Source organism: Erpetoichthys calabaricus, chromosome 5, assembly GCF_900747795.2.
Source record: "Erpetoichthys calabaricus chromosome 5, fErpCal1.3, whole genome shotgun sequence".
In the NCBI taxonomy this organism is placed as follows: Eukaryota; Metazoa; Chordata; class Cladistia; order Polypteriformes; family Polypteridae; genus Erpetoichthys; species Erpetoichthys calabaricus.
In genome coordinates this window covers 15,390,943-15,533,890 of record NC_041398.2, presented here as the reverse complement: position 1 = coordinate 15,533,890, position 142,948 = coordinate 15,390,943, and the positions used below count along the sequence as shown (strand labels likewise).

The following is a 142,948-nucleotide window of genomic DNA, read 5'->3' as shown; positions in this document are numbered from 1 at the left end:
AGTTAGGAGACCCGGGTTCGCTTCCCGGGTGCACCCTGTGTGGAGTTTGCATGTTCTCCCCGTGTCTGCGTGGGTTTCCTCCGGGCGCTCCGGTTTCCTCCCACAATCCAAAGACATGCAGGTTAGGTGGATTGGTGATTCTAAATTGGCCCTAGTGTGTGCTTGGTGTGTGGGTGTGTTTGTGTGTGTCCTACGGTGGGTTGGCACCCTGCCCGGGATTGGTTCCCTGCCTTGTGCCCTGTGTTGGCTGGGATTGGCTCCGGCAGACCCCCGTGACCCTGTGTTCGGATTCAGCGGGTTGGATAATGGATGGATGGATGGATCCTTCTGTCACATTGGCATCCCAGCCGGGTATTGGTCTTCAGCCCATCTCCACTGGAATGCCAGCATTTCCACTTCTGTCTTGACATTTACTGCCATCCTCCTGGGTATAATAGGAAACATCCTGAAACTGTCTCTGCTCATTTGCCACCTGGGCCTTCCTGCCAGGAAAGGGAAGGGAGTCCATCCTGAAAAAAGTTTGGGACCCCAATCTTAATTCTTTGGATTTTTGTTTCTCATTGGCTGAACTTCCTTTTAATATCTGACATGCCTTATGGACACAGTAGTATTTCAGCAGTGACATTAAGTTTATTGGATTAAAAGAAAATATATAATATGCATCATAACAAAATTAGACAGGTGCATAAATGTGGGCACCCCAACAGAGATATGACATCAATACTTAGTTGAGCCTCCTTTTGCTAATCTAACACCTCTAGACGCTGTCCTCCTATAGCCTTTGATGAGTGTCTGGATTCTGGATGGAGGTATTGTTGACCATTCTTCATACAAAATCTCTCCAGTTCAGTTCAAGGTGATGGACAGCCTGCTTCAAATCATCCCATAGATTTTCGATGATCTTCAAGTCAGGGGACTGTGACGGCCATTCCAGAACATTGTACTTCTCCCTCTGCATGAATGCCTTTGTAGATTTCCAACTGTGTTTTGGGTCATTGTCTTGTTGGAATATCCAACCCCTGTGTAACTTCAATTTTGTGACTGATATTGGAAAATTATCCAGAAGAATTTGTTGATATTGGGTTGAATTCATCTGACCCTTGACTTTAACAAGGGCCCCAGTCCCTGAACTAGCCACACAGCCCCACAGCATGATGGAACCTCCACCACATTTGACAGTAGGTAGCAGGTGTTTTTCTTGGAATGCAGTGTTCTTCTTCCACAATACAAAGCGCTTTTTGTTCTGACCAGATAACTCCATTTTTGTCTCATCAGTCCCAAAGCACTTTGTTCCAAAATGAATCTGGCTTGTCTAAATGAGCATTTGCATACAACAAGCGACTCTGTTTGTGGCGTGAGTGCAGAAAGGGCTTCTGTCTCATCACCCTGCCATACAGATGTTCTTTGTGTAAATTGCACTGAATTGTAGAACGATGTACAGATACACCATCTGCAGCCAGATGTTCTTGCAGGTCTTTGGAGGTGATCTGTGGGTTGTCTGTCACCATTCTCACAATCCTGCTCATATGCCACTCCTGGATTTTTCTTGGCCTGCCAGACCTGCTGAGTTTAACAGCAACTGTGCCTGTGGCCTTCCATTTCCTGATTCCATTCCTTACAGTTGAAACTGACAGTTTAAACCTCTGAGATGGCTTTTTGTAGCCTTCCCCTAAACCAGGAGACTCAACAATCTTTGTTTTCAGATCTTTGGAGAGTTGATTTGAGGATCCCATGCTGTCACTCTTCAGAGGAGAGTCAAAGGGAAGGAAGCACAACTTGCTATTGACCTCCTTAAATACCTTTATATCTCATGATTGGACGCACCGGTCTATGAAGTTCAAGGCTTAATGAGCTCATCCAACCAATTTGATGTTGTAAGTAATCAGCATTGAGCAGTGACAGGCATTCAAATCAGCACAATGACAAGGGGACCCACATTTGTGCACAGTCAGTTTTTTACATTTGATTTAATTTCATACAACTAAATACTGTGTGGGCGACACGGTGGTGCAGTGGGTAGCGCTGCTGCCTCGCAATTGGGATACCTGGGGACCTGGGTTCGCTTCCCGGGTCCTCCCTGCGTGGAGTTTGCATGTTCTCCCCATGTCTGTGTGGGTTTGCTCCAGTTTCCTCCCACAGTCCAAAGACATCCAGTTTAGGTGGACTGGCGATTCTAAATTGGCCCTAGTGTGTGCTTGGTGTGTGGGTGTGTTTGTGTGTGTCCTGCGGTGGGTTGGCACCCTGCCCGGGATTGGTTCCTGCCTTGTGCCCTGTGTTGGCTGGGATTGGCTCCAGCAGACCCCCGTGACCCTGTGTTTGGATTCAGCGGGTTGGAAAATGGATGGATGGATAAATTCTGTGTCACTAAAAATCTTTGTTCGAAAAACACCGCAGTACCCAGATGTGCCTAGGAAATGAAAGACAGACCACTGTCATCTTTTTTGTTGAAAGGAGAGGAAATTATTATGCAGGCTGAGAGGGGTTCCCAATCTTTTTCATATGACTGTATATATATACGAGTATATATATATATATATATATTCATGGCATTCGTAGTCTGATCACAATCTGACTGTATGGGTGGTTACCTAACCTTCTATGATCTGCTTCTCACAACTGAAAGAAGGCACCGTGGCGGATGTTTGCCGACTTGCAGACCAACCACAAGCATTACTTGGTAGGTAATCACCCATACAATCAGATTGTGATTCAGACTACAAATGCCATGAATGTAATTACCCCAATCTACATACTGTCAAATAAACGAACCACACTCCATGGTGCAATGTAAGAGGCTTTACCGCTGACATCCGAGGTTCGATTCCCGAGGTAGATTGCTGGCCAACCACAAGCGTTACCTGGTAGGTAACCATCCATACAATCAGATTGTGACACAGACTTCGAATGCCGTGAATGTAATTACCCCGATCTACATGCTGTCAAATAAACGAACCACACGCCATGGCGCAACGTTAGGGGCATCGCTGCTTACGTCCGAGGTTCGATTCCTGAGAGGGAGTGCAGTGGAGTGTGTACACCTGATGAGCCCCGAATGAGGGCGAAACATGTGTCGTGTACTCTTTGCATTTATTTGACAGTAAACTATTTCAACCATATATATATATATATATATATATATATATATATATATATATATATATATATATATATATATATATATATATACATATATATTGTCACACACGTGCGCATGGGAAACAGCTGAAGGGCCTGAACACTTGTAATTCTACGCCAGGCCAGGGGGCAGCAGAGTGTACTGACTGTCTCTCTCAGTCCCTTGCAGACCTTTCCCGGGAAATCCCGCATCTTGCTGGCCCCAAGGATGACGTCACTTACGGACACAGGGACGCAACGATGACGTCATTTCCTTCCCAGGCCTTTAAAACTGCCATCTTGCCTTAACACAGGCAGTTCTGTTTTAGACTCCGAACTATACACATCGTGTATTTAAAAGAGCATTTTGCAGCCGAGCATAATATATGGGTGGCTGCCCCAAACCTTTCGGATGTCTCCAAGTCATTCTTCTGACAATATATATATATATATATATATATATATATATATATATATATATATATATATATAGTCACACACACACAAGTGGAGGAGTTCAAGTATCTAAAGGTCTTGTTCATGAGTGAGGGAAGAATGGAGCGTGAGATCGACAGGCGGATCGGTGCGGTGTCCGCAATGATGCAGGTTCTGCTTCGGTCTGTCGTGGTGAGAAAGGATCTGAGCCTAAAGGTAAAGCTCTCAGTTTACCAGTCGATCTACACTCCTACCGTCACCTGTGTTCATGAGCTGTGGGTAGTGGCCGAAAGAATGAGATCACAAATACAAGCAGCTGCAATGAGCTTTCCCTTAAAGATAGGGTGAGAAGCTCAGAGTAGAGCGGCTGCTCCTTTGCACCGAGAGGAGTCAGATGAGGTGGCTCGGGCATCTGATCAGGATGCCTCCTGGACGCCTCCCTGGTGAGGTGTTCCGGGCACGTCTAACCGGGAGGAGGACCCGGGGAAGACCCAGGACACAGGACATGCTGGAGGGACTATGTTGACGGGAGGTGAACAGGCAAAGTCCAAACACACAGTGGACAGGGCAGAAATGGAACCAATCTTAAAAAAAACCAAGTCAATTAAAAAGTTAATTACGAGGGCAATCCCAAAAGTAAGGTCTCCTATTTTTTAAGAAATACAAACAACCGTTTATTTTCTATAATGTTTACATCATTTTAAAGGTTAAAGACTTATTTATTTTTCTACATAATCTCCATTTCAGTCGATGCATTTTTGTAGACGCTGCGGTAGTTTTAGAATGCCCATGTCATACCAGCTCGCCGCCATATCCTTCAGGAAGCGTTGAACCTCATCTTTCACCTCTTCGTCGGAGCAGAATCGCCTTCCGGACAAATGGTCTTTCAACTTAGGGAACAGGTGGTAGTCACTGGGTGCCAAGTCCGGACTATAGGGTGGGTGGGTGATGAAGTTGCAACCGCCGATCTTTACGCATGTTTTCCTCAACCTCCGCGACTGTCTCGTCGGAAATTGATGGTCTCCTGCACGAACTTCACACTTGGCGGTAGCGTTCAACAGGAGCTCCATTTTCAAGGGCTGCCAAGCCAAGACTGAGCATCCCAGCACACATGCTTGTTTGGGAGTGGAGGAAGCACCAATCACAACAGTGTGGCCAACAGCCGTACGAACACTTTCTCTACGTCCCCACTGCTTTGGAGAACTTACTTTTGGGATTGCCCTCGTATCAGCAAAAACAGGGCAATAATTAAGAAAAGGGTTAGAATGAAAACCTGCAGCCACTGGAGTGGCCCTCCAGGAACAGAGTTGGTCTAAACCATTGGTTCTCAAACTTCATGCTGTGGCTCATCAATTGTATCCTCCTGTAGTTACTGCAGTCCTGCACATCCCCCTTATTCTTAAAAATCGGCATCGTGACCTGATCTTGGATAAGCGGAAGAGAATGGATGGATGGATGGATGGATAAATGTTTCACTATGCAATACAGAAAATGTCCAGTAGATGGCACTGTAGCTGCACCATTTCAGTGTAAGGTATTTGCAATTACAACCTCATAGCAGGGTGGCACAGTGGGTAGCGCTGCTGCCTCACAGTAAGGAGACCTGTGGTTCGCTTCCCGGGTCCTCCCTGCATGGAGTTTGCATGTTCTCCCCATGTCTGTGTGGGTTTCCTCCCACAGTCCAAAGACATGCAGGTTAGGTGGATTGGTGATTCTAAATTGTCCCTAGTGTGTGCTTGGTGTGTGTGTGACCTGTGGTGGGCTGGCGCCCTGCCCGGGATTTGTTCCTGCCTTGCGGCCTGTGCTGGCTGGGATTGGCTCGAGCAGACAACCCGTGACCATATAGTAGGTTGGATAATGACTGACTGACTGACCTCATTGCAGGTTTATATCCTATAAACGTTACGGGTCACTGTTGCGCCGTTAATCCAAACAGACAGATGCTTGGTAAAAGTACCAAGAAGTATTTTACTTTCCTTCCTAGTGACAGTGCCTTAAGCACCACAGCCACAACAGCACAGGTAAATAATCAAACAATACAGAATTCTCTTTCTAGGTCTCCTCCACCCCTCCCAGCAAACAACAAAATTAAACATTTAGTACATATTTACAGGTGCATCTCAATAAATTAGAATATCATCATAAAGTCAATAACATCAGTGATTCAATTCAAAATGTGAACCTCATATATTCCATGGATTCATTACACACAGAGTGATATATTTCATGTGTTTATTTCTTTTCATTTTGCTGATTATGGCCTACAGGTAATGAAAACCCCAAATTCAGTATCTCAGAAAATTAGAATATTGTGACAAAGTTCCATATTGTAGAGTCCTGGGGCCTCATGTATAACGCCGTGCGTAGAACTCACACTATAACATGGCGTAAGCACAAAAGCGGGATTGTGTGTACGCACAGAAAAATCCAGATACAGGAATCTGTGCGCATGCATACTTTCACGTTCTTCCACTACATAAATCCCGATCAGCGTGAAAAGTAACGCACGTGCACGCGCCTTCTGTCCCGCCCCAACTCCTCCCAGAATTACGCCTCTTTGAATATGCAAATCAATATAAATAGCCTTCTGTGAAAAGACAATGGGAAAAGCACGGGAGAAAATATAAGAATTTCAGTGAATACCAAGTGGAGGCAAAGGAAAAACGTACTATTTGTTGGTTTAAACAGTGGTATAATCAACAAAAGAAAGTTGATCGAGTGACAGAGTGTCGGAGAAACTCGAAAGATCAAATTCACAAAGTCGCACAGTGCCCGAAATAAAAAAGAAATCACATATCAAAGTCGCCGTTAAAAGGCGAGTCGTAGCCCACCGTCTGAGTGTCATATGAAAGCTTATTAGGGTACAAATAAAAAACATAGGCACACAGTGGGAAAAAAGCAGGAAATGTCAACTTTAATCTCGAAATTTCCACTTTAATCACGTAGTTTATTTTACCATTAAAGTAGAACATCATAAACTTCATCTTAAAATCGTTTATTTTACTAGTTTCTCAAGTAGCACGTTAAATGCTTTGTTCTGTATTTGATCTTCTATGTGCTCTGTGTGTGTGAATCACTACGTGCTTCCGTTCTTTCTCTTTCTCTGACAGGACACATAATCCATTACATTCGTGATATTACAGCTCTCTGAATAATTAAAATACTGAGATGTATACGTGATATCATTTTCATGATGATAGGAATGAAAGCATGTTATTAAACATGGGAACACGGTGGCGCAGTGATTGTTCATATCTCATGCAAGAGGCTTGCTGCGCCATGTGTGACCTTCGATGAAATAATTTATTACAGAAGTACTGTCTCTTTCAAACCTCCAATTCCTGTCCATACTTTTCTTTCTCCAATCGCCACACAATCAGCTCTGTAATAGACGTTAAGCCATTTGTAAGCTTAGAACGCCGATTCTTCAAAACTTTTAAGGAACATTGAAATATCTTCGTAGTACATGTTTAATTATTCTATTTGTCTATCCTTCCAGTGTTGCGTCAGCACCAGCAGGAATACAGCAAGGCAAGGCAGGAGCTATCCTTGAACCAGCTATACGCTGCGGCACCGTGTCCTCACATGTTTAATTATTAGCAATACAGATTATTTAAATGAAGTTAAAGTTTTATCTGTATACTATAAGCAACATATTTTGCTGCATTTCATCTTGAAAATGATATTGTCATCATACGCGCTTTATAAAGTAGCGCAGGTTGTGCAATATTATAACTGTAGTGCAAGTTTACAGTGAGGTGATTGAGTGCGTTTAGAGTTCTTGAGATGAAACTGTTTCTGAAACGCGAGGTCCGTACAGGAAAGGCTTTGACGCTTTTTGCCGTGGTTGATGTAGTGTACTTGAAACTGTATACCGATAATTCTCTTTCCGATCATCTGCTGCTGTGATTCACACTCAGATACAGTGATATAAATACTCCGAGTGGTGCAGTGAGAGTAATATGGAAAAAGATGATCCGCAGTGGCAACCCTTAACGGGAACAGCAAAAAGAAGAACAAGATGCAGTGAGCGTAACAACGCTAAAGCAGTTATGGTATTTGGAATACTATGGCTATTCCCTGGACCATTATATTGCTACAGGTTAATTACAATCAGATGCATTACACTAATAAACAATATGCAGTTAATTTCAGTGTATTTATAAAGTCGCGTCAGGAATGTGGAGCTAAGAAAGAAAGGATGAGCACACAGGAACAGTAGTTTGACCATTCTGTGGACCATTATATTGTTACAGGTTAATTACAATCAGATGCATTAAATTTATGAACGATATGCGGTTAATTTCAGTGTATTTGATAAAGCCGCCGCCATGGATGTGGATCTAAGAAAGAGTAACCACACAGGAACAGTAGCACTGCTTTGACGCTGGGTGCCGCCAGTCTGCAAAACCGGGCGGATAAATTGCGTACGCCAAGGAATGAGTTACCATGGAAATGTGCGTGGCTTTACGTCAAGTTTAGGTTTTATACATCGCGATTTGAGCGTGGAAAGGTTCGTACGCAACATTTCTGTGCGTACGCACCGTTTATACATGAGGCCCCTGGTGTGACACTCCACTCAGCTAATGAACCCAAAACACCTGCACAGGGGTCCTGAGCCTTGAAATGGTCTCTCCGTCTGGTTCAGTAGGCCACACCATCAGACTGCTGACCTGACAGTTGTCCAGAAGACAGTCATTGAGACCCTCCCTCCACAAGGGGGCGAAGCCACAAACGATCACAGCTAAATAAGCTGGCTGCTTACAGAGTGCTGTATCCATATGCTGGCCTGTCGCTCTGATGTCACATGTGATCCTCACAGATGGCGCAGTGGTAGCGCTGCTGCTTTGCAGTAAGGAGACTGTGGAAGATTGTGGGTTCTCTTCCCTGTGTGGATAGTGCTTTGAGTACTGAGAAAAGTGCTATATAAATGTAATGAATTATTTATTATTATTATGAAGACCATGGAGTGGCTGCTGCTTCACCACCTAAAGTCACAGGTCCGCCACGCCCTCGATCCTCTGCAGTTCACATACCAGAAGAAGGTGGGAGTGGAGGATGCCATCATCTACATGCTACACCGATCCCTCTCCCACTTGGACAGAGGCAGTGGTGCTGTAAGAATTATGTTTCTGGACTTCTCTAGCGCCTTCAACACCATCCAACCTCTGCTCCTTAGGGACAAGCTGACAGAGATGGGAGTAGATTCATACCTGGTGGCATGGATCGTGGACTATCTTACAGACAGACCTCAGTATGTGCGTCTCGGGAACTGCAGGTCTGACATTGTGGTCAGCAACACAGGAGAGCCACAAGGGACTGTACTTTCTCCAGTCCTGTTCAGCCTATATACATCAGACTTCCAGTACAACTCGGAGTCCTGCCACGTGCAAAAGTTCACTGACGACACTGCTATCCTGGGCTGCACCGGGAGTGGGCAGGAGGAGGAGTATAGGGACCTAATCAATGACTTTGTTAAATGGTGCGACTCAAACCACCTACACCTGAACACCAGCAAAACCAAGGAGCTGGTGGTGGATTTTAGGAGGACCAGACCCCTCATGGACCCCGTGATCATCAAAGGTGACGTGTGCAGATGGTGCAGGCCTATAAATACCTGGGAGTGCAGCTGGATGATAAACTGGACTGGACTGCCAATACTGATGCTCTGTGCAAGAGAGGACAGAGCCGACTATACTTCCTCAGAAGGCTGGCGTCCTTCAACATCTGCAATAAGATGCTGCAGATGTTCTATCAGACGGTTGTGGAGAGCGCCCTCTTCTACACGGTGGTGTGCTGGGGAGGCAGCATAAAGAAGAAGGACGCCTCACACCTGGACAAACTGGTGGGGAAGGCAGGCTCTGTTGTTGGCATGGAGCTGGACAGTTTGACATCCATGGCAGAGCGATGGGCGCTGAGCAGACTCCTGTCAATCATGGAGAATCCACTGCATCCACTGAACAGGATCATCTCCAGACAGAAGAGCAGCTTCAGCGACAGACTGCTGTCACCGTCCTGCTCCACTGACAGACTGAGGAGATCGTTCCTCCACACACTATGCGTCTCTTCAATTCCAACCAGGGTGGTAAACGTTTACATTATACAAAATTATTGTCTGTCTGTATACCTGCATTGTTATCACTCTTTAATTTAATATTGTTTATCATCAGTATGCTGCTGCTGGAGTATGGGAATTTCCCCTTGGGATTAATAAAGTATCTATCTATCTATCTAAGAATATTAATGGAAAGTTGAGTGGAAGGAAAAAATGTGCACAAGCAACAGATATAACCACAGCCTTGAGGGGATTGTGAAGAATTTGGGGGACTGCGGCTGGAGTCAGTGCTTCAGGATCCACCACACACAGATGTGTGTATCCGGAATGGGGGCTACAACTGTCACAGCTTTCCTGGTGTCAAGCCACTCCTGAACCAGAGACCACGCCAGAAGTGTCTTACCTGGGCTTACTGGACTGTTAACATCTCAGTGGGCCAAAGTCCTCTTTTCAGATGAAAGTCAGTTTTGACATCAAGTTCCCAGAGTCTGGAGGAAGAGTGGAGAGGCACAGAATCCAAGTTGTTTGAGGGTCCAGTGTGACGTTTCCACAGTCAGTTATGATTTGGGGAGCCATGTCATCTGCTGGTGTTGGTCCACTGTGTTTTATTTAAGAAGTCCAAAGTCAGCGCAGCCAGACATCTTCTGACCTTCTACTGACAAGCTTTATGGAGATGCAGGACTTGGCACTTGCCCACACTGCCAAAAGTACTTATAGCTGGTTTAATGGCCATGGTGTGTATCACTGGGCTTGACTGGCCCGCAAATTCGCCTGACCTAAACCCCATAGAGAGTCTATCAAGAGGAAGAGGAAGATGAGGGACACCAGAGCCAACAATGTATACGAGCTGAAGCATCCTGGGTTTCCATAACACCTCAGCAGTGCTACAGGCTGATCGTCTCCATGCCACACCGCACTGATGCTGTCATTCATGCCAAAGGAGCCCTGACTGGGTATTGCATGCCTACATGGACAGACTGTTCAGTAGGCCAACATTTCTGTATTCAAAATCTTTTTTTTATTGGTCTTATGTAATATTCTAATTTTCTGAGATACTGAATTTTGCGCTTTCATTACCTGTAGGCCATAATCAGCAAAATGAAAAGAAATAAACACTTGATATATATCACTCTGTGTGTAATAAATCCATAGAATATACGAGTTTCACTTTTTGAATCGAATTACTGCAGTGGCGTAGCTCGAGTTCATGCTGCTTGGGCAGGCGGTGTTTCAATTTGCCACCCTCCAACATACAGTATCTCAATATGTTAATCCATCCATCCATCCATTTTCCAACCTGCTGAATCCAAACACAGGGTCACAGGGTTCTGCTGGAGCCAATCCCAGCCAACACAGGGCACAAGGCAGGGAACCAATCCCGGGCAGGGTGCCAACCCACCACAGGCCACTCACACACACACACACACACACCAAGCACACACTCGGGACAATTTAGAATCGCCAATGGACCTCACCTGCATGTCGTTGGACTGTGGGAGGAAACCCACGCAGACACCAGGAGAACATGAAGCGAACCCGGGTCTGCAAGGCAGCAGCGCTACCAATGCGCCACCGTGCGGCCCATGTTAACCTATTTAAATAGTAAATTAAAATGACGTTTAGAGAAAAATTAAGATACATTTTGCACAGATTTATCCATATATAGAGAAACAGCAATAATTTTTCACAAATAATTATTGATAAGCATCAACTACACAAGAACAGATGCACTGATAAGCCATGTTCTAATTATTAGTTTAATATAATTACGTTGTGAAAACCAGAACCAGTGTCGTGTATAAGTGATAGGTGGGGATGTTTTCTGAGCAGAGCAAGAACGCATTCGGATAGATAACGAAACAAAATTCTAATTTGTAAATTAGTTGTTTATCTTCCTAGAAATTATTATCTGTATAATATGTTTATTTTTGTTATTGCCTCATAAATTTCAACTGCTCTGTCTGATGCTGTCACAGAAGGACAGCCTGGAAATTAGAGAATCAATTAGAGAATTAGGAAATCAGTTACTTTTTCATTCATGAGTGATATTTTTCCAAACCCTGCTGCTTAACAAAGCTGCCCGGGACACTACTGCATTACTGAAATAAATTAACTTTTCGATGATATATGAAATCCATCCATCCATCCATTTTCCAACCCGCTAAATCCAAACACAGGATCACATGGTCAATCCCAGCCAACACAGGAACCAATCCCGGGCAGGGCGCCTACCCACCGCAGGACACACACACACACACACACACACCCCAAGCACAATTTAGAATCGCCAATCCACCTAACCTGCATGTCATGCACACACGGGGAGAACATGCAAACTCCACGAAGGGAAGATACGGGAAGCGAACCCAAGTCTCCTAACTGCGAGGCAGCCGCGCTACCACTGCGCCACCCCGATATATGAGATGCACCTGTAAACAAAACCTCCTATGATGAAAAACAATTTTGGACGGCGTTTTTCCTTGCCCGGACGCGGGTCACCGGGGCCCCACTCTGGAGCCAGGCCTGGAGGTGGGGCTCGATGGCGAGCACCTGGTGACCGGGCCTGCACCCATGGGGCTCGGCCGGGCACAGCCCGAAGAGGCAATGTGGGTCCCCCTTCCCATGGGCTCACCACCCGGTCGGGTGCAGTGTGAGTTGGGTGGTGGACGAAGGCGGGGACCTTGGCGGTCCGATCCTCGGCTACAGAAGCTGGCTCTTGGGACGTGGAATGTCACCTCTCTGAAGGGGAAGGAGCCTGAGCTAGTGCGTGAGGTTGAGAGGTTCCGGCTAGATATAGTCGGACTCACCTCGACACACAGCTTGGACTCTGGAACCAATCTCCTTGAGAGGGGCTGGACTCTCTACCACTCTGGAGTTGCCCCCGGTGAGAGGCGCCAAGCGGGTATGGGTATACTTATTGCCCCCCGACTTGGAGCCTGTACATTGGGGTTTACCCGGTGGATGAGAGGGTAGCCTCCCTCCGCCATTGGGTGGGGGGACGGGTCCTAACTGTTGTTTGTGCGTAGGCACCGAACAGCAGTCTGGAGTACCCACCCTTTTTGGAGTCCCTGGAGGTGCTAGAGGGCATACCTTCTGGGGACTCCCTCGTTCTGCTGGGAGACTTCAATGCTCACGTGGGCAATGACAGTGAGACCTGGAAGGGCGTGATTGGGAGGAATGGCCCCCCTAATCTGAACCCGAGTGGTGTTTTGTTATTGGACTTCTGTGCTCGTCACGGATTGTCCATAACGAACACCATGTTCAAGCATAGGGGTGTTCATATGTGCACTTGGCACCAGGACACCCTAGGCCTCAGTTCGGTGATTGACTTTGTGGTCGTGTCGTCGGACTTGCGGCCACATGTCTTGGACACTCAGGTGAAGAGAGGGGCGGAGCTGTCAACTGATCACCACCTGGTGGTGAGTTGGCTTCGATGGTGGGGGAGGATGCCGGTCAGGCGTGGTAGGCCCAAACGTGTTGTGAGGGTCTGCTGGGAACGTCTGGCAGAGCCCCCTGTCAGAAGTAGCTTCAACTCCCACCTCCGGCAGAACTTCAACCACATCCCGAGGGAGGTGGGGGACATTGAGTCCGAATGGGCCATGTTCCGTGCCTCTGTTGTTGAGGCAGCTGACCGGAGCTGTGGCCGTAAGGTGGTCGGTGCCTGTCGTGGCGGCAATCCCCGAACCCATTGGTGGACCCCGGCGGTGAAGGATGCCGTCAAGCTGAAGAAGGAGTCCTACAGGACCCTTTTGTCCTGTGGGACCCTGGAGGCAGCTGATAGGTACCGGCAGGCCAAGCGGAATGCGGCTTTGGTGGTTGCTGAGGCAAAAACTCGGGCGTGGGAGGAGTTTGGGGAGGCCATGGAGAACGACTTTCGGATGGCTTTGAGGCGATTCTGGTCCACCATCCGGCGTCTCAGGAAGGGGAAGCAGTGCAGTGTCAACACTGTATATGGTGGGGATGGTGCGCTGCTGACCTCGACTCGGGACGTTGTGGGTCGATGGGGGGAGTACTTCGAAGACCTCCTCAATCCCATTAACATGCCTTCCAATGAGGAAGCAGAGCCTGGGGACTCGGAGGTGGGCTCCCCCATCTCTGGGACTGAGGTCACCGAGGTGGTCAAAAAACTCCTTGGTGGCAGGGCCCCGGGGGTGGATGAGATATGCCCGGAGTTCCTCAAGGCTCTGGATGTTGTAGGACTGTCTTGGTTGACACGCCTCTGCAACATCGCATGGACATCAGGGACAGTGCCTCTGGATTGGCAGACCGGGGTGTTGGTCCCCCTCTTTAAGAAGAGGGACTGGAGGGTGTGTTCCAACTACAGAGGGATCACACTCCTCATCCTCCCTGGAAAAGTCTATTCAGGGGTCCTGGAGAGGAGGGTCCGTCGGATAGTCGAGCCTCGGATTCAGGAGGAACAGTGTGGTTTTTGTCCTGGTCGCGGAACAGTGGACCAGCTCTATACCCTTAGCAGGGTCCTGGAGGGTGCATGGGAGTTTGCCCAACCAGTCTACATGTGTTTTGTGGACTTGGAAAAGGCATTCGACTGTTTCCCTCGGGGAATCCTGTGGGGGGTACTCCAAGAGTATGGGGTACTGGACCCCCTGATAAGGGCTGTTCTGTCCCTGTACGATCGGTGCCAGAGCTTGGTGTGCATTGCCGGCAGTAAGTCGAACCCGTTTCCAGTGAGAGTTGGACTCTGCCAGGGCTGCCCTTTGTCACCGATTCTGTTCATAACTTTTATGGACAGAATTTCTAGGCACAGCCAGGGCGTTGAGGGGGTCCGGTTTGGTGGGCTCAGGATTGGGTCACTGCTTTTTGCAGATGATGTTGTCCTGTTTGCTTCATCAGGCCGTGATCTTCATAATAATAATAATAATACATTTTATTTGAAGCGCCTTTCAAAAAACTCAAGGTCACTGTACAATCAGTTTAAAAAAATAAACATTCAATAACTAGAAAATTTAAAATCCAAATAAAACATCAGATAAAACAGCTCTCTCTGGATCAGTTCGCAGCGGAGTGTGAAGCGGCTGGGATGAGAATCAGCACCTCCAAATCCGAGACCATGGTCCTCAGCCGGAGAAGGGTGGAGTGCACTCTCAGGGTTGGTAGCGAGATCCTGCCCCAAGTGGAGGAGTTCAAGTATCTCGGGGTCTTGTTCACGAGTGAGGGAAGAATGGAGCGTGAGATCGACAGGCGGATCGGTGCGGCATCCGCAGTGATGAGGGCTCTGCATCGGTGTGTCGTGGTGAAAAAGGAGCTGAGCCATAAGGCGAAGCTCTCAATTTACCAGTCGATCTATGTTCCTACCCTCACCTATGGTCATGAGCTATGGGCAGTGACCGAAAGAATGAGATCGCGAATACAAGCGGCTGAAATGAGTTTCCTCCGCAGGGTGTCTGGGCTTTCCCTTAAAGATAGGGTGAGAAGCTCAGTCATCCGGGAGGGGCTCAGAGTAGAGCCGCTGCTCCTCCGCATCGAGAGGAGTCAGATGAGGTGGCTCGGGCATCTGATCAGGATGCCTCCTGGACGCCTCCCTGGTGAGGTGTTCCGGGTACGTCTAACAGGGAGGAGGCCCCGGGGAAGACCCAGGACACGCTGGAGGGACTATGTCTCTCGACTGGCCTGGGAACGCCTTGGGATTCTCCCGGAAGAGCTAGAAGAAGTGGCCGGGAGAGGGAAGTCTGGGCATCTCTGCTCAAGCTGCTGCCCCCGTTACCCAACCTCGGGAGACAATGGATGGATGGATGGATGGATGGATGGATGGATGGATGGATGGACCTGTAAATGTTTCACTATGCAATAAATATTTAGTGCCAATAGATGGCACTAAAGCTACACACTATCAACGTAAGGTTTTTGCAAATTTAACCTCAATGCGGCAGCGTAACAGGTTTATATTCATATTAATACACAACATTTCTTAATAAATCTATCTATCTATCTAAACGTAGTTGTTAACCTACAGACAAGTACTTCATAACTGTTTTTTTAAAAAGTCGTTTTTTGACCAAACGCGAGCCCCAAACTCCCGTCAGCACACCTTACAGACACAGCAGGGCCAACTGCTTTTTTACGCTTCGAGCCACAGAAGTTTATTAGGTGAGTGGCTGACCAAGTCGACTGTCAATGACGTCATGACGGTAGCCTGCCTCAAAAATCACATGACGGGCGCATTTGCAACAAGCCTCGAAGCGGCGCTTCGACAGCTCGACACGTCATTATCGAGCTGGTCATCTCTAATTTTGATTGGTTCGCCAACGAAGTTTGCGTTTGTGTTCTGACTTCAGAAGCCAAAAGCGAAAAGAAGAATCGAAGAAACAAAGGAAGACGAGGAGAACGAGTGTCCATAAGCAACGGGAGTATCGGGCGTTAAAAGTACTTTAAAAAAATAAGGCAACAAATTACAAGCAATATTTTTGAGTAGATATAATAGATTGTAATAGATTTTAAAAATATAGTAGATTGTAATATACTGCACTATTGAGTAAACTTAATTTATTAATTTACTCAAATTTACCAAAAATAAATGAGTTTGATTAAATATAAGTACAGTAGTGGCAAAAATATTTTTATTTAACTCCGATTTTCATTTGAATTACTCAAAAAAAAGTATAATAATGCAACGCTGGACAGTAATGACTGTATAACAAATACATGTTAAAATTCCATATATCTGTATTTATTTGAACAAACCCAGATAATCACAGCAACAGAGTTATATTTTCAAAGGTAAACATTTGAAAATTAAATCAAATGTCTGAGGATATTTTTTTACTGAATTACTGACATTCAAATGTCAATGCAAATGTTCTTTTTTTTTAACTTACACAAAAAGTATATTCTCAATCAAGTAATGTCCCAGGAATGAGAGGTAAACGGGAAGGAAACAGAGAGAGTGAAAGAGTGAAACCCTGCGGCAGATGGCGCTCTTCAAACACGTCCTGTATTGACGCCATATTAAATGAATTGCCGCCTTTTCCACTGCTTTTCAGTATGCGACAGCGAAAATCCTGAAATAAAATAGGACTTAGGAAATCACAAGTTGTTATTTATTTATTTTTTTGCATCACTAAATATTATCACAGTGATAAAAATTAACCAGAATATAGGCTACATTACATATGCAGAATAAGAGTTGAATAAGCGGTCAAATAATAGTTAGAAATTAATATCGAAATTTGCGTTTGTTTTATTTTGCACGCACAGACGCACTGGAGTTATCTTATCGTGTTTGCCAGACATGAAGGTGCATCGCGTCCCTCTTTTATATGTAGCCCCAGTGTCCATCACCACAGGGCACTTTTTCCCCTCAATATCAATATTTGTTACTGCAGGCTCTGCATCTGCGCATCCTCTTAGCACTGGACACTGACCTTCTCAAGTAGGATTCTCTGGGCGCGGGTTAGCGGAGCCGGCGTTTTCTTTTTGTTTCTCAGTGTCAGCTTCCTTGAATACAACCAACCCCCCCCCCCCCCCCCCCCCCCCCCCCCCCACCCCACCGGGGTTGTTTGCAGATGCCTTTCTGCAGTGTATTCTCTCTTTCTGATACTGAATGCAAACAATCGGCACACACCGTTCACCTCCAAAGGCATACGGTTTCTGTTTAATCCGCTTTACTCAAACTTCTCAATTGCTATTTGTCTTTTAAATATTTATATAATTTTTACAATTTATACTCATCTTATTTGGATTAGCTTTGGTTTTTATATCTCTAACTGCTATACCTCCCAACAGCAACAATGTCTTGATTGAAAATCTCTCGATGTGTTTCATAAAAAGGTGCTCGGCTACAAAAATCCCACTCACCATGTTATGTGCTGAATGACTTTATTTCGACTCTCGTTTCCCACTACTTGGGTCCCAGAGCTCATTCACACTCACATTCATCTCCGTCAGATCTGCAGTTCAGGAGCGCACAGTGGAGAGTTACGTCAGATTGTAATCCCTGGTTACTCCAGACCGGGATTTGCGGCAGGTGTTTCAGCCAATTCATCTGCCTACTCGATCGTCTTGCAGATTGTCATTTTGAGAAAACAGGTCTAACAGACCAAATCGTGGACATAGTGTCGGCGGATGCAGAGGTGATGTTAAAATGATGCAGAGAGGAGCGGTGTAAATACCGTGGATGAGCAATGCCAAGCTCCATGCATAAACCGTAAATCGCCGTATCTAGTGTGGAGTGCATACAGTAAGCGCATAATTGTGTTGTAGAGTAGACAATCTTCAGAAAAATCATTAAAACCGAGATCTGACTCTTTGCGGTCATATAAGATCCCTGAGCACCCATCGTAAAGAGTACGGGGTATCCCGATGTCCTGGGTAAATTGCCCACCATGGCCTTGTCATTCTGGCCCCCTAATCATCCCCTGTCTCTAGTTGGCTATCTCTATCACTACTTCAGCACTTAACAGCTCATGTGCGCTATACGTATTGGCACAAAAATGGCTGCTGTCTCGTCATCCATGTGGGTGATACACATTAGTGGGGGCTGAAGTGGCGCCGCATTGACTATGTCAAGCACTTTGAGTAGTTAGAAGAGCATTATATAAATGTAAATAATAATAATAATAATAATAATATTTTCTGTGTTCTTAAAAAAATAGTGCTTAAAGAAATCTGCTCAGTTTACTTTTAAAATACCACAATCATAAATACAAATCTGAGAAAAACGCTTTTTTGGAACAGATAAAGCAGTAAACAATTAAACGTATTTAATCATTTATTTACTTTATTGTATTTATTATCATTGCTTCCTGTTTTTACCATAGCTTTAATTATTTTTTTAAGTAATGGCATAATATAGCGTATTTTGTCTAGATATTTCGGTAGCCAGGCGGCACGGTGGCGCAGTGCGTAGCTCTGCTGCCTCGCAGTTGGTAGACGTGGGGACCTGGGTTCGCTTCCCGGGTCCTCACTGCGTGGAGTTTGCATGTTTCCTCCGGGAGTCCAAAGACACGCTGGTTAGGTGGACTGGCGATTCTAAATTGGCCCTAGGGTGTGCTTGGTGTGTTTGTGTGTGTCCTGCGGTTGGTTGGCACCCTGCCCGGGATTTGTTCCTGCCTTGAGCCCTGTGTTGGCAGGGATTGGCTCCAGCAGTGACCCTGTGTTCGGATTCAGCGGGTTGGAAAATGGATGGATGGAAATCGTAAGCCCCTTAATAGGAAGTCCGGTGCGAATCTTCATGTCGACGTCTACTTGGCATCGCAGATATTTCCACGGCACGACGTGTTTTTCTATTGACTACTTTTATTTTGACAGTAAGTTTGCTTGCTTCTGACGTCATTTGCTTGCGACGCGGAGAGGCGCATTTTGTTTGGTTCGTCGTCAACAAAGCAGAGCCGTGGAAGTTTGCGTTTGTTTTCTGACTCTCCGAGACTCGAGTGTGAATTTTTGAAGCAAAAGCGAAAAGAAGAAGAGAAGAAACAAAGATCGACGAGAGAGACGAAGAGAAAGAGTGTCCGTAAGCAACGGGAGCATTGGGCAAGGGGCGGGAATACCGAGTGGGAGAGCGGAATGTGGACAGAAATGTCGGTGGGATAGAAAAGCAAGGGCGGCGAGTGGCCGATGCACGTAGATAGAGAGAAATAAAAACAGAAGAAGAGAGAGAGAGAGAGGGGGAGGGAGGTAGAATCGCGGCAGATTTGGTGCTGAATGTGGTCCCGTCCACCTTACGTAGACGCCGATCGAGTCTCCAGACTGCAGTGTGCGCCGCCCGCTCGTTCGCCGTTCAACACGAGATTTAGTGCGCGGAGGAATCCACACAAACCCGAGACGCCTTGTTTCACAAAGGACCTTGTCTCAAATAGCGATCGCAATGCGAACAAAGCACCGGAAGAAATGCCAGTGGGGGGCGTGTGAACAGGGCCGGCGTTGTATCCAATTCATTTCGCTGTGGCAGAAATGTCTGGCAAACCTTGAAATCTGCAACATTTCCCGATCGTGGCGTACACTGAAATCAACTGTAGTGGTCAGTGCAAGGTCCAAAAAAAATAAAAATAAAATATTCACGACCAACTAGTAGAAAGGAAGCGCGCATTTTTGTGTCTCACTTACAGGGGAAAACTGCCAGTTTATGATGCTTACTTCTATGAAGGTGCAGAGATCAGAACGAAGTATCACGCGGTGGTGCCTTTATGTATAAAATATATAAGCGATTATTCTATCTATCTATCGTGTTTCCAGGCCCGGTCTTAGGTATTATGGGGTCCAGGAGCCCCCCTGGAAGCTCTGTGAAATGCGTGAAAATTAGACCAAGGAGTCGATCCGGGGCCCTAGGCGGTCGCCTACTTCGCCTATGCCTAAGGCCGGGCCTGATTGGGACAAATAATGCTGTAGTATATTTAAGTATATATATGACAATTGCTCACTCAGACAGTTTGTTTTGGGGGCTCCCAAGAAGGCGGGGGCCCTAAGCTATAGCTTGTGTAGCTTATACGTAAATCCTGCACTGCGTGTTTCCCTGAAAATAAGACCGGGTCTTATATTAATTTTTACTCCAAAAGATGCACTAGGGCTTATTTTCAGGGGATGTCATATTTATTAATGTACAACAATATACATTTATCCAAATACAGTCATGTGATCTTCTTCTGGAATATCGTCATAACTCTCCCCATTCAAACCTTGAATTCCAGCCTGAATTTCTTGCTGCTCCAGCCGCTTTTAGGATCTTACGGGATCGATGTGCGTGATTCGAGGTTAGATGAATGGTTCGATGTGGTGAAGCAAAATGCCGACATACAAATGCATTCGTGGTGCTTTTTTTTTATTCAAGCATCGCATATTCCCGATCGTAATGACACGGTACATTTTAAAAGTCTCACATATCGTCTTCTGTGCCGTCTTTTTTTACCTTCACAGTAGCATCAGAATGTACGGTGGCATTTGAGCCACAGAGAAAAAAAATGAAGGACATGGTGAAATTGTCTGTTTTGTGGTTAAAGTGGAAATTTCGGCTTTAACCTCGAAATGTCCACTTTAGCCTCATAGTTCCTGAGCTGACAGCAGCAATCGCCACACAGAACCCATTAAATGTTTGATATTCCAACTCTCTGCACATTTAGAATCCTTAGATTTATACTTGATGTCACTTTCATTATGAAATGCATTAAAGTTATATATGTTTCATTTTACAGTTAAATCGTTAACTTTGTTTAAATAATGAATACTGTCAATAGTTACACCTGTGGGGGTGACACAGTGGCACAGCAGTAGCGCTGCTCTCTTGCAGGGAGTCGCATCCTTATGGATTTTGCATGTTTCCCTGGTGTGTTTCCACAGTGTGCTCCGTTTTCCATCCAAAGACATGAAGGTTTGGGGATTTGGTGACGCTAAAATGACACCAGTGTATACTGTATGTGTGTCCTTGTTCACCTTGCAATGAGGTGATGCGCCATCCAGGGATTTTGTTTCTGTCTTGCGCCCGATGCTTGCTGGAATGGGCGCATCCCTGGATTGCTGGATGTAATCATTAAACACCCTTTTCAGAGATATTGTGGTAAGGAGACATTGGAATTTAATGGATGTTTCGGGCACACGTGTCACATCGTGTAAAATATAAACCTGGCCTTAGGCACCTTACTTTTCAGCTGACGATCTTGATTAGGGCTTATATTACAGGGCAGCCTGAAAATCGTGCTAGGGCTTATTTTCGGAGTAGGTCTTATTTTTGGGGAAACATGGTATCTATCTATTATATAGTGTGTTTATCTATCTATCTATCTATCTATCTATCTATCTATCTATCTATCTATCTATCTATCTATCTATCTATCTAACTACAGTGCATCCAGAAAGTATTCCCAGCACATCACTTTTTCCACATTTTGTTATGTTACAGCCTTATTCCAAAATGGATTAAATTCATTTTTCCTCAGAATTCTACACACAACACCCCATAATGACAACATGAAAAAAGTTTACTTGAGGTTTTTGCAAATTTATTAAAAATAAAAAAACTGAGAAATCCCATGTCCATAAGTATTCACAGCCTTTGCTCAATACTTTGTCGTTGCACCTTTGGCAGCAATTCCAGCCTCAAGTCTTGTTGAATATGATGCCACAAGCTTGGCACACCTATCCTTGGCCAGTTTGGCCCATTCCTCTTTGCAGCACCTCTCAAGCTCCATCAGGTTGGATGGGAAGCGTCGGTGCACAGCCATTTTAAGATCTCTCCAGAGATGTTCAATCGGATTCAAGTCTGGGCTCTGGCTGGGCCACTCAAGGACATTCACAGAGTTGTCCTGAAGCCACTCCTTTGATATCTTGGCTGTGTGCTTAGGGTCGTTGTCCTGCTGAAAGATGAACCGTCGCCCCAGTCTGAGGTCAAGAGCGCTCTGGAGCAGGTTTTCATCCAGGATGTCTCTGTACATTGCTGCAGTCATCTTTCCCTTTATCCTGACTAGTCTCCCATTCCCACAGCATGATGCTGCCACCACCATGCTTCACTGTAGGAATGGTATTGGCCTGGTGATGAGCGATGCCTGGTTTCCTCCAAACTTGACGCCTGGCATTCACACCAATGAGTTCAATCTTTGTCTCATCGGACCAGAGAATTTTCTTTGTCATGATCTGAGAGTCCTTCAGGTGCCTTTTTGCAAACTCCAGGTGGGCTGCCATGTGCCTTTTACTAAGGAGTGGCTTCCGTCTGGCCACTCTACCATACGGGCCTGATTGGTGGATTACTGCAGAGATGGTTGTCCTTCTGGAAGGTTCTCTTCTCTCCACAGAGGACCTCTGGAGCTCTGACAGAATGACCATGACCATTCTTGGTCACCTCCCTGACTAAGGCCCTTCTCCCCCGATCACTCAGTTTAGATGGCCGGCCAGCTCTATGAAGAGTCCTGGTGGTTTCGAACTTCTTCCACTTACGGATGATGGAGGCCACTGTGCTCATTGGGACCTTAAAAGCAGCAGAAATTTTTCTGTAACCTTCCCCAGATTTGTGCCTGGAGACAATCCTGTCTCGGAGGTCTACAGACAATTCCTTTGACTTCATGCTTGGTTTGTGCTCTGACATGAACTGTCAACTGTGGGACCTTCTATAGACAGGTGTGTGCCTTTCCAAACCATGTCCAGTCAACTGAATTTACCACAGGTGGACTCCAATGAAGCTGCAGAAACATCTCAAGGTTGATCAGGGGAAACAGGATGCACCTGAGCTCAATTTGGAGCTTCATGGCAAAGGCTGTGAATACTTATGGACATGTGCTTTCTCAATTTGTTTATTTTTAATAAATTTGCAAAAACCTCAAGTAAACTTTTTTCACGTTGTCATTATGGGGTGTTGTGTGTAGAATTCTGAGAAAAAATGAATTTAATCCATTTTGGAATAAGGCTGTAACATAACAAAATGTGGAAAAAGTGATGGGCTGTGAATACTTTCCGGATGCACTGTATGTGAAAATAAAGCAAGGTGAAGGTCTCGGTAAGGATGATCTCTCAGGTTCTTTGAAAAAACGGAAAAATCGACAGTCTGCTGTGGCAGAATGAGAGCAGCAACAAGCCATAGAACTAAATAACGGCTTTAATGAACAGCGAGAATCAGCTTCTCATTAAGAGTGAAATTGGTTGGAGTTTGAAACCCCAGTTTAGCTGGTCATCTGTCGGCTCATTTCACGTCTCATTTCTGTTTGGCTGCCCTTTAATGAAGAAACAAGTCCATTCAGAGGACTGAATCCTTAAAAGCAGGGCTATGGAAATAGAATGTAAAAGGAGTTAGGCAGCAGTGAAAACTGGTCACTGATTAGGAAAAGGGCGAGAATGAAAACCTGCAGCCACTGCGGCCCTCCAGGACTGGAGTTCGCCACCCCTTTTGTAGGATGACAGAATGTTTTGAACCCATACCCAAAGACAAACGTTTTTCCATGTTTGATTACTAATGATTTGAGATGAAGTGTATAATGTGTGAAGACGGAAGTCCAAATATCAAATAGCACTTTCACAAAAGGTACAAATAGAACAGAACAAGTGCGCTTTTATTCTAGAATATAACCCAGTGGTTACAAACTTTTTTTTTTTTTTGGCCATTCCCTACCTAGGCCTCTCTCAAATCATGAAGTCCCCCACTGTAACATATACCTTATTTTTATTATTACCTATTCAAAAAGTGAACTCCTACTTGCGTCATGTCATTAATTTGGTCTAAACAAGCTTCCAAAGAACATGGAAACAAAAGAGGAAAAGGAGAGTTAAAGTACTGACAAAGAAATCATAAGAAATTGTTAAAAAATAATATTATGAAGTAATATGCAAATACAGCTTTGTCAAAGTGAACTTTATTGTCATCTCAACCACATACAACCATACAGATAGATGAAATTGCGAAGCTCAGGGTCCACAGTGTAACAACATGACGTGCAAATGATAAATTAAAAATAGAATTAAATTTAAAATTAAAACACAAACAAGACAAGACATTGTGCAAAGACAAGACCAAGAAGTAGCAGCAATATTGACGTGTAGTAAGCAATATGAAAATTGATGCAATGTATGGTACAGTGGAACCTCCGGTCACGACCGTACTTCGTTCCAAAACTCTGGTCGCAACCCGATTCGGTCGTTACCCGAAGTAACTTCCCCCATAGGATTGTATGTAAATACAATTAATCCATTCTGGACCGCTGTATGTAAATATATATATTTTTTTAAGATTTTTAAGCAGAAAAATAGTTAATTATACCATAGAATGCACAGTGTAATAGTAAACTAAATGTTTACTTACTTCTTCTGGTCACTGCAGCTCCTTGATCGTTCAGCTGGAGCGACTGCTTCTTTCTGCCCCACCGGGTGTCGGCCACAGTGGCTGCAGGTTTTCATTCTCACCCTTTTCCTAATCAGTGCCCAGTTTTCACTGCTAATTAACTCCTTTTACATTCCATTTTAATAGCCCTGTGTCACCCCTGACCCCTCTCTCGCTCTCTCATTGCACAGAGAGAGACTGAACACGTGCGGAAATCATCGGCGCGTACGAACCGGAAGGGAAACTGGTTTGTTCATCACCCAAGCGTGTGGTCGTGAACAGATGCAAAAGTTTGGTGAACTTTTTGGTCATAACCCGATTTGTATGTGTTCCGAGACGTTCGTGAACCAAGGTTCCACTGTTTTTGCAATCTAGATACATAAATATAGTCAATTTGAAATAAGAGATGTGATATTCATAAATATAAAATGACTTTTAATGACCGCTTTTTCTGTAATATTTTGATCACTTTATATTTTTGTTATATTGCAACATCTTATAGTCATTGTTACAATTCATATTAATTTAATGGTAAAAATGATTTCTAAGTAGGAGAACCCAAGCCAGTTGTAAAGTCATAAGTTAAAGGATTCTTCCCCGTCCCTTCTATGTTTATATAAATATATAAATGTCTCTTTAAAAAATAAAAATTATTTCTTTCTATCATTTTTAACAGTGAATTTGTTTTTTTCATTTTATACATTAACTAGATTAACATGGAGGTTATACATTAACCTAGATTCTCGAATTGCCTCCCAGTGGGGCAAACAGGACTTGTCGAGCTCTGTAATCCATGCCGCTTCTTTGAAGGACAGGTGTGGGGCAGACTGACTGGCAGGATCCAACCATCTTTTACGCCCTCGTCCTCATCCGAGTTCACCTCTGCTATAGCGCTAACAGTGTCAGATCGGGGCGAGTGGGAAAATAAAACTGCAAAACTCTAACCTTTACAAGTACCCTACATTTACAGCATATGTTACAGACTCCAATCAAATGTACCTTCTCCATCACTATGTGCCTGTCCGCCACTAAGGTCCTCTGATTCTGGCAATCTTGTTGTGCCCCACACTAATCTACAAGTACCCTTTTTTGAAATGTTTAGCTACTCTGAAATTTGGTCAGCTTATTTTTGACAGCTGAATAAATTAATTCTGTAACTTTTATTTTGACAGATAAAAAAAGAGCCTCCATCCAAAGTTCCCATGGTCATCCAGTGAGGTGTCTAATGGCCTCCACACCAGGGCTTTACATGTGAGAAAGGAATCTTGGAAGAGAAGAGCAGACATTCTTGGGCAGAGAAGAGTTTCCCACAGATCATGGACACTACCGTCAATAGCATGAATGAAAGACTGGCACACATGAAAGAAGAGGATTGTCAGTGGGATGCATTGGAGGAATTGTGTATAAAGCTGGAGGATGGTGAAGGAAGAGTTTCCATTTCCAAAGAGGAGGAGTCTGAGGGGGAAATTATTAGGATTACAAGTCAGGATTTAGAAAATATGTCCGTGAGTTTGGATCTGCAAAAACATGAAGCTGGAGTTCTTTTCAAGGAAGAATTTTCTGAAGAGTCTCAATCCAGTTGGCAGCCCAGGCTCACTGAAACGGGTCAAGTGTTTACTCCACAGAACTCAACGGAACTGAAATCTGAGTTATTGGAGTCTAAAGAGAACGTGAATGAAGAAAACGGGAGTGAAGCAGATCAGCAGCCATCGCCAAGGAATGTTGGAATAAGTAAGTATTGTGGTTAAACACAAAAGTGAAACTGAGCACCCATGCAAGTTGTGATGGTGGTTGTGTTGACGTTTTCAATAAGTGAGAATGAAATTAGGATACACATTTAATTGAATACTATTTAATTAAAATTGAGTAGAGAGCATGTGCATCGGTGCACGAAGATTAACAATAGCTGACCTAAATTGAAAAGAAAGAAAGAAAAAAATAAATCAGTAATTAGGGATAAAAAAGCATCCAGCACATGACTTTCACTGCATAAAATTGTAAATTCAGCTTTGAAATTTTGCAGTTCAATATTGTATTATTTCCTAATGGAAAAAAATAATCCTATTTTGGTAAAGTGCGTGGCAGTTAAGGCTCAATTCTGCACAGAAGAATTACAAACCCATGGGAGTGTTTAATTTAAGCCCAGCAGACTGTTGTCATTTTTCAGTTCTGTATGCATAGCAGAATCTAACAGAAAGATTTATTCAAAATTAATGGGCATCTGGATTTTTCTAGTGTTATTAACATTGCCTCCTTTCTCTCTTTCCAGTAATTTTTCATTTGGGTGATTGTGTCCACAGATTCATATTCTGACACGTACACCATGATAGACATTCAGTCTGATAGGGTGAATCCATATGAAAATGCTACCGAGGTCACAGTCCTTTCCATAAGTCGACTATAATGTAATAAACACCTAACAAATGTGTGGGGAATCTTCAGTAATCCAGTATGCATGTAATCCAGTCCTTGGCCATGCTCGAGAATGCCAGAGCCTATCGAGACAAAGCTGGACAAAAGGCTGCCCTCAATGGGTGCCAGTCCATCTCAGTCCTGCACTGAGTGAAAGGTGCTATGCAAAATAAATAAGTTGTAATTGTAAAGTGCAATCTGTCTCTTTTACACTCATGTATCTATTTAAAAGCATGTCATTAATCTGGTTGGGTTATTGCAGATTCACAGGAGAATGGCATCCTCTCCCTGTCTACATTTACTCAGACCTCTCCTCAGTGCAGACTACAACACAAAGAGGACAAGGAAAAGCTGAAGAAATCAACAAGAGAACCAGAGAATTTAGCAGCAGAATCTTTACAATGTTCTCCTCCTCCTGATGTCAAACTAAGATGGGTGGAAGCCATCAAAACTCGGCAAGTGAATAAACATATAAGAATTCAAAATACAGAGAAACCTCCATGTTGTTTAGAATGTGGCAAACAGTTTTCTCGAATAAGTCATCTAGAGAGGCACTTACGAATTCATACTGGAGAGAAGCCATTTGGCTGTTCTGAATGTGGCAAACAATTTTCACTAAAGCACAATCTCCAAAGTCACATAAGAATCCACACCGGAGGAAAACCTTATTGCAGTTCTGAATGTGGGAAACAATTCTCGGAGAGTGCAAGTCTTAATATTCACATAATGAATCACACTGGAGAAAAACCCTTTTCCTGTCTTGAATGTGGCAAATGCTTCTCACAAACAAGACATCTTCAGAGACACAAAAGAGTCCACACTGGAGAGAAACCTTATTGCTGTTCTGAATGTGGCAAACGATTCTCTAACAGTAGCACTCTTCGACAGCATATACGAATTCATACTGGAGAGAAGCCATTTGGCTGTTCTGAATGTGGTAAACTGTTTTCACAAGTAAGCGCTCTTCATAGGCATAAAAAAATTCACACTGGAGAGAAACCCCATTGCTGTCCAGAATGTGGAAAGCAGTTCTCAGTACTAAGCCATCTTCAGAGGCACACAAGAACCCACACTGGAGAGAAACCTTATTGCTGTTCTGAATGTGGCAAACAATTTTCTGACAGCAGCACTCTTCGCCAGCACATGAAAATTCATACTGGAGAGAAGCCATATTGCTGCCCTGAATGTGGTAAACAGTTTTCATATATAAGCTATTTTCACATCCACAAAAGAATCCACACTGGGGAAAAACCTTATTGCTGTTCTGAATGTGGCAAGCAATTTCTCAAAAATAACAGTCTCCAAAAGCACATAATAACTCACACTGGAGAGAAACCCCATTGCTGTCTTGAATGTGGTAAACGATTCTCACAAATAAGCCATCTTCAGAGCCACAAAAGAATCCACACTGGTGAGAAACCTTATTGCTGTTCTGAATGTGGGAAACGATTCTCTGACAGCAGCACTCTTCGACAACACACACGAATTCACACTGGAGAGAAGCCATTTGGCTGTTCTGAATGTGGTAAACAGTTCTCACAAGTGAGCCATCTTCACATCCACTCAAGAATCCACACCGGAGAGAAACCCCATTGTTGTACAGAATGTGGCAAGCAATTTTCACTACTAAGGCATCTTCAGAGGCATACAAGAATCCACACTGGAGAGAGGCCTTATTGCTGTTCTGAATGTGGCAAACGATTCACTGACAGTAGTGCTCTTCGGCAGCACAAACGAATCCATACTGGAGAGAAGCCATATTGTTGTTCTGAATGTGGTAAACGATTCTCACAAGCAAGCAATTTTCAAATCCACAAAAGGATCCACACAGGAGAGAAGCATTTTTGCTGTTCTGAATGTGGCAAACGATTTGTCAAAAATATTAGCCTCCAAAGACACATTTTAATTCACACTGGAGAGAAAGTGTGACAGTACCTAATGTGTTTGGATGAACAGGAGTATTGAACTTTCAGGTCCATGTTGAAGCCCTGCCAAGTTATTATTTTATAGACAAATTGCTTAAGTATTATTAGCAACAATGCTTGTGCTACACTAAGACCTTGCTGCAAATTTAAGAGAGTAAGACACAAAGCAGTAAAACTGAACTCTCCTCACTAAAGAGTGGGCTCACTCCTCTTTGATAGTAAGCTCCCCTAGAAAACTTGGAGAAATTAACCTCATTAGGCTGTATCAAATGTGTTAAATGATGTGCAAAAAAGGCAGAAACCTTAATGATGAACTGGTTTGGGACATTACACAATACTTAATGGAATATCTTTCTGGACCATATCATTTATCTGTATGCTGATTGGTGTGTTTGAAAAATGCTTCATAGTAACTATGTTAATTAACCTAGCTTATTAAAGGAAGTGCTCTGTTACATTTCTTCAGTTTGCCATATTGCATTAACAAGAGTATGTGGGACTCCACCTATAGGTGTAAATAAAGAACATCCATGTTTGGAGTTCATATGTAACCATTGTTCAAAACTCCTGTTGCTAAGCTTTTGTGCAACAGTTTTGGTACCCAGGACGTTTTCACGTTTTGCTAAAGGCTTTGGGCTGAATGTGTGGATATTACTGGAAATGTCTGTGTTATTTTAAAATTTGTGCTTTTGTAAATTTCACTGCTGTATTCTTATCTGATTATATAGGGTTTAGCAATGTCAGATTTATGAATGATAACTCTACATGAGCCATTCTGTCTGCCTAAAAGAGAGCTTACATTGTCCCAGAGGGCTGCTGGCATAACCCACAAATTGCTGCCAAGTATGAATCCATTTCAGATAGGTCTTGGTCTACATGGTGTCTCAATTGATGAAATTGTTTTTCAGTGTGTTTGGAGGAGGTACTCCTCCGTGTCTGTGCTTTTCTTAGTGCGGGCTTCTCTATAAGAGATGAAAACTATGTGTGGACACCACTTTCAGATTCAATGTTGGGAATGTGATTGTTGGCGAGACTGCCAAGGGGTTTGATGATGAGCTCAGGTGACTTGCATAGAAGTGAGCATTCCAGGTCTCTCTTTGGTTTTATGATAAAGGGTCTTAGCATCAAGAGATAAAATGCTGTACATGATCATACATTACCATGCTTAGTTTGAAGAGTAATAAAAATTGGGATAGATTTAGGATGCACTGGATGGAGGTAACCAATGCTGAATCCTTATTTAAGGAAAGGTTTCAAATATCAAGGCAATTGATGGACCCTTCAGTATGAAAGAAAAAAAAAAAAGTGCACTGGTTTTCTCTAAAATCCTGTTTCTCTTTCACTGTGATCTTGAAGTGCCTTTCTTTTGAGATGCTGTATCTCTCTGCATCTTTGGACTGCTGGGATCCACTTTTACTTGTATCCTCCCCCTACCCCCCCCCCCCCCCCCCCCCTTCTGTTTTATTCCCATCTGTGTGTTCTGTTGGGATATAGCTAATGATTATTTCACTTGTCTGAAATCATTGTACTAGTGAATGCTGCTATCTAGTTAGTCAGAACTGGAAGGCAACTTAATAATTTGTGCAGATCAGGAAAATGTAGAAGTGTAAAGTTTAACTCAAGGAGTGCCTTTGATGCCAATAGGGATGGATGCTGATTAGAAACAAAGGACTTTCTTTAACAAGAAGTCAAAGACAAAAACCCTTCTTAAGATTAATGGTATACTTGGTGAAATATCCAAGATGACAGCAAAATATGACTGATGGTAAAGCAGAACATGTAGCGAACTTGAAGATAAAATCAAAACACCGTAATGGAGGTGATTGACCGACCCCTTAGACACCTAAAATAAACAAAGATCGTAATGTGCAGTGAAGTCACATATGCATGAAAGAGTGCAGTGAGACAATGTGGCAGAGTGAAAAAACCTTTGATAAGAATGAAAGGAATAATTGGTGCTTTAAATGGTGGAATGTTTGAGGAAAAACATCGCTAGTGAATAAATGGGTTAAAAGAAGAGCAGAGTGTGTCTGAAAATGTTGTATTGTGGCTAGGAAACCATATGTAAAAGGGATTTCTTTGTCTGCAATTAGTTAAATTTTAAAATGGAACCATTGAAATTGTTAAAGCAATTGCTGAAAATTATGCACCATAAATTAGAAATATGTGGTATGAATTAGCAGAGTTCTGGAAAACTTAAAAAGGTAAGGAAATTTGGAAATTATGCAGTAGCTCTAATGGATAGCGGAATGTTGTATTGTGGCTAGGAAACTATATGTAAAAGGGATTTCTTTGTTTTTAATGATACTATTGAAATTGTTAAAGAAATTGCTGAAAATTATACACCAGAAATTAGAAATATGTGGTATAATTTAGCAGGGTTCTGGGTAACTTAAAAAGGTAAGGCAATTTGGAAATTATGCCGTAGCTCTAATGGATTGTGCAATGTTGTATTTTGGCTAGGAAACCGTATGTAAAAGGGATTTCTTTGTCTGCAATTAGTTGAATTTTAAAATGGAACCATTGAAATTGTTAAGGCAATTGCTGAAAATTATGCACAAAAAATGAGAAATACCGGGTATAAATGAGCAGGGCTCTGAATAAATTATAAGGTAAAGACAATTTGAAAGTTAATGCGATAGCTCTAATTGATAGCATCTGATGCAATATAAAATGTTTGCCATGGCTTATGGGTAGTTCAGACACACACACACTGCAGTTCCCTGCTGTTGGTGAAATTGAAGGTGAGCTCAAATGAGCATGGATGAGGCACTGCAGGATTGCACCATTGTTTAACAACACGCCATAGAGAGATTTCTTTGGGTGTTGGAAAAGAAACCTGCTGCATTTTCACATTGCTTTTACTTTTTGATTTACCTTCTTTCTTTGGGATAAAATACTTTCAGTTTTGAATAAGTATAATATTTGGTGTGACGAAAACATCTCCACGTGTACTTATAAAATTTTTGTAAATGTGCAAATCATCTTTCCTTCAGACCCTAATGAAGTTTTGAGGAAAAGTGTTCTTTTACTAATTGTGAAATACAAAGAAGACAAAATAAAAATAAAAATGCTATTAGTTGTGGTGTGTGTGTGTGTGTATCAGAATGGGTGCTATTTGAAAATATATATGTTCGTGTTTTATTTATGTGCAGTTTATATATATAAAGCATGTATAAGCTCACTGTTTAAATGACTCATTTTTAGATAAAATATTTAAAAATAAGACAATGAAATCATAGAGTAGAGATACATGGGTAAATTAGGAAATGTTTAACATGTCTAACATGTTTAGAAAGGAAAGGTGGTATGGTGGTGCAGTGAACAGCACTGGTGCCTTGCAATGAGAAAATGATTTAAGTCTAGAATTTTTAGAACATTGGCGTCCAAGTCCAATCCTGGAGGGCCGCAATGGCTGCAGGTTTTTATCCCAATGCTTTGTTCTAATCAGTGACCTGTCTTCAGTGCTAATTAACTCCTTTTCCCTTCAGTTGAAGGATTCACTTCTCTGAATTGATTCTTTCCTTCATTAAGTGACAGCAAAATAGAAATGAGATGGGAAGCTAGCCACCAGATGACCAGCTTCCAAGTCCAACCTATTTTCACTCCATCCAATTACTTAATGAGAAGCCAATGTTTGCTGTTAATTAAACCCGTTATTTACCTCCTTGGCTTGTTGCTGCTCTCATTCTGCTACAGCAAACATGTCAAACTTAGTTCTTTTTCTGAATTATATTGAAATGAGTTGAGCCCTTCACCTTGGGGGGGGGGGGGGGGGGTGTTGTGTGGGCGGCATAGGTCAGTTGATCATCTGCTGTATCTCATTATTGTGTGACTGCCAATTAAGGAAAGAAAGAAACAACTGAGGGGTCTGGGGTCAAATCAATTAAACTGAAGGCAAAAAGTAGTTCATTCACAGCAAAACAATGGGCCACCAATTAAGAAAATGGTTAGAATGAAAACCTGCAGCCACTGAGGCCCTCCTGGACACCCCAAGCTGAGACTTTTTATGGTTTGCATGTGCCTGTGTGGGCTCTCCAGGTACTTGATTTGTTCCAGTCTGTGTGTGCTCAGCCAGTGATGAACTGGTGTCCTGTCCAGGTGTTATTCCATACTGCGATATGGTCTAGCAGCAACAAAAATGGTGTTTTAATGCAAAAAAAAAAAAAAAAAAAACAGCCAAAAGGGTAGACTGCCTTTTCTACAGCGCAGGCCCTTAAACTATGGGTCACGACCCATTTTGGGTCATGTGTTGTCTGCATTTAGGTCACACACAACAGTACCTGTTGAGGTTTCAGAGTGTCTTGTGATTGCTCACCATTTGCAGTTTTAGCAAATGCCTTTGATCAACTATGGTCTGCATTGGTGATACTCTAAAGGGGATACCCCCAAAACACCACCACCACCATCACTACTACTTCAAGGTGATGATCAGCAGCCTTTTTCCAAGGGGTTTGCATAACATGTGATGATGGTCTGCAGTGATTCTGGATCTTAAAGACACAGAAGTGGCAAAATTGGGTTGTGATATCAACAACACAGCATGCATGAACTGGCCTTTCCTGGAAGGCAAAGGTAAAGAAATCCATGTTTTAAAATATCGATACTTTTTATATTTGTTCATTAGACGACACTTGGGTGGCATGGTGGCACAGTGTTAGCGCTGCTGCCTCGCAGTAAGGAGACCGGGGCTCACTCCTGGGTCCTCCCTGCTTGGAGTTTGCATGTTCTCCCCATGTCTGCTAGGGTTTCCTCCTACAGTCCAAAGAAATGCAGGTGGTGGTTCTGAGGCTAGGGATCTGCACTGGCAATTGGAAGGTTGCCGGTTCGAATCCTGTAAATTCCAATAGGGACTCTGCTCTGTTGGGCCCTTGAGCAAGGAAGGCCCTTAACCTGCAATTGCTGAGCACTATGAGTAGTGAGAAAAGCGCTATATAAATGCAAAGAATTATTATTATTTGGTGCATTGGCAAGCCTAGATTGTCCCTATTGTGTACTTGGTGTGTGGGTGTGTGTGCCCTGCGGAGGGTTGGCGCCCTGCTTGGGAATTTGTTACTTCTTTGTGCCCTGTGTTGCATGGGATTGGCTCCACCTGACCCCCGTGACCCTGTGTTAGGATATAGCGGGTTGGATAATGGATGGATGGATGGATGGATGGATAATGGATGGGTGGATGGACTACAGTCTTAACATATACAATAGATTTATATATATATATATATATATATATATATATATATATATATATATATATATATAAAACTGTGTGACTATGTATGTTCCATCATCATTTCCGAATGGTTGGAGTGATTTTCATGAAACTTGGTCCACATGTTTCTCATTGGTTGACTAAAAATACTGAAGGGTGAAATCAACCCTAACCTGGGGGGTATTTTTCGTACGTGGATTAGTCGTTTAGCCGGATGTAATTGTTGACGATTTGGCCTGATCCTGATCTGTCGGTTTTTCGAAACTCTTGCTGGAAGTGTTGTCATAGCAACACATCCTAATCCTCAGACCTGCTCGGAGCAGGTTTGTTCTACGTAAACAAGGATTAGTTTACACACGTGATCAATGACGGTGCGTGGAGTTCATCCAGTCATGGCTTCACCGTTCATGAATGAGCGAACAATTGATACTGGTGCGCAAATTATATGAAGAGAATTTCATATAGAGAGGGGTTTGCACGACCGGCAAGATCCTTTATTGCTCCCGGAGGAAATTCTGTACGAAACATACCGCTTTAGCCGAGGGGGAATATTGTACCTCAAAGATTTATTAGGACCTTATATTCGAAGTAAAACTTGGCGAAGTCGGGCTCTCACAACCACACAGACAGTAGGCATTGCTTTGAGGTTTCTTGCAAGCGGCACTTTTTTAAATACTGTAGGCGATGCGGAAAATCAACTAAAAGTGCAGTTTGCCAGGCAATTCGTAAAGTCTGTTCGGCTCTGAAACATTTCCTTCGGGTTTTCATTGTGTTTCCTGGACACCTGCGTGTGCAGACAATAAAAGAGGCGTTTCATGCCATTGCAGGTAGGCAACACACAGGCAAAAACACCCACAGTACCATGAAGAGTCTCACAATCAGCCTGACATTCTCATTACCAGGATTTCCAAATGTGATTGAGGCACATGGGACTGATCAGAGTGGAGTTTGATCAAACATTATTTGGAAAATGTACCTCTCCTCCTGATGAATAATCAGACACAGTGTCTTCATCAAATATTTGACCTTCGTCAATATCTCGTTGGTCAGACACAGGTTCAAGGGATATGACATTCCCTGCAACTGACCCAACAAAAGAAGAGGGCTATATGGAACATACCTATGGCACACATGGAGGACAAATATATGCAATGACCATCCTTTACCTGAAATGAAGTGACCACTGCATCCTGCCACTGGTTCTGAGGAGGAGCTTCCCCCTGGAATGCCATCAGAAACAGGGCGATGGGCATTTTACTGGAGAGCCAACTCTTCTGCAGGGGTTAGGTCTGGACTGCGTGGACCTCCACCTGTTTTTTGCTTGTCTGCCTTCTTATTAGCTTTAAAATTAATGTTCTTTACATTATATATGATTATTTATGTCAACAATTCTTTAAATAGTTATATACCAATATTTACCAGTTTGAAGTATATTCTTGTACTTCACTTTAACCTGTTCCTGTGTTCTCCTTGTGCTCACGTTTGATCTGGAATTATGACATATTAAATAATAATTAATCTCACACATAGGAAATGAAACGCTGCTTTCAGTAAGTACAATGCACACTACTTAGCGTTTAATTTGTCGGCCACTTTTTGCCAGCCGTCTTTTCTGGTCTGGGCTGCTTTTGCAGTGTTAGCCCTTGTGCATATTAAATCTTGAAATTCTTCATGTCCTTCGAATGAAAGGTCTTGCGCCGCGTGTGTGAAAAAAAATGCTCCCGTTCTTTTGTCATTTTGTTACAGCTTATCAAAGACTTGCTGATCATGTTTTCTACACTCAATATATATGGGCTTTTCACTCAGCACGGGCGCGCGCATTCATCTCGTATGATTAGATCCAACTTGACTAATCTAATACACCTCTGCATTTGAAAAACCAACTTATCTGGATGAGTGTCACCGGCATTAACTCATCCAAGATGAGGCACCTGATCTCGGATGGTTTAAGAGACGTACGGAAAATACACCCCTGATCAGTTTTGTATGCATGTTATCATCCAGTTGACACTCGGAACGACCACCAGAGGGTGAACTGGAGGTGACTGCCAGCATTCTGTATGTTTGAGCGCCACCACACACCCGCCTGTTGCTTTTGAAATTAAATCGAGTTGGCCAGTTCCGAAAATCAACTGGATGATAACTTACATACAAGACAGCAAGACAAGCACATTACTGAGTCTTTACTGTTTATTTTTTCTTCTTTTTAAAGTTTTTTTTTTTTAATTATATTTTTCTCAAACAATTAAAAAAAAAAAACTTATTTTCCTCCCGAGCGACGCTGGATATTTCAGCTAGTTAGATATAAAAGTAGCATTTACTTGACAGTTAGAGACAGAGCCTCCATTCTCAATATGCACTAACTACCTTGAATGCATTTTAAATACAAATAGATTTGGAATTATAAGGCATCTGTTGCATGCTATACAGTCGCGGCCAGACGTTCTGAGAATGACCCAAGTGTTGGTGTTCACCACGTTGGCTGCTTCAGTGTTTTCAGATCTTTGTGTCGGATGTTTCTCTGGTACACTGAAGTAGAATTACAAGCATTTCAGGGGGTTATTTTCCGTACGTCTCTTAAACCATCCGAGATCAGGTGCCTCATCTTAGATGACTTAATGCCGGTGAAACTCATCCAGATAAGTCAGTTTTCCAAATGCAGCCGTGTATTAGATTAGTCGAGCTGGATCTAATCATACGAGATGAATGTGCTCGCCCGCGCTGAGTGAAAAGCCCATATATATTGAGTCTAGAAAACATGATCAGCAAGTCTTTGATAGGCTGTAACAAAATGACGTAAGAACAGGCGCATTGTGTTTTCACACACACTTTTATTCGAAGGACATGAAAAATTTCAAGATTTAATAAGCACAAGGGGTAACACTGCAAAAGCAGCCAAGACCAGAAAAGATGGCTCGCAAAAAGTGGCAGACAAATGAAATGCGTGTGCATTGTACTTACTGAAAGCAGTGTTTCATTTCCTATGTGTCAGATTAATTATTATTTAATATGTCATAATTCCAGATCAAACGTGAGCACAAGGAGAACACGGGAACAGGTGAAAGTGAAGTACAAGAATATACTTCAAACTGGTAAATATTGGTATATAACTATTTAAAGAACTGTTGACATAAAAATCATATATAATATTAAAAACATTAATTTTAAAGCTAATAAGGAGGCAGACAAGCAAAAAACAGGTGGAGGTCCACGCGGTCCAGACCTAACCCCTGCAGAAGAGTTGGCTCTCCAGTAAAATTTCCATCGCCCTGTTTGTAAGGGCATTCCAGTGGGAAGCTCCTCCTCAGAACCAGTGGCAGGATGCAGTGGTCACTTCATTTCAGGTAAAGGATGGTCATTGCATATATTTGTCCTCCATGTGTGCTGTAGGTATGTTCCATATATCCCTCTTTTTTTGTTGGGTCAGTTGCAGGGAATGTCATATCCCTTGAACCTGTGTCTGACCAACGAGATATTGACGAAGGTCAAATATTTGATGAAGACACTGTGTCTGATTATTCATCAGGAGGAGAGGTACATTTTCCAAATAATGTTTGATCAAACTCCACTCTGATCAGTTCCATGTGCCCCAATCACATTTGGAAATCCTGGTAATGAGAATGTTAGGCTGATTGTGAGATTCTTCGTGGTACTGTGGGTGTTTTAGCCTGTGTATTACCTACCTGCAATGGCATGAAACGCCTCTTTTATTGTCTGCACACGCAGGTGTCCAGGAAACACAATGAAAACCTGAAGGAAATGTTTCAGAGCCAAACAGACTTTACGAATTGCCTGGCAAACTGCACTTTTAGTTGATTTTCCGCATCGCCTACAGTATATAAAAAAAGTGCCGCTTGTAGAAAACCTCAAAGCAATGCCTACTGTCTGTGTGGTTGTGAGAGCCCGACTTCGCCGAGTTTGACTTCGAATATAAGGTGCTAATAAATCTTTGAGGTACAATATTCCCCCTCGGCTAAAGCGGTATCTTTCGAAAAGAATTTCCTCCGGGAGCAATAAAGGATCTTGCCGATCGCGCAAAACCCTCTCTATATGAAATTCTCGTCTTATAATTTGCGCACCGATATCAATTGGTCGCTCATTCATGAACAGTGAAGCCATGACTGAATGAATTCCACGCACCGTCACTGATCACGTGTGTAAACTAATCCTCGTTTACGTAGAACAAACTGCTCCGAGCAGGTCTGAGAATTAGGATGTGCTGCTATAACAACACTTCCAGCAAGAGTTTAGAAAAACCGACAGATCCAGGATCAGGCCAAATCGACAACAATTACATCCGGCTAAATGAGTAATCCACGTACGAAAAATATCCCCCAGAAGTTTCAAAGGCTTTTATTGACACCTAGCTGAAATACCCGGCATTCCCCGGGAGGAAAATACTGTTTGTTTTTTTAATTGTTTGAGAAAATTATAATAAAAAAAAACCTTTAAAAATAAATTAACAAGCAATAAAGACTCACTATTGTGCTTGTATGTAACAAGGCACTTCAGTAAACTATACAATGTTTTTAGTTTTTCCATCTTTACCCAATATATAAAGTTTCTCAGGACTTCGTACCCTTGGACAAGCCACATGAAGTTGTCCACGTGAGAAATGGGCCGTGTTCAAATTGATTCCAGCAATTTTCAATAATTGTGCCAACGTTCCGAGCGTCAAGTGGATGATAACAGACATACAAGACCGAATCTCAAATCAGTCTTTTTCAATTGAAATTCTATTACAATCAATTAAACATTAAATATTTCACCTATATAAATAAATATTATAGCTATATTTGGTCTATACTTTATCTTCGATTCTGATAATGTAATTAAATTCGTTTTTTGATTATGAGCGTATTAAAAACACAATTCCTATTTCTTTTTTACGAAAAAATTGTAACACCAACACGTTAGCTACAATGTTGCGAAACAAATGGCATTTAGTTCATTAATGAATAAACAAAAATCGTAAATAGAGCCGCTGAATCTACAAAATAAATATAGGATGTTTATGGTAGATAAAAATAAAATTGCTTACTTATCTTATAAATAAAATAATATATTTCTATTTTAATCAAAATATAATCGCGGAACACGTTCAAAGTAGTGTAAAAACGTTGGTAAAAGTGAAGCCTTTTTGAAGGTGTTTTGACAGATTTATTTTTGTTTTGTGGTGTAGTAATAAGTTTTTACCTGCAGAGACTCTGACGACTTAAAAAAGTCAATTAAATTAATATTATTATGAGGTTGATTTAATTCTATTACCACTACAACATTGCTACAATAAGAATAATCCATCCATTTTCCAACCCACTATATCCTAACTACAGGGTCACAGGAGTCTGCTGGAGCCAATCCCAGCCAACACAGGGAGCAAGGCAGGAAACAAACCCTGGGCAGGGTGCCAGCCCACCACAGGGCACACACACACACCCACCCACACACACATTAGGGTCAATTTAGGATCGCCAATCCACCTAACCTGCATGTCTTTGGACTGTGGGAGGAAACCAATGCAGACACGGGGAGAACATGCAAACTCCACACAGGGAGGACCCGGGAAGTGAACCCGGGTCTCCTAACTGCGAGGCAGCTGCGCTACCCACTGCGCCACCCACAATAAGAATAATGCAAGATGAAATATAATTAACAAAAACAAACTGTCAGTCATTTCCTATCCCGCTATATCCTAAAACAGGGTCACAGGGGTCTGCTGGAGCCAATCCCAGCCAGCACAGTGCACAAGGCAGGAACAAACCCTGGGCAGGGTGCCAGCCTATCACAGGGCACACACACACCCACCCACACAAACATTAGGGTCAATTTAGGATCGCCAATCCACCTAACCTGCATGTCTTTGGACTGTGGGAGGAAACCCACGCAGACATGGGGAGAACATGTAAACTCCACGCCGGGAGGACTCCTTACTGTGAGGCAGCAGCGCTACCCACTGCGCCACCATGCCGCCCCATGCACTAACGTCAAATTGTAAAAATGGAAGTATGTGAGTGAGGCAAGTACACAAATTTTTGTTCTTTTTGTAAAAGGTCACAGAAGGAGAATACTTGACACAAAGGACTTGCAGAAGGGGAAGTGCGTATTTCTGACTTGTGAGCAGGAGGTCCAAGTTCCTCACCTGTTGTTAATAGACTACCTGATTGCACTCCTGTCTTCCTCTGCGTCTTCCTTCCACATCACCATTACATCTCACTGTCTGTCACATGTGCTCTCATCTGTGGAGAGAATGTGGCGCCATTGCCCATTGTGGTCTTCACTACTGAATGCCAATCGAGCTGCATGGTGAGCACAGGTCCCACTAGAGGGTGCCGGGACCTCCTGCCACCCTCATGGAGTCCGTTTGTGACAGTTTGGTCAAACACGTGCACACCGGTAGCCAGCCGGAGGTCACAATGCAGGGCTCTGGTGGTGCTCCTCCTGTTCCTCCTCTTTGTCACATGGGAGCAGATGCCAGCCCTGCTGCTGGGTCGATGCCCTTCTGTCTTCTCATCTTCCTGTCAGGTTCTCTCTCTGCGTGGTTTAAGCTGTTTATATTTATGACCACAAAAATCCATTTTGAATGAGCCTCACAGGTCAGACTGGCACATTTCAAACCACTGGCTACACCACCTACTGTACCGTTGGCACTCCCACACTATAATGGAGGGATTCTTTATGAAGTGACGAGAGAATCTGATATGGAGCTCAAAAGGTTCACATCATCTGTGGGAGCACCACAGTAATAAAAGGTAATAAAAAAGACCCAAACTGCCCCTCTTTGTGGATTCACTCCAAACATTTTGATGTTGCTGGTATCCATGACAACACACCCCCATCTAGAGAGTGCTGTGAGAAACTATTTGCCCCCTTACACTTTTAACATTGTTTTTTTTTTTTCCACTGAATGTGTTCACATCCTCAAACAGACCCTAAAAATCATGAAGAGCAACAAAGCGTAAATAAACGTTGAAATAATTTATTAAGGAAAACGAAGCCATGTTTAGTGTTATCAAAAAGAAACTGCTCCCTGCACTCAATACCTGTTCCCCCAGCTTACATTCCACATCACTCCATGTCTCACCATGCGGTGGCCCACCTGTCCTCACCAAACTGTTTGACATTTGGGTGTTTTCAAGCAGGAATTGCCCACTTTGGGATTTGTCCCGATATCTCAGTGGAGGGTAGGTGGGCCACTCCAAAGTTTTCATTCTCTTTTCTTCTCCTCCATTTGTAGATAGGCATGGGCTGTGGATTATCATCTTGACCTAGGGGGTCCCCAGCTCCGCTCCTGGAGGGCTTTGTTCCCTTGATCGTTCCTCTGAATTGCTTCATTTCTTTTCCTTAAATGGCACCCAAACAGCAGTGAAACGTGAAGTGAGTGGGCCGACAGAAGACCACCTAAGTCAAGGGTCTCAAACTCCAACCAGTGGCTTAAGAGTTAATGTCTAGTCAGCAACCAGTCAAAGACCAGTGTGGGTGGTCCGTGAAAAACCTCATTCTGTTCTGTATGGGTACTCAAAACTCAAAGAGCTGGGGGTCCGCAACTTCATTCCAGTGGCTGGAGATTTTCATTCTAACCCTTTTTCTTAATGAGTGACCTGTTTTTGCTGCTAATTAACTCCTTTTGAATAAATTTTATTTGACAAATTGTTGAAGACTCAGATCCCTTAATTGTTTTGTTTCCCTTAATTAGCAACCAAAAAAGAATGAAATACAAAATATGACCAGCAAACTGCGTCCATCATACAATATCTGAAAATGAAAAGGGTGAAGGTCCTTACCTATCTGTTATACAGTGCGCCACTATCTATCTATCTATCTATCTATCTATCTATCTATCTATCTATCTATCTATTGTGCCTTTCATCAACAGTATCTATCTATTATATAGTGCCTTTCATCAACAGTATCTATCTATCCATTATATAGTGCCTTTCATCAACAGTATGTATCTATTTATTATACAGTGCCTTTCATCAACAGTATCTATCTATCTATCTATCTATAGTGCCTTTCATCAACAGTATCTATCTATTATATAGTGCCTTTCATCAACAGTATCTATCTATCCATTTTATAGTGCCTTTCATCAACAGTATCTATCTATTTATTATATAGTGCCTTTCATCAACAGTATCTATCTATCTATCTATCTATCTATCTATCTATCTATCTATCTATCTATCTATCTATCGTGCCTTTCATCAACAGTATCTATCTATTATATAGTGCCTTTCATCAACAGTATCTATCTATCCATTTTATAGTGCCTTTCATCAACAGTATCTATCTATTTATTATATAGTGCCTTTCATCAACAGTATCTATCTATCTATCTATCTATCTATCTATCTATCTATCTATCTATCTATCTATCTATCTATCTATCTATCTATCTATAATGCCTTTCATCAACAATATCTATCTATCTATCTATCTATCTATCTATCTATCTATCTATCTATCGTACCTTTCATCAACAGTATCTATCTATTATATAGTGCCTTTCATCAACAGTATCTATCTATCCATTATATAGTGCCTTTCATCAACAGTATCTATCTATTTATTATATAGTGCCTTTCATCAACAGTATCTATCTATCTATCTATTATATAGTGCTTTTCATCAACAATATCTATCTATCTATCTATCTATCTATCTATCTATCTATCTATCTATCTATCTATCTATCGTGCCTTTCATCAACAGTATCTATCTATTATATAGTGCCTTTCATCAACAGTATCTATTATATAGTGTCTTTCATCAACAGTATCTATCTATCCATTATATAGTGCCTTTCATCAACAGTATCTATCTATCCATTATATAGTGCCTTTCATCAACAGTATCTATCTATTTATTATATAGTGCCTTTCATCAACAGTATCTATCTATCTATCTATTATATAGTGCTTTTCATCAACAATATCTATCTATCTATCTATCTATCTATCTATCTATCTATCTATCTATCTATCTATCTATCTATAGTGCCTTTCATCAACAGTATCTATCTATCTATCTATTATATAGTGCTTTTCATCAACAATATCTATCTATCTATCTATCTATCTATCTATCTATCTATCTATCTATCTATCTATCGTGCCTTTCATCAACAGTATCTATCTATTATATAGTGCCTTTCATCAACAGTATCTATCTATCCATTATATAGTGCCTTTCATCAACAGTATCTATCTATCTATCTATCTATCTATCTATCTATCTATCTATCTATCTATCTATCTATTATATAGTGCCTTTCATCAACAGTATCTATCTATCTATTATATAGTGCCTTTCATCAACAGTATCTATCTATCTATCTATCTATCTATCTATCATATAGTGACTTTCATCAACAGTATCTATCTATCTATTATATAGTGCTTTTCATCAACAGTATCTATCTATCTATCTATCTATCTATCTATCTATCTATCTATCTATCTATCGTGCCTTTCATCAACAGTATCTATCTATTATATAGTGCCTTTCATCAACAGTATCTATCTATCCATTTTATAGTGCCTTTCATCAACAGTATCTATCTATTTATTATATAGTGCCTTTCATCAACAGTATCTATCTATCTATCTATCTATCTATCTATCTATCTATCTATCTATCTATCTATCTATCTATCTATCTATAATGCCTTTCATCAACAATATCTATCTATCTATCTATCTATCTATCTATCTATCTATCTATCTATCTATCGTACCTTTCATCAACAGTATCTATCTATTATATAGTGCCTTTCATCAACAGTATCTATCTATCCATTATATAGTGCCTTTCATCAACAGTATCTATCTATTTATTATATAGTGCCTTTCATCAACAGTATCTATCTATCTATCTATTATATAGTGCTTTTCATCAACAATATCTATCTATCTATCTATCTATCTATCTATCTATCTATCTATCTATCTATCTATCTATCGTGCCTTTCATCAACAGTATCTATCTATTATATAGTGCCTTTCATCAACAGTATCTATTATATAGTGTCTTTCATCAACAGTATCTATCTATCCATTATATAGTGCCTTTCATCAACAGTATCTATCTATCCATTATATAGTGCCTTTCATCAACAGTATCTATCTATTTATTATATAGTGCCTTTCATCAACAGTATCTATCTATCTATCTATTATATAGTGCTTTTCATCAACAATATCTATCTATCTATCTATCTATCTATCTATCTATCTATCTATCTATCTATCTATCTATAGTGCCTTTCATCAACAGTATCTATCTATCTATCTATTATATAGTGCTTTTCATCAACAATATCTATCTATCTATCTATCTATCTATCTATCTATCTATCTATCTATCTATCTATCTATCTATCTATCTATCTATCGTGCCTTTCATCAACAGTATCTATCTATTATATAGTGCCTTTCATCAACAGTATCTATCTATCCATTATATAGTGCCTTTCATCAACAGTATCTATCTATCTATCTATCTATCTATCTATCTATCTATCTATCTATCTATCTATCTATCTATCTATTATATAGTGCCTTTCATCAACAGTATCTATCTATCTATTATATAGTGCCTTTCATCAACAGTATCTATCTATCTATCATATAGTGACTTTCATCAACAGTATCTATCTATCTATTATATAGTGCTTTTCATCAACAATATCTATCTATCTATCTATCTATCTATCTATCTATCTATCTATCTATCTATCTATCTATCTATCTATCTATCGTGCCTTTCATCAACAGTATCTATCTATTATATAGTGCCTTTCATCAACACTATCTATCTATCCATTATATAGTGCCTTTCATCAACAGTATCTATCTATCTGTCTATCTATAGTGCCTTTCATCAACAGTATCTATCTATTTATTATATAGTGCCTTTCATCAACAGTATCTATCTATCTATCTATCTATAGTGCCTTTCATCAACAGTATCTATCTATTTTATAGTGCCTTTCATCAACAGTATCTATTATATAGTGTCTTTCATCAACAGTATCTATCTATCCATTATATAGTGCCTTTCATCAACAGTATCTATCTATTTATTATATAGTGCCTTTCATCAACAGTATCTATCTATCTATCTATCTATCTATCTATCTATCTATCTATCTATCTATCGTGCCTTTCATCAACAGTATCTATCTATTATATAGTGCCTTTCATCAACAGTATCTATCTATCCATTATATAGTGCCTTTCATCAACAGTATCTATCTATCTATCTATCTATAGTGCCTTTCATCAACAGTATCTATCTATTTATTATATAGTGCCTTTCATCAACAGTATCTATCTATCTATCTATCTATCTATCTATCTATCTATCTATCTATCTATTATATAGTGCCTTTCATCAACAGTATCTATCTATCTATCTATCTATCATATAGTGACTTTCATCAACAGTATCTACCTATCTATCTATTATATAGTGCCTTTCATCAACAGTATCTATTATATAGTGCCTTTCATCAACAGTATCTATCTATCTATCTATCTATCTATCTATCTATCTATCTATCTATCTATCTATCTATCTATTATATAGTGCCTTTCATCAACAGTATCTATGTATCTATTATATAGTGCCTTTCATCAACAGTATCTATCTATCTATCTATCTATCTATTATATTGTGCCTTTCATCAACAGTATCTATGTATCTATTATATAGTGCCTTTCATCAACAGTATCTATCTATCTATCTATTATATAGTGCCTTTCATCAACAGTATCTATTATATAGTGCCTTTCATCAACAGTATCTATCTATCTATCTATTATATAGTGCCTTTCATCAACAGTATCTACCTATCTATCTATTATATAGTGCCTTTCATCAACAGTATCTATTATATAGTGCCTTTCATCAACAGTATCTATCTATCTATCTATCTATCTATCTATCTATCTATCTATCTATCTATCTATCTATTATATAGTGCCTTTCATCAACAGTATCTATCTATCTATCTATCTATCTATCTATCTATCTATCTATCTATCTATCTATTATATAGTGCCTTTCATCAACAGTATCTATCTATCTATTATATAGTGCCTTTCATCTATCTATCTATCTCAGGGGTCACCAACTCTGGTCCTGGAGGGCCCCTGTGGCTACAGGTTTTCATTCTAACCCTTTTTCTTAATTGGTGACCAGTTTTGCTGCTAATTCACTCCTTTTCCATTCATTTTAATTGACTTTTTTTCTCTTAAGATTTGTTCCTTTGATCGTTCCTCTGAATTGCTTCATTTGTTTCCTTAAATGGCACCCAAACAGAAGTGAAACGTGAAGTGAGTGGACTGATAGAAGACCACCTACTGTAAGTCATGGTCTCAAACTCCAACCAATGGCTTAAGAGTTAATGTCTGGTCAGCAACAAGTCCATACACCAGTGTGGGTGGTCCGTGAAAAACCGTTTTGGCGTTTGGGTTCACAGCTAATTGGAGGATCAGACTCAAGAACCTTGAACCCAGAGATATCCAACATCCTACATTACATATTTCTTTGCAGCCTTTGTCGATTTTCATAACACATTCAACTCAGTTGATTGAGCTGCCCTGTGGGACATCCTGAGGGTTCGCAGGATCCCCTCGAGGTTGCTGGATATCATGGCCGGTCTGTATGGTTCTGTAAGTGTTGTGCAGAGTGGAGGCAGACCCTCTCGGCTGATCCTGTGTTCATCAGAGGTGTGTTCTGTTCCTACTCTGTTCAGTGCTTCTTTGGACTGGGTGTGGGGACCAGCGGCTGTGGGACATCTGTTGGTGAAGAAAGAGTCACTGATCTCAGCTTTGCTGACGATGCTGTGATCTTTGTGGAGTCAATGGAGGCTCTGATCAGGGGTCTTGAGAGACTGATTGAGGGGTCTCTGAGCATCTGGGCTTGTGAGTATCCTGATAAAAACCAACATCCAAGCTAATATTGACATCTTGAGCACGGCCATCAGCAGGGTGTCTGTCTGCAGAGAGAGTCAACCTCGTTGAGAGGTTTACTTACCTTGGTAATGACATTCATGCCTGTGGTGACTCTTCCTATGAAGTCAGTAGACGGATTAGGAGAGCATGGGGGATCATGAGGTCACTGGAAAGGGGTGTGTGGCACAAAAGGACGACGGTCCAAGTTTTTAGAGTTCTAGTGCTTCCGGTCTTGCTATATGGTTGCTAGACATGCACGCTATCCAGTGACCTGAGACAAAGACTGGCCTCCTTCATGTGTGTCTCTTCAGAGAATCTTTGGGTCCCGCTGGTTAGACTTTGTGTTGCTCATGGAGTCCCGAATGAGGCACATGACCTGCATTGTGAGGGAGCGTCAGTGACGGCACTATGGCCATGTGGTGCGTTTACCTGAGGGTGATCCAGCTCGTAAGATCCTTATTGTTGGGGATCCGAGTGACTGGACCAGGCCAAGAGGGTAGCAGATAGAGGGTCATTTCCGGAGGGTGGGACTGGACCGCATGTCTGCTTGGGGGGGTTGTCAACCGGGATCCCGAGTTGTTTTGTCATGTAGTGGGTGCAGCAATGCACTGTACCAGTGCAGGCTCCCCAAATTGACTTGACTTGACCTTTGCACTGCTGCTGTTTGAATTCTTTTTGGTTGGCTGAACGCTTGTGTGCTGCTAAACCGTTTGCCTCGTTCAGAACAGCAATGCCGGTTTTTCCTAACAACTGCAGATTCCCGTATGGCTTTAAGCGTTTTGCTAACATCTCCCCTGTCCGCTCCCCAACCTTCACTGGTGTTTTGTCTTGGTAGATATATTATATATATATATATATTGCTTTACTTTCCCCTATTGTATTATTTATATGTAGCCTTAGAATGCCAAATCTCACAGACTAACCACTGTTTATAAGGTATTATTGTATATAACTTATCCCCACCTTCCCTTCTATATCTATAACCTCAGGCAATTAGATGTAGTAAAAAGACAAGCAGAAGTTAACCTTTTAACCGCCAACTCCCTAAATATTCCCCATGCCAGGAGAAATCTGAACAATTTTCGTTTTTTTACTTTACATTTATTCAAGCAGTATTTACCTGCTGAAATACCTGCTGAAATGTTTCATCAGATCATCAGAGGTGACTGTGTGCAGAGGGTGCAGACCTATAAATACCTGGGAGTGCAGCTGGATGATAAATTAGACTGGACTGCCAATACTGATTCTCTGTGCAAGAAAGGACAGAGCCGCCTGTACTTCCTTAGAAGACTGGCATCCTTCAACATCTCAGTAAGATGCTGCAGATGTTCTATCAGATGGTTGTGGCGAGTGCCCTCTTCTACGCAGTGGTGTGCTGGGGAGGCAGCATTAAGAAGAAGGATGCCTCACGCCTGGACAAACTGGTGAGGAAGGCAGGCTCTATTGTTGGCATAGAGCTGGATGGTTTGACATCCGTAGCAGAGCAACGGGCACTCAGCAGACTCCTATCAATTATGGAGAATCCACTACATCCATTAAACAGTGTCATCTCCAGACAGAGGAGCAGTTTCAGCGACAGACTGCTGTCACCGTCCTGCTCCACTGACAGACTGAGAAGATCATTCCTCCCCCAAACTATGCGACTCTTCAATTCCACCAGAGGGGGTAAACGTTGAACATTATTCAAGTTATTGTCTGTTTTTTTACCTGCATTTTTTATTACTCTTTAATTTAATATTTTTTGCTGCTGGAATATGTGAATTTCCCCCTGGGATTAATAAAGTATCTATCTATCTATCTATCTATCTATCTATCTATCTATCTATCTATCTATCTATCTATCTATCTATCTATCTATCTATCTATCAAATAAATGGTCAATCAAAGGACGTAGCTTGAACAAGCGGTCACGGTTTGGATCTTTCATATCTGGCTCAGATAACGGGCAGCAGTCCAGTTGAGATGCTGGGGATACACCCACTCATCGCCATCATCCGATGCGTCGTCATTCACAGTATCATGCAGCGCACGTTGCTGATCATCATTGTCGCTAAAATCTTCTTCAGAACTGATACAATCATGATCAGAATTATTGTCCAAAATCGCCTGTAAAACCTCACTTGAAGTCAGTTTACGTTTCGCCATATTCACAGCTTTCACTTTCGAATCACATCACATGAGCGGCCAATACAACCGCAGAGTTGTCTAAATACAACATAGTAATAATACCCACGCCAAACTGTCAGCTATACTACGCGCCAGGCATTCACATAACCACAGGCAAATGTGCCGGATAATTCCAGCAGTAAGGCGTCAGCAATAAAGCTACGATGCCGGATATATCCGGCAGAGGGCGGTTAAGGGGTTAAGTTACACATAAGATAATGTATTATTGATAATATTCATACATAATAACAAAATGCAAAGTACGTTTGAATATTGGCAACCATACAACCTGATAAAATGGTGATGTGTAGCTACAGGCGGCACACAGACTTGTAGTTACTTAAATGTCTCTAGTTAAGGCATCATTGGTGCTCAGCTTTCAGCCACATGTCTGTTCAAAATGGCTGATAAACTGTGCTCTTCATTGTGTTGTCTTCATCATCACAGGTTAGCAAGAGAGATGCTTCTTTCAGATGTTGGTTAGTAAGAGAGAGTGTGTGGTTGAGCAAGCGGATTTATAGATTCTCTGTCCAACCCCTAGAGCCAATAGGACATCATGGTACTTAAAAGCTTCTGATAGAAGCCAATTCCAAACTGCCATACTTCAGACCAATGGGGGAATACAGCATCTTAAAACCTGCCACCCCCAAGACAATATGTCTTTATGGCTTTCTTGTGGGGGGTTGAAAGACTTTAGCAGAGAAACACTCAGCAAACTGGTTTAAAGCACACCCCCCCCAAATCCTGTTGTAAAATTCAAAGAGATCCATTCCTTGGGTTGTAAACATGAATGCTTCTCACTAATATTACATTGCTTTGCCTATATTACAAATAAAGACATGCAAAATATTTATCAAGTTATATACAAAATCTCACATCACAACAACTGCTTACAGGTTCCATCAAGGATTAAATTCAAGATTCTGCTTCTCACAAGCCCTACATAACTTTGCCCCCTTCTACCTCGCTCATCTCCTTACACTCCTTGTTGCTGTCTCAGGTCCTCGAGCGGTAATCACCTTACTGTCCCACGCACCAGACTCTCCACCCTGGGTGGGCAGGTCCTTCAGTGCCATAGCCCCTCAACTCTGGAACTCTCTTCGTCAGTCTCTCCGAGATTGCACTTTTACATCTCAACTGAAAACTTTCCTCTTCTACGAACTTTTGTCAGCTGTGTAATTTTACACTGTATATGTAAAGAGACCCTGGGTTTGTGAGAGGCGCTCAGTAAATCTAACTTATTATTTAAAGGCTTTTTATTTGTGATTTTTTTTCTTTACACTAGACTGCCATGGGAATTTACTTAAGGGTTAGTTTCTATAGAAATGGTTACTTTGGCTTGTAAGAAATCTGCCCTGCCACGCTGAAACAGGCCGATTGCTACCGCTCACCTTATCTAACTTTAAGGCGGCTGCTTAACCGGATACGCGAGTATCGCACCCTGCAGAGCCCCGCCGTACGCCCCCTTTTGAAATGTTCAGCTCAAACCGACGAATGAAATATATACAGTATTAAAAACAGAAACAGCTATAAGGCAACATCTGTAAGCAATGAGAAATATATTATACCAGTAACGGCGCACTGCACAGTATACACTTGACTTAAGCATTCATAGAGTTCGTCCTCTTTCTCTGTACGTTTACCATTCGTTTGTTCAGAGATTGATGCGCTTGCTGCGTCCTGAGCAGCTCTTCTTTTATCCACCCTAGCGGTCCGCTTCTTCTCTTCTTTCGTCGGCATCCTTTCGAGATAAAACTGATTAAGTCAGTGTTTGTGTAGCAATTACTTAGTACGTTTCCTTAATTTTTCACTTAAGCTGGCACTTAAGTCCGGATTTATACTTCACGCGACGCGACACATGCTGCAGCGGACGCTCCTGCTACGCAAGCATTGAAGTGTTTATACTTGGCGCGCGTACTTTACGTAAATCTGGAGGAATCCGCCAGGTGGCAGTGCGAGATGACGGTGAGAACATGTTCGGCTTCTCTGTGTTGTGAATTGCCTAGAACAGGGGTGGGCAAAATACGGACCGCGGGCCACATCCGGCCCGTTGGTCTTTTTAATCCGGCACGCCGAAGATTGGTACAGAATTGCCCAAATCAAATCATATCATAATTATGACTGCATTCACTTGACCTTGTCCTGTAATACCTGGCGTTCCACCAGGTGGCGCATTAGGCGCAGTTATACATTGACTTGATTTTGCGGAGCCCGGGTTACTCTCTGTTATTACTCCGCTACTGCTCTGAACCCATCTGCAGCAATGAGTGGGCCAAAGAAAAGAAAAGTCGACAGTGAGTGTTTAATAAGGAATGGACAACTAAATCCTTTTTCACTGGTCAAAGGCTATATGTCTTATTTGCCAAGAAACCGTTGCGGTTTTAAAGGAATACAACATCAGCCGTCACTTTTCCGCCAATCATGCTAATTACGCTAGCAAGCAGTCAACGCAAGAACGGACGGCTACTGCACAGAGGTTGGCAGCTAGTCTGCAGGCTCAGCAAAACAGCTTTATCCGACAAACTGCCACCCAAGAATCAAGCACGAAGGCAAGTTATGTGCCGGCATTCAAATTAGCAAAGACCAGCAAGCCTTTCTCCGAATGGGGAGTTTCTCAAAGAGTGCATGGTAGAGACAGCAGGCATCTTGTGTCCTGAGAGCAAGAACACATTTGAAAAAATTAGCTTATCACGCAGGACAGCGACTCGCCGTGCTGAGCTAATCGACGAAGACTTAGCAAGTTAAACAAAAAAGCGGAGTCATTTACATTATATTCCTTGGCACTGGACGAAAGTAATGACATAGAGGACACCGCTCAGCTTTTAATTTTTATCAGAGGGATTAATGACAATTTTGAGATAACGGAGGAGTTTTTGCCCATGGAATCCCTAAAGGGGAAAACGCGGGGAGAGGACTTGTATGACAGCATGTCGGGGGTCATAAATAGGCACAAGCTACCTTGGAGTACACTCGCCAACGTTACCACAGATGGATCGTCAAATCTGACTGGAAAAAACATTGGGTTGCTGAAAAAAATCCAGGAGAGGGTGAAGGAGGACAACTTCATTAAGCGCAGCCAAATTTCCAAACATCCAGAAGATGGCACAGAGGATGCTGGTGTTGTTTGGCTCTACGTATGTGTTTGAACAGACTTTTAGTGTGGTGAACACCAACAAAGCACCCCACAGATCCCAGTTGAGCGATGAACACCTCAGATCTGTTCTGAGAATTGCCACAACGAAACTAACACCAGACTTCGATGCACTGGCAAAAAAGGGTGATCAACAACACTGTTCTCACTGAAAGTGAATGTAAATATTAACACTGTAATGCCTTTTTTATGTTTATGTTTGATATGTATGCATCTAGTGCTGGCCCGGCCCATCTGTCAAATTTTAAAAGTCAATGTGGCCCCTGAGCCAAAAAGTTTGCCCACCCCTGGCCTAGAACACCCATTAAATTCCGATGACAGCTTACCGCAATATCTCTGAAAAGGATGTTTATCGATTAAACCCAGGGATGTGTCCACTCCAGAAAGCATTGGCCACGAGTGAGAAACAATCCCTGAATGATGCCTCGGCTCATTGCAAGGTGAATACAAGCACACACATACACTATCGTCATTTTAGCGGCACCAAATCCCCAAATCTGCATATCTTTGGAAGGAAACTGGAGCACAGTGTGGAAACCCAGCAGGAAAACATGGAAACTGCAGGCAGGGAATATCAGCGACGTGACTCCCTGCAAGACAGCAGCGCTAACGCTCCGCCACTGTGTCACCCCATGTGTGTAATTATAATAAAAATAATTCTTTGCCTGCGGTGGGTTGGCACCCTGCCCAGGATTGGTTCCCTGCCTTGTGCCCTGTGTTGGCTGGGATTGGCTTCAGCAGACCCCCGTGACCCTGTGTTCGGATTCAGCGGGTTGGAAAATGGATGGATGGATGGAAAATTCTTTGCATTTATATAGCGATTTTCTCACTATTCAAAGCGCTCAGCTATTGCATTTTAAGGGCCTTGCTGAAGGGCCCATCAGAGCAGAGTCCCTTTTGGCATTTACGGGATTCGAACCGGTAACCTTCCGATTGGCAGTGCAGATCCCTAACCTCAGAGCCACCACTCCGTCCTATTAACATTATTCATTATTTAAATGAAATTACTGATTTATCTGTAAAATGTAATATACATATTTTAATGCTTTTCATCGTGAAAGTGATATCAAGTATAAATCTATGGATTCTAATTGTGCAGAGAGTTGGAATATCATACATTTAATGTGCTCAGTGTGGCGATCTATTCCTGGCGATTCGGTGCTGTCAGGAGCAGAGGAAGCCCTAGAAAGTGGCGGAGTGGTGGCGCTGGTATCCCGAAGGTTGCCGGTTCGAATCCCGGTCACTGCCAAAAGAGATCCTACTCTGCTGGGCCCTTGAGCAAGGCCCTTAACCTGTAATTGCTCCAGGGGTGCTGTACAATGGCTGACCCTGCGCTCTGACCCCAAGGGGTATGCGAAAAACTAACAAACACTGTTGTAAGTCGCTCTGGATAAGAGCGTCTGCTAAATGATGTAAATGTAAAATGTAAAAAAAGAGAGCACAGTATGTGAGAATTTTAAAACGTATCGTGTCATTACAATCGGGAATATGCGACGCTTGAATATAAAAGCACCGCGAATACATCTGTATGTCAACATTTTGCTTCACCACATCGAACCATTTATCAAATATCGAAGCGCGCACACCGATCCTTAAAGCGGCTTTCTGTCACATGTAGATAGTAAACAGAGACTCTGACGTCACATTCCAACTTTTAGCACACTGCGCCCCCCTGACTTTTTGCTGGTACTGCAACTCACGCACACGTCTCGTTCATTTCTGAGGACTTGCTCAGAGGACGCATCAAATGAACGCTCGCATCATGGCCGCCACGCGTTCTGAGCGTGAAGTATAAATGAGCCCTCGGTCTTCAATCTGCCTCAAGGATGATTTATGATATGAAGAGGTAGGGGAAGGGACAGCAAAGGTGGTAGCGATGATGCCCTCTACCCGTCTGCCTCAAGAATGATGTAAGAAGAATGATGCGCGCTGCCGAGAGTTGATTCGACAATGAAATAAATTAAGAATAAAAACAGTAATAAAAATCATCACCCCGAAAGCGGACAGTAGAGGTCACAAAGTATGTCCATCCATCCATTATCCAACCTGCTACATCCTAACACAGGGTCACGGGGGTCTGCTCGAGCCAATCCCATCCAGCACAGGTCACAAGGCAGGAACAAATCCCGGGCAGAGCGCCAGACCACCGCAGCACGTAGTATAAATGTACTAAATTTTAGGTCAATCGGTGAAACGGTTTGCGAGATACAGGCGATTTAAAAATCCTGGACAGACAAACGAACAGCCATGGTAACGTATTATAGAAGAAGACAAAAAGGAAGATCAAGAAGATGAAAAACAGCAACATCCCCCCCCCCCCCAACCAACCCAAAATAACCCCTATATGTGCAAAAAAATAATAATAAAAAATAACTGTATATATATATATAGGGACGGCACGGTGGCGCGGTGGGTAGCGCTGCTGCCTCGCAGCTGGGAGACCTGGGAACCTGGGTTTGCTTCCCGGGTCCTCCCTGTGTGGAGTTTGCATGTTCTCCCAGTGTCTGCGTGGGTTTCTTCCGGGCGCTCCGGTTTCCTCCCACAGTCCAAAGGCATGCAGGTTAGGTGGATTGGAGATTCTAAATTGGCCCTAGTGTGTGCTTGGTGTGTGGGGGTGTGTCCTGTGGTGGGTTGGCACCCTGCCCGGGACTGGCTCCTGCCTTGTGTACTGTGTTGGCTGGGATTGGCTCCAGCAGACCCCCCCGTGACCCTGTGTTCGGATTCAGCGGGTTGGAAAATGGATGGATGGATATATATATATCTATATATGCTATATAGTGGAAAATATATATATTTTTTCCACTATATATATATACTAGGGGGCTCCGCCCCCTGCTCGCTTCACTCGCCAACCCCTGGTGTTGGGAATGACAAAGAGCGTGATGTATGAATGAGATATAGAATAGTGTGAAGGTGTAGATGATGCAAATATAAAGCAAACAATAAAGTGTGTGGCACAGTGTAAAGGTTTATTGGAAAATTTCTTTGTACACGCCGTTTAAGTGTAAAAGGTAATTCCAGCTCAGAACTTGTAATGTCAATGAAGATGGTTATTGTTGTGATCAGAGTCAAGTTTGTCAGAGCTTAGAAAGAGTTGTGTCTCTCCAGGAATGACTTGGGTATTTATGTTTTCCACATTAATATTTTTTGGACATAATATAGTGCGTTGTGTTAAAAGGGGCATTTGGTCTAATGAGATTGCTGTTCCAAATCTCTCTGTAACTAAGTCGGCGCAGATAAAGGCTTGAGGAATTGTAATAATATGTGGGTGAAGTCCATCTGTATTGGTGAGTGTACCATCTCCCAGTTGTAATAAGCAATTGTTATGATCTGGTTCTGGACATCGTATATTTTTTACTAACTGTATCTTTTGAAAGCAATGCCAATTGTCTGCATATTTTAAGGTGCACTGAACAATAGCTGAGCGCATGGCATGTGTAAGAATAGCTAATCACTGTCTAAAATCTCCTCCTAATAAAAGTACCTTTCCTCCAAAAGGAATATTATTATTCATAAACGTTTGTAGAGGTTTATGAATGGTGTTGAGTAAGTGAGTGTATGCCATTGTACATTCATCAATAATTAACATTTTTTCAAGACGGATGTCACGTGCAGTGCCACCGTTAATGTTCATAGTGGATACCGATTTGTAGGATCTAATGCAGTTGATAAAGATTTCACTTTCAGGTACATCGTCATTTAGAAGCTTCTGTAGATATTCAGTATATGAATGTAAAGGAGGCAGTCTAATTTGACCCTTTTGACAACAACGTGTAAATGTATTACTTGTATTGCCAGTTGTTTCTTCAGGGAAGTGAACTGAATGACAATGATTGCAAATGACATTCATTAATCCGAATGAATTTTCCTGGTGTATGTTTTGCTTGTGCCGTTTGAGAGGCGCGTTGTTGCATGTGTAGTATTTGGGACGTGTTGTTTTGGAGCTGTAATCGATTTCCCTGTGCTGTGTGAGAAGCCCGTTGTAGCCTTCGCTGCCGTTAACGTATGTCTGAGACGGGAGGTGTTTCGTTTTGAATCCGTGCCTGTTGCGATGCAGCACTTTGATTGATAGATTGCGTCATGTGGATCTAGGATGTAGATTTGTGCATATTTGCGTTGTTGATTTGTTTCAGGGTGCACTGTTCCAATGCGATACAGTATTTGTGCACATATGCGAAAGCAGTATGGGCCATTGCCTTTTGGTGGCCTGATATTTACTCCGGTATATGCAAAAGCAAATGAACCATTGTAGGATCTAATGCAGTTCATAACGTTTTTACTTTTAGGTACATCGTTAGTTAGAAGCTTTAGTTGAGCTTTGCGTTTTTGGAGTCGACACATTTTTTCTTTTAGAAATATGGATAAGTAATAAGAAGTATTGCACTCACTGTTAATATGGAGCCTTTTCTGCAGTTGAACGGTTAATAGTGCCTCATTGTAATGAGATCCACCTATGCTGCATAGTGTGAATTGTGTTTGGTCCCGTTATCCGAGCGGTATACCGATATATCGTTTTGTACCTGTGATCGTGAATTCATGCCTTATTTGTTCTTGAGCGTGAGAAATATGGATAAGTAATAAGGAGGATCGCACTCACTGTTAATATGGAGCCTTTTCTGCGGTTGAACGGTTAATAGTGCCTCATTGTAATGAGATCTACCTATGCTGCATATTGTGAACGTGTTGAGATGACGTATGTTTAATACGGACGGTTCATTTAGAAATGGGGCTGTGTGTGTCATTTGTTATTTATGTTACTGTGGTCGTGGGTCTGAATCGTTTTCGTGTGCTATGTCCGTAGTCTGTCCCGTTTCGTGTCCAATGGGCTTTGTGTGGTGCTCTTGGATTCTTTTTTTCTGTGTGCTTCTGGCTTGTTGAATCCTCCTCTTTGTGTGCGTCCAGCTTCGTGTGCAATGGGATTAAATCCTCCTCTTTGTGTGTGTCCCGTCCGTTGCTTGTGTGTGTGTGTGTGTGTGGGTGTTTTGCTCGTGCGGCGCTGTGTGCGTCGCCTGCGTTTGACTCCTTTTTTCTGTGCTCACTCCTTTTTTCTGTGGTCTTGTCCGCCTCTCGCGGCGCCTCATTTCTTGGGGCGCCTTTCGCAGTACGTCTTTTTGCGGCTACGGCCCATGGCCGGATGTCCCTGCATCCATCCGGTTTAGCATTCTCGGTTAGTAATATGGATAGTGGAAAAAAAAATCACACCCCAGCCCCCTTCCGAAATTCAGACACAAGTCCAAAGTTCCAGTCAACTGTTAAGAGCGGCTGAATAAAGTGGGGAATGACGGCTGACCCCAAACAGTTGAAGTCTTAACTGCGAAATGTTTGTTAAAGAAAAAAGAAAGTTTTCGTGAAAACCCCCAACCCCCGAGTCCGCTAGTGATAACGGAATGCAAATGTCGCACTCCAGTGAATCGCCGACCTCCTCCTAACAAACAGGTCAGCTGTTTCTGGAGCTGCTGATCCTTTTCCCCGTGGCCCGGGCAGATGCTGATCTGTTTAGTTAATATGTCCTCCATTGCTGTCCTCTCTCCTTTTGAAGAAACGGAGTGATTGATTCAAATTCCACCAGAAAAATGAAACCGGATGTCCCGCCTTCCCGGGTGCCGCTGTCAATCACCGTCTGCAAAGGCGATCCTAAAGCCCGCACTAGCAAGGCAGATGGACAGCAGAAAACACGAAACATCTTTTTATGTGGCAGCGCTACCGCTTATCATCTAGAGCAGGGGTCTCCAACTCCAGTCCTGGAGAGCTACTGTGGCTGCAGGTTTTCACTCCATCTCTTTTTTTTTTAATTAGTGACCAGTTTTTGCTGCCAATGAACTATTTCCCTTTATTTTAATTGACGTTTCTAGAGGCTCTGAACGCTGAATTGATTCTTTTTATCCATAAACATAAATCAGATGTGAAGTGAGCCAACAGATGAGCAACTAAGTTGGGGTCTCAGACTCCAACCAACTTCACTTCATTCACTTTCTTCATTTGAAGCCCGTTCTCGTTGCACATTAAACTCGTCATTTAATTCCATGGCTCTCATTCTGCCATGGCAGACATTTCCAAAACTGTTGATTTTCTCTTTTTTAAGAGCGCTGGCTGTCATAATGTTTTATGGACCTGAGCAGATCAACATTACTGAGGAGGCCTTCACCTTTCTTGATTTTGTGTGATGGATGCAAGTTGTTGCATATGTGTTTGTTCATTTTGTGTCTTAATATTGTGTGGATGCTAATTAAGGAAATATAAATAATTAAGGGGCCTGAGTCTTAAGTTGTGCATCAATTAAAATGAAGGCAAAGAGTTCATTAGCAGCAAATTCTGGACACTAATTAAGAAAAGGGTTAGAATGAAAACCTGCAGCCACGTGAGCTCTCCGGGACTGGAGTTAGAGACGCCTGCTTTGGAGTGCATCACGAGTTTCTCATAATCATTTATATAGTTACTTAAATCTCTAAAGTTTACCATAAGGGCTTAGCTTCTTACCTTCTTTAGGTCCAATTTTTCCTTTTTTAATTAATAGTGGCTGATACAAATTTACAGGACCTCTAATTTTTTTTTTTTTTTTGATAGGTTCTCATGACCTCACCACCACTGGTAAAGGGTCGGTGGTTTAATTCAACATTTCTGTTGGAACCTGTGCTCACAGACCGTTACCTATTTTGTTATTAATTATTATTACCACGATTCTTTAACATCACCGGTTTGTTGTCCGGTACAAATCTTGTAATCGATATTTAACCCACTTCCTAGTGTCCAAATGACTTGAAATTTGGCACACTTACTCACTGCCGATGACAATACATGAATCAATAATCAGTTTCACTAATTGATCAATGAATCCATGTTAATTAAGAAATTAAATTTTCATATGAAGAACAGTTCAAGATTTCACCAATAGATGGCGCTAGTAACGGATAGAAATATTAAAGGAAGTGTTCAAATATTACAGTAATTACAAAATTATACTAAAACAAACCCAAGACTAAAAAGTTGAAAATAATTTTAAAAACCACACTTATGTTAAAAAAGTGTACTAAAAAGTAAAAAAATAACATCACTCGTAAAATAAAAGCGTCGGTGCTTTTGCTAAGATTTTAAGAAGTGTTGTTTGAATGTTGATTGATGACAAACGCCCACGCTTTTATTTTACGAGTGATGTATGAGAGACTTATTTTTTTATTTTTAGTACTTTTTAACTTAATATAAGCATGGCTTTTAAAATGTATATATATATATATGTTGCATAGTTTACTGTCAAATAAAGCAAAGAGTACGCGACACGTGTTTCGCCCTCATTTGGGCTCATCAGGTGTACACACTCTACTGGTCCCCTCTCAGGGATTCGAACCTCAGATGTCAGCATCAGAGACGAAGCCTCTTTACGCTGCGCCATGGCACGTAGTTTGTTTATTTGACAGCCTGTAGGTCCGGAGTAATTACATTCATTGCATTTGTAGACCGAGTCTCGACGGCCTGAATTGTATGGGTGGTTACCTACCAGGTAACGCTTGTGGTTGGTCTGCCATTCGACAAACAGCCGCCACGGTGCCCACTTTCATTTGCGAGAAGCAGATCATGGAATGTTGCAAAGTTTACTGTCAAACAAAGCAAAGAGTAGGCAATACGTGTTTCGTTCTCATTTGTACGCCTGATGAGCCCAAATTATTTTCAACTTTTTGGTCTTGGGTTTGTTATAGTATAATTTTGTAATCGATATTTGAACACTTCCTTTAATATTTCTATCCGTTACTAGTACCATCTATTGGTGAAATCTTGAACTTTTCTTCATTATATAGATATTATTTTCTTACCTGTCCAGTTTACATTCCCATATGTCTACAAAACTGCTATTGTTTGGGAAATGTTTGCCACATTCTTCACAGCTGTGATATCTCTGTCACTGCTTCATGAGAATCGTTGCATCACTGGGGACAACGATAAGGTTTTCAGTTCAATTCAGTATATTTTTGTATCCAGGTTTTCACCAGGTGTTGGCCCAGAGCACGATAAAAAGTTAAAATGCAAATAAAAACTTGAGTAATTACAGAATGGCTACACATAGCAACACAGATTTGTTTACACAGACAGGAAATCAAGGCAGTGACAAACATCACTGAGGCCGAGCAGTATCTGTCCATTAAGTAATTGTTAATCGATGGAGAAAACAACACAGTGTCTGTCCCGTATGAGTAATCGTATGTCACTGAAGTGTACACAACCGTAAGAATGACCCCCCCAATTCACGACACCAATGAAAATTCTGTCTGCGTTTCATTTCTCGGAATTGGTTTTGTATGCTCACAGTTGTGCTTAGGCTGGACTACCACAACAGTTATTCCTATAAATTTAAAGCATGCTGTAGCACTTGAATTGTTCCAAATGATGCGATGGTAATTGGTAGGCAGACAAGAAACCCTTGAAGTTTCTTTTGATGAGGCCCGCTGACCTCAGCACCCCAGCACAGTTTCACTTACTTTTTTTTTTCGTCCCCACAGTTAACTCCGCTCTGATTCTTTCCCCCCAGTGTGAATTTTTGAGTGGTAGTTAAGGCTCCTTCTTTGTGAAAATCGCTTACCACATTCAGGACAGCAATACGGCTTCTCGCCAGTGTGAAACCTTGTGTGGTTCTGAAGAGTGTGACTGGCGGAGAACTGTTTGCCACACTCAGCACAGCCATATGGCTTCTCTCCAGTGTGAATCCGTCGGTGCCTCTGAAGATGGCTACTGCGCGAGAACTGTTTCCCACATTCCGAACAGCTATAGGGCTTTTCTCCAGTGTGAATTCTTGTGTGGGTTTGAAATGTGCTTATTTGTGAGAATCGTTTGCCACATTCACTACAACAATAAGGCTTCTCCCCACTGTGAATTCTTAAGTGGTTATGAAAATTACCTAAAAACGAGAATCCTTTACCACATTCCGAGCAGCAGTAAGGCTTGTCTCCAGTGTGAAGTTTTGCGTGGTTTTGAAAACTCTTTTTATGAGAAAATCTTTTGCCGCATTCCAAACAGACATGGGGTTTTTCTCCAGTGTGAATTCTTTTATGCTCGTGAAGACTGTTTCTGCGTGAAAATAGTTTGCCACATTCAGAACAGGCATATGGCTTCTGAATTGACCAAATTGACTCATCTTTACAGTCAGCTTCGTCGTTTCTGCACTCTTGGCTGGTGTATAAAACCTCCTGATCTGTATTACGCACTTGGAGTTGATGAGTGCTGACGGCTTCTGTCTGCGGTAGTTTGGCAGCGGGAAGAAAACTGCACTGGAAAGCTCCTGGGGTCAAATTCTCCAATCCTCGTGTTGATTTCTTCAACTTCTCCTTGTCCTGTTTGTGTGGCAGTGTGAACTGAAGAGACGTCTGAACAAATGAAGATGTAGAGACGCTGAAGTTCTCCTGGACATCTGCAACAATACAAAGAGATTGGTCTTTTTTTTATATTATATAATAAATCATTATAAAACATGTATTTGTCACACTGGCTGGTGTTGCTGCCTCACCCCTCATTTCCATTTCTGCCCTGTCCACTGTGTGTTTGGACTTTGCCTGTTCACCTCCCATCGGTTCAGCTTCGCCATCTTCCTCTCACATCCCACAGAAGGGCCAGCTCTGTTAATCTGGGGGGACGGAGTGTGGATGTGTGTGCTGTTGTGACCTGCACTGGACTGGCACCCTTTCTTGCCTGTGACCCCCAGGTGAAGGAAATGGATGGATGTGCTCTGAGAAGTGAAGCTGATGAAGTGTGTCTGTCATGAGGATTCAGCCAAACTCAAGTTGAAGCCCCTCCCTGTCCCGTGGTCATTGTAGCGCCCTCACTCACTCTTTGTTAATCTCATTGCTCTTTATATCCTCATTTCCTTCTTGTTCCTCTCCTTTCTATCATCCTAATCTCTTAACAGGACCCTGCCATAGATTGATCATCTTCAATGACCAACACAGTTCCAGAGTCAAAATTGTTAATAATTTCCTCCACTACAATGCATTGTGGGGTAACAGAGAGGAGCTGGGTGGGCAGGTGACCGACAGTAAGGGCAATCTGGGACTTGGACTTGTGTGATTTCGCTAATGATTTACCTGTAGGTGGTATAAGAATTGGGTTTGTATTTAACGAAAAATAAAGACATAAAGACGGGCACTTGACTTGTGGTGAAGTGGAGAAGTGGTGTCGTATTCAGCACAGCGGCCTCACGGCTTTGGAGTCCTGGGGACGAACGGTGTACCCGGTGGTCACTGCCAGTGTGGACTTGGCATGTTCTTTAGATCAGGGGGTCCCCAACTCGGCTCCTGGGGGGCTGCAGGTTTTTATTCTAACTCTTTTCTAAATCAGTGAACAGTTTTTGCTGCTAATTAACTCCTTTTCCACTCATTTTAATTAAATTTGTTCCCCTGATCGTTCCTCTGCAGTGCACATTTTTTTTCCTTAAATGGCACCCAAACAGAAGTGAAACGTGAAGTGAGTGGGCCGACAGAAGACCACCTAAGTCACAGTCTTAAACTCCAACCAGTGGCTTAAGAGTTAATGTCTGGTCAGTGACAAGTCCATAGACCTCATTCTGTTCTGTATGGGTACTCAAAACTCAAAGAGCTGGGGGTCCGCAACTTCATTCCAGTGGCTGGAGGTTTTCATTCTAACCCTTTTTTTAAGGAGTGACCTAATTGTGCTGCTAATTAACTCCTTTTGAATAAATTTTATTTGACTTGCTCTTGAAGACTCAGACTCCTTAATTGTTTTGTTTCCCTTAATTAGCAGCCAAACAAGAATGAGATACAAAATATGACCAGCAAACTGAGTCCATCATACAATATATGAAAATGAAAAGGGTGAAGGTCTTTACCTATCAGTTATATAGTGCCTTTATCTATCTATGGGGTCCCCATCTCTGGTCCTAGAGGGCACCAGTGGCTGCAGGTTTTCATTCTAACCCTTTTTCTTAATTGGTGACCAGTTTTGCTGCTAATTAACTCCTTTTCCATTCATTTTAATTGACTTGGTTTTTTTAAAGATTTGTTCCCCTGATCGTTCCCCTGAATTTCTTCATTTCTTTCCTTAAATGGCACCCAAACAGAAGTGAAACATGAAGTGAGTGGGCCGACAGAAGACAACATCAAGTCAAGGGCCTCAGAGTCAAACAAGCTGCTTAACAGTTAATGAATGGTCAGTAACCAGTCCATAGACCAGTGTGGGTGGTCCATGAAAAATCTCATTCTGTTCTTTATGGATACTCAAAACTCAAAGAGCTGGGGGTCCGCAAGTCCACTCCTGTGGCTGCAGGTTTTCATTCTTACCCTTTTCTTAATTAGTGACCGGTTTTTGCTGCTAATTAACTTGTTTTGAATTCATTTTCAGACAGACAGACAGACAGACAGACAGATAGATAGATAGATAGATAGATAGATAGATAGATAGATAGATAGATAGATAGATAGATAGATATAGATGAAAGACACTATATAACAGATAGGTAAAGACCTTCACCCTTTTTATTTTCAGATATTGTATGATGGTCCCAGTTTGCTGGTCCTGTTTTGTATCTCATTAATGTCAGTTATTATGCAACCCGCTATATCCTAACACAGGGTCACGGGGGTCTGCTGGAGCCATTCCCAGCCAGCACAGGGTGCAAGGCAAGAACAAATCCCTGGGCAGGGTGCCAGCCCACCACAGATCTCATTCTTGTTTGGCTGCTAATTAAGGAAAAAGAAACAAATAAGGGGTCTGAGTCTTCGAGAGTTTGTCAATGAAAATTAATTCAAAACAAGTTAATTAGCAGCAAAAACAGGTCAACAATTAAGAAAAAGGGTTAGAATGAAAACCTGCAGCCACAGAAGCCAAGTTGCAGACCCCCAGCTCTTAGAGTTTTGAGTATCCACACAGAACAGAATGAGGTTTTTCACGGACCACCCACACTGGTCTATGGACTGGTTGCTGACCACACATTAACTCTTAAGCAGCTGGATGGAGTCTGAGGCCCTGACTTAGGTGGTCTCCTGTCAGCTCCCTCACTTCACATTTTATTTCTGTTTAAGGAACGAAATGAAGCAATTCACAGGAACAATGATGAAATTCAGGGGGACAAATCTTAAAGAAGCAAGCCAATTGAAATAAACAGTAAAAAGAAGTTAATTAGCAGCAAGCACAGGTCAACAATTAAGAAAAGTGTTAGAATGAAAACCTGCGGCCCTCCAGGCCCGGAGTTGGGGACCCCTGCTTTAGATGACTATATGACCCTACTTGCCTGGCATCCGATGCTTCTGTGGCAGACTCCGGCCTCCTGCGTGTGACTCTTGATTAGTTGTGGAATGCTAGACAATATTACGGTATGTTTCCTCTTTGTTGCAGTCCTTAGTGCGTATTAAACCCGTCACCCGTACTCTATAAATGTTAACTACTTAATAAGCAATGTGAGAAAAGGAATGTAAGCTGAGCAAAATGCGGAGAGGCTCACAATTTTTAGAAATGCGCCTGTCTGTGTGAGAGGATGCGACTCTGTGGACACGACACCCCAACATGAATGAAACTTGGCACATCACTCGACTATGATGGACGACGGCTAATATTGGTGATGTGTAACTGTGTGTGTTTTCTCTTTGTCTAAACTGCAGCAACATGAGGGGATGTGCCCTCTTTTGACAAAACAAATTGATTTCATTTCATTAAACAGAGCACAATCCTGGCTTAAAACGCGTCGCAGTTCAAAAATACCACAGTTGTACACAAAGAACGTTAGACGTTGGGCATTTCAGGTTGGTATATGTTCATTTCAACTGTTTCAGTGCATTACTGGTTAGGTCAGCTATTAGGCATTGTGTACCTGAGCAGGTGGTCTCCATTTTAATTCAATCACACGTGTTTCTCCCTCTCATTTCTACCAACTAAAAACACCAGAACAACCACAGCAAGACTTTGTAAAGGTTTTCACCATCTTTCACGTTTGTTCACATCACTTACCGATTCCAACACTCCTAGAGGACTTTTGCTCTTCTGCTCCTCTCCGGTTTTCTTCACTGATTTTCTCTTCAAACTCAGATTTCAGTTCTAGAAAATTCTGCTGGGTAGCCAGCTGCCTTGTATTAGTGACCCACTGCTGTAAACTGGAAGGGGCTTCTTCACAAACATCCCGCTTTAAAATATTTTCACTCTCATGCTTTTGCAATTTAAGGCCAACTGACAAGTCTTCGAAATCCTCATCTTTAATGTCAGGCATCCCTGCCTCGGCCTCCTCCTCTTTAAAAATGGCAACATCACCACCCTCCAGCTTCACACACACACCCTCTGGTGTACCCCACTCACACTCCTCTTCTTTAATGTGTGCCAGTCTCTCACCTTCAGGGGAGGTCATGTTCCGTGTAAAACTCTTCTCTCCCTCAAAGTGTTTGCTCTTCCTTTCTAAGATTCCCTGCTCACTTGGAGGCCATTAGACACCTCACTGCAAGGCCACGTGAACTGGGGAGGAGGCTCCTTTGTGCCTGTCAAAATAAAAAGTGACACAATAACTTCATAGAGTCACCAAACAGCTCCAGCACATTTACGGTTATATCACAGATTTTTGCCAAACGCAGAAAAACTAACAACTGAGTTTTGATGAGAGATTTGAAATGCTGGGGCCCCTCGGTGTCAGCCTGGAAAGCTCTCGGAAATGACGTGTGAACCAACTTGATATGAAGATAAAGTCTGCCTTTCTGTCCAATGACTACGTCCAGCATGACCTTTATTATTATTATTATTAATATTATTATTATTATTATCAGGATCAGGTGCTCTGTTTGAACATTTATTGTGTGAAACCAGGGCCAGGGCTCCTCCTCCTATTACATGCACAGTTGATCATGGAAGATGAAAAGTGAAAAAAGGTACGTGAAAATCTTATCAGACATCTTCTATGGCAGTCTTCATCGACTGGTATCCTTGGTCCTTCTACAGGGGAGTTGAAAAGAGCAACAAGTGCTGTCCTCACTGTTTTCATTATAAGTCATTTCTTAATGCCCCTCAAGTGCCACACTTATCATCTGAGACTTAACACACTTAACAAGACTTAACTAAATAAATGTTACAAAGTTATGATAGATAGATAGATATAATCTATCATATAGTGCTTTTCTCGTCTATCTCTCTATAATATAGTGCCTTTCAAATCTATCAATCAATCATATAGTGCCTTTCTCTATCAATGTATCCATCATATAGTGCCTTTCTCTATCACATAGTGCCTTTCTCTATCTATCTATCTATCTATCATATAGTGCTTTTCTCATCTCTCTATAATATAGCGCCTTTCATATCTATCATATACTGCCTTTCTCTATCATATAGTGCTTTTCTCATCTATCTCTCTATAATATAGCACCTTTCATATCTATCTATCATATAGTGCCTTTATCTATCTATCTATCATATAGTGCTTTTCTCATCTATCTCTCTATAATATAGCACCTTTCATATCTATCTATCATATAGTGCCTTTATCTATCTATCTATCATATAGTGCTTTTCTCATCTATCTCTCTATAATATAGCACCTTTGAAATCTATCTATCATATAGTGCCTTTCTCTATCAATGTATCCATCATATAGTGCCTTTCTCTATCTATCTATCTATCTATCATATAGTGCTTTTCTCATCTATCTCTCTATAGCACCTTTCATATCTATCTTTCATATAGTGCCTTTATCTATCTATCATATAGTGCTTTTCTCATATATCTCTCTGTAATATAGCGCCTTTCATATCTATCTATCATATAGTGCCTTTATCTATCATATAGTGCTTTTCTCATCTATCTCTCTATAATATAGCGCCTTTCATATCTATCTATCATATAGTGCCTTTCACTATCTATCCATCATATAGTGCCTTTCTCTATCATATAGTGCTTTTCTCTGTCTATTTATCTAACATATAGTGCTTTTCTCATCTATCTCTCTATAATATAGCGCCTTTCATATCTATCTATCTATCATATAGTGCCTTTATCTATCTATCTATCCATCATATAGTGCCTTTCTCTATCTATCAGTCATATAGTGCCTTTCTCATCTATCTCTCTATAATATAGCACCTTTCATATCTATCTACCTATCTGTTAGATAGATAGATAGATAGATAGATAGATAGATAGATAGATAGATAGATAGATAGATAGATAGATAGATAGGGGGCGGCACACAGTGGGTAGCGCTGCTGCCTCGCAGTTGGGAGACCTGGAGACCTGGGTTCGCTTCCCGGGTCCTCCCTGCGTGGAGTTTGCATGTTCTCCCTGTGTCTGCATGAGTTTCCTCCCACAGTCCAAAGACATGCTGGTTAGGTGGATTGGCGATTCTAAATTGGCCCTAGTGTGTGTGGGTGTGTTTGTGTGTGTCCTGCGGTGGGTTGGCAACCTGCCCAGGATTGTTTCCTGCCTTGTGCCCTGTGTTGGCTGGGATTGGCTCCAGCAGACCCCCGTGACCCTGTGTTTGGATTCAGCGGGTTGGAAAATGGATGGATGGATGGATGGATAGATAAATCAATTGTCTTGAATTAAAATGATTATATATTTGCTTTAAATCTTTAAGATGTATTCAGAAGTGAACAACCCCAACACCTTTTCTAAGACTAATCTTCCTTTTGCTTTGTACATGACATTTGATGCTGGTGACAGTTGGTTTCATGCTTCATGTGTCAATGAAAGACGTGGGGACAATCTTCTTCACAATTAACTTTTTTTAGAATTAATGCCTATAAATTAAAGACGTTCAGAGATTTGTGTATTTATTTTAAATAAATAAATAAAATCCTATTAAAAACGAGCCTAATATTGCAATGTTTACAACTGTACAAAAATAAGGAAGCTCTTGGACACTCAGTTTGCTATAGGCGCAGACTACTGGATGCATTAACACGTCAAAGTTCCATTTGAGAAAATGATTGTCCTCTCGGATACTTATTCGGGGGGGGGGAGGGGGGGACGCACAGTTGAGAAGAAATTGTTATAATGTAGACTGTCCTATAATCTTGTTAAAGAAACTGTGCACATGTATGTCTCCCTGCTGTTCGTTTTGCAGGCACGTTGCCACAGCAAAGGCCCAGCCGTGAAAATGCGTGAACCGCGCAGTGGGAAAAGGACTCTAAAATGAAAAGGGACACCGATGTCTTCATAACACAAATCAGAGTGCGGACTTCACGAGCGCGGGGGCGACATTGACGTGACTGAATGAACCGCGAAACGGGACCCTGCGCGTGCACGACATCGGTGGGTATGGCAGTGCGCATTGATGCGCGAGCTGGGTAAGATCAATTCCAATGACGGCTTAATGTCTGCGCGAATCTCCGGGACCCTGGCCACGAGACACCGACGTCTACAAAACACCACAATGTCGAATCGAGGAAATCACCAGCGATAGCAATGAACGGTAAAATCATGACGAAGTGACTCACTGCCTTCATCAAATCGCCATGAACACGAGAGGACGCAGAGCGGCGCCTCCTAAAATCTGTAACCTCTCAGTGTGTCTCCCAGCCCTCACCACCATGGTTTCCCACCCGTACTCGACCCTCGCGTCTGTCGTTGTCTCACCTTCCGCACTTTTGCCTTTTCTTGCGGAATGAAAGAAGTCTGAACACGTGTATCGAATTAGGAGTGTCAGGGAGAGCCCAAACAAGGCGAAACAAGGTACGTCATCAATACGCGACGAGGGACACGTGACAGCGATGCGCATTCACGCAGGCGTCGCTTAAATAAGATAAGAAGGAGAGAAAGGCGACGGGGGAGAAAAAGAGGACGGGCATTTCGTTACATGAGGGTCTTGACAGCACGAGTAATGAGCGGTGGGACGACAATATAGTCTGGCAGGGAATTAGAGAAGAAGAAATGAGAGCCGAGTGAGACGGGCATTGTAGAAACCTAAGGCGATCAGAATACCCGCCCTGTTCTGAATCTATGGGGTCTCATCAAAGCCCACTAATGAAATCGAGATGTCGCTGAATTTTGGTCGCTTCGATCAGCCCCAGTCGAGGCACAGTCGGTCTCATGCTGCGCTTACGTTTCACCTTCCCCTGCAGTGCTTTGACGTAGTTTTTCAAGCGGAAAGATGCGCAAGATGGTACGCAAAAATAAATGTGGAAACAAAACAAATGTAAATATGGCATTTCGATGCGATCGAGATCTATGTTTTATTTTACACAAGTTACTAAAGTGTAAGGTCAGCATTACGTCACGACTCGGACAATTCAGGACAGTTTTTGTTCCGACTTGTATTTTCGAGTTGGTGGGGGCGTTCACGTGGAATTTTCCGACTCGACAGCTCAGATTTACCGCCTGTCCGAGAGCACCCGAACGAGGCGTCATCAACGTATTTGTCGCTAAACCCCATATAGGAGGAAGCACTCCATTAGACAAAGGACGTGAAGAAGCTAAAGGAAATCCACCACGGGTTGTTTACCGTGATGATGCACCTTTGTACTGTGAGGTTTTGGGCAAAACGTTTTAAATTGGTTTGGGAGTCGATTGAAGTCCTTTAGATGCATCCTCACATAACATGTTCTTAAAAAGTGGAGACCCTGATTATGGAAGATTATTGTGTTAAGGTAAATGATATAGCCCAGCGGTGTCGTGCTGAACCTGTGTTACAATATTATTCCGTGTGTCGACGTAATTTTGTTATATGTAGAATCACAATTGATTAATAATAATTCTTCGCATTTACAGGTTAAGGGCCCAACAGAGCAGAGTCCCTTTTGGCATTTACGGGAATCGAACCGGCAACCTTCTGATTGCCAGTGCAGATCATTAGCCTCAGACCCACCACTGTATTTACTTTTGATGCCCATTTTAACCAGATCTTCTATTATTGCTCATTCACTATTTTAGAATACAAACGATCATATGTGAAAAGAACTACTAATTTGACTAAAAGTGTGCTCTTTCCAGTGAATTCTCAAGCACACGATATTAAATTGGACACCTTCTCTTTAATCATTGCAGATCAGTTTAAATACCGAGGGGTAAACATCACAAGTAAACATAAAGCTCTTTATCAACAAGAAATTTCGCCGTCTGTATGGAAAAAAATGAAGCAAGACTTGCATAGACGGTAAACACTTCATCTCACTTTAGCTGGAAGAATTAACGTTGTTAAGATGAATATCCTTCCTAAGCTTCTCTTTTTGTTTCAAAACATTCCAATATATATTGACACATCTTTTTGTAAGAAATTAGTTTCAACCATCACCTCATTTATTTGAATTCAAAACATCCACGTAACCAAAGAGCAACCCTACAAAGACCTAAGACAGAAGGTGACATGGCTCTGCCTAACTTTCAGTTTTATTACTGGGCTGCAAACATACAAGCTATAAAATCCTGGACATGGACACAGAGATGAACAGACACAGGCTTGGTGCACAATAGAATTAAAACCCTGCAGCACTTCTTTATATTCCTTGCTTTGTACCCCAATCAGTACAAGTCACCGCCAATATACTAACAACCCAACTGTGCTTCACTCACTCAGAATATGGAGCCAATGTAGGAAGCATTTTAAGATAAAGAAGCTTTTATCTGTGGCACCTCTGCATGATAGCCACCTTTTCCCACCCTCTCAAATGTACCCAGTTTTTAATGTCTGGAAAATATTTGTGATTCAATCACTTACAGATCTGTACGTAGATGACGTCTTTGCATCCTACAAACAATTACATTCCAAATTTCACTTTCCAGCAACATATTTCTTTCACTACCTTCAAATTCAAAACTTTGTTAAACAGAACCTGCCCAATTTTCCTCACCTCCCACCCACCTCTTAATCAGCCTTGAGGACTTGGACAACATGTCTGTGATATACACAGTATCTCATAGAAAGGTGAGTACACCCCTGACATTTTTGTAAATATTTGATTCTATCTTCTCATGGGACAACACTGAAGATCTGACACTTTGCTCCAATGTTCAGTAGTCCGTGTACAGCTTGTGTAAATTTGCTGTCCCCTCAAATAACAACACACAGCCATTAATGTCTAACAAAAAAAGTGAGTACATCCCTAAGTGAGAAATGTCCAAAGTGTGCCCAATTCGCCATTTTCCCTCCCCAGTGTCATGTGACTCGTTGGTGTTACCAGGTCTCCGGTGTGTTACATTTGCTGTTATCCCTCTCACACTCTCTCTCTCATACTGGTCACTGGAAGTTCAACATGGCACCTCATGGCAAAGAACTCTCTGAGGATCTGAAAACAAGAATTGTTGCTCTACATAAAGATGGCCGAGGTGATAATAAGATTGGCAACGCCCTGACACTGAGCTGCAGCACAGTGGCCAGAGACCACACAGCGACAGGTTTTACAGGACAGGTTCCTCTCAGAACAGGCCTCGCCACGGTCGACCAAAGAAGTTGAGTGCCCTTTGCTCAGCCTCCTATCCAGAGGTGGTCTTTTGAAAACAGATGTATGAGTGCTGCCACTCACTTATTCTATGTATCTTAGAATAAAAACATACATTTGATTTGAGTCAGTAACAGCCGGTGTAAATGTATGATACTTGTAAAGGTTAGCTTTGTTTTTTTTTATTCAGTTTAATTCTCTTAGTCACGTTCACGATCCCACCCCTAATCTGACACTGCTGTTTTCACATAAAGACACGCTATAACAGAGGTGAACTCAGATGATGACGACGGTTCTACATTGGACCAGGAATGCACGTCGCACTTTTGCCGTCACTGTACTTTGTACATGTACACGGGAAGCTCTGCAGTCTACTTGTGACTTTATGCTGTAGGAAGTAAGTAAATAAATTAAGGCAAATAAGTAAACTACATTCGATCTGACTCTTATATTCAAAGTACAGTGACTGTTTTAACAACGTGTTTACATAAATATGAAATACATGTGTTCCAAATAACGATATTGTGTTTATAAAACGGGTCATTTTGCTTGACTTCTAACTCTATACAACTCCAAACAACTGACATGCAGGTAAACAGACTTGAGCTGAGACAACTGTGCGGCGGTGGGGGATGTGATAGCAGGCTGCTTGCTGCTTACCGACACATTTACAAGACAAAAGACGCTGATGGAGAGGTACGAAGGGATTTAAGGTGGGACGGATCTACAAGTTTTTCGTAGGCTCCCGTAATTCTACTGTTAAAATTGTTCAAAATGTTTCCAGGGAAAGAACCAACCTGCCAACACTGCAGTCCAACTCCAGCCTCACTGGGCCACATGTTTTGGGCGGCGAGCACCAAATTAACATCATGGTGGACCAAAATCTTCAAATGCCTGTCAGACATTCTTGGTGTCACAATCCACTAACACCTGTGTTTGGTGGGCTCACAGTGGGGCTTAAAGTGGAGAAGGACACACAAACTGTAAATGCCTTTACCACACTATTGGCACGTAGACTTATCTTGGTCAACTGGAAGAATCCTAACTCTCCTATTTAAAGATACTTTTAGAGTGTTTAGTCCAATTGTGTTGGCTATTATTAACAACTGTCTAAAATCCGTTATAATGCCAGACAACTTTAAACATGCAATCGTTCATCCTTTGTTGAAGAAGCCCACACTTGATCCTACTGCTCTTTCAAACTATAGGCCTATTTATAAGCTCCCATTTCTGTCCAAAATAATGAAGTGGTTTCTTTGCAGCTAATTTCATATCTGGAGGATAATAATGTACGTGATGTATTTCAGTCATAGTACTGAATCGGCTCTGTTGAAGGTGACAGATGATATTCTGTTAACTTCTGCAGTCTTAGTCTTACTGGATATCAATGCGGCATTTAACACAGTGGACCATGGAGTTCTGTTAAAACGGCTTGAGGATGAAGTGGGCATTCAAGGCTGTGCACTGAGGTGGTTCGTGTCCTACCTGAAAGGCAGATCTGTGTCTGACAACAGAGATGGGAATTTCTCTCAGCCAGCTCCTCTCACACAAGGCGTCCCTCAAGGTTCTATCCCAGCTCCCCTGCTATCTTCCCTTTATCTGCTCCCCTTGAGGGCCATCTTTTACAAACATGATGTTCCGTATCATTGTTATGCTGATGATACGCAGCTGTACCTCAAAGTTAGTTCTGACATCACCTCATCCATAAAAAAGCTGTTGAAATGCTTTTAGGATATGAAATATTGGATGGCACAAAAGGTCTTGCAATTAAACGACAGTAAAAGAGAAGTCATTATTTTTGGTCCTACCACATCTGCAGTTGAAATCGGCACTCAGTTAGGACCTTTGGCAGCAATGATTCATAATGATGTCAGGTCTCATCTTTGAGTTATCATTAAGTTTTGAAAAGCAAATCTCCATGGTTGTAACGTCCAGTTTTTTTTTACCAACTGAGCCACATTTCTAAACTAAAGTCGTTTCTATCACAGAAGAACTTCTTCCTGCCTTGTGCCCTGTGTTGTCTGGGATTAGCTCCAGCAGACTCCTGTGACCCTGTAGTTAGGATACAGCGGGTTGGATAATGGATGGATGGGTGGATGGTTTCATAAAAGACAAGGGGCAGGAAGGGCATAAAGATTGTGCAGTGAACTGGTGGTTTGTGGGGAAAAAAGGAGGTTGAAATTAAAGAGAGGAAATGTTTGGGCAAAACGTGTGTGTGTGACGAGTTCTTGTGTCCGGAGACAACAGCAACTGCCCTAATGATTATCGCCCAGTAGCACTCACAACCATAGCCATGAAGTTCTTTGAGAGGCTGGTGCTACAACACATCAAGGACACCATCCCTGACAGTCTGGACCCCCTCCAGTCTGCCTACAGTTGCAACAAGTCCTCTGAGGATGCCATCTCCATAACAATTCACACCACCCTGTCTCATCTGGAGAACATGAACTGTTATGCCAGACTGCTTTTTGTGGACTACAGTTCTGCATTTAACACCATCATTCCATCCCAGCTCATCCCTAAACTCCAGGATCTGGGGCTTAGCTCTTCACTGTGCAACTGGGTACTGGACTTCCTCACCGGCAGACCTCAGCAAGTGCGTATTGGTGGAAAAACCTCCTCCATCATCACCGTCAACACTGGCACCCTGCAGAGCAGTGTGCTGAGCCCCCTGCTTTACAGCTCTAACACCATCCTCAAGTTTGCTGATGATACCACTGTAATAGGTCTGATCAGCGAGGACGATGAGAAGGCCGACAGGGAGGAGGTCAGACTCCTGGCAGAATGGTGTCAGGACAACAACCTCACCCTCAATGTCAGCAAAAATAAGGAGATGATTGTGGATTTCCGCAACCATAGCAACAGAGCACAGCCCCATCTACATCGGAGGTGAAGCTGTGGAGCAGGTCAGCAGTTTTAGGTTCCTCGGAGAACACCCTCACTGATGACCTGAAATGGTCAAGTCACACTGCGGCAGTAGTCAAGAAAGCCCAACAAGGATACAGCCCGGATGTCCCCCACAACCCTGTGCAGATTCTACAGGTGGACTGCGGAATCCATCCTGACAGGACACATCACGTCCTGGTACAGCAACTGCTCAGTTCAGGACTGCAGAGCTCTACAGCAGGTGGTGAATACGGGCACACAGCTCCCTGAGATCCATGACATCCACACTAAAAGCTGTCTCAGGAAAGTGAGTGTGCTGTGATTTAGGCAGGTTAGAAATTGGTCTAAAATTTTCAAAAAGCAGTGGAGTCGAGATTATTTTTCATAAGTAGGGGTTTAACGAAAGCAGTCTTAAGACAGTCTGGGAAGACCCCCATATTTAATGACGAATTTACTATGTCAAGAACATTATCAATTAGCACGCCCGAAAATTCTTCGAAAAAAATTGTTGGTATTGGGTCAAGGACGCAGGTGGAGGGTCTCAGTTGAGAAATTATTTTATATAAATCAGGTAAATCTATCCTAGTGAAAGAGTTTGATTTGCTTATAATGGAATACTGGGGCTTAAGAGGATCCTTAGTGTTGGGGAGATATACTATGTTATTTCTAATATCATTAATTTTTTGATTGAAAAATACAGCGATAACCTCACAGGTTTTACTGGAAGTACTTAGGAGGCATTCCTTTGAGTTACCTGGTTTAACAGACGATCAATCGTAGAGAATAAAACTCCGGGATTACTAGCATTGTTATTTATAATCTTAGAGAAATAGCAGCGCCTCTCAAGACAGACTGTGTTATTGTATTGTGTTATTTTAACTTTTAATATTTCATAGTGGATAGTTAGTTTAGTCTTCCTCCATTTACGCTCAGCTCTACGGCATGTTCTCTTTAAATCAGACACTCTTTGGGTCTTCCAAGGTACAGGGTGGCCCATGAAAAAGTAGCCCGCGTTACTATAGTATTACTGGCGGCCTTCCGTAAAGAAAGAAAGAACTTGAAATGCCAAAATCTTTACTCACTCTTTACAGAAAGTGCTGGAAATGATCCCCTTGTGCGTCAATGCAGTTTTGGGCGCACCTTAACATGTTGTCATATACGTGACGCAACTCTGGGGCACCAATGCTTTGAATTGCATTACGAATATTGTCTTTCAACTGCTGTAAAGTTCTCGGGTTATTAGCGTACACTTTTCCCTTCAAATTGCCCCACAGATAAAAGTCACATGTTGTTAAGTCCGGCGATCTCGGTGGCCACAATCCTTTGGTGACAATCCTGTCTTCTGTAAATGCCTCCCGAATTCGTGCCAGTGACACGTGTGACGTGTGACAAGTCACGCTGTCCTGTTGGAAGAAGGCGTACTCGCGTTCTTCCAGCGTCAACTGTCCGTAAAATTCCTCAAAAATTCTCATTTACAACAACAACAACAACAACATTTATTTCTATAGCACATTTTCATACAAAAAGTAGCTCAAAGTGCTTTACATAATGAAGAGAAGAAAAATAAAAGACAAAATATGAAATTAAAATAAGACAACGTTAATTAACATAGAAAGGAGTAAGGTCCGATGGCCAGGGTGGACAGAAAAAAACAAAAAAAACTCCATAAGGCTGAAGAAAAAAATAAAATCTGTAGGGGTTCCAGGCCACGAGACCACCCAGTCCCCTTTGGGCATTCTACCTAACATTAATGAAATAGTCCTCTTTGTAGTTCGGATTTTTCACGGAGTCACTTGATGCTGATGGTCATACAGACTTCTGGCTTTTAATCCATCCATCATTGTTGGAACATCATGTTGCTTTGGGTAGATGGTGGTGGCGCACGCCACCACCAACAGGACACCGGAAAAGGAAACAGAAGAGAGAGTAGGGGTTAGTACAGATTTTGAATGAATAGTTATTATAATGAATTGGATATACAGAGTATCAGGATTAAATTACAGTGAAGTTATGAGAAGGCCATGTTACAGTAATGTGTTTTCAGTAGTTTTTTAAAGTGCTCCACTGTATTAGCCTGTCGAATTCCTACTGGCAGGCTATTCCAGATTTTAGGTGCATAACAGCAGAAGGCCGCCTCACCACTTCTTTTAAGTTTTGCTCTTGGAATTCTAAGGAGACACTCAGTTGAGGATCTGAGGTTACGATTTGGAATATAAGACGCCAGGGCGAGATTATTTAAAGCTTTATAAACCATAAGCAGAATTTTAAAGTCAATTCTGAATGACACAGGTAACCAGTGTAGTGACATCAAAACTGGAGAAATGTGTTCGGATTTTCTTTTCCTGGTTAGGATTCTAGCAGCTGCATTCTGCACTCGTTGCAAACGATTTATGTCTTTTTTGGGTAGACCTGAGAGGAGTGCGTTACAGTAATCTAGCCGACTGAAAACAAACGTATGAACTAATTTCTCTGCATCTTTCGATGATATAAGAGGTCTAACTTTTGCTATGTTTCTTAGGTGAAAAAATGCTGTCCTAGTGATCTGATTAATATGCGATTTAAAATTCAGATTACAATCAACGGTTACCCCTAAGCTTTTTACCTCCGATTTGACTTTTAATCCTAATGCATCCAGTTTATTTCTAATAGCCTCATTGTATCCATTATTGCCAATCACTAAGATTTCGGTTTTCTCTTTATTTAATTTGAGAAAGTTACTATTCATCCATTCTGAGATACAAGTTAGACATTGTGTTAGCGAATCAAGAGATTTGGGGTCATCAGGTGCTATTGATAAATACAGCTGTGTGTCACCAGCATAGCTGTGGTAGCTCACATTGTGCCCTGAGATAATCTGACCTAATGGAAGCATGTAGATTGAGAAGAGCAGTGGACCCAGGATAGAGCCTTGTGGTACACCATATAGAATATCATGTGTCTTTGAGTTATAATTACCACAACTAACAAAGAATTTTCTCCCTGCCACGTTCGTGTTCACTGTTGTCTCAAAAAATATGGGACCCACAATCCGAGTTCCAGACACAGCACACCAGACGCCGACTTTCTGATCGTGAAGAGGTTCCTGATGAATCGCATGCGGGTTGACTACTGACCAATATCTGCTATTCTGCGAGTTCACATACCCTGACAGATGGAACCAGGTGGAAGGGTTGGGTTGACAAGGTGCTACGGGAAAGGATTCACTCGGCGCGCCACTCTGGCAGGAAGGCGGGCTACTTTTTCGTGGGCAACACTGTATAACAATGCTAGAAGATTTTTTAACTGTCTTTTCAGGTGCGACTATGTCAACAGCAGCTCTCACCTTAGTATTAAATCTTTCCACCTTACTATTTACATTATCCTCGCTATTATAGTTGGCACTATAAACAGACTGATTGCTTAGAATGTTTGTAAGTTTAAAAGCTGCTGATGAGTCAAAGAAGCGTTTTTTAACAATGTGCTTCTCATAAATATTTTCTATCATTATTTCTATATTAAATAGTAAAAGAAAATGGTCTGATAGACCCGTATCAATGACCTGTTTTATATCAACTTTCAGTCCTTTAGTAATCACTAAGTCTAACGTATGACCTGCTTTATGTGTAGGCTGATTAACGAGCTGTCTCAAATCAAAAGAGTCCATGAGGTTCATGAATTCTTTTATTTTTTAGTCACACTGATTATTGATATGAAAGTTTAAGTCGCTGACTATTAAGAGTGTGTCATAGTTCGTAATTGAAATTGACATTAAGTCAGAGAATTCCTCAAAGAAAAACACATTAAATTTAGGAGGTCTATACACGGATAATACTAGAACGTGATAATCTCCATGAATAACAACGGCAAAATACTCAAAGGACTTGAATTTACCAAAACGGACATCTTTACACTTTAACCGGCTCGAGTAAATGTTTGCTAAACCAACGCCTCTCTTTCCTTGGCGATCCGCACGAGTGAAACTGTAATCCAGAGGCGCAGATTCAATTAAAACAGCTGCGCCATCTGAGCTAAGCCACATGTCACTTAGTGCAATAAAATCAATTTTCCTATCATTAATAAGATCGTTGATGGAAAACGTCTTGTTGGTTAATGCTCTAACATTTAATAAAGTCATATTTAATGTTTTGGAGGGGCAGAGCTGAATTTTATGTGCGTTATGGGTACGTGAATATCGGTAGAGTTCCTTTGTCGATTTTCACAAAGCGTTCGACTCAGTTGATCGAGCTGTGGCCCTGTGGGGCACCCTGAGGGTTCACGGGATCCCCTCGAGGTTGCTGGATATCATGGCCACTGGTACTGTGAGTGCTGTGCAGAGTGCAGTTGATTCTGGGGTCCATCAGAGGTGTGTTCTGCTCCAACTCTGTTCAGTGCTTGTATAGACTGGGTGTTGGGCAGGGTGGTGGGGTCCAGCGGCTGGGGGGCATCTGTTGGTGAAGAAAGATTCACTGATCTTGACTTTGCTGACAGTACTGTGGAAGCTATGATCGGGGGGTCTCGAGAGACTGAGTTTCTGGGCTTGTGAGTGTTCTGATTAAAACCAAAGAACCAGGACTTTAATGACCTCTTGGGCACGTCCATCAGCAGGGTGTCTGTCTGCGGAGAGTCGACCTCGTCAAGAGGTTTACTGACCTCAGTAGTGACATTCATGTCTCTAGTGACTCTTCCTACGAAGGTCGCTGGAAAGGGGTGCGTGGCACAAAAGGATGAAGGTCCAAGTCTTTAGAGTCCTAGTGCTTCCTGTTTGTGAGACATGGACGCTATACAGTGACTGGAGATGAAGACTGGACTCCTTCATGTGTGTCTCTTTGGGTACCGCTGGTTTGATTTTGTGTTGCTCATGGAGTCCCAAATGAGGCACACGACCAGCATTGTGAGAGAGCGTCAGTTACGGCACTATGGCCATTAGGTACGATTACCCGAGAGTGATCCAGCTTGTAAGATCCTCATTGTTGGGGACCCGAGTGACTGGACCAGACCAAGGGGTCGCCCACATAACACCTGGCTGCAGCAGATAGAGGGTCATTACCGGAGGGTGGGACTGAACCGCGTGTCTGCCTGGGGGAATTGCCCACTGGGATCCCAAGTTGTTTCGTTGTGTGGTGGGTGCACCAAAGCGATATATCACTGCCTGCTCCCCAACTTGACTTGACTTGAAGATGACACCTGGCTGGTTGTCGAAAGCTTAGGAATTAAAAAACCATCTTAAGATATGTGACTCATTTTCTTCCTTTGTGGCTATCTAGCTACAAATATGCAAACCATCTCACAAACCTTCGCTTCAATGTATATAAACTACACAAAAAAATTAAAGGACCACTTTGAAAACACAGCAGATCTCAAAGCTGTCTCTCTCTGCTGCTATGGACTGATATGGTGATGGAAATGAAAATGATCAACCAACAGAGAGAGGACTGAATACAAAGACAACCTGAAAATCAAAGGGAACAAATGATGTGACAGGCAGGCAGGTAGGCGAGTCCATTTTGCCATCTCCAAATCGTACTCAGTAGATTGTAAAATGCTTGACAACATCCTAATGAGATGACGGATGGTGTCTTGAGGGATCTCCCCCCAGATCTGGACCAGGTCATCACTGAGCTCATGGCCAGGCAGAGTCGTCAGATGGACTGAAACATAATGTCCCACCCAGAGGTTGTTCTACTGGATTGAGGTGAGGTGAGAAAGCGTGTGTGTGTTGGGGTATGGGGGGCAGTCAATGTGATCAATTCCTTCATCCTCTCACTACATGAGGCCGGGCATTGTCATACACAGGTTGCGCAGTGGTAGTGCTGCTGCTTTGCAGTAAGGAGACTGTGGAAGATTGTGGGTTCACTTCCCAGTTCCTCCCTGTGTGGATAGCGCTTTGAGTACTGAGAAAAGCGCTATACAAATGTAATGAATTATTATTATTACACCAGGAGGAAACAGAATCCACTGCACCAGCATAGGGTCTGACAAGGGGTCCAAGGATTTCATCTCGATACCCAGTAGAAGTCAAGGTGCCATTGTCGAGCCTGTAGAGGTCTGTGTGTCCCTCCATGGATATGCCTCCTCAGATATACCATCACTGACCCACCACCAAACTGCTCATGCTGTATGATGTTACAGGTAGCATAACGTTCTCCACGGCTTCTCCAGACCCTTTCACGTCTGTCACATGTGCTCAGGGTGAACCTGCTCCCATCTGTGAAAAGCACAGGGTGCCCGCCAGTGGTGGACCTGTCAATTCTGGTATTCTATGTCAAATGCCAGTCGAGCTCCACGGTGCCCACTAGAAGACGTCAAGCCCTCAGGCCCCCCTCATGAAGTCTGTTTCTGATTGTTTGCTCAGAGACATTCACACCAATGGCCTGCCTGCCTGCTGAAGGTCATTTTGTAAGCTCTGCCAGTGCTCATCCTGTTCCTCCTCACCCAAAGGAGCAGATACCTGTGGGTCCTGATGATGGGTTAAGGACCTTCTATAGACCTGTCCAGCTCTCCTCAAGTAACTGCCGGTCTGTCTCCTGGACTAGATAGTGCCTTTCATATCTATCTATCTATCTAATATTATTATATATATATATTATATCTAATAGATAGATAGATATGAAAGGCACTATATAATAGATAGATAGATAGATAGATAGATAGATAGATAGATAGATAGATAGATAGATAGATAGATAGATAGATAGATAGATATTATTAATAATGAAAATTAATTAATAATTTATTAATAATGAAAAGGAAGAGTTGTTCCATGCGTGAACTTTAATCAGCTAAAGGCCTTTTTCAAGTTTGAACAGACATTGATACAATAAACCGAAATAACTTGACACACAATATAATCCCCCCAAAAATGCGATGAGGTGAGTCCTGTTCTCCTGGCCAGACTCGTCTATCAGATTGTGTGATTCATCACTCCACATCTGCCCTGCTCTCGAGTCCAGTGGTGTCTGGTGGGTTTTACTTCTCTGCAATCTGGCGCCTTGCTTTGCACTTGGTGACGTCAGGCTTGGCTGCAGCTGCTCAGCCATGGAGACCCATTCATTCCATGAAGCTCTCTCTCTGTGTACGCTGCACTGCTCTTGAGCTTTTGGAGGTCTGTAGCTATCGACTCTGCAGAACGTTGGCGACTTCTGCCCACCTCAGCATGCGCTGTCCCTGCTCTGTGGCCTACCACTTCATGGTCGAGTTGCTGTTGTTCCCAATCGCTTCCACTTTGTTCTAACACCACTGACAGTTGAATATTTAGTAGCGAGGACATTTCATGAATGGACTTACTGCACAGGTGGCATCCTCTCATTGTAGCAACTTGAATTCACTAAACACCTGAGAGTGGCCCATTCTGTCACAAATGTGTGTAGAAGCCAACAGTCTGTATGCCAAGGGGCTCGATGTGATACACCTGTGACCATAAAAATGATTGGAACACCTGAATTCAATGATTTGGATGGGGGCTAACCAATACTTTCGGCAATATAGTGTACATGTAAGAAGTCTTACCCATGACTTTTAATGATTAGCTGTTTTGAGACCTTTAATGGTTTGTGGTAGTAGCAGCAGGATGGTTTCATGCCAAGAAAGAGCACCACAGATGTGATGTTTGCTCTGAGGATGTTGATGGAGAAGTTTAGAGAAGGCCAGAAGGAGTTGCATTGTGTCTTTGTGGACCTGGAAAAAGCATTTGACAGGGTGAGGAGAGAGGAGCTGTGGTATTGTATGAGGAAGTCGGGAGTGGCAGAGAAGTATGTCAGAGTTGTACAGGATATGTACGAGGGAAGTGTGACAGTGGTGAGGTCTACGGTAGGAGTGACGGAGGTGGGATTACATCAGGGATCAGCTCTGAGCCCTTTCTTATTGTCAATGGTGATGGACAGGCTGACAGACGAGATTAGACAGGAGTCCCCATGGACTGTGATGTTTGCTGATGACATTGTGATCTGTAGTGAGAGGAGGGAGCAGGTTGAGGAGACCCTGGGGAGGTGGAGATATGAGAGGAGAGGAATGAAGGTCAGTAGGACCACCAAGACAGAATACATGTGTGTGAATGAGAGGAAGGTCAGTGGAATTGTAAGGATGAGGGGAGTAGAGTTGGTGAAGGTGGATGAGTTTAAATACTTGGGATCAACAGTACAGAGTAATGAGGAGTGTGGAAGAGAGGTGAAGAAGAGAGTGCAGGTAGGGTGGAGAGGGTGGAGAAGAGTGTCAGGAGTGATTTGTGACAGACGGGTATCAGCAAGAGTGAAAGGGAAGGTCTACAGGACGGTAGTGAGACCAGCTATGTTATATGGGCTGGAGACGGTGGCACAGGAGACAGAGCTGGAGGTGGCAGAGTTAAAGATGCTAAGATTGGCATTGGGTGTGACGAGGATGGACAGGATTAGAAATGAGAACAATAGAGGGTCAGATCAAGTTGGACGGTTATGAGACAAAGTCAGAGAGGCGAGATTGCGTTGGTTTGGATATGTGCAGAGGAGAGATGATGGGTGTAATGGGAGAAGGATGCTAAGGATAGAGCTGCCAGAGAAGAGGAAGGCCTAAGAGAAGGTTTATGGATGTGGTGAGAGAGGACATGCAGGTGATGGGGGTAACAGAACAAAATGACGAGGACAGGAAGAGATGGAAATGGATGATCCTCTGTGGCAACCCCTAATGGGAGCAGCCGAAAGAAGAAGCGTTTGTGGCCTGGGGATGTTTAAGGAATGTGTTGTTTATCTGTGTGCTGATTGGTGTAATTGAAATGCTTCCTCACTGTCATAAGCAAATGAACTGCATGATAAAAGGGGCCGTTCTCTTAAGACTAACCAGTCCTGCTATACAGAGACCTCTGCAGGTCCCATGGCATGGCTCCAGTGGCCAGCTGCAATGAAGGACGTCCATTGTGAATTCAATTTGTAATGACGACTCAAAACTATTTGTTATTTACAGAAACATTTTTTTCTCTAACATTGGCTTGCATGCCACACAAATCCATCATCAGCTGCCATTTTTTGCGAGCAAAGCAGCTCACAACCCCGACCCAGCCGCCCTGCTCAAGCCAGTTGTCACTGACTGCCTTAAATCATTCATAGAGGTGCTCAAGTATACATAAAATGGAATGCCGGTGGCTGGGCTGGTCACACATCTGTCTGTCCCCCTATAAAGCATGTCACCTTTGCAGGCTGGCCAGAGCTCTGCAGGCTCGAGGGAGTGGGGGCATGCAAAAGACGGCACACCCAATCCTGGCCAGAAGCATCACGTTGTCAAGTGGCGCGTCATCAAGAATGTCTGTATTACGAGGATGAGAGCGGCGGAGAAGCATGCCATGGGAGTCCTATCGGCTGAGAGCAGGCTGGGGTCATTGTCACTTGACCACATGGCTGGCACAGAGATGGCAGAGCGTAATCCACTACTGAATTTGAGCTTGGGAGCAGCAGAGGAGTTCCACAGCCACGTGGCTCTTCACAACCAAGTGAGTGAATAAATACTGTAGGCACCAGAATGCATTGGCATGGGTGTAATTGGGGCCTTGAGCGAGAATAGGAGGATGAAGAGGTAAATTTCGCTCCTGAAAACAGGGTTGCACCCTCATGGTGGCACCACCAGTTCTGAAGATATCTCTTTGGTTACATCCTCACCAGCACTCAATAAATTCACCCAGCGAGATGTGAAACTAATGGAGTATTGCTGGGCATAGCTTGTGGCAATGAGCACTCCATGGCAAGTAGTGACGTCGAGGTACGGGACAGAGACACAGTGCTGGCCACAGGGGCATAGAGGGTAGAGACAGTCTTCTTGGCAAAGTAGTTCCAGCTGTGGACCTCCCACTTTGAGGCAGGGCAGACTGCATGAGCTGATGGAAGGACATGGTGTGCTCCGGCCAATACAGGAGAAGCTCCAATGCCAGGCCAGCTTGGCCGAGTGGGCATTCGGCCTATGGACAAGGAGGTGATTTGGCCCAAACTTTCTCTTTTTGTCTGTCCATTTGATAATTGAAGAGTGAGGTGAGGAGGAGACGTAGTGGGTGTTGGGCTCCATAAGGAAGAGGGTGGCAGACTTTCTCAGTGAGCTCCAGCCCTTAAAGCAAAGAAGTGTTTGTATTTCTCCTCTTCTAACTTTGAGTACCGCTGGAGGACAAACTGGTGACATCTGTCCTGTGGACCTGAGACCCAGCACCAGTCCAAGTTCAAAATGCCCAATGAGGCATTGCTGGCAGTGACATAAAAAAGGCTTGCACTGGAGAAACTGGCCAGCACTGGCTTCCTGTAATGCCCTCCTGGCAACACCTCAGGAGTAGGACACCCCATTTCGACATCCAGAGCTGTGGATGACTACTTCCAAAGGGTCCCTCAGTAAGAAAACTTTAGATGTTATGACAGCATGGCGCTTCACCTCCTCCTCCAATGTGTTCTTGAGACCCCCAAATGCCCTTGTTTTTTTTTCCCACTATGTTTTCATCAATATAATCATTACCATCACCATCATCTTCTGACCCCAATTCACAAAAAGCAGCAACTCTTATTTTTAAAAAAGACTTTTCCCACATTTTGTACTGTCAGATGACTTTTCTTGATGTGAACACTGTCAAGGTAAGAGTGAACCTCACTCCAGGGTGTATTCATGTGTGTTGCTTAACAGAGCTATTTTGGGTGAATCGTTTGCCACATTCAGGACAGCAGCAAGTTTTATTCCAGTGTGGGTTCTTGTATGGGCCTGAAGGTTGCTTACTTGTGAGAACCGCTTGCCACATTCAGAACAGTTATAAGGTTTTTCTCCAGTGTGGATTCTCGTGTGGGCCTGTAGATGGCTTACTTGTGAGAAGCGTTTGCCACACTCAGAACAAGCAAAAGGTTTCTCTCCACTATGGATTCTTTTATGATTATGAAGATTGCTGCTGTGTGAAAATCGTTTCCCACATTCAGAACAGCAGTAAGGTTTCTCTCCAGTATGACTTCTTTTATGTGTGTTAAAATTACTGCTGTGTGAAAATCGCTTGCCACATTCAGAGCAACAGTAAGGTTTCTGTCCAGGTTGAATTCCAACAGGCTTCTGCATTTGTTGTTGTTCAGTGTTGATGGCTTCTACCTGTGCTTGTGGGGCAGCAGTAGGAGAACTGCACTGTAAAGAGGCTGCTGTCAAATTTTCTGATCCTCTTGTTGACTTCTTCATCTTCTCATTTTCCTGTTGATGTTGCAGTCTGTACTGGAGAGGGGTCTGACCAAATGAAGGCGTGGGGAAGCTGCCATTCTCCTCAAAACCTGTAATAACACAAACAGTTTAGTTAAATGTTTTGAAATACATCTTATGTAAATGTGATAAACCCACAAGTCAATCCAAAGCAACAACGGTATTTTTACATACACAAAGGTGTCTTCTTTTATAGAAATTAAAAGTTTTCAGGTTGTCTGCTGTCTTTCACTAGTAAAATCTGCACACATATACACAGAGTTGGGCAGCGCATCACAGCTGAGTTCATCTGATTTAATCAAAGACCCCACCCTAATGTGAAAGGCTCATTACCATTGGATAGAAGAACTTTGGAACTTCCCCACTGTCTGTGATTGGTCATTTTTACCAGATGTCACAGCTGTGTGTAAAAGGCAGGAAATAAATTGCGTATGCGACGGCTAATCCTTACACATCTTTAAGCACAAACTTCAGTTAGTGCAATAACACTTGGAATTTGTACTAAGGAATGTCGTCTTCTTCAAAAAGAGGGAAATATAAGGCTGGGGAAGTCCTAGAAAAGTTACAGAATGTGAGTGCTATGAAATACGAAGACACATTTGCTGAAGGACTCAATGCTATGCAAGTCCACTTCACAGTAGTACATAGCAGGCAGGGCGGTGTAGCGGTTAAGGCTCTGGACTTCAAACCCTGAGGTTTTGGGTTCAAATCCCACTACTGACACCACTCTGTGACCCTGAGCAAGTCACCTGACCTGCCTGTGCTCCGATTGGATAAAACAAAAGAAATGGAACCAACTGTATCATAAATGTTGTAAAGACGTCAGCCAAATCAATAAATGGAGTGCAACTCTGAGGCGTCATGGAGTGCAGCTTAAGGGTCAGGGGTTCAGTTACCATAATTGGGCACTCTCTGCTGCCCATTCTCCTTATGTTAGTTTTCTAACCAGTGCTCTTCCAGTTTCAACTTCTTAACGTGCTGGAAAAGCATCCTTAATAAAATAAATTAATAAGAATACTCTAAACCTGTGAGGCGGCAACTGTAACATAATCCAGGGGAAGCCGAGTGAACCACAGCAGAAAAATTTCAAACTATTGTACATAATGGTAAACAGAAATTATTTCCAGGACTGGCATTAAAAATAATTTTGAACATCAGGGTTTGGAGGAGGGGTGGAATGGGGGCGCTGCTGCCTCGCAGTTAGGAGACCTGTGGTTCGCTTCCCGGGTCCTCCCTGCGTGGAGTTTGCATGTTCTCCCTGTGTCTGCATGGGTTTCCTCCCACAGTCCAAAGACATGCAGATTAGGTGGACTGGCAATTCTAAATTGTCCCTGGTGTGTGTGCTTGGTGTGTGAGAGCCCTGCGGTGGGCTGGCACCCTGCCCAGGGTTTGTTTTCTGCTTTGCACCCTGTGTTGGCTGCGATTGGCTCCAGCAGACCCCCGTGACCCTGTAGTTAGGATATAGCGGGTTGGATAATGGATGAATGGATGGGTTTGGAGGAGCATATGTACATGCTGTCATTTAAATTCTTTAGTGGTTGCTTCAGAGTGATCCATAAAGTAAGTGCGTGTGTGTGTCATAATTTATTTCTTTCTTTAAAGAGGTGTCTTCTGTGCTAATCACCACCTGGTGTGTCTACGTTTTGAACATCAGAACATTAGAAGTATGTCCACTTAAATCTATCAGAATGACATCAAGTCGAGTTTTGAAGGCCCCCAAAAGTCCTACTGTCTGCCACACTACTTGGTCACTTGCTCCAACTGTCTGTGATTCTCTGTGTTGAAGGAAAACTCCCTAAAGTTAATGCGAAATTCACCCTTCACAAATCTCCAACTGTGTCCCTGTGTTCTTGATGAACTCATTTTAAAGTCGCCGTCTCGATCCACTGGACTGATTCCCTTCATATTTTTAAACAATTCACTCAGGTCACCTCTTCATCTCCTTTTGCTTAAACTGTAAAGGCTCAGCTCTTTTCATTTCTCCTCATAACTCATCCCCTGTAGCCCTGTAATCAGCTTAGACGCTCTTCTCTGGACTTTTTCTAACACTGTTATTAGAAGATTAGAACAATCTGGACGAGAACAGGCCGTTCAGTCCAACAAAGCTCACCAGTCCAATCCACTTAATTCTTCTAAAAAAAACATCAAGGCGAGTTTTGAAAGTCCCTAAACTCCTCCTGACTACCACCCTACTTGGTCACTTATTCCAAATGTTTGTGGTTCTCTGCATAAAGAAAAACTCCCTAAAGTTTGTGTGAAATTTCCCCTTAACGAATTTCCAACTGTGTCCCTGTGTTCTTGATGAACTCATTTTAAAGTCACCGTCTTGATCCACTGGACTCATTCCCTTCACAATTTTAAACACTTCAGTCAGGTCACCTCTTAATCTCCTTAAGGCTCAGCTCCTTCTGTCATTCCTCTTTGTTCATCCCCTGTAGCCCTGAATCAGCCTAGTTGCTCTTCTCTGGACCTTTTCTTGTGCTGCAATGTCCTTTTTGTAGCCTGGAGACCCAAACTGCTCACAGGACTCCAGATGAGGCCACACCAGTGTGTTATAAAGCTTGAGCAGAACCTCCTGTGACTTGTACTCCACACATCAAGGCGCTATATAACCTGACATTCTGTTAGCCTTCTTAATGGCTTATGAACACAATAGTGTCGAGTCCACAATGACTCCTAATTCCTTCTCATAAGGTGAACTCTCGATTTTCTGACCACCCATCGTGTATTCAAACCACACATTTTTACTTCCTATGTGTAATTCTTTACATTTACTGACATTAAATTTCATTGTCCACAAATCTGCCCAATCCTGTCTGCTATCCAAGTCCTTCTGTGATGATATAACGGATTCCAAACTATCTGCTAATCCACCTGTCTTGGTATCTTCTGCAAACTTAATCAGTTTGTTCCTTATATTCCTATCTAAATCATTTATAGATATTAAAAAATAGCAGCGGCCCCAGCACTGCCCCCTGCTGGTCACCACTCTTAACATCGGCCAATTCTGATTTGGTTCCTCTCACCATCACCCTCAGCTTCCTGTGTCTGAGCCAATCCCACACACCACACCCTGAACTGCCACTTCTTGTAGTTTGATGCCCACCCTCTGATGTGGCACCTTACCAAATGCTTTCTGAAAGTCCAGAAAAATAATCTCATACACTTCACTTTGATCGTATTCCTTTTCTTGGTACATTAGACAGGAAGCAACAAATGGATGTGAATGGCACTGTGTCCTCAGTCACAGGTTGATACCTCGCTCATTTCAAAATCAAAGCCCCCAAGAAGACCACAGGTTAAGAAAATGGAGGAGTGGACCAGAGAGACATGCAGTGGGCCGAGGAGAGGGGGGTGGGACCCTCCTCATTCATGCACCAGCCTCCGTTCGAGTCGCTGTACCTCATGTTGGAGCGCACCTGTTACCTGTTTGTTCAGCAGACATTATCATCTACAGATTGTTAAGGAGTAACGTTTGACATTTTTAAGATAGAGAGATCAGAGCTCCGTGTGTTTTAGAGGGTAACTGCTGATTGCCAGAGATATCACAGCCATGTGCTTTTCTCCCCATGTGGGAACGCTTTCTCATCAGAGCTGAACACAATCAGATACAGTGCCAACATCTATTGATTTTTAAAGTTTGACCCATTTCATTAGTATGTGGATGCAGCCGCAGGGTTCAGCTACTCTCTTTCTATATTAAGTGTAAAAATGAAAACAGATTCTTACAGATCCAACTTTGACGCACCAGCTGTAAATGGGCAACTGGACCGCACGGTCACCTGCAGGTCCAACATCACTAGTTGAATGGACACTGCTGGAAATGTTCCAGTTTTGTTTTCAGTTTACCATTTGTCTGGTCAGCGATGTTCAATAGTCAAGCAGCCAAGCAAGTGGTCTCCCTACAAATTCACTCCATTGGTGCGTATCTCATTCTCTGAGATTAAGAGACACCCACAAGTAGAATTTGTTAAAGGGTGCCACTTTCTTTCACGTTTAATCCCAATACTTACGTGTTCCTGCACTCCCGGACACCCGCTGCTCTTCTGCTTCTGTCCCGTTTCCTTCCTTGATTGCTTCTGCAGACTCCGGAAACTTGGATTTCCCTTTCACCAAATCCTGCTGGGTAGACAGTTGTCCCTTATTAGACAACCAGGGCTGTAAAGCGGAATGAGATTCCTCGCAAATGTCTAGCTTGAAAACATTCCCAGTTTCATACTTTTGTAGTTCGAGACTAACAGAGAGACCTTCAGAATCCTCAACTTTAATGTCAGCAGCCTCCTCCTCCTCCTCCTCCTCCTCTTTGCAGCCGGAAATTCTTCTTTCGTAATCCTCCTCTTTCACAAGCAACTTCTCCGGTGTGCCCCACTCACAGTCCTCTTCTTTAATGTGGGCCACTCTTTCATCCATTTCATCCCCTTTCCCCCGTGTGAAAATAAAAAAACTCTGCTCTCCCTCAAGCATCTGCTCTTCTTTACCAAGGTTCCCTTATCATGAGGAGGCCATTTGACGTCCTCGCCACATCAACTGGGAAGGATGCACCGCTATACTCTGTGAATAGAAAAGGGACAGAGTTACTTCGTAAAAGTCGTCAAGAATAGCTTGAGCACATTTCAGGGTTTTTATCCAAATACGAGCAAGTCAAGTTTTGCATAAATTTGAAATGCTGTAAAACACACCATGTTAACTAAACAGTTATTTGACGGAATTGAGGTTAAAATCTGTTAGATATGGACAGAAAGTCCATGTGATCCACCAGACAAAGTCGAGAATGTGGAAAATGCCGCAAATGAAGCAGTGCAGCATCCAAAGGCTGGGTTTGACCTGAACTAAGACCACCGTTTCAAAGAGACTCAGCCTGTGATGTACTGATATGCCACCCCTCAGTTACAGTGAAACACACTGTGCTAAAGAAAACACATTCCGCACAAACACACATGGTCACATTGGACTGCCATTAAAATTATTAACAAACCGGCACACAGCCACAGTGGGCCCCCATGAATGGCCAGTGATCCCACATAGCTCTTCGGTCCGTCTATCTGACCCAGGGCAGGAACCGACGCTGGACGAGACGGCAGTCCACTCCAGGGCCCACTGAACTCAACGGAACAAATGGCAAATGCAAAATGCCATTAAAACGACTTTCTATACTTTGCATACATTGGGCAGATCTTTCTTTCCTCTACCCAAGATCCAACTGAAGTGCCGAGTCCTCGGCCAGAACTAGTAGAGGACGGACGAACTTTTCCTGCCCCCGTGTTCTGATAAACCAAAAGAGAACTCTTAATGTGTTAAGTTGCCTGCCATGTTCCTTCACACAAAAGGTTCACTTTGGCGCATTAGTGCTCAAACGTTTCCCACGACGGATTGGAATACGCTTGCCTAAAAATGGTAGCATGCTTTCCGATAAAATAAAGATACATTTATCAGGTGTTTAAATCGCTTGTGTTAAATGTCTGCACATTCTAAATATAATCCCTTGAACAGTCTTCTTAGCCTTTCGATCTACAGTCATGGCTAGAAGTTCTTAGAATGTTTGGTTTGGTTTGTCAACCAGAATCCCGAGCTGTTTCGTTATGTGGTGGGTGTAGCGATGTGCTACGCCAATACCTGCTCCGCAACCTGACCTGATCTACCATGTAATGCTTGTGATTGGTCGGCCAGTCGGCGTAATGTGTGTGTGTAAATGACAATGCATATCTCTTCACCACCTTTTTATTGGTGTCACTTTAAACTGTCTACACAAAGGCGATTATATTTCAGATTTTTATACGACTCATTGTTTTTAAGTACAATACAATTGTTCTGAACCTGGACCCCCTGTTTGAAGAGGTTTTTGATATTGGAAGGGTGCCCATGGTGCCAAATGCTGCAATGATTTATTTCTTTGTGTTGTCAACATAAACTTTGAGACATGTCTGGGGAAACCACAGAGATGAAAAGACTGCCCTGGCTTTACATGTACTTGATGTTTCTTTTTTCTGTGTGTGTGTGTGTGTGTGTGTGTGTGTGTGTGTGTGTGTGTGTGTGTGTGTGCCCTGTGGTGGGTTGGCACCCTGCCCAGGATTTGTTTCCTGCCTTGCGCCCTGTGTTGGCCGGGATTGGATCCAGCAGACCCCCGTGACCCTGTGTTAGGATATAGCAGGTTGGATAATGGATGGATGGATGGATAGTTTAGCAGCAGTTTCAAAACTGAAGGAATATTTACGTTTGACACCAACACAGACTCCACCACATTTGAGAAGTTATCGGTCAGGTTTTAGTGAAAGACTGTTATTCTTGCAATTTAAATGTTATTTAAAAAAAAAAATGCTTCGTTTTGGGGAAACCCCCCCACGCCACCCCGTGGAGATGGCATAAATATGCCACCAGCTTGAAAGGGATTGGCTGTGAAGGTTTCTCAACCGTTCTTGAGGTTTCTATGTTTTACGGGCAAAACACGTGTATTACATTATATAAGAAAAACAACTACAGTAGGGATGACATAACGAAGCCCCCCCCCCCCCCCCCAATAATAACATCACATTCTACATCAATGACAGACAATGCCTACTGTGTATGACGAGGTGGCATGATGACTGGCACTGCACTATGCCCCTATCCATCTAATGAAGTTTGATTTCTAGTGGACTCGTGAACTGAGGTACAGTGGGTACGGAAAGTATTCAGACCCCCTTCAATTTTTCACTCTTTGTCATATTGCAGCCATTTGCTAAAATCATTTAAATTAATTTTTTTCCCTCATTAATGTACATACAGCACCCCATACTGACAGACAAAAAAAAGAATTTTTGAAATTGTTGCAGATTTATTAAAAAAGAAAAACTGAAATATCACATGGTCCTGAGTATTCAGACCCTTTGCTCAGTATTTAGTAGAAGCACCCTTCTGAGCTAATACAGCCAGGAGTCTTCTTGGGAAAGATGCAACAAGTTTTTCACACCTGGATTTGGGGATCCTCTGCCATTCCTCCTTGCAGATCCTCTCCAGTTCTGTCAGGTTGGATGGTAAACGTTGGTGGACAGCCATTTTTAGGTCTCTCCAGAGATGCTCAATTGGGTTTAAGTCAGGGCTCTGGCTGGGCCATTCAAGAACAGTCACAGAGTTGTTGTGAAGCCACTCCTTCGTTATTTTAGCTGTGTGCTTAGGGTCATTGTCTTGTTGGAAGGTAAACCTTCGGCACAGTCTGAGGTCCTTAGCACTCTGGAGAAGGTTTTTGTCCAGGATATCCCTGTACTTGGCCGCATTCATCTTTCCCTCGATTTGAACCAGTCGTCCTGTCCCTGCAGCTGAAAAACACCCCCATAGCATGATGCTGCCACTGCCATACTTCACTGTGGGGACTGTATTGGACAAGTGATGAGCAGTGCCTGGTTGTCTCCACACATACCGCTTAGAATTAAGGCCAAAAAGTTCTATCTTGGTCTCATCAGACCAGAGAATCTTATTTCTCACCATCTCAAGAGTCCTTCAGGTGTCTTTTAACAAACTCCATGCGGAGTTGCTACTGAATACAGTACATCATTTGTGAGGTGACATAACAAACTGGGAGGCGTCAAAAAAAAAAAAAAGTCTTGAACCACCCCAGGAAGACTTCCGCGCATCATAACGTAATGTAAACGGCATTTTCAGCCCCCGACTGCCTGTTCTCTTTATGTTCTTACAGATGTGTGCCGCTCGTATACACCTCAGTCTGTCTGATGTTCTCCCGTTTCACGCCAACTACATCAAACTGCACCCAACGTGATGGCTTGCACTTCGTGTCCTTTACTTTCCAAGCCAATCCCAAAATCAGCACCCGTTTAGTCCCAGTCTCTCCCTTTGTACAGTAGATGGTCTTTTTTTTTTGCCCTCATTGGTGTTGAAATATGACGCCTGTGCACATAATGGTGAACCGAATCTGGAATTACCGTAAACCAGACTGAGCCTCGACTGGAAGGAGCGGTTTACTAAAGTGACACTAGTCCAGCGAAATCTCCGTTTAATTAAAACGGGCTTCGCGGAGACCCCCGAGAATTTGCACACCGTGCGCAGCCTGACCGCCGTAGACCCCAGCAGCCCTGTGTGTCCCGTTCGTTCTCTCATCTCTTTTTCCCACCCGGTATTCCCATCCCCGCTGCTCACCGACTCTTTCCCGTCGCCGCTCTTTCCTCTCCCCGTTGCTTTCTTCTTCTGCTCACCTTTGCAATAACGCCACGGCCGAGTGTGCGAGATCACGTGTCCCTCGTCGCATGATGATGACGTAATTTCAAACTCGCCCGATTTCCCTTTTCCACGCGCGCAGCTCCTGCTCCACGAGTTCAGACTTTTTCAAACCACAAGCAAAAGAGTGGTAGGTGAGTCAAAGTCAGACGCTTTGGGGATTGGGGGCACGCTTCAGATTTTAGGAGCTGCTCGACTCTACCTCAGTTGCTCCTCCATGATCTTTCTGTTGATTCCAGTCGCTGTTTCGCTTTTCTAACTCAGTGTTTTAGTACTCTCTAGATGCTGGTGTTTAGGGTCCCAAGGGCACAGCGCCGTCATCGGTATATCGATCCCTTGTTGCTCGTGTCCCTTTGCGCGTCGTTTTTCCTGCTGAATTGACGTGTGAATGCGCAGCCACCTGCACGCGCCGTTTCGCCTGCTGAATTAACTCGTGCACGCGCAGCCGCCCCATCCGCTGTTCGCTAGTCGTGAACTCCCCACTTTATGATCGGCCGGTGCCGTACGTGTTGTTGTTAGGGTGACCAGATTTTCACAGTCCCACTTGCGTAGTATGTACGCCCACGCATAAAGCCCGTCGTTGTTTGTCACATAATCATCAGAGAAGGATCAGGGCAGGGGATGGAAAGTGATAAATACAAAGAAACAAACACGTTTCTACTTTAAATCACTACACATTAAAAAAAAAAAAAGAATATTATAGTTTCTAAAAATGAATATATTGCATTCTTCAACAAGGATACGTGCTTTTCAGTTGCGAATAGACATTAACTGTTGTTTCTTAGCCAATCCCGGTGCATTTTATTTGTTTCCAAAAGTCCGCATTGTATGTTAATGCGCTCTTATACAGTTTTGAACGAGCAAACGGTTTTCTCAGTAAATACATTTCTAATCGGGCTATTGCCATGGCATTTTCCCCAGATGTCGGTAACAACCCAAATAATCCACACATACAAAGAAATCAAAGCAGATGTGTCCATAGATTAAGTGATGTGTGATAAAGTGGAATGACACAGGGACTGAGGATTGAACACGCTGACTGAAATGTATTTAATTCTTAGTAGAAAAGCCTTTGTTGGTGCTGACAGCTTCAAGACGCCTCCTGTGTGGAGAAACGAGTCGCACGCATTGCTCAGGTGGGATTTGGGCCCAAAATCTCTTCAAATCTGGAAGGTTCCAGAGGGTCTCTTCTATGAACTCTAATCTTCAGTTCTTTCCTATTGGATTCAAGTCGGGTGACTGACTGACTGGGCCATTCTAGCAGCTTCTTGATTTTCTGAAACCAACTGAGTGTTTCCTTGGCTTTGTGTTTGGGATCCTCGTCTTGCTGAAATGTCCAGCATCCTGGTGGATGGCAGCAGATTCTCATCAAGAATGTCCCGTTGCATTTCTCCATTCGTCCTTCCTTCAATTCTATGAAGTCTGTCAGCCCCCCCCCACACACACCATGATGTTCTCAACCTCAAGACTTCACTCTTGCTGTGGTGTTTTTGGAGTGATGATGTGCAGCGCCATTTCTCCTCCAATGACATCCAAAGAGTTCCATTTTGCTCTCCTATGACCAGAGTCTATTTCTCCCAGTTATTTCATTGGCTTGTCCAAATGTTGTGCAGCAAACTATTAAGGAGCTTCAATGTGCTTTTTCTTCAGCAGTGGAGTGTTGAGCGGTGTGCATAGACGCCATGGCAGTGGAGTGCATTACTTCTTGTTTTCTTTGAAACAGCTGGACCTGCTCATTCCAGGTCTTTCTGAAGCTCTCGCCGAGTGGTCCTTGGCTTTTCTGACTCTTCTTTGTGACAGAAATCTTGTACGGAGCAGCTGGCCGTGGCCAGTTTATGGTGAACCGATGTTCTTTCCTCTTGCGGATTACAGGCCCAACAGTGCTCACTGGAACATTCAGAAGTTTAGAAGTACCTCTGTCACCAGTAAAGTTTGCTGTTGTGGTGTTTGGTGTCCTACAGGTGTGCCAGCTTATCAAACACAACCCACCATAAATCAGCTTCCATAACCTGAAAAAACCTTCAGCACGCAGGGAAAAATAAGTCGACTTACTTTGTTGAAGTATTTTTTCCCTACCTGTGCAAAGGTATGCGGTTGACCAGGAACAATGCGGTAAAGGGGGCGTGTCCTTATGCAAATATCGTAAAGTATGTGGTTCACCAGGAACAACGCAGTCAAAGGGGGCGTGTCCTTATGCAAATATCATAAGGTATGTGGTTTACCAGGAGCAATGCGGTAAAAGGGGGCGTATCCTTATGCAAATATCGCATGGTATGTGGTTCACCAGGAACAGTGTGGTCAAAGGGGGCGTGTCCTTATGCAAATATCATAAGGTATGTGGTTCACCAGGAACAATGTAGTAAAAGGGGGCGTGTCCTTATACAAATATCATAAGGTATGTGGTTCACCAGGAACAACACAGTCAAAGGGGGTGTGTTCTTATGCAAATATCGTATGCTATGTGGTTCACCAGGAACAATGCGGTGAAAGGGGGCGTGTCCTTATGCAAATATTGTAAGGTATGTGGTTCATCAGGAACAATGCGGTAAAAGGGGGCGTGCTCTTATGCAAATATCATAAAGTATGTGGTTCACCAGGAACAATGTGGTCAAAGGGGGCATGTTGTTATACAAATATCATAGGGTATGTGGTTCACCAGGAACAGAGGTAAAAGGGGGCGTGTCCTTATGCAAATATCACATGGTATGTGGTTCACCAGGAACAATGAGGTGAAAGGGGGCGTGTCCTTATGCAAATATTGTAAGGTATTTTTTATAAGGTGTTTTTTTTGCATGGGACTCGACTGTAGCGACGGAGGGGCATGGGGGGCACAGGTGAGTGACACTGGCTTTAGAGACTCGTAGTGATGAGTGCGTAACGGTGTATGACGGCTGCCGTACCGATATTTGCTTATCTGAGACTGCGTACGTTCCTTTTGCATTACATTGCTATTTAAAATTTTTTTTTTCCCTGTGGCTCAAGCTGCAAAATGGAAATCAAATGGTCATAATATGTTAAAAAACAACAAATACGTTTTTAACGGTTTAGTAAAAAGTTGATCAAACGTCAGCACAGTGCCCTTTTTTAAGCCTAATTTGAATTGCCCTCGTAAATATGCACGGCATGCTGGAGTTCACCAATCATTTTCGCCCCCCCAAAAAATAAATAAATAAATAAATAAAGACAAGATAAGAAAAGCCCTGCAGACACTCGTATCCTTCGCTAGCCTTTTCTCAGACCAAAGTGCAAACCTTAGAAACGTTTGGCTGATTGTGTGCTGTGTCCGTTTTATTGTTACGTTCTGTCAATTTGTCTTTACCTAATAAACAGTACGGCGGTTGGTGTCATCTATCCCTGCACGTTGCCTTGAGTGTTGTCGCTGCGGCCTGCGTCTGCACGTGGTGAGGATGGTGCTGCACGAGCACTGACTCGTTTGTCCTGTGGTATTGCATTTCTCAGGTGACCACCGTGATAGATTGACCATCCAGCTCTGTGAGGAGGATTGCTGGTGTTCTGTTTAGTGGGTTGGATGTCCCCCATCGCACAGCAGGAGTTAAGTTACACTTTAAATAATGGATTATTGATAATATTCATAAATAATAACAGTAAGCAAAGTACAAGTGAACACTGGCAACCGTACAACCTGATAAGTGCCGATGTGTCGTTTCAGTTGGCACGCAGACTTTAATTAATTAAAATGTCTCTAGTGAAGTCCTCATTTGTGGTCAGCTTTCTTCAGAACAGGCTGCATATGCCTGTCTCAATATGGCCGCCGGGCTGTGCTCTTCATTGTGTTGTCCTTTTCAGTTCATGGTGTGCGTGAGATGCTCTTTCATCAGTTTGGTAAGACAGAGAGAGGGGTAAAGTAACTAAATATACAGAGTCTCTGTCCATACCCAACAGCCAATAGGGCACCATGGTAGTTAAAGGCTTCTGATACAAACCAATGGGGGGCCACAGAATACCTTCACACCTGCCCCCATAACCATGTGTTGAGTTGAAGCTTGCCAGCTAGGCAGTCTGGCTTTCCTGTGGGGGTTGATTGACAGAGTCCTGCAGAGAAACGCTTGCCAAACTGGTCTGAGGCACTTCCCCGACTCTGTCCTAAAAATTCAGTATCCTGACTTAATCCTGGGTGGCAAACGTGAATGCTTCTCACTAATGAAATACTAATATTACATTTCCTTCGCCTAAGTTACAAATAATGACATACAAAATATTTGTCAACTTGTATGCAAAATTTCACACCACAACAATATGCACTACAGCCATGTGTCGCTGTTACCCGAGGGTGACCCAACTCGGAGGACCCTCGAGTGGCTGGACCGGACCAAGGGGATGCCCACGTAACAGCTGGCTGCAGCAGATAGAAGGTCATGGTGGGACTGGACCATGTGAGTGTGTCTGGGGGGGTTGCCCACCAGGATCCCGAGCTGATTTGTCATGTGGTGGGTCCAGTGACGTGCTGTACCAGTGCATGCTCACCAACCTGACCTGACCTGACCCGACCAGTTCTTAGCTTCGTCTCAATCAACTGGACTTTGTTTCTGTATCAAGCAGATTTACATTTTAAAAAACGTCTTTACCTGAAATGAAGGGTTCACAGCATTTATTTTCAACCACTCATTAAAACTTAGTAGTTTATTGCTTTTGGTAAAACCTGGAAGTTAACCCTGGAATGTACTTAATGAATTTTTGGTGATTCTCTATAGTAATTCTATCACTTTTTATTTTGACAGATAAAAAAAGAGTCTCCTTCTACGGTCACATTGGTCATACTGCGGTTTGTCTAATGGCCCCCAGGTCAGGGCTGTCCATCTGAGAAGGGAATCTTAAGAAGAGAAGCACAGACACTCGGTGGAGAGAGAAGAGTTTAACACAGAACATGGCCTCCGGGAAAAAGGATGTCAAGGATCAGGTAGTTACTCTCGTTAAAAAAGAGGAGTGTGACTGGGATCCACCAGAGGATTTGTGTGTGAAGCCGGAGGACCATCAAACAAGACTTTCCACTTTTAAAGAGGAGGAGGTCAAGGAGGGGACTGCTGACGTTAAAGTTGAGGACTCTAAAGATTTCTTCATTCGTCCCGGACATCCAAATGATGACATTGGGAATATTTGTGAAGAATCTCATTCCCGTTTACAGCCCCAGTGCACTAACACGGGACAACTGGTTACCCAGCAAAATCCGATGGAGCTGAAGTCCGAGTTGAGTGAGTTTGAAGAGAAAATCAACAAAGGGAATGGGAGAGAGAGAGATGATCAGCAACCATCTGGGAGTGCTGGAATAAGTAAGTCGTGGGTTTAAATGTAAAAGAAAGTGAAACGGAGAGCCTCTGCAAAGTATGGCTGGGGCTGCTCTGGAGTTTTCAGTAAGTAGAACTGAGAGTGAGGTGGACATTTGTTTGAATTTGAACATCAGGCCAGCTGCTTGAGTACAGGACACCCGACGATATCTGAGCTCCTAAATAATAAATTGGAAACGTTTAACTGAATGTAAACAGATCTGAAGTACCCAGCATGCCACTTTCTCTTTGTGAAGCTCTCATTAGTACTGTGAGGCATTGTGGGTCAGAACTGGGTTAGGTTTACTGAAATCTATTCAATATATTTTATGCAAAAAAAAAAAAATTCTTTATTGTGCCTTACGCAGTTTGTTGTGTTAGGAATTTGTTAATATTCACGTACCCCTTGGGGTCAGCCATTGTACAGCAAGCGCCCCTGGAGCCATTGCAGATTAAGGGATTTGCTTAAGGGCCCAGCAGCGAAGATCTCTTTTGACAGTAACAGGGATTCGAACCGGCAACCTTCCCGATACCAGTACAGATCCTTAGCCTCAGAGCTACCACTCTGTCCGAATGTATATTGTATATAAAATATACAGTAAACGTCCTCAATTAAAGCACAAATTGCACATAAAAAATCAAAATCGTTACCTCTGTGCAGTTAAATCCATGTAAGCGATTTGGATCAGACTCCGCAGACTTGTGTGGTATTCCAATGCGGCACCGAGTTTCATTCAGATTAAATGATTCACTTTTGGGGGGGTAGGCTGGTCCACAAACTCACATTCTGACAGACAGATGGATTTCTAAGAATTGTAAATCTATCTAAATGTTGTCCACCTCACAGAACTGTTCTTAAATTGCCTATTATAAAATATATGCATACAGCATATGGGCTTGGGGGAGCCATGGATTCGTTATTCACTTAGGACTATGATATACTGTACATGAAACATACCATCATTTTGTCAGACATTCTTAATCCAATTAAAAAGTCGTCACACAGAAGGACAGAGCCTGTCCCAGCACCATCAGACGCCAGCCACATGCTCACATTGGGCCAATTTCAAGTCCCCCTTCCACCTGGCCTGCACATTTTTCAAGAATGTTAACGAAGACCTGGAGTCTCCTGAGGAAAACCTATGGAGAACATGCAAGGTCGGTATGGTACAGAATTTGACCTTCGGATTCTGGAACCTTGAGATAGCAGTGTGAAATGCTGCACTGTCATTCGACCCTAGTTCAAGTGTGCATACAGCGTTTATTTATTTACTTCTTATAAATAGAAACTCATACCATCTAAAATCATCAGGCTAAATTTTAAGGAAGAAGAGAAAACCCAAATTCAAGTCCCAGATTGCCATTGCTGTAGGTCATCTGCCAACTCTGCTCATGTCTGGTTACTCCACCATACATCAACTGAAAAAGACACTACGTTAGACTCTAGTCCTTCATCGAAAATGATACAACCACTACTGGGTTCTGTTAAAGATCAGGAGAACAGAGATGAGAGGGACAACAGGAAAATGAGAATTAGTAAGAGCAGTGAAACTAACCAAGACCGGGTTTTGGGGGGCATAGTGGTAGCTGGACATGGAGGGGGCTTGAACTTGAGTTTGGCTGAATTCTCAATGATAGGCACAATTCATCAGCTCCACTTTTTAGATCCCATTTTCTTCACCTGGGGTCAGAGGCAGATGTCAGCCTGAGATCAGATGCCAGGACACACTGACACACACACACACATGCACATCAGTCACAGCAGACGGTGATTAACACAGCAGACACAACTGTATGTTGATAGAAAAGACAGAAAACATCAACACTGACCAAGAAGCAGAGCATAGTAGAGATCAAGCGGATATTCAAGCCAGCCAGGACAAATCTGAGTGTGAAGATAAATCAGTTCATACAACCCAAAAGCCATTTGCTTGTTCTGAATGTGGCAAACTATTTCCACACAGAGACACTCTTGATGCACATGAAAGAATTCACATAAGAGAAAACTCCTTCTGTTGGCCAGAGTGTGACAAACAATTCCCTAGTAACAGTGATCTTCAGCGCTACACACACGTTCATAGTGGAGGGAAGCCATACAGCTGTGCCAAATGTGGCAAAAGATTTTCTCATAACAAGTCTTTGTAGTCATTCAAAAATGCACACTAGGGATTAACCTTATTGCTGTACTGAATGTGTAAACTATTCTCTTTTTTAGGTGACTTTTATAACCGCTTGAGAATTCACAGTGGAAAGAAGCCTTCTGGTTGCACTGAATGTGGCAAACACTTCATACTGAGAAGCAGCCTACGGAGACACATCAGAATTCACACTGGAGAGAAACCTCACAGTTGTTCAGAATGTGGCAAACGATTCTCACAAATCAACAGTCTTCGGAGGCACACACGAATTCACACAGGACAAAAACCATATGTCTGTTCTGAATGTGGTAAAGGATTCTATGAGAATTGCAATCTTCGGCAGCACGCATATGTTCACAGTACAGTCAAGCCATATTGCTGTTCTGAATGTGAAAAACCATTTGCTGATAGTAGCGCTCTTCAGAGGCACACCAAGATTCACACTAGAGAAAAAATATATTGCTGTTCAGAATGTGGCAGACGATGTGTCAATCCGAGCAGTCTCCAAAGACACATGCGAGTTCATACTGGAGAAAGGCCATTTTCTTGTTTTGAATGTGGCAAACTGTTCTTTGACCGTAGTGGTCTCCGGCAGCACACACGAATTCATACTGGAGAGAAACCTTATTGCTGTCCTGAATGTGGCAAAAGTTTCTCGTACACCAGCTCTCTTCAGAAACACAGACGAATTCATACTGGAGAGAAGCCATATTTCTGTTCTGAATGTGGCAAACAGTTCTCTGCTAGTAGCTCTCTCCGACAGCATGCCCGAATTCATACTGGAGAGAAACTGTATTGCTGCCCTGAATGTGGTAAACGATTTTCACAAAAAAACAACCTTAAATACCACTCAAACATTCACGCGAGAGAGAAACGAATTAGAGCTGAGCTAGCTATGGAGAAAACCAACTGAAACTGTCTGCCGTCAATGAAGGAAACTTCCAGAATTTCTTGTCTCCCTAACCAATTACCATTGTCTGTGCAAACTGCAAGGAGAGGCATCATTAGGAATAATTGAGGTGCTACAGGAAAGGCCTTCCTGCCAACTTACAGGAGTAATGTTGACGGTAGCCTGGCAGAACTGACCTGACAAAAGTGTGGCTGTTAGCCTACAAAACCCATTTGAAGACTTTAAAATCTCCACTGGTAGTCTGAATGTGGGGAAAAGATTCTTTAAGAAAGATTCTCTTCAATGACACCTGAGAATTCACACTGGACGCACACTGGCTCCAGAACTGCAATGTACAATGGTGTGAAAAACTATTTGCCCCCTTCCTGATTTCTTATTCTTTTGCATGTTTGTCACACAAAATGTTTCTGATCATCAAACACATTTAACCATTAGTCAAATATAACACAAGTAAACACAAAATGCAGTTTTTAAATGATGGTTTTTATTATTAAGGGAGAAAAAAAAATCCAAACCTACATGGCCCTGTGTGAAAAAGTAATTGCCCCCTTGTTAAAAAATAAACTAACTGTGGTGTATCACACCTGAGTTCAATTTCCGTAGCCACCCCCAGGCCTGATTACTGCCACACCTGTTTCAATCAAGAAATCACTTAAATAGGAGCTGCCTGACACAGAGAAGTAGACCAAAAGCACCTCAAAAGCTAGACATCATGCCAAGATCCAAAGAAATTCAGGAACAAATGAGAACAGAAGTAATTGAGATCTATCAGTCTGGTAAAGGTTATAAAGCCATTTCTAAAGCTTTGGGACTCCAGCGAACCACAGTGAGAGCCATTATCCACAAATGGCAAAAACATGGAACAGTGGTGAACCTTCCCAGGAGTGGCCGGCCGACCAAAATTACTCCAAGAGCGCAGAGACGACTCATCCGACAGGTCACAAAAGACCCCAGGACAACGTCTAAAGAACTGCAGGCCTCACTTGCCTCAATTAAGGTCAGTGTTCACGACTCCACCATAAGAAAGAGACTGGGCAAAAACAGCCTGCATGGCAGATTTCCAAGACGCAAACCACTGTTAAGCAAAAAGAACATTAGGGCTCGTCTCAATTTTGCTAAGAAACATCTCAATGATTGCCAAGACTTTTGGGAAAATACCTTGTGGACTGATGAGTCAAAAGTTGAACTTTTTGGAAGGCAAATGTCCCGTTACATCTGGCGTAAAAGGAACACAGCATTTCAGAAAAAGAACATCATACCAACAGTAAAATATGGTGGTGGTAGTGTGATGGTCTGGGGTTGTTTTGCTGCTTCAGGACCTGGAAGGCTTGCTGTGATAGATGGAACCATGAATTCTACTGTCAACCAAAAAATCCTGAAGGAGAATGTCCGGCCATCTGTTCGTCAACACAAGCTGAAGCGATCTTGGGTGCTGCAACAGGACAATGACCCAAAACACACCAGCAAATCAACCTTTGAATGGCTGAAGAAAAACAAAATGAAGACTTTGGAGTGGCCTAGTCAAAGTCCTGACCTGAATCCAATTGAGATGCTATGGCATGACCTTAAAAAGGCGGTTCATGCTAGAAAACCCTCAAATAAAGCTGAATTACAACAATTTTGCAAAGATGAGTGGGCCAAAATTCCTCCAGAGCGCTGTAACAGACTCATTGCAAGTTATCGCAAACGCTTGATTGCAGTTATTGCTGCTAAGGGTGGCCCAACCAGTTATTAGGTTCAGGGGGCAATTACTTTTTCACACAGGGCCATGTAGGTTTGGATTTTTTTTCACACCTAAATAATAAAAACCACCATTTACAAACTGCATTTTGTGTTTACTTGTGTTATATTTGACTAATGGTTAAATGTGTTTGATGATCAGAAACATTTTGTGTGACAAACATGCAAATGAATAAGAAATCAGGAAGGGGGCAAATAGTTTTTCACACCACTGTATTTGTTCTCCAAAGTTCACAAATTGCTTAATGATGGCATTGTTAGGCTCCCTGCTATGTTTTGAACTACCTCCTTTTCTTGTCTGTTTGTTGTCATTGTGTGTTCTTATTATGTAATCCGCAAAGTCTACGTTTGCATTTTACCTGTAAACTTCTCACAGCTTGCTGCACCTGCAACCAAGTTAAGAGCTTTATACAAAAATAAACTGAATTAACAACCTTCTTTGTTATTCCTAATGAAGTAGTATGATGGTTCTTTATATCCATGAAAGGATTCATTCTGGTGAGGGATCTGCCTTTCAGTACGGAATGTGATAAGTGTTTTGCACACCATAGTGGGCTTAATAGCCAAATAAGAATTCACACTGGATAGTTAAATACATAAATAAACAGAAAATTAACAAATGGGTAATAACTTCTCACCTAAGCCATCAAGTTCTATTCTGGACTCCTGTGTCCACAGGAGACTTCTGGCTTTGCCATGTGGTCTTATACAGGCAGCAACGTTCTGCTCGGAGAGTCGTGGCTTTCTTCTTGCACCCTGCCATTGTTGTTGAATGTTCTCCTGATGGTGGACTTTTGAACCATGATATGAGGCTTTTAGAGCCCTAGATGTTCCCCTTGGGTTCTTGGTGACCACTTGGAATTTCAAGTGAGCGGAATTTCCTCCATTTAGACGGTGGACTGGTGGAGTCCAAATACTCTTCAGAAATGCCTCTTGTCACCTTCTTACAGCCTGGTGAGCATCAAGAGAGTTTATTGTGTGAGGTCCTGAGAAATCTTCTCTGATCGAGTCAGGACACACGTCAACAAATCAGTGTGGTGAAGGTCAGACTTTGATAATGAAGACCCCGGTTTGTGTTCTTGAAATAGGACAGGTCCTCCCATACTCCCATACCCGATTGCCATTCCATTGATTCAAACACCCGACTTCAAATCAACTGACAAGCCTAAAGGTTCATAGACTTTTCTTAACACACGAATATGCTGTATTGCATAAATATATGAAGATGTTTTGTGTTTTTATCTCATTTGTCTTAATTGGGTTCTCGTTATCTAGTTGTACGCATTGCATAAAACTCTGATCACATTTGATATTTATGCACAAAGAAGTGCAAATTATAAAGGCTTCACAAACTTTCTAGCACACACAATCATCGAGAGGATCGATGTGGGGGTCGCTGTGTTTGCTACATGGCAGGTTGCTGTGCATGCCTCTTACTGAAGGTGACAATGTGGACTTTTTCTGTTATGAGGAGTTTTATGTATTTATTTATTTCTCTTACATACTGTATGTAAAGGTCCCTTTTCAAGTAGTACACCCAGTTGTGCCCTCAAACCCCCCTGACAGTAAATCCAACCAGGCCCTTTTCAAATCTTTAAGGCATAGAGGCAGCTGGTGAGTCTATATTGAACTTTAGAGGTGGCCCTGTAAAACAGAAACAATCAGGTGGTGATTCAGGCACAAGGAAGACTGGGATGGCACAGCGTAAGCCCTCTGGATGATGATGATGATTATATACAGTGGGTATAGAAAAGAATCCCCCCCTTCAAATAATTGCCCATTTTTTTGCTTTACAGCCTTAAATGGAAACACACAAACCAATTATTATTTCCAGCTTTACTTACTCAACGCACCCTCTAACATCCAAGTGAAAGATATGACAGCTACAGTTCAGAAGAATTATAACAAATCAAAAAAAGACCTACTGAGATGAATAAAGGATCCCCCCCCCCCCCCCCCCAAACTCAATCAGGTGTCAGTGCCCCCCATTCCCATTCCAGTTCCTGACTGTGCTCAGTTGTAATGAGTGTGATTAGTGAAGCTGTTCCTGGTCCATTCATTCCCTTCCTTGGTAGAGCAACTGACAGCAAACACCTGACTATGGGTGGCCAGCCACTTTCAAAAGATCTCAGGGATAGAGTTGTGGACAGACATAAGGCAGGAGATGGAGACAAACACATCTCAAAGGCTTTATCAATCCCAAGGAGCCCAGTAAAGTCCATCATAAAGAAGTGTTTGGTATGACTAGGACCCTCCCTGGACCCTTCAAACTGGATGGAAGAGCAAGGAGGACACTGGTAAGAGAGGCTACTGAGAGACCAATGACCACTGTGAAGGAGTGACAGGATTTGATGGCACAGAGTGGTCCTTACTGGTGTGCAGGTGACAACAATTTGACAAGCGCTCCACCATTGTGGCTTGTTTGGGAGTGTCCCACTTCTCAAGAAAGGCCACATGAAGGCTCATTTGAGCTTTGCCAGAATGCACCTTGAAGATTCTGAATGCCAAGTGGAAAAAGATCTTCTGGTCAGAGGAGACCAAAATCAAACTACTTGGCCTCAACACCAAACGGTCCACCAATGCAGCTCACCATCCACAACACACCATACCGACAGTAAAGCATGGAGGGGGCAGCATCCTGTTGTGTGGGACCTGGGGCTCTCGTTAAGGTAAAAGGAGAAATGGATGGAGCAAAATACCATCAAATTCTGGAGGAAAACCTGCTACCCTCTGCCAGAAAGTTGAAGATGGGCAGAATGTTCACCTTTTAACACAACAACCCGAAGCACACAGCAAAATGGACCACACAGTGGCTGAAGGAGAAGAAAAAAGTGAATGTGCTGGTGTGGCCAATCAGAGCCCAGACCTAAATGACACAAAATCTGTGGAGAGATCTGAAGACAGCAGACCACCAACATCACCAACTTGAACAGTTCAACTGTAAAGAAGAGTGGGGGGCAAATATTGAGTGGGCTTAATCTAGGTGGGCAAAGGTGATAGAGCAGAATCACAAGAGACTCAAGGCTGTCATTAAAGCAAAAGGGGGGGTCAACAAAATGACTGACATTGGGGGGGTCCTTTAGTCATCTCAGTAGGTCTTGTTGTTGATTTTTTATCATTCTTCTGAACTGTAGCTGTAATATCCTTCACTTGGATGTTAGAGGGTGCATTGAGTAAGTAAAGCTGGGAAGAAATATTGGTGTGTGTGTTTTAATTTAAGGCTGTAAGGCAAATATTATGGGAATATTTGAAAGGGGGGGATTCTTTTCTATACCTACTGTATGTATATATTGTGAAGGACAGCCGGGTCCCATGCCCGGCAGGGACGCCCCTGCTGCATCTGTTCCGGGGGAGTCACCATGGGCATCTCAGTACCTCCCCCGGGACGCTTGGTGGCAGCCTCCCTGGTGGACGATGATTCCCCAACCTGGCGCAAGGCTCCATGGGAGATGGAGTCCTCTACAGCCTGGTTGGGGGCTTGGATGGCCGCCAGGGGGAGCTGCATGGACTTTCCAGCCCAGCTGATCGACTTGTCAGCCCCACCCAGAAGGTCAATTAGGAGCAGGTAATCAAGCACCTGGAAAGCTTCCGGGTGGGGTATAAAAAAGGCCAGCCACCACCACTCGGGAGAGCCGGAGTCGGGAGGAGGAGGACTAAGCCTGAGGAGGAGGAGGAGGAGGAGGAGGAGGAGGAGGAGTGGTGGTGGTGGTGGTGGTGGTGGTGGTGCTGAGGTGGATAGAGAGAGTATTTGTGAGTGTATTTGGGACTGTGTTGGGCCTGTGGGACACGGGGAAGGCATGCCCCATGGCTGAAGAAATAATAAAGCGTGTTTTATAAGTACGTGCCTCTGCCTGAGTCTGTGCCGGGTCGGGCGATATAGCGCCTTTTACAATATGTAATAAACATTTCACTTTTTTGGAGCGTCCAGCTCTCTCTCTCTCTTTTTTTTTTTTTAAGTTGATCGTCTGTCTTGGTCTGATTTTTCTCTTTGTGTTTTTTCCTGAAAGGTGCCTCCTCCTTTTACTGTCGTTGTATTTTTCTCTTTGTGATTTGTCTTTTATTTCACTTTTCCTTGTAGAGGTGAAGCATCCTCCACTTTTGAATATTTGTTACATATTGCCTGAAGCTGCTCAACAGGTGCAACCAGAAATGAAAGCTGACTACTTGACACTTGTGATTTGTCAGCCTGATTGTTTAGCAGACATACCGCTGATGAAGAGGCCGCTCTCTCTCAGGACAGGGATTTTGGTTGATTAAAGCAGGCCTGACCCATCACTTTCAGGCAGAGGCTGTGAATGATTAGCGCAGATGCACAGTGCACAGATAAGGGCAAAAAAAAGTGCTATGTGGGCCTTAGAAGAGCACAGTCCAGAGATAACAAGGCTCAGATGGTAGTTATCCATGGCAAGTTTCATAATAAGTGCACTGAATATGCAAAACGTGGGGGTGTTTAAAACAGTGCAGGACCATCTAGAAGCCAAAATCCGCCTGCAAGTAGTGTGTCGCCTGCACTGCGCCGAATCAGACTTACAATCATCAGCATTCCCCACTCAACAACTGCAAAATGATCGTACTGCTCCAGTGGCTTGTGTATAAATGATTACATTGCAAATTGGGAGTGAAAGCTGCATTTTAAAGCAGGTTAAAAATATATATTGTGACAGATAGGGGGCACTATCGCTCCCTTGAACCCTCGGACAATACGTCAGATACCAGGTAAAATCCAAAATATTGAATTTATTATATATGATACGTGCACAAAGCACCCTCCTCTCCACAATACTCATCCAATAACAATAATCAAACACTAATCAATAATCCTCCACACTCCCAGACACGTTGCCACCCTTCCACCCAGCTCACCTCGACGTCTGGGATCTCCCCTGGTCCTTTTATAGTCCTTGACCCGGAAGTGTTTCGCTCTCTCGGTCCATGTGACTAGGAACACTTCTGGGTCAGATAAAAACTCTTCTTTTTCATCCCAGAAGCACATCATTCCTCCTGTCTCTTTGACTAAAACGTACTTCCGAGTTATAGGGCACACATGAGTCTCTGGGCCTCCCTGCCGCGTCCTCTGTTGGCCCCCATGGTATCCAGCAGGGCTGTAGATAAAAACTCCATAGTCCAGGGTTCCCTGCTGGCCTTCGGGGCACCTCCATGCTGCAGGGAGAGCTCCACCTGGCGGCCTGGAGATATTGGCCAGGATGAATGACCGGCCATATATCACAGTACTTTCCCCCCCAAGCGAAAAATCATGATTCAGAGCGGCCTGCCCCGAGTAGGGATGACTTCCTCCAGCAGGAGTTTCCGGTCGGACCTTGGCTAATCCTTCCCTGGAGAACCTAGGGGGAATATTAATCCAATGAGCCATCTGGTCCCCTGTTCTCCAAGAACAAAATCGCCAAATGTGGCCCGACCTTCGGCATCCATAGCACTGCCTCCGTCCTCCTGCTACTCTCCCTCTGCGGAACTGAAAACATTCAGGAACTGCTGGCTCCGACCCTTTTCCCGCTGAGGAGGATTCCACCGCTGCCCTTGAGCTCTCAGCTCCCTTTTCTATTTTGTTAGGAGACCCCCGTTTTATTTTTGGGATCTCCTGCTTACACTGGGGCTTTCCCACAGTCTGAGTCTCTCTATTTTTTAAAGAGAGCCCCTTTACTGTTTGCACCCCTCTAGATTTATTTAGAATACGGGTCGGGGTCTTCAGGATCGCATCGGTCCATGAGACAGCACCATCCAGTTGCCCTGGCTCGATCGAGCCTTCCCCTGACTGCTCTGTCACCATTCCTCTCTCTTTTGTAGGGCTTGCAATGATTTGGCACCCGCTACTTATTAAACGCTGGCCCAGATCACACTGCGTCCCTTTCTGCTGTACGGTACCGGCATTACTCACCTGTACCACCAAATCATATAAAAAGGGACACTCACGACCCATCCGCCGCAGGTATTCGTCCACCTTCTTTATCAGCACTTTGGCCGTCGCTCCCAGGTCTCTGACTATTTTCTTTATAGCTTCCAGCATCTGCAAAACACCTCGTACGGGCTCGATCAGTTTTTCGAGGTCCCGCACGTCTACAAAATTTAATTCTACCAGAGGCAGGCTCACTTCCTCATTCTCCTTACCTACCGGCCAGGAGCCAATGAGCACGTCCGCTGTTGGCACGTGCTCTGACAGAACTCGCGGAGGCTTCTGGGAATTGGAGTTCTTAATCAAGGACCGGGCCACCATCTTTGGCTGACTGCGATCCGCCTGAATTAATTTGTCGGCGGCTCGATCAGCCATTTCCCGGTTCTCTTTACCTTTTCGTGGGGTGAGCGGTGCTTCACTCACCTAGCCCTTGGAAAGTCCAAGTCCGTAGATTTGTCAGCGAAGTTGCAAACAGCAGGACGCAGACCTTCTCCTTCCCACATTGCATTGACTAGGAACACTTCCGGGTCAGATAAAAACTCTTCTTTTTCACATCATTCCTCCTGTTCCTGTGACAAAGACGTACTTCCGGGTTATAGGGCATGTATGAGTCTCTGGGCCTCCCTGCAGTGTCCTCTGTTGGCCCCCATGGTATCCAGCAGGGCTGTGGATAAAAACTCCATTGTCCAGGATTCCCTGCTGGCCTTCAGGGCACCTCCATGCTGCAGGGAGAGCTCCACCTAGAGGCATGGGGGTATTGGCCGTGATAAACGGCAGGCCATATATCACTATATATATATATATATATATATATATATATATATATATATATATATATATATATATATATATATATATATACATATATATATATATATATATATATATATACTGTGAGGGATGGCTGGGAGCCTTACCTGTCTGGGACACTCTCATCTGGGAAGGACTGTGGGAGATAGCATGAACAGGGCATTTTCTCCTTCAGACTGCTAGATGGCAGCCCCCCCTGGGTTGCAGCAGTGCCACAGATTCCCACAGGGCATCATGGGAACTGGAGTTCTTCGACTCAGCCCTGTTAGGTTCCATGGGTGCCATGGGTGCCATCAGGGGAGGCTGCAGGGACTGGTGAGCCCTTCTTTGTCGGGCTCCCGCCTCACCCAGGAGTCATTCTGGGTGTAACCTAAAAGGAGCTGCCAGCCACAACTCTGGGAGCCGGAAGTGGGAGGAAATGGACAAAGATTTCAGGAGGAGCGGAGGAGGCAGACAGACAGTGAGAGAGAGAGTGTGGATGACGGAGAGATGAGAGAAGTACAGCACTTTGCAGTGTGCTATATTGAAATGTAATTGTGATTGTGGCGTGGGGAATACTTGTTGTGGAAGAGTTTCCCACAATAAAAGCTCTTTTTTTTACTTAATACTTGTGTCTGAGCCTGATTGTGTTGGATGTTTGGGGAGCTGCAGCACCCCAACTTTCACAAGTGGTGCAGTCAGCAGGATTCCTAGCCACCTGTTTTTGTAAAGTCTTGGCTAAACACACTGCAGCACATACAGGCTCATTGAAGAACCACTCCCATCCATAATAGGAAGGAAGAGGAACAGGCAGGCCATGAAGACAGCGGGGGGGGGTTGCAGGTGTACGTTGTCTTCGTGGGCAAGCAAGCCATCTCAAGGCCTCCAGACAATGGGGTCCAGAAGGAGGTATGTGCTAGACCTGGGGATGAAAACCCCTGGGAATGATTCACATATGTCCTGTACTTACAGTATACTTCCTACAAGGAAAATACCAGAATGCCCATCTGTCACCGAAGCATGGCGTCAAACAAGATGACGAATGTGCAAGCTCAGATGACTTAGACAACTTGAGCAATGAAGACCTAGCCTTGCTATTCGCCAAGGATGGTCATGAGGTCCACCCCAAATAGTTACGGTACAGCCAAAGCATATGGTGACACTTGGACTGCCTGGATCCTCTCCCGATGGATGGGAATCTGCAGTAGAGGCAGGGTGAGGTGAGCAATGGGCACATTTGCTCCCAAGAAGGTAAGGAGTCACTGGAGGCGTGTGGGGTTCCCACCAATAAATTGATGTGGGTGGGGCCCAGTGGGCAAGTAGCCAGTCAGTCCCCGGGATTCTAAATCCCGTCAGCTGCCAGGGTACCCAGCCAAGCATGCTCAGGAGGTTTTGCATGCTTTCTGACTCATGGTCAGCACACAGAATTGCTTGAGCCAGCCGCCGACTGAAATCACTCACTCTGCTTAGGATGTATGGCAGCTGGAAAGGGTCCTCCAGCCTGAATGATTCTTATTACAGACAATCGAGCTCCTGAGAGAGATCAGCGAAGGAATAGAGAAGATGGCCAATGTGCCACTGGAATGGATGGTGTGGGACTCTCCATCCAGGTAAATTCTGAGTGTATTCTGTACCCAACATGAAAAGGGGAAGCAGAGCGAAAGGACTCCGAATGTTATGTCTGAAGAATGTTGAATAGCTGACGGTGGACAGAGGCGTGAAGACCGATTGCCCAGTTATAGAGCCTCCTGTCAGGGACACCTTGAGGGATAAGCTCACAGTGGGGGAGAAACATATCGTGAATATCGGCAGAGTTTCTTTGCCGCCTTTGTCGATTTTCATAAAGCGTTTGACTCAGTTGGTCGAGCTGCCCTGTGGGACCTCCTGAGACTTCATGGGATCCCCTCCAAGTTGTCTGGATATCATGGCCGGCCCTTGCCTGGCTGGGATGCCTCGACAGTGGAAGGACCAGAGCTGTACCTCCCCAATTGGAGCAATAGATGGCAGCCCCCCTGGGTTGCAGCCGTGCCCCGGACACCCACAGGGCCCCATGGGAGTTGGAGTTTGGTGCAGCCCTGTTGAATTCCGTAGGCACCGCCAGGGGGTGCTGCAGGTTGAGCCCTTGAGTGAGGCTCTGACTGATCAGGGGTCTCGAGAGACTGAGTGAGGAGTCTGAGTGTCTGGCCTTGTGAGGGTCCTGATAAAAACCAAAGAGCCAGGCCTTTAATGAGCTTTTGAGAGAGTGTCGACCTCGTCGAGAGGTTTACTTACCTGGGCAGTGACAGTCATGTGACTCTGGTGACTCTTCCTATGAAGTCAGTAGATGGACTGGGACAGCATGAGGGGGTCAGGAGGTCACTTTAAAGGGGGTGTGTGGTTAGGGGATGCCTCACCCTAAAAGGCTCAGCTGAAGGAGGGGCCATGTGAAAGACAGCTAGAAGCCTTACCTGGATGTTGCCAACCTGGAAGGACATGGGAAGATAGCTTGCAGATGGCATTGTCTCCCCCCAGACTGCTAGATGGCATCCTTCCCCACCACCAGCCCCCACAGGTCATGATGGGAAATGGAATTCTTCAGCTCAGCCCCGTTGGGTTCTATGGGTGCTACCAGGGGGTTGGTTCTGTGGTGATTGGTGAGCCCTTCTTTTTCAGGCTCCCACCTCAGCGCTTCTGAACTACAGCTTCAGGACCCTTGGTATAACATTAAAGGAGCGGCCTACCACGATTCAGGGCGCCAGAGTCAGTACATGCAGTACACTCCTTCATTCTTTTCGTTTATGCGTTGGTTACTAATGCAGCCTTTGTCGATTTTCATAAAGCGTTCGACTCAGTTGATTGAGCTGTGGCCCTGTGGGACATCCTGAAGGTTTGTGGGATCCCCTCGAGCGGCCTGTACACTGGTACTGTGAGTTTTGTGCAGACTGGAGGCAGACCCTCTGTGTTTTTCCCAGTTGATTCTGGGGTCTGTCAGTGGTGTGTTCTGCTCCTACTCTGTTCAATGCTTGTATGGACTGGGTGTTGGGGAGGGTCATGGGGTCCAGCGGCTGGGGGGCATCTGTTGGTAAAGAAAGATTCAATGATCTTGACTTTGCTGACGATGCTGCGATCTTCACAGAGTCAATGGAGGCTCTGATCGGGGGTCTCGAGAGACTGAGTGAGGGGTCTGAGTGTCTGGGCTTGTGAGGGTCCTGATAAAAACAAACAGCCAGGCCTTTAATGACCTCTTGGGCACGGCCATCAGCAGGGTGTCTGTCTGTGGAGAGAGAGTGTCAACCTTGTTGAGAGGTTTACTGACCTCAGTAGTGACATTCATGTGACTCTGGTGACTCTTCCTATGAAGTCAGTAGATGGATTGGGAGAGCATGAGGGGGTCATGAGGTCACTTTAAAGGGGTGTGTGGCACTCCTGATACCTGCAAAAGGATGAACATCCAAGTGTTTAGAGTCCTGGTGCTTCCTAGTTGTGAGACATGGACGCTATCCAGTGACCTGAGATGAAGACTCGACTCCTTCAGTACTGTCTCTGTGGGTCCCGCTGGTTTGACTTTGTGTTGCTCACAGAGACCTGAATGAGGCAAATGACCTGCAGTGTGAGGGGGCATCAGTTATGGCACTACGGCCATGTGGCGTGATTACCCGAGGTCAGATGAGAGAGACCGGCTTGTCAGTACCGATGTCCAGACAGTCCAGCCTCCCACCAAACCAGCAGTGGTCACGCACAATGTGAAAGGGGTGCAGACAGTGTGAGGTTTCTCTTCATCTCATGGTGATATCCAGACTACTGCTGTGCCCAAGAGCAGAAAGGAGACCCATAAGAGAAAGATTGGATCACCTAACATTGTGGTGTGTGAGCTCGAGCACACACATGTGTCAGATGGGATGAGCCAACATTGGCTGAGCGGGAGGGGAGGCAAGGATTCCTCTTGTACATTTGGACTCACCAGTCACAGGCTCCAAGAAGGAGGTGATGGTGCTATCAGTGCTGTCGGCTAGGGCAGCGCAGTGTCTCCCTGTGACCTTGCTCGTTTGATATTTCAGGATGATGCCATGGACTAGTCAATGCTGACAGCCCCCTGGGAGAAGGACAGCCCTCACAGTATGGGATGCCTCACCCTAAAAGGCTCAGCTGAAGGAGGGGCCATGTGAAAGGCAGCCAGGAGCCTTACCTGGATGTCCCCAACCTGGAAGGACATGGGAAGATAGCTGGCAGATGGCATTGTCTCTCCCCAGACTGCTAGATGGCATCCTTCCCCACCACCAGCTCACACAGGTCATGATGGGAAATGGATTCTTCAGCTCAGCATTAAACATTAAAGGAGCGGCCTACCACGATTCAGGGCGCCAGAGTCGGAAGGAGGTGGAAAAAGCTTGGTGGAGGAGTGGAAGAGGCAGAGAGAAAGATAAAGAAAGAGAATGATGGAGAGATGAGAGAAGTACGTAGCATTGCTGTGTCCCAAATTGTACTGTGATTGTGGCTGTGGTGTGGGAAACGCTTGAGTGGAAGTGTTAACTCACAATAAAAGCTCTTTTTACTTAATACTTGTGTCTGAGCCTGTGTGCCGGATGTTTGGGGAGCTGCAGTGCCCCTGGATCTCACAAGTGGTGTAGTCGGCAGGATTCCTGGCTGTCTGCTGGCAGGAACCCGTTTTTAAAAAGTCTTTTGGCTAAACACACTGCAGCATGTACAGACTCACTGGGGCACCACTTCTGTCCACAATGGGAAGGAAAAGGAACAGGCAGACCATGAAGGTGTCTGGAGAGCTGCAGCGCCCATATATATATATATATATATATAGGGTGGTCCAGATCAAACTATGCAACTTTTTATGCAATGCAGGAAAACAAAACAAGACAAAAGAATTGTTCGAAATATCTTGCCATAAATGAATTCAGGGCAGGTGCTGCCATCTATCAGCAACAAAAATAATTTTTTGTGAATTCTCTATGTAATAAACTTATAGTTATAGCGTAATGAAAATTGCATAATTAGATCTGGACCACCCTGTATGTATATATATATATATATATATATATATATATATATATATATATATATATATATATATATACTAGACATTAATCCCGTTACAATAATGGGCGCTTGAACAGTAGTGCATTCTCTTTGATAATTTTTTTTACGCTCATTTTCCTGTTCCTCTATAGATCTATTTGCTCTTCTGAGTCTTTCTCTTTTAGCGTTTTTCTGACACTCATTTTGTTTTTCTTCTTTTTTGGGTGGCATGTTGTTAGTAAGGTGGCATGGTGGCACAGTGGTAGCACTGCTGCCTCGTAGTTAGGAGACCCAGGTCCTCCCTGCGTGGAGTTTGCATGTTCTCCCTGTGTCTGCGTGGGTTTCCTCCCACAGTTCAAAGACATGCAGGTTAGGTCGATTGGTGATTCTAAATTGGCCCTAGTGCATGCTTGGTGTGTTTGTGTGTGTCCTGCGGTGGGTTGGCGCCCTGCCCGGGATTGGCTCCCTGCCTTGTGCCCTGTGTTGGCTGGGATTGGCTCCAGCAGACCCCCGTGACCCTGTGTTCGGATTCAGCAGGTTGGAAAATGGATGGATGGATGGATATATTGTCGCAGGTGGCCAAGATTATTACCTGGCCGGGATGCCAGAAAGGACCGGAAGGTGGAGGGAATAGCTTCCGGGCCATGAGGGCACAACCGCCATGGAGCAGGAGAGGACCATGGGAAAGGATAAAGACCTGTCGGACTTGTTGGGACCCGTGGCCACCGCCTGGGGGCGCTTTACACCTCGTGGGACCCGGATATTGTTACTTCCGCCACACTCGGCAAGATGGTGGAGGAATCTGCCAGGGACACCCGGAGTGTTTCCGGGGCAAAGGGCAGCACTTCCGTCACACACATCCTGGCAGGAATAAAAGGGGCCGCCTCCTTACAGTCAGTGAGCCAGAGTCGGGAGTGGGAGTAGGACGAAGCTCCCTGGAGGAGGATAGAGGTGGCAAAGGACTGAGAAAGAGAAATATTGGGGTGATTATTGCTGAGTGCATTGTGTGGAGTGTTGAAACTGTGTTTATTAATGGAAAATAAACATGTGTGTTTTATAAAGATGTGGTCTCCGACTGGTGGTGTCCGGGCAACTATCACAATATATATATATATTTTATATTATGTACATATATGTATTATATATAATACATATATGTACATAATATATATATTTCCACCATGGTTACTAAAGGGGTATATATACAGGTTCTTGAACATTTCTGTGAAGAACACAATCCCAGGGATCATGCTCCCCCTGCTGGAGACAACTTGGGGCTGCAGCAATAAAATCCAAAGTGAGAAAGTACAAAATAAAACACTCCCAAATATGGCCTGGTCCAACACGATGGTGGTTTCTGGTCAAGGGAGGTCCACATTCTGGAACCCAACAGACAGGGACGACCCTTCCAAACAACAGGGAGGTCTTGCCAATCTGAAGGTGGTCCACAACACAGAGACCACAGGCTATTAGACAGTGTTATGAACAAGGAACAACAGGGTGTGGGTGGTGTAACTGGGAGAGCTGGGGGAACAGGTACTGAGTCCAAGGGTCAATTACTTTGTCACATTAAACACTTTTGTTTAATAAAAACCTGTTGTGAAATTGCCCTTCCAATAACAGCCAAGACCACCGCTGTAATGCTTCCAAAGGACATTGTTATTAATGACAGCGGGCCTGAGGGAGCCCTGCCATGTGAACAGCTCTGCTCAGTGTGACAAGTCTGAAAAAAGATGGAAGTGCTGGAGGTGATGGTGAGCTGAAAGTGAAATGACAGAGCTGTGAAAGACATCAGTGTGCACCAATCAGCACTCAGAGGAGAGTACAGTCCATAATACACTTACAGTCACAGCCAAAAATATCAAGAGAGTCCAGTAGCAGATGAAGTTGGTTTTCATTTTTCTTCCTGTTCCCTTGGGAGTTTTCTTTTTATAATTAAAATGGCTGCTCTGCACACCGGTTTACGTGCCTCCATTTTTGGCCGGTTACCCTGCCTCGGCTCCTGCGGCCACACAGACGTCCTTCATCAGTATGGCATGAAGTAATGCCAGGATGTCGGTATTAATGTGAATGACAGGCCTCCTCACCCAGGTCAAAACTGTCAACAACATTTGTATCCGTGGCATGCCTCGATACCATTACTGTAACCATATGCTCCTGAAGCTTTCTCACCTTCCCCACAGATAAGTGCTCTCTTTTTATAACTAACCTACACAAAGATCAAAACTGCTCTTGTTAGTTATTAGTCTCATAAAGTCCTGTGATACAGACTATCATACCCAGTGAACGTTTTGAGATCTTCAACCAAACCCTTATATTCAAAACAGGGACACAACGTACATACATACATACAAAAACAAATAAATAACACAAGTTACTGATCCTTCTCATTACTTTATTAAACAAAACTGTATAATGTGACAAAGTAATTGCCCCCTGGACTCAGTATCTGTTCCCCCAGCTCTCCCAGTTACACCACCCACACCCCACTCTTCCCTGTTCATAACACTGTATCCATGACAGCACACCCAAACACACCCAAATAGAGAGTGCTGTGACAAAGTATTTGATGCCATCTGATTTTTCATATTACATTCTTTTTCTCAGTGAAACATTCTCGGACCATCAATCAATCTGTAATATGCAATAGAAGGAACACAACACAAACACATAGCACAAGTTATTGACCCTTATTTTGTTAAATTAAAATGATGCAGTGTTTATTGTAAAATAATAATAATAATAATATTCCCCCTGTAGTCCACACCTGTTCCCCCAGCTCTCCCAGTTACACCCACACCCCGTTGTTCCCATCTCACAATATGGTGGCCCACTCATCCTCACAGAACTGCTTCAACTCACTGACAATTTTTGGATTTTCAGACATGAAATAGCCACTCTTTGTTCTGTCGCAGCATCTCACTGGGGGTTAGGCTGACCATTCAGAAATTCCAATTGCCTTTTCTTCACCTCTATTTGTGGATTTTTGCATGTTTTTTTGATTGTTGTCTTCATACATAAGACAAATGTACTTCAGTAGCCTGCTTTTGACTTGGTGGTCTGACTTCACCTTGAATAATAATCAATCCTATGATACACAGCTGAATTCAAGGATCCTTCAGTGGTGGCAAATCTTTCAGATCCCTTATCCAAGTTGACGACACAACCATTTGACAGTTGCAATGAGGTTCTTACTGTAAAATGTATAACTTTTTAGTGCTATAAGGGGATTTTTGTTGGCCCACTTTGGCTTGTTTGTCATAGTGTACTTTTCATGATCTTTGACCATCATGCAAGCACTCGTAAATGAGCTGATTCAGAGGAACATGAGGGGAGGGGCACAGATGTAAAATGGTCAAAGGTAAATTATTATTATAAAATATTAGCTGGTGTTTTATAATGCACGGTATTGAGAATTTTTGTGACTGCGCTGATCTGTGGGAAACTCTTCCCACATTTAGAACAATAAAATGGCTTTACCCAAGTATGACCGCTTGTATGGTTAGTAAGCCACTGTTGTCAGAAAAGCGTTTGCCACATTCAGGACAGCAATGATTTCTCTCTATCTCTCTCTCTCTAGTGTGGATTCTCAAGTAGCTGAGAAAGGCTTCTCATTTGTGAGCATCGATTGTCACATTCTGGACTGCCGTGATGATTTGCTTGAGGGTTAGTTTCTATACAAAGGGTTATTTTTGATCATAGTCTAGACATAAATTAGCATCAGATGCTAGTTGTAGCAATTTATGGTGTTCCTATTCTCTGAAATTTGCCAGGAGGGTTTGGCTCAGTACCTACTTTATTTCCAATATGACTAATGTTATGATTCATAGGTGAGGAAAGGAATTTGCAAGCACATCTCCATGAGCTTAGAGTTTTGTTTTGACAGATCCTGTTGATTTCAACACTACTGGGAAACTTTTAGTGGTTTTATTCCACATTTGACACATTTCTGTTTGCAATTCTTTTTTTTTATTTTTACCTGTTCAGTGTAAATTCTCATGTGGCTATTAAGGCTGACATTATTTGAGAAAACCTTCCGACACTCTTAACAGCTGTGAGCGCTCTCACCAGTATGATTTTTTTTCGTGACTACATAGGTCACTGCTCTCTGAAAATCGTTTTCTCATTAGGCATGACAATAAGGAATTCGGTTCAATTTAGTTTATTTTGGTCAAAAGCTCTTCACTGGGTTCAGGCAAAGAGCACTGTGACAAGATCACAGGTAAAATGCAAATACAAACTTCAATGATTACATAAAGACATGGATTTGTTGAAAAATCACAGAAAAACAAAGTAAGCAAGATATAAATAGAACCTAACAGCATCTGTCCATTAAGTCATTGTTGAGCTATGGAAATAAAAACGTACAGCTGTCCTGAACCGAGTTTCTGCTCAACATGAATTCTCATAGATTGGTGAGGTGCACCTTTCTGTGAGAATCTTTTCCCCACATCCACAACAGCAATGCTTCTCTCAGGGTGAATTTCTCCAGATGTGTTTTGTGCTTTATTCTGGGCATGTCTGTTGCAGTACTATAAATGTCATTCCTGTAAATTTGCAGCAACGTACATGTTGTACACATTCAATGCACAAGTAAATTACCTGTAATGAGAAATTCTTCTTACAGTTTGTACAGAGTGATGATCATAGGTAGAAAGGCAAGAAATTCTGGAGGTTTCTTTTGATGAGATCTGTTAACCTCAGCCGAGTTTCTGTTGGTTTATTCCACAGCTACCTCAACTCCAATTCTTTTTTTTTCTCTAGAGTGAATGTTTGAGTGGCTGTTAAGGCTTCGCTTTTGTGAATACCTTTTACCACATTCAGGACAGCAATATGGCTTCTCTCCAGTATGAATTCGTTTGTGCTGCCGAAAAGCGCTATGGCCAGAGAATCGTTTGCCACATTCAGAACAGCAATAGGGTTTTTCTCCAGTGTGAACTCTTGTGTGGCTCTGAAGAGCGCTACAGTCAGAGAATTGTTTGCCGCATTCGGAACAGCTGTATGGCTTTTCACCAGTATGAATTCGTGTGTGCCTCTGAAGAGCACTACTTTCAGAGAATTGCTTGCCACATTCTGAACAGTTATATGGTTTTTCTCCAGTGTGGACTCTTGTGTGGTTCTGAAGATGGCTACTGTCAATGAATTGTTTGCCGCATTCTGAACAGCTATATGGCTTTTCTCCAGTGTGAATTCTTGAGTGCCTCTGAAGCTGACTACTGTTAATGAATTGCTTCCCACATTCAGAGCAGGAATACGGTTTTTCTCCAGTGTGGATTCTTGAGTGGGTCCGGAAATCACCTAATAGTGAGAACCGTTTCCCACATTTTTGACATGAATGGGGTTTCTCTCCGGTGTGAATTCTCATATGCCTGTTAAGACTCTGGTTGTCTGGGAAACATTTACCACAATCAGAACAGCTGTACGGTTTTTCTCCAGTGTGAATTCGTGTGTGTCTCTGGAGATGGCTTGTTTGTGAGAATCGTTTTCCACATTGTAAACAACAGTGGGGTTTCACTCCAGTGTGAATTTTCATATGCCTTCGTAGGCTGCTTTCTTGTATGAACTGTTTGCCACATTCACTACAATGATAAGCCTTCTCTCCACTGTGAATTCTTAAGTGGTTATGAAAATTACTTAAAAATGAGAATCCTTTACCACATTCAGAACAACAATGAGGTTTTTTTCCACTATGCATTTTTGTATGATTTTGAAGACTTCTTTTCTGAAAGAATCTTTTGCCACATTCGGCACAGCTGAAAGACTTATCTCCAGTACAAACACGTGTTTGCTTCTGAAAAACACGGTTACTGAGTAGTTGTTTACCACACTCCGACCAGCAAGGGGGGATTTCTCCATTGTGAGCCCTTTTATGTCCAGGAAGACTTTTGCTGTGTGAAAATAGTTCAACATGTTCAGAACGGCCAGATAGCTTCTGAATTGTTTGGACTGACCCATCTTTACAGTCAGATTTGGATTTAGAAGATTTTCCACACTCTTGGCTAGCATGTAAAGCCTCTTTATCTGAGTTTTGAACTGCTCGCTCTTCGGTGTTCATGGCTTCTCTCTTTGTTTGCTCAGCAGTAAGAGAACTACACTCAAAAGAGGCTGCTGTCAAATTCTCCGATCCTCTTGTTGATTTCTGCATCTTCTCCTTGTACTGTTTGCATTGCAGTCTACATTGAGGGGGCATCTGAGCAAATGAAGATAGTGGGAAGCTGCAGTTCTCATGTAAATCTGCAATAATACAAATCGTTCAGTTAAATGTTTTTAAATAAAGAAACTATGACAAGAGATGAGCAGCACACTAGCAGGTGTCACTGCCTCACAATGAGGCTCCAGTCGTAGTCAGGTCACTGTGTGTGGACATTGCATGTTCTCCATCTTCCTCTTATATCCCACAAATGCGTCTGCTGTGTGTATCTGTGTCTGGTGTGGCTGAGTGTGTGAAACTGTGCGCACCCTAAAGTGGACTGGCATCCCTTCTCTCACGTGGATGGCAGTGTGATGTACTGGTTAAGGCTTTGGACTTCAAATCTTGAAGTTGTAGGTTCAGGTCCCACTGATGACACTGTGCAGAAATAAGCAAGTCACTTCACCTACCATGGCCCAAATCAGAAAATATCAAAAGAAATGGAACCAATTGTATCTCAGATTTGTAAGTCGCCTTGGATAAAGGCATCAATTAAATAAGTAGATAGTAAATAATATCTGCCTTACTTCAAAGCTACCCACAATTCCAGGTTAAGAAAAGGGATTGTTAGAATGGAGCTGGTGAAGCGGGTGTGTCACGTGAAATCAGGTAAACTCAAGTTGAAGCCCCTCTGTTTCCAGTGGTCTGTATTGCGCACCCCCCCCCCCCCCCCCTCGTTAGTTTTGCTGCTCTTATTAAGTCTCATTTTCTTGTTCCTCCTCCCATTTCTATTGTGCTGTCCTTCCTTATCTTGAACAGGACCTCCTGGGGCTGATGGGATAGGCTCTGGTCTGCTAGACTTGATTCAGCACATTTGAATATTATGGTATGTCACATATGTATTAGAGCCCCAGGTACCACACCGAATCACTGAACTGTCCTCACACATGCTTTATGTGCTTATGACATAAAGAGGACTGTAAGGAAGGGCTGTGACCTGAACACAAGTTTGATGGATGCACAACTTTTCACAATTTAAAAGGAAGAAGATGAAGGAAAATTGGAGGACGAGGAGGAGGAGAAAAACAAAGCTTGCCGAGGAGAGTGGAGGAGAAAGAGAAGAAAAGAGAAAAATAAAGAAGACAAAGAAAGAAAGTAAAGCAAAAGAAGAGTGTGTTTGTGCTTGATGGGACACTGAAACTGTACATAAATCTCATATGTGCTTGAAGAAGAAGAAGAGGAAGAAGAAAAAGAGGAAGAGGAGGAGGAGAAAGAAAGCTTGCCGAGGAGAGAGGAGGAGAAAGAAGAAAAGAGAGAAAAGTAAAGAAGAGATAGAAAGAAAGTGCATGTTGGGACACTGAAACTAAAACCTCACGTGTGCTTGAAGAAGAAGAAGATTCTAAAAGATGCATTTGTCACACTGACTGGTGTTGCTGCCTTGTACTGAGGTTTAGCTCCTGCTCTGGCCACTTTGTCTGTGGACTTTGCATGTTCTCACATGTACATTGATTTACTTGGCTGATGCTTTAATCCAAAGTGACTTACAACATTTGAGATCCAATTGGAGCACAGGCGGGTGAAGTGACTTTCTCATGGTGACACAGTGTCATTGGAGGGATTTGAACCCACAACCTTATGGCTTGACATCCACAGCCTTAACCGCTGCACCACACTGCCTGCCACTGCTCTCCTGGGGTCTGTTCACATTCTCCATCTTCCTCTCACATCCCGCAGTTGCGTCTGTTGTGTGAAATTCTGTCTGGTGTGGATGTGTGTGCCAGTGTGCCCAACAGCAGACTGGAATCCATTCTCAGGTTGATGGCAGTGTGGCGTAGTGGTTAAGGCGTTGGACTTTGGGTTCAAATCTGACACCAGTATGTGACACTGTAACTTCACTTGCCTGTGTGCCAACTGGAGAAACAATAGAAATGGAAATAGTTGTTTCTCAGATGTTGTGAGACGCCTTGGATAATGGTGTCATCTAAACAAGCTAATAAAAATAATGTCTACCTTACTTCAAAGTTGACCAAAACTCCAAGTTAAAAAAAAAAGATGGGTGGAATCTGACAAGTGGAGCTGGTGAAGCATTAATCACCATCTGGTGTGCCAGAGTGTGGATGGGGGTGCCAGTGTGCCCTCTAGTGCTCTCTCATCTTGACATCTGCCTCACTTTAAAAGCTGCCTAGAACTCCAGGCTAAGACCATGGATGGGTGCGTTAGAATGGGATCTGACTAGTGAAGCTGATAGTAAGGATGATCTTAATCCACATGAAAGACACCATTTAAGTGCAGGCCCAGTTGTCCCTATTGCTCAAGCCCTCTTTGTTATTTCCACTGCACTCGTCTTCTTCTTGTTGCTCCCCTCATTTCCATCCTCTCAGTCCTTAACAGAACCCTGCGGTGAGTTTGTCGACTTCAGTGATGGACTCAGCCGCAGAGCTTTGTCTTTTTCCATCATAACTGCTGACATTCACATCCACCGTGATACACTGTAGATAATGGAGAGGGGCTGGGTGGGCTGCTGACCTACAACATTTGGAATATGTAAAGTCAATTTGTTTTCATTCATTTGATGAAAATTAAATTCTTTAGATTAGATTAGAAAAACTTTATTAATCCCATTGTGAAATTCAAAAGGACCTAAAGTCAGTCAGTCATTGTCCAACCTGCTATATCCTAACACAGGCTCACGGGGGTCTGCTGGAGCCAATCCAACACAGGGCGCAAGGCAGGATACATAAATGTAAAGAATTATTATTATTAACCAATCCCGGGCAGGGCACCGGCCCACCGCAGGGCACACACACCCACACACCAAGCACACACTAGGGACAATTTAGGATCCTAGGACCTAAAGTGTATCTTTCAAAATTGAACATATAAATGCAAGCACCTGAATTAATGTGGGACAAGGCTGGGACACCTCTTCTGCATATGGTCTGGGGGAACAGGCATGGGCTGTACAATACCTCCCCCGGGATGCTAGATGGCATCCCCCCTGGATGGCAGTGGTGCCTTGGATACCTGCAGGGCCCCATGGGAGATGGAGTTCTCTTCATCCCTGTTGGGGTCCAGGGGGTGCCACAAGGGGGCACAGCAGTGGCTCCTGAGCCAGTGTGGGCAGTTCTTCCGCAACACCTGGAAGTGCAGCTGGAAACAAGCAATCAAGTGACTGGAGCATTTCCAGGTGGCTTATAAAGGGAGCCAGCAACGGGAGAAAGAAAGAAAGAAAGAAAGAAAGAAAGAAAGAAAGAAAGAAAGAAAGAAAGAAAGAAAGAAAGAAAGAAAGAAAGAAAGAAAGAAAGAAAGAAAGAAAGAAAGAACAAATTGTGTTTTGGTGTTGGGACTGTGTTGTTGTGCTTGTGGGAACGGGGAAGACGTTTCCACAAGGGGGGAAAAAAAGAAAATAAAAGCCCTGTGTGCTTTGTCTGTCTGTGTCTGGGCTCGCCTTTACTCTGTCCAGCCTGCAAGCGAGAAGTGGAGTCGGGCTAAGGGCGCCACCTCCGAGGATGCACAAGCAAGGCTGGCATGTTGGCAAAACGAAACCTCCAAACCTCACTCGCTTAGCTGCTTAATACACAAGCGATGTGAGCACACTGGCAAAACAAAGCCTCCTAGGAGAGAAACGCTCAGAGTACAGTGGACCCTTGACTTACGAACTTAATTCGTTTGCGAGGGCTGGTTGTAACTCAAGTTGGTTGTAAGTCAAGACTATTTTTCCCATAAGAAATAATGGAAATACCCATAATGCGTTCCGAACCTCCCACTGCAACACTTACTTAACCTTTTCATAATAAAAAAAGGGTTGTATAATGTGCATAATTTACCAAAACACCAGTAATTTTTCTAATGTACTAACCAAAAAGTTACGTATAAAAAGTGCCTAGCCTACCAGAAACAACAATTTCATACTGTACTCACCATTTAATTTGACATCTTTGGCTTGCAGGAAGGGCGGAGGAGGAGAATGAAATGGAAGGTGGTTATTGTTTGGAAGGAGCCTCCTTATACAAATCTTTTCTTTGTAAAATTGTCGAGATGGTGGATTTCGACATGCTGTACATATTAGCGAGATCGGTCACACGAACGCCACTCTCATATTTCCACACAATTTCCTTCTTCGTTTCGATTGTGATCGCTTTCTTTACCTTCGTTACCTTCGCTTCCTTCCGTAGCAATTATCGAAATAAATTATATAAATCACTGCACTGACCGAAATTACGTCCACAAACACACGTATCTGGGCTCCGACTGACGCTTACAAACGCTCTCGGCTGTTTGTTTACAATTGCGCAAGTGGATACACGTGACCGTATTCGGGTCGTAATGCAAGATGTTGGTCGTAATTCAAAAACAAAAATTTTGGTCGTAAACCAAGTTGTTCGCATGTCAGGGCCGGTCGTATATATCAAGGGTCGACTGTAGTTCCTTTCAATGACCTGACATCTCTGCATTTCAATTTATTTGTCTGATGACTTCAATACTTTCTAGGACCCCGGGCTTTTTTTTTTTTTACAACACAGCTAGTATTACATAACAATCAGTGTAAGGAAAGGGCTGCGAGGTGGGAAACGTTTCAATAAATGTACAATTTTTAGAAATCTCTCTCCGTGTTTGAGAATGAGATACTGTTGACACAAGACCCAAAAATGGAATCCTCCAGTTTGAATGAAACATGACACAGTACTGGAATAAGACAGACGTCTGCCGATTTTGACCACAAATTATCCTGGAATTTTAACTATAATTTATAGACGTAACAATTGTGTGCTTCCTTTGTGCTTTAACTGCTGCATCACTGAGGGAATACATTTTTGTTTTGCACAAGATAATGTTGTTTTCATTTCCTTAAACCCGATCACAATACGGGCATGCAGTGTTCCACAATTAAAACCACAGATTTATAAACAGAAAGTCGCAAACTTTGGCAATTTAGATCGCTTTACAATCCGTTAAACGTCCTCAGTGAATGATTTGTGATATCTGCTATTATTAGATGTCACGTAGCTAAGCAATGGACCTCCATTTAAACTCAATTTAAGAGCATATCTCAGTCTCAGTTCTGCCAACTAAAAAGGGAGATCACAAAAGACTTCAAAAATGTCCTCGTTTTGAACATCTAAGCGCATGACTTACTTGTTCTAACACTCCTAGATGACCGCAGCTCTTCTTCTTTCCCGTTTCCTTCATCGATTTCCTCTTCAGACTCGCATACCTCAGACTTCAACTCTATGAGATTCTGCTGGGTTGCCAGCCGTCCCAAATCAGTGGACCAGAGCTGTGCACTGGAATGAGATTCTGCACAAACACCCTGTCTTAAAATCTTCTTGTGTGCACGCTCTTCCACTGAAAAATTGTCCAGATCCTCCCCTTTAACTTCACCAGTCCCCCCATTCGACAGCGAAATTCTTTCTTCGCACGCCTCTAGTTTCACACCCCATTCCTCTGGGGCACTCCCTTCACAATCCTCTTGTTTAATGCATGCCAGTCGTGGGTCCACGCCATCCTCTGGGGCGGAGGCCATGTTCCCTGTGTGAAACTCTTCCCTACTGCAAAGTGAACGCTCTTCTCTTCTAAGATTTCTTTCTCACGTGGATGATCCCAGGACATTAGGCGCCTCACCACATGGTCATGGAGACTGTGAAAGAGGGTCCCTTTGTCATCTGTCAAGATAAAAGGGACAAAATAAGACATTTCAGATGTAATGTCCGGTTTTACAGAAAAACTACAGGCTATGTTTTAACTCTTTTAGGGAGGATGTCGACTTTTGTCGACAGGAGGGGTTGAAGGCTAATGTAGACAAAAGTCGACATCCAGGGATAGGGGGCGACAATCAGCTGTTAATGGCGACAAATCTCACTGTCACGTCGCAGGCATTCCCTCTGTGCTTGGAGGAATGCTAGACTCGTTGACTCAGCAACTAAACCTTGCGTGTGCGTGAGTTGTGAAATGTAAACAATGGCAAGATGGCACCGACATGTGAAAAGGCAGCGAAGCGAGTGCAGAAAAGAAAACACACGGCAGACGATGTTTTGCGCATTATCGCGGAGTCGGACTCTTGATTTTTCAGAATCAGACTTTATTGGCAGTGATCAGGAGATCGAACAAGAGAGTTAGAAGCTGGCATCAGCTGATCAGACACCAGCCGATGCCGCGCGAGCGGATCTGCTGTCAGTTGAGTGCCTTTGCGCAGCCGATGCATCTACGGCAAGGTTCGCATGGGATAAATACACAGACATTGATCCGTTGAGAGCCGATCTGGCTACCGGAGTTTACAAGATGGCATGGCTTGCTGTTGGACACGACAGATCACCAGCTGCTGTACTTCAGGCTGCTCTCTCCTGATGCTGCTTTTCAGCTACTGTCAGACGAGACAAACAGGTAGGCAGAGATTTTTTTTGAATCGCGGGCTGCGCTTGCATCGCATTCTCGTTTTTCAAAGTGGAAACCCACAACGAAAGACGAGATGAAGCGCGCTGTGGCATTACAAATAGGGATGGGACAGAACTGGTGATATAACTTCAGGGAGCATTGGTCCAAACGTGCTTTGTCCCCTGGTGGCTTAGGTACGTGCTGCTGCAAAGTTTTATTCACTTCTGTAATAAACAGAAGCAAATCCCATGGGGTGAGCCAGGCTATAATGCCATACATAAAGTTCATAAAGTTTCAGAAGATGAAAAGAGGTGACAATACAGTTTTCATGCAGGCAGAAAACTTGGTGGCAGTGGCATGGCACGATGGCAAACGGGTGATTTGTCTCTCTACAGTACACACTAACAATATATGTTAGAAAGTGCAGCAACAGACAATTGAAAAATAGGCACCAAAGCAACACGTATTGTAAGGAGTGCAATGTGGCAATGACTGAAATTGGCTGCTATGAGCGAGATCAGACTTTGCTGTGTAAAATGTATGTGATATGTATGTGAAATCATAGAGTATGCAGGCTCATACAACATGCAAGACAGTAACATTTGTCAAAAGGAAATATTTTTTGTTGATTTGATATGTTAAACAATTGCTTTGTGTTCTTTTTTAAAAAATGTTAGTTTTTGGAAAAATATTCAGCCCTGGGAGAAAAGAAACAAAAAAAAAATTAGTCCTAAAAGAGTTAAAGAGAGACTTGACAGGCTGTGAACCCTCTACGCCAGCTCAAGAAATTCTCAGAAGATTTGATATGAAAACCTGCTTACTATGTAGACAGAGTTGGTACGATGGCTGACCCTGCACTCTGACACCAAGGGGTATGCGAAAAGTCAAGAAGTCCAAATGCGAGAAATTGTATATGGCCAAATAAAGAACAAAAGAATAAAGAATAATAAAGTCCAGGTGATCCATACAATGTCACAAACAGGGTAAGGGGAGAGCGTTTGAACACGTAGGCTTTTTTATTGTGAATCACTTCAAACTGGCAGCACAGGTCTAATAAGGCTGCTCTGCTATTTAAATGAGACTGAAGCCCATCAGAATGTGTCCTCAGCAGAAGCCGCCATCTTCTATAGAGTCGTCCAAGTGCAAGTTCATGTAAAGCAGTGCATCATCTACACATCCTCTTCATGCTTGGTCGACAAACCACAGAATGGTTGTAAGTGTGCACAAGCGCCCCTCTTCTTGACCCACCATGATGATTTTTTTTCCCTTTCTGCCCAGTAGAAGACCACCCGGTTTTGGGGTGTTTATGGTTATGTTGTGGCCTGCTTGAAAATTTGCAGTGTGAAACGCAACTGGAGAGTGAAACAAATCCTGCCCTGCTTTGCAAAGTGAAGATGTCCTACGACTAAACGCCCAGCAATCAGGTGGGAGGTCCTGAAAGGCAAAAAGAAAACTTCTGGATTTTCAAACCATCAAGTCATTTGAAATGATCAAAAGCTGGGTGCCTGTAGGTCGAATGAGAGTGTGCCTCACTCCAGCCTTAAACTAATGAATTTATTAGTGTCATCACCTCCTTACTGCGGTGGGTTCGCACCCTGCCCGGAATTGGTTCCTGCCTTGTGCCCTGTGTTGGCTGGGATTGGCTCCAGCAGACCCCCGTGCCCCTGTGTTCGGATTCAGCGGGTTGGAAAATGGATGGATGGATCACCTCCTTAAAATGGCGAGTATCGATAAAGGGAGTGTAGGAGTCCAAGGGTCAGATTTACTAAACTTGCATACGCCCAAAATGAGGCCTGAAATGTGCATAGACAACTTTCTAAACAACGGTCAGGTCTTAAAGACTTAAACTTGACGCAAGAACAAGCAGGTGGGTGAGCCTGTGGTGTCCTGATGATGGACTATCTGACCAGCAGACCACCATCTGTGAGACTCGAGGACTGTGTGAGCAATGCTGGAACACCACAAGGAACAGGCCTGTCACCTTCACTCTGTACACCTCAGGCTAGAAATATAACAGCAGGTCAGCTCACAAGCAGACGTTCTCAGATGATTCTGCACGCATGGGGTCTACTGATAAAGGGGGATGAGAAAGAGGAAAGGAGGACTTTGAGAAATGTCTGCAACTCAAAATCAGCAAAACCACAGAACTGCTTATTGACTTTCATCACACTAAAGAGACTCAATGTCTGGTCACCATTCAGGGAGTGCATGTAGCGGTGGTCCACTGCTACAGTTATTTGGGGTTCCACATCAGTGAGAGGTTGGATTGGTCGCAGAACACAGAGGAGCTACAGTATAGAAGAAAGGGCAGAGCAGGCTCTTTTTCTCTTAACAGACTGTGTTCCTTTAATGAGGGAAGTGACCTCCTTCACATCTTCTACAACTCTGTGATGGCCAGTGTGGTGTGCCGGGCTGGTGACATCACTTCAACAGAGGACCACCGAATTATTGAGCTAATTAACAAGGCAGGCTCAGTTACGGGATGCACTTTGGACCCCCTGGAGGTCGTAGCGAAGGTGAGAATTAAAACAAAACCGAGTGCCGTTATGAACAACTCTGCGCATTCTGTCTGTGACACACCAGCTCTGAAGACTTTCAGCCAATGAATCATTCAGAAGAAGTGTGTCAAGAAGAAAGACTGGGGGTCCTTAATAACAAGAACAATGAGCATGTATAGCAACTCACTGGGACTGGGACTGCCAAGTCAGGAGTCTTCTTTCTTTTGAAAGTTTCTTCCTTTTTAGCGGTGTGAGTTCAAACCACACTGTGTATATGCACATCAATATATTTATCTATGCATGTATTCATTAAAGGAGCTTCTGTGAACAGACATTTTATCCCCTATCTATCTATCCATCCATCTATCCTTATATAGTGCCTTTCACATCTATCTATTTATTTTATAGTGCCTTTCACATTTTTCTCTTTCTAGTATATAATGACTTTATCTGTCTGCCTATCACTACCTTGTATACAGTGCCTTTCTCAACCTATCTATCCATCCTTATATAGTGCCTTTCACTCTAATCATCACACAATGCCTTTCACATCTATCTACCTATAGAATACGTTTCACTCTATATATTCATCTCTTATATACTGCCTTTCACTCTACCACCATTCACTCTATTGGTTATGTATTATATAGAGCCTTTCGCTATATCTATATATCCATCTATTATATAGCGCCTTTCACTTTCTATATAATATATAGCACCTTTCACTTTATCTGTTGGTCTATGTAATAGATGGATATGTAGATATAGCGAAAGGCTATCTATAATATAATACATAGACCAATAGATAGAGTAAAAGGTGACAGAGTGAAAGGCTATCTGTCCACCTATTATATAGTGCCTTTCACATCCACCTAGTTATTATAGAGTGCCTTTCATATCTATTTGATAGTGCCTTTCACATTTTTCTCTCTCTAGTATATAATGCCTTTATCTGTCTGCCTGTCTATCGCTACCTTGTATATAGTGCCTTTCTCTACTATCTATCCATCCTTATATAGTGCCTTTCACTCTTTCAATTTATCTATCAGTCTCTGTATTATATTATATAGAGCCGTTCATGCTCTCTATTATATAGTGCCTTTCACTCTATTGGTCTATGTATTATATTATATAGAGCCTTTTGCTATATCTACATATTCATCAATTATACAGCACCTTTCACTTTATCTATTGGTCTATGTATTACATTATATAGAGCCTTACACTCTGTCACCTTTTACTCTATCTATCCACCTATTATATAGTGCCTTTCACATACATACAGTATATATATACATATATATCTCTTTCTGTATAATATAGAGCCTTTCACTCTATCCATTACACAGTGCCTTTCACATCCATCTATTTATTATTGAGTGCCTTTCACATCTATCTATTTGATAGTGCCTTTCTCTGTCTATCCATCCTTATATAGTGCCTTTCACTGTTTCAATTTATCTATCAGTCTCTGTATTATATTATATAGTGCCTTTCACTCTGTCACCATCCACTCTATTGGTCTATGTATTACATTATATAGAGCCTTTCGCTATATCTACATTTCCATCTATTATATAGTGCCTTTCACTTTATCTGTATATGTATTATATTATATAGGGCCTTCACTATATCTACATTTCCATCTATATATAGCGCCTTTCACTTTATCTGTCTATGTATTTATATTATATAGAGCCTTTCGCTATATCTACATTTCCATCTATTATATAGCGCCTTTCACTTTATCTGTCTATGTATTATATTATATAGAGCCTTTCACTCTGTCACCATTCACTCTATTGGTCTATGTATTATATTATATAGAGCCTTTTGCTATATCTACATATCCATCAATTATATAGCACCTTCCACTTTATCTATCAATCTATGTATTATATTATATAGAGCCTTTCACTCTGTCACCTTTTACTCTATCTATCCACCTCTTATATAGTGCCTGTCACATATATACAGTATATATCCAGTATAATCTTTCTCTCTGTCTCTAGAATATAGCCTTTCACATCCATCTATCTATTTTATAGTGCCTTTCACACTTCTCTCTCTCTAGTATATAATGCCTTCATCTGTCTGCCTATCTATCGCTACCTTGTATATAATGCCTTTATCTACCTATCCATCCTTATATAGTGCCTTTCACTCTAACACCATCCACTCTATTGGTCTATGTATTATATTATATAGAGCCTTTCACTATATCTACATATCCATCTACTATATAGTGCCTTTCACTCTGTCACCTTTAACTCTGTCTATCCACCTATTATATAGTGCCTTCCACATATATATCTTTCTCTCGGTCTCTAGAATATAGAGCCTTTCACTCTACCTATCTATCATTCTATCACCTTTCCCTCAATCTATATATCCATCTATCTTTCTTTACAGCAGCTCTGCCCCGTGCCAACACACCATTTTGGAGAGACGGGGAAACAGCGACACCCTCGATCAAGCAGAGAAATGCAGTCAAAGCAGCCGAAAGTTAACTCTCGCCTGTACAAATCCATATCACCGACTAACAAATCGATCATCAAAAATAGTGAATGTGATGCACAGACTGTATTGCCGATCCCTTTTAAGAAAGCCAATGCTGCGTGTTTACATGCAAGAATGCCTGTGTGTTATTTATTTATTTATTTATTTTTGGGTAGTTGCCACTTCTCAGCATCACAACCGAATGCCATCTCTAGTTGTTAGCAACTCCATGTAGTAAAAGCACAGACGCGATTCCCTTGCTGCCTACAGAAGGCTCTAAATCTCCTATCCTACAGCCAGTTCATAGCCTAATGGTTTGGTGCTGCTCGATGACGATGCAAATGCTCAGATACAAAGTGAAGGAGCTTTTTAAGGACTGGCATGATGTTGACTGGCATATGTACCACTCAAGAGCCACTGTCTTAGAACTTTGTGCTGAATTGGGCCTGGCTTTAGACAAGAGATCACCGGACATTGGTCTCTAGGAGTCCATAGGCAGATTTTAACAACTTGTTGGCTTTAGGGCATCAGACACCTACTGAAGAGAACTGGCCTGAGGAGTCGGACATCTCTGGGCTTAGTCTGTTCCGAGATGAAAAACAGCACAGTAGAATTGTGTTTCGTGCTTCAACGAATCTCCGGACCAAACAGAAGATCATACACGCCATTATCAGCGTCTGTTATAAGGTACAGCGGTGTGCCAGTACCCATGGCACTGAGATGTCCCCATTAATGCAGAAACAAAGGCACAAATTCTGTAACCAAAGGTTTAACGTTTGCCACGGTGATCGTTGAGGTTTTTATTTGCTCTTTATTGCACTTTATACAATTTCTTGTTTTAGGAGATTGTTAGTTTTCACATACTGGACCCCTTGGGGTCAGAGCGCAGAGTCAGCCATTGTACCACAATCGCAGGTTAATGGCCTTACTCAAGGGCCCAACAGAGTGGGATCCCCTTTGGCAGTAACAGGGATTTGAACGGGCCACCTTCTGGATACAGGTGCAGATCCTGAGCCTCAGAGGCCACCACTCTGCCCCATTAGTCCATATTATATTATTTAAACCAGGCAACTGAGAACATGAATAGACAACGCTGAATCCTTTAAGCCAGGGGTCGCCAACTCCGGTCCTGGAGGACCACCATGGCTGCAGGTTTTCATTCTAACCCTTTTTTTGAAACGAATGCCCTCTTTTTGCTGCTAAATGACTTCTCTTTTAAGATTTGTTCCCCTGAATTTCTCCATTGTTCCTCTGAATTGCTTCACTTCTTTCCTTTAAAGGGCACCCAAACAGAAATGAAATGTGAAGTGAGGGAGCCAAGAGAAGACCAACTCAGTCAGGGCCTCAAACTCCAACCAGTTGCTTAATTAAACACAGAGTCTCGTCGTTCATTAAACTTGTTCTTTAATTCCATGGCTTGTTGCTACTCGAATTGTGCATTAGCAGACATTTCCGAAATTGTGGATTTTCTCTTGGGGCGGCATGGTGCCTCGCAGTAAGGAGACCTGGGTTCGCTCGCCAGGCCCTCCTTGCATGGAGTTTGCATGTTCTCCTCGCATCTGCATGGGTTTCCTCCCACAGTCCAAAGACATGCAGGTCCGGTGTATTGGCGATTGTAAATTGTCCCTAGTGTGTGCTTGGTGTGTGGGTGTGTGCCCTGCGGTGGGCTGGCACCCGGCCCAGGGTTTGTTTCCTGCCTTGTGCCCTGTGCTGGCTGGGATTGGCTCCAGCAGACCCCCCTGTGACCCTGTACTTAGGATATAGCGGGTTGGATAATGACTGACTGATTTTCTCTTTTCTAGCACTGGTCAAAGGTTTTGAGGACCTGAGCAGATTGACATTCCCGAAACCTTCATCTTTCTTTATTTTCAGATATTGTGTGATGGACACCAGTTGTTTTGGCTCATTTTGTATCTCACTATTGTTTGGCTGCAAATTAAGGAAAAAGAAACAATTCAGGGGTCTGAGTCTTCAGGAGCAAATCAATTAAAATTAGTTCAAAAGAAGTTAATGAGCAGCAAAAACAGCTAGTCACTCGTTAAGAAACGGGTTGGAATGAAAACCTGCAGCCACGGTGGTCCTCCAGGATCGGAGTTGGCGACCCCTGGTTTAAGCCATGCAAGGCAGCTGGTAGGGAGGAGGCAAAATGGAGACAGGAAGAGAAAAGTGGAGGCCATTAAAGGAGAGCAGGTGTACCCCGTGGTCTGATGGTCAGTTTAGGGTCAACACTTACTGTGTGCTGTTTATTGACTAACCAGGCCACAGGGGAGGCACAAACCAGTGTGTTAACGATGGCTGCCACCAGTACTGTTAGCCAACAGGGTGCTGGTGAAGAAGAAGAAGAAGAAGAAGAAGAAGAAGAAGAAGAAGAAGAAGAAGAAGAAGAAGAAGAAGAAGAAGAAGAAGAAGAAGAAGAAGAAGAAGAAGAAGAAGAAGAAGAAGAAGAAGAAGAAGAAGAAGAAGAAGAAGAAGAAGAAGAAGAAGAAGAAGAAGAAGAAGAAGAAGAAGAAGAAGAAGAAGAAGAAGAAGAAGAAGAAGAAGAAGAAGAAGAAGAAGAAGAAGAAGAAGAAGAAGAAGAAGAAGAAGAAGAAGAAGAAGAAGAAGAAGAAGAAGAAGAAGAAGAAGAAGAAGAAGAAGATGATGTCTGGAAGAAAGAGGAGAGGAGGAAGGTAAAGAGAGTGGAAGTGAGGGTAGGAACTGTTAATGTTGGCAGTATGACTGGTAAGGGGAGAGAGTTAGCAGATATGATGGAAAGAAGGAAGGTTGATATATTGTGTGTACAAGAGACTAAATGGAAGGGGAGTAAGGCCAAGGTGGATTGGAGGTGGATTCAAATTGTGATATCATGGTGTGGATGGGAGGAGAAATGGAGTAGGAGTTATCCTGAAGGAACAGTATGGACAGAGTGAGGATGATGAGGCTGGAAATTTGAGGTGTGATGATGAATGTTGTTAGTGCATATGCCCCACAAGTTGGGTGTGCGATGGAGGAGAAAGATGATTTCTGGAGTGAGTTGGATGAAGTGATGGACAGAAAGTGGTGATTGGAGCAGATTTCAATGGACATGTTGGTAAAGGGAAAAGAGGAGATGAAGAGGTGATGAGTAGGTATGGTGTCAAGGAGAGGAATGAAGAAGGTCAGAGCATTGAGCAGATGGAAAGAGTACTTTGAGAGGCCGATGAATGAAGAGAACAAGAGAGAGAAGAGGTTGGATGATGTGGAGATAGTGAAACAGGAAGTGCAAGGGATTAGCAAGGAGGAAGTAAGGACAGCGATGAAGAGGATGAAGAATGGAAAGGCCGTTGGTCCAGATGGCATACCTGTGGAAGCATGGAGGTGTTTAGGAGAGATGGCAGAGGAGTTTATAACCTGATTGTTTAATGGAATCTTGGAAAGTGAGAGGATGATGAGGAATGGAGAAGAAGTGTACTGGTGCCGATATTTAAGAATAAGGGGGATGTGCAGGACTGCAGTAACTACAGGGGGATAAAATTGATGAGCCACAGCATGAAGTTATGGGAAAGAGTAGTGGAAGCTCAGTTAAGATGTGAGGTGATGATTAGTGAGCAGCAGGATGGTTTCATGCCAAGAAAGAGCACCACAGATGTGATGTTTGCTCTGAGGATGTTGATGGAGAAGTTTAGAGAAGGCCAGAAGGAGTTGCATTGTGTCTTTGTGGACCTGGAGAAAGCATATGACAGGGTGAGGAGAGAGGAGCTGTGGTATTGTAGGAGGAAGTCGGGAGTGGCAGAGAAGTACGAAAGAGTTGTACAGGATATGTAAGAGAGAAGTGTGACCGTGGTGAGGTCTGTGGTAGGAGTGACGGAGGTGGGATTACATCAGGGATCGGCTCTGAGCCCTTTCTTATTAGAAATGCTGATGGACAGGCTGACAGACGAGATTAGACAGGAGTCCCCATGGACTGTGATGTTTGCTGATGACATTGTGATCTGTAGTGAGAGTAAGGAGCAAGTTGAGGAGACCCTGGAGAGGTGGAGATATGAGAGGAGAGGAATGAAGGTCAGTAGGACCACCAAGACAGAATACATGTGTGTGAATGAGAGGAAGGTCAGTGGAATGGTGAGGATGAGGGAGTACAGTTGGAGAAGGTGGATGAGTTTAAATACTTGGGATCAACAGTACAGAGTAATGGGGAGTGTGGAAGAGAAGTGAAGAAGAGAGTGCAGGCAGGGTGGAATGGGTGGAGAAGTGTGTCAGGAGTGATTTGTGACAGACGGGTATCAGCAAGAGTGAAAGGGAAGGTCTACAGGATGGTAACGAGACCAGCTATGTTATATGGGCTGGAGACGGTGGCACAGGAGACAGAGCTGGAGGTGGCAGAGTTAAAGATGTTAAGATTTGCATTGGGTTTGACGAGGATGGACAGGATTAGAAATTGGACATTTCAGGGTCAGCTCAGTTGGGACGGTTGGGGGACAAAGTCAGAGAGGCGAGATTGTGTTGGTTTGGACATGTGCAGAGGAGAGATGAGGGGTATACTGCTGGGAGAAGGATGCTAAGGATAAAGCTGCCAGGGAAGAGGAGAAGAGGAAGGCCTAAGAGAAGGTTTATGGATGTGGTGAGAGAGGACATGCAGGTGATGGGTGTGGTAGAGCAAGATGACGAGGACACACAGATATGGAAGAAGATGATCTGCTGTGGCAAACACCTAACAGGAGCAGCCAGAAAAGAAAAAGAAGAAGTTACTGTCTGCTAATTTAAATTTAAGCTATGCCAACAAAAGATTACATCCAACGTTTGGAAATTGCATCTTCTTATTTTAGAACCAAAGCCACTGAGAAAAGTATAAAGCTCTGGCAACTGCACTGAACATTGACGCTCACCTACAGACCGGGTTGTAGATATCACTCCTGCCCATACCTAGGAGCCACACCTCCCACACACTCTTCAAGTGGCCAAAATGGACTGAAAGGTCCCCACTACTTCATCACACTTTGCCAGGAGCTTCCTTGAAGTAATTATTTATTGGAGTGTAATCTGATATTAACAGAAGTGAAGAATAATCTTTCTCTATTGTTATTTTTTCATTTTTCTTGTTAGAATTACTGCCATGCCACTAGGGAAGGATATCAAATTCTTTTTCATAAAAGACAGATAGCTACATAGATAATATGAAAGGCGCTCAGTAGAGAGAGAGGTACAGATAAAAAGACACCATATGCAGATAGATAGATAGATAGATAGATAGATAGATAGATAGATAGATAGATAGATAGATAGATAGATAGATAGATAGATAGATAGATAGATAGATAGATAGATAGATAGATAGATAGATAGATAGATAGTGTAGTTGGCAGGAATAGATAGATAGATAGATAGATAGATAGATAGATAGATAGATAGATAGATAGATAGATAGATAGATAGATAGATAGATAGATAGATAGATAGATAAATTTTAGTGTAGTAGGCAGGATAGGATAGGATAGATACTGTTGATGAAAGGCACTATAAGACAGACAGACAGGCAGGGTTAGCCAGATAAATAGTTTACCTTCAGCCTTCCATAGGTGAGGACCCCTCTTATGAAGATATCGGTGCCCTGTACGGTTCAGTGTCCCTTCTAATTTAGCACAGGCTCACTATGCCATGATTGTTACGATCTCCATGTGCCCGCTTGTCTCTGCACGTCATTTCAACAAAATTTCTCACTCCTAAAGTTTCATTTTTCAAAAAAGGAAACAGAATTGCAAAGGTTAGCCCCCAGCTATGGAAATGAATGTCCCCATTAAATGGACAGAACAGAAGAATGGACAATGAAAAATTGAGTACAAGTCTTTGAAAGAGATTGAGGACAGTTTCATACGTCCTTTGTTCATTGTGCAAGCAGCTCATAGGGGGACATGCTGACCCAGCTGTGAAATGAGTCACCCCCTCCAGTGTGAAAAGACCAAGGAGCAACGTAGACATGAAAGTGAAATAAACAACCTTACAATCTTTGTAAACAGATTGTAGACAATGTTATCCATCCAATGTTAAATTTTGCAAGAAGTAGTTTTTTTTGGGGGGCGCGCACATTTTTACAGCAAATTTCCAGCCGTGGGAATGAATGTCCCCTTCTAGCAGGTATGATGGTGGGCACATTGGAGAAGACAGTACTCTAGTAGACTGTTCTCTAATTATATTAAAGCCATTGTGCACACTTCTAGCTATCTAACGTTCATTTTGCAGACAATAGTCAGTGGCACATCAATAAGAATACATTTTACTTATATAGCGTCTTTCCTATGAAGACGCTTACCACAAAAAAAGGCCCAGCCGTAGAAATCAGTGACCCCTCCGGCGAAAAAGTAAAATAAATTAGAATGGACATTGAACTCCACGGGGCACCAACGTCTTCATAACACCGAGTGCAGACTTCAAAGTCGGAGGCACAACAGCCGATCGGCTGCGCGTGCACGAGATCGGCGCCCCAAGGTGCACGAGCAAGAAAACTACAAATGAAGGCTTTAAAGTCTGCACGGATCGCATGAGCCCTGTGCACAAGGCACCGACATCAACGGAACAAAGCAACGCCAAGTCGAAAAATTTCAGCGGCGACTCCAGCGAGCAGTAAAATCACGAAGGTAGCGACTGCTTGCCTCTGTCAAATCACCGGCCGTTAGGCACCGCCTAAAACCAGGAGCTCCTCAGTGTGTCACCCCGCCTCGATTCCCACCTCCGTCTTTGTCTCACCTTTTTACGCACTTTTATTCGTCCTTGTGGCCTAAAAGAAGTCCGCACGCTTATGTCGAATTGAAGAAAAAAATGAGCGCTCGGAGGAAGAGAAGAGCGGTCTGCAGCCTGCAACGGAAACAAAAGGACGTCATCAGCAGGCGACGAGGACTCGTGACCCCGCCCACGCATCTGCGGAGTAGTTAACGCTCTCAAGAGACAGACGGCTCCAAGTGCAATGCGAGGCAAGTCATTGCAAGAAGGGTAAAATTATAAGATAAAATTAAAGACGACATGAATGATGTCGGGAGTGTCGGTGAGCAACGGGAGAAGCTTGCAGAGGTTAGACTATCGTGGGGGCGGTGAATCTGGTGAGAGAACGGAAGTGTGAGTCGCGGATGTCTGCTCAAGTCACTCAGTTTTAGTGGTGAGTAGTAGTGATGGGCCGCTCGATACTCAGGTTTCGACACTGTGTCGAGCTTTCGAAGCACTGGAGATCGAAGCGCCGCTTCGAGGCTTGCTTCAAATGCGCCCGTCACGTGATATTGAGTCACGCTTGCGTAATGACGTCATTGATATCTGTGCAGTCAGCAGTCGATTTGGTCATTCACTAATCTGTTAAAGCGCTTTGGCTCAAAGCGTAAAAGCAGTTGTTCTTGCTACAGCGATAAGGTTCGCCAACCCGAGATCAAATCCTAATTTAGGCTCGCATATGTTGAAATAAGGATTTTGTATAAAACAGTTAAGTAGTACTTGTCTGAAAGTTAACAAATATATTTTGGAGACATTATGAACGATTTACATGGGGCACCTTTTTCCTTGGTGTGGAATCGTGTCCACCTAGAATCTGTAACAAATTAATGAGCATATTTTGCGTAAGGTAGCACGTATTATAACAATCCAGAATCTACTCTACGCCATGTCGATCATATCAGAGAGGCTAAGAAACGCTTCACTAAAGCCGACGTGGTCATTACACCAGTATATGCGCAAGACACTATCATTAAACGTTTTTACTATTCAGTGATTCCCAGATCTGTAGCTGATTTGTATTACTGATTTCCAAAAAGCAATGTGTGTAAAAGCGTGTGCTGCATAACTAATCACAACTGTCTTCTGCAATTTTAGGAAAGCTTCGGGAGTTCTGCGTTAATGAGACAAAAACGTTGTAAAGAAACTTTGTGAATTCATCCAGAGGTGAACAATAAAGATCACTCAAGTACTGACAAGAAGGAGCAGCTGGATAAGCATATCTGGAGCCAAACTTTCAAAAAAGCACCTGACTTTGTCAGTAACATCCTTTCCTTCTGAATGCATCTTATCAAAGGCTGCGCCGGGGGATAAATAAGTAATCTTCCGAACTACAACACAACAGAGTAAATCATTGATGTAAATAAAATTATTGAAAGACTAAGCTTTTGTCGTTTCTGTATTCTTAAACCATCTTCCAGTCCCACAATCCCCCGCAGTCACTGTCACATTTAACGTTCCCTGCTCCTCACCTGTCGTGTCACCCAAAGTATCAACACTCAGTGTCATTCAAGGCTTTACCGTCCTTCCTTTCATAGACATAAAATAAGACACACATTCCCTCTACATACGTGTCCAATAATAATAGTAAACTGGCAGGAACGAGAAAAAGCACAAGATGGGAATATTCATGACAAGAGCCTCGGCATCAGGGTGAGGATGTGCCTTGTCACCATTACGTAAGCTCGTCTGCCACCCTTCAGTTGCACTGGCACACCTTACACTCTGGGGCAATTGCAATGGAGAATACCGACAATGTACACCTTCATATGTGGAATAAATCGACTGTATAAGTAGAACATTTCAGATAAACTATGAATTTTGTTAATCATAAACAATTCAACATAACTATTATATGTGTTGTTATTTTTTTATTTATTCTCACCAAACGTTACATACCTACATGGGAAATGAACATGGGTAATATGTTTATAATCATTCTCACTAAAATACACTGTCAGAATATATTAATGAGCAAACTGAGACACATTGGCCTTTAGGAAATATCAAAAAGCGTATGCGCTGTCATTTAGGACAGAATGCATTGTTAACATCATGCACTCTCTACTGATGCGATGTCACAAAAAAAAAAGAAACAGCACAGTCCGTGCAAACTCATCGCCTCCTTGGTTTTTGACCTTATGATTGTCAACATCAAATCAATAAAGTCATTTTAAGAAGATGACAAGTCTGCTATAGTCATTTCAATTAACGCTCCTTTTAAAAAAATTGCTTATACCGAATATAAATCAGAATGTCAATGATGCGGGACTCACAAGTAGTAACGAATAATATATGATACTGAGAAATTGTAATCCCTAATAACAGGAACAAGTAAAAACTACGATTTCCTAAAACAGACACTGTAAATGTAGGCATTTCAATAAATAATTTAGGAGACTTGTGTGTGCATTTCAATACCAATTTAAGAACTACGTAGGCTACCTGTTGTACTATAAACGCTACCTCAAGCAGCACTTAACAGTAAATAGTCTATCAGGACAATGACTGACTGAAACGAAGATGCTGCGCCGCTACAATAAAGGTTCACACTGTCATTCTGCATGTTTAGAAGGTGCTGATTGGCTGAAACTGTTTATAGAGAATTGTCTTAAATTGGTAGTGCCGTATAGCGATCAGAAACGAAAAGACACATTTAGGCCTGCTGGACAGTAGTTTGTTTTTCTACAATACAAATTCAGTACGACACCAGGGTCTCCAAACACACAAATATGAAGCTTATTACGTTTTACAGTGAAACCCTTTACATACACAATATAATTAGGGACGTGTGCCCCCTGCTCATCTACGGCGGCCCAATCTTCCCTCGACAGCTCGATTCGCTCGCTATCCGTCCAAGCTGAAAATATTGTTAAATGGAGGAATTGAAAAAAAAAAACAAGTGGAGGATCGACGACGCGAACTGCTGGTGTTTTTACCGAGAGACAGTTGCGATACCATTGAGCCACCTAATCAGGATAATTAACGAGCTTCGCAGAACTGAACTACTATTACTGTTCTTACTGCCGCGGATGTGGAAATATGTTGTTTGACATATGCACGTTAAATTGGTTTAATTGACACGAGAGTATCATTGTTTTATTCTCCTAATGAAGACAAAAAAATTATATTTATAGATGTATACTATATGACGTACGGTTTTGAACAACATTAAGTGTTCCATAAAAAGGTTGCACGATTTACCTAATCTTT

The 142,948-nt window shown here is 43.2% G+C and overlaps 4 protein-coding genes across 4 annotated transcripts; 2 read left to right on the top strand and 2 right to left on the bottom strand.

Moving 5' to 3' along the window:
- The first annotated feature begins 18,932 nt into the window (after positions 1 to 18,932).
- Positions 18,933 to 30,124, top strand: LOC114641608 (oocyte zinc finger protein XlCOF6-like). Its single transcript, XM_028790644.2, has 3 exons — positions 18,933 to 19,070; positions 25,523 to 26,081; positions 27,025 to 30,124. Exons 2-3 carry the CDS (start codon positions 25,667 to 25,669, stop codon positions 28,689 to 28,691), a joined length of 2,082 nt encoding a protein of 693 aa, XP_028646477.1. The 5' UTR covers positions 18,933 to 19,070; positions 25,523 to 25,666; the 3' UTR covers positions 28,692 to 30,124.
- Positions 30,125 to 60,422: 30,298 nt separating this feature from the next.
- On the bottom strand, positions 60,423 to 139,835 carry LOC114641630 (zinc finger protein 91-like). The gene is made up of 11 exons (XM_051927751.1): positions 139,727 to 139,835; positions 138,546 to 138,705; positions 126,795 to 127,321; positions 120,258 to 121,762; positions 109,715 to 109,843; positions 100,088 to 100,173; positions 93,460 to 93,854; positions 89,560 to 90,033; positions 85,172 to 85,617; positions 65,112 to 65,577; positions 60,423 to 61,566 (listed from the first exon to the last, which is right to left on the bottom strand). Exons 3-11 carry the CDS (start codon positions 127,180 to 127,182, stop codon positions 60,662 to 60,664), a joined length of 4,794 nt encoding a protein of 1,597 aa, XP_051783711.1. The 5' UTR covers positions 127,183 to 127,321; positions 138,546 to 138,705; positions 139,727 to 139,835; the 3' UTR covers positions 60,423 to 60,661.
- LOC114641615 (zinc finger protein 45-like) lies at positions 83,052 to 90,270 on the bottom strand. The gene is made up of 2 exons (XM_028790654.2): positions 89,560 to 90,270; positions 83,052 to 85,617 (listed from the first exon to the last, which is right to left on the bottom strand). Exons 1-2 carry the CDS (start codon positions 90,008 to 90,010, stop codon positions 84,962 to 84,964), a joined length of 1,107 nt encoding a protein of 368 aa, XP_028646487.1. The 5' UTR covers positions 90,011 to 90,270; the 3' UTR covers positions 83,052 to 84,961.
- On the top strand, positions 98,507 to 102,345 carry LOC127527755 (zinc finger protein 501-like). Its single transcript, XM_051927577.1, has 2 exons — positions 98,507 to 99,039; positions 101,249 to 102,345. The coding sequence occupies exons 1-2, from the start codon at positions 98,637 to 98,639 to the stop codon at positions 102,082 to 102,084; spliced, it is 1,239 nt and encodes a 412-aa protein (XP_051783537.1). The 5' UTR covers positions 98,507 to 98,636; the 3' UTR covers positions 102,085 to 102,345.
- Positions 139,836 to 142,948: the final 3,113 nt, after the last annotated feature.

Bases quoted from the DNA above. Each gene is read 5' to 3' on its own strand.
- LOC114641608 (XM_028790644.2), top strand. From the start codon at position 25,667: ATGGACACTACCGTCAATAGCATGAATGAAAGACTGGCACACATGAAA. The intron at 26,082-27,024 runs GTAAGTATTGTG...GGGTTATTGCAG, and splicing joins GCCAAGGAATGTTGGAATAA to ATTCACAGGAGAATGGCATC.
- LOC114641615 (XM_028790654.2), bottom strand. From the start codon at position 90,010: ATGCTTGAGGGAGAGCAGAGTTTTTTTATTTTCACACGGGGGAAAGGG. The intron at 85,618-89,559 runs GTAAGTATTGGG...GTGTTATTACAG, and splicing joins GTCCGGGAGTGCAGGAACAC to GTTTTGAGGAGAATGGCAGC.
- LOC127527755 (XM_051927577.1), top strand. From the start codon at position 98,637: ATGGCCTCCGGGAAAAAGGATGTCAAGGATCAGGTAGTTACTCTCGTT. The intron at 99,040-101,248 runs GTAAGTCGTGGG...TCTCTTTTTTAG, and splicing joins ATCTGGGAGTGCTGGAATAA to GTGACTTTTATAACCGCTTG.
- LOC114641630 (XM_051927751.1), bottom strand. From the start codon at position 127,182: ATGGCCTCCGCCCCAGAGGATGGCGTGGACCCACGACTGGCATGCATT. The intron at 100,174-109,714 runs GTGAGTAATGCC...TGTTCTCCATAG, and splicing joins TATATGATTTGGTGGTACAG to GTTTTCCTCAGGAGACTCCA. The intron at 93,855-100,087 runs GTGAGCATGTGG...GGTTTGAAAAAG, and splicing joins GGACTTGAAATTGGCCCAAT to TCTGAACTCGTGGAGCAGGA.